Source organism: Hippoglossus stenolepis, chromosome 21 (assembly GCF_022539355.2).
Source record: "Hippoglossus stenolepis isolate QCI-W04-F060 chromosome 21, HSTE1.2, whole genome shotgun sequence".
Taxonomy (NCBI): Eukaryota; Metazoa; Chordata; class Actinopteri; order Pleuronectiformes; family Pleuronectidae; genus Hippoglossus; species Hippoglossus stenolepis.
This window is the reverse complement of record NC_061503.1, coordinates 15,857,323-15,979,917: the sequence shown is the minus strand read 5'-3', so window position 1 is coordinate 15,979,917 and position 122,595 is coordinate 15,857,323. Positions and strand designations below refer to the sequence as shown.

Genomic DNA, 122,595 nt, shown 5'->3' with positions numbered 1-122,595 from the left:
CCCAGTACTTCAATGACTTGTGTATCTGAGCTCAGCAGGTTACCATCATATCTGTGAGTGTGTTTGTCTCTTTGTCACTGAATGCATAATGGGCATTGAAAGCCGACAGCTCGGGGCTCATTTCTACCCCAGAGTGTTCAAACTGTGAACGGACCAAATCTGATCAATACAAGGGCCTGTTCCGCCTCCGACACCAGAAATAGTCCTATCCCTTAAGCCTGCTCTCTTCAATCAACAGAGGACAGAATATTTTAGCATCGTGCTACATGGAAGTGACTGAATATGCACAGAGAATCACACACACACATTCACCAATGCCTTTGCCATGACCCGGACACTATGCATCTGCCTCTGGGTTCAGGTCAGGTCACAGTTCAAGGGTCATGTCCCAAGTTCCTAAACAGAGGAAACACAATAATTCACACACATGTTCATTCAGAGTTGTAGAGGAAAGTAATAGAAGCTTTTAGAGAATCGACTGCACCCAGAGCATCTGCATCTGTATTAGACTGAGAGGGCGGAAAAGCAAGCAAACAAACATGTGTTTTTTTTAGTTATTACATTTGTGTTGTGTGTTTGTGTTGCCAAAGAGGTTAAAGGCCTCAACGCATCTCCTCTTCCTCCCACTATCCAGCAATTGAGCTAAAACATCCCAGATCTAAATTCCGTCGTCTTGCATCTTGTGTTTTGGAGTCCGTGCAGTAGTTGATAAATGCGCTTGACCAATTACGAGTCAGTCTCAGCTGTCAATCATAAAGTTTCACCCCATTTGTTTTTATAGCATTAAATAACACATTCAAATCAAACTTATTGGGAAACGTAGACACTTGAACAAAAGCATCAGTGTGATAAGAACTAAACCTAAAACGACACAAACCATCTTTGAGAAAACCTTATTTGACATGTACTTTGACTTTTCATTTTGGTCCTTCTCCCATCAATTCACATGGAGGAGGCTGGATTTATGACCCTTCCTGCAACCAGCCACCAGGTGGCGATTGAGACGTTTTGGCCTTACTTTTGGAGAGCTGTAATTTTTTCTTACAGTGTATTGTGCCATCTGAGCCATCTAACAACCCTGTGATTCTGAACATGGTTAATGGACAAAGAAAATTAATAGACTAAAGGATTTTCTAAATTTTTTAAATCCGTGTCATCAGCCACGATCAAGCTACTTGTTATCATAAAATATTTGCGGTATTTTATTCCTGAGATGTGGCAGCTGGTGAGCAGGGGGTGGAGGGGAGGATGTACAGTACAGGGAGGGAAAGGGAGATCAGACAGTTCGGATCGATAAAGCACAGATGAGGGGGTCCCACGGGAAAAAGCGGGGTGTGCTGCCATCTGGTTTAAAAAAAATCTCAGTTGAATCATCTCATCCCGCAGCAGGCTGAAATCTAAGACATCTGCACAGACTCACCCATCATAACCTTCACTGTGCTTAATGATGGTGGTTTGCTGGATTTCTTTTGTTTTTCTCATATTCCAAGTTGTTCTAGACGTAACAGGGATGCTCCTCCGGCCGCGCTGCACTGCTCTCACAACATGATACCTCTCTCATGCCGGTTATTGGTGTGAGTGCTCTCAGAGTAATTTAAGGGCTTCCTCGGCTCGTCATGTACTGCCTCTCCATCTATTACAGTACATTAGAAGGAAAGCTCGCAAAGGAGGCTGGGGATCACGTTGCCAGAGCTGTTTATGCTCCTGCGTCACTGCTGTGTGTGAGTGACAGGTGAGCTGCTGCTTCTCCCTGGTCACTGTCACATGTAGAGGATTATGTACATACACATATATACAGTATGTACAAAGGAGATATAACCAAACTATACAGGGGCGGTCAGAGAATGCATAACTCAGCCAAAACAAATTGTAATGGAAAATTCCACTGATCAATGCCTTACTACTGTGATGAATGTCTTACTACTGTTTTGACTATTTTCTGTGCACTAAGCTGATGCAACCTCAAAGTTCATGACCTTACTTGGTAATTTCACCTCCTGTTGACCATTATCTGTGCAACTGGGTGCTGGGGTTGATTCCTCTTTCTGTGGCAAGTGATGCCGGACAGCAGACGATTCCTGTCTGCTTTCTTTCTTGTTTCCTGTTTATCACATTGTATAAAAACCTTCCTTTTTAACTACTCGTGGCTGCACTCTGAAGCCTTGTTGCTGACTGTGTAACCCTCTGCAGAGCTAATAATTAAAACTCAAGGACAACTCCGGTCTGAGAAACTCTTTATTTCACATCTCAAGATAAATTTCCACCACATTTCACACTCATAGATATCAGTCCCCTAAACAAGAGCCAAGAATATTTCTCTGAGGAATCAACAAAAATGTTAAGAAACAGCCTCTCGCACAATGTTAAAGGTCCAGTGTGTAAGATTTAGGTGAAAGGGAACTACTAGCAGATATTGAATATAAAATAATCTTAGTGATGTTTTCACTAGTTTGTTTCATCTAATTTGTATGAATTGTTTTTTTCTTTACCCTAGAATGGGCCCTTTATATTTAAATACTTTATATTTACGTCAGGAGCTGGTCCTCTCTACGGAGGCGGCCATCTTTTTTACAGTAGCCCAGACTGGACAAACTAAACATATTTTGAGTTTTTGAGACAACTGAAGGCTACCACATGTTCTCTGTCATGTTTGGAAAGGGAGGGTGAGGTGAGGGGTGTTCAGCTGCAACATGCAACTTCACCACTAGATGTCACTAAATTCTACACACTGAACCTTTAAAGAAAGTAAAAATAAAAAATCCTGAATCGACACCAATGGTTTCTTCCCTGACACAAATTGCATTCTCTTCGTCCAGTACATTTTTGTGTAATGCAGCAAACTAACAGACAGACAGAAAAAAACATGGAATGTTTAAGACTCACACTGATGACACACACACACAGACTCACACACAAACACACTTTTCTCCGCAGCACCGACCACCTGTAACAGAATCCTTTTCCCGGAACCTGAGCTGGGACAGTGAACGTCTCCTGGACCACCCATCCTGTGTCCCCTCGCCGGCGACAGATGGTCAGTGGGTGCGTCATTGTGTCTGTGTGCATGTGACAAAATAGATATCAAGAATAGGACAAAGTTTTACTGTGACCGACAAGCATTTCACTTCTTCACAGATTTTGAGAAACTCTTCTGAAAAAACCTGTTTGTAAAATGAATTACTATGGGTGAATTAAAAACAGAAATTAGATTATTAAGTCAAACATCATGTGATAATTTATGTCACTATCATCTGCTTATCGTCTCCTATTGAATGAGTTACTATTCCCAAGTCTTCCACACCCAGTCTGTGTTAAAGTGATTGCTTGAGGGATTCAGGCTGCTTGAGGTGGTCTTATGTAATCTCAGTATCAAAAAACACATTTTTCAAGAAGAGGATTTCAGGTAGAGTTGACCGTGATTCTTTGTAATGAATCAAACAGGCCACATGAATAGATAGAAAGTAGATATTTTTTTTTTGAGGCACATACATGACTCTGAAATTGTGAAATTGATTATTTCTTTCTTCTTCTTTCCGTCTGACCCCCTCTCTCTTTCACGTCATGCATTATTTATCCAACCGTAGCATCCCAGCTTCCCCTCTCTGCTGCCCCCATGTCCCCCATCGCCCTCGGTCCTATCGTAGTGTGTGTAAATCACTTACTCACCGAGAGGATGCATAGAAACGTCATTCTTAAATCTGAAAAACACTGGTACATCAATTAACAACGTAATAATTGGATGTCTTGAGTCTATCAGAAAGGACCGGTGAGTAAAGATACTGTATATACAAAAATATGACTTATAGTTCAGTACTGTGAGTACCTCCGCTAAGGCCCAACATTCAATCAAGTGGCACTAAATTACACACACTGATAGATATCAGTCCAATAAACATGCCAGATTTCTTTTTTCATCAAGACCCATAAAATATTCTCTGAGAAATCAGTAGAAATGTTGACAAATATCTTGCAATGTTCAAGAAAGTGAACCAAACTTTACTGGGTTCTTCCTTTGGACCAAGCCTCCGCAAAACCAACAAAAGCAGACAAAACCAAAACCTCCATCTTTGCTTCACCTCCTGAAAACAAGCAAAACAAGACATACAACAAGGACGTCACTAATCCTTTAAAAAAACAATTGTATTTGACAACGTCATCACCATTAATACTCTATAATGGATGTCGTGAACATGCCAGGGAAGATTTTGTTTGTGCACCGCTATAGTTATTATTATAAAGAGACAGCGATGAACAAAAGAGTTTATTTTGCTGCAGGGTAATTGTGCTAATGAAGACTGTGCACAAGCATGACAAACTTGTTAAGCTCACAAACAACTCTGTCAATCTTTGAAATCAACCTGTTCTCATGTTGAATGCGATGACATGTATGGTCATGATCTGAGCCTGAGCAGAACATGATGTGCTCCCTGGTTTATACCAGGCCAACATATCGCCCCAGGTGTCGGCCTTTTCTAACACTAGCTCTCCTCTTCTTATGCATAAAGGCAGCAGTGTTTCTGATGAGAGCAGCCCTGTGTTTTTACTTAACTCCCACAGATTGATAATATTTAACATGGAGGTTTTATAACACAACAGTGCAGTTTTTATGTGTCAAACTTAGACCTTGTTGTAAGAATAAGTGCAGCGATTAAGGTTTGAGGAAGATAAACAACATCTGATCGGATCTGATTCAAGTTTTGTTTTGCTTAATTGGTATTTTAAGTTGATACATGCACGTTACTGCAAATAGTTGAATAGCTGTAGGGATCTCAGGTTTCTGGGTTAAAGGTGCATTCTGACAGCGTGTCCTCAGAGGGAACCCTCTGTCTTCAGGCACCGACAGGCAGTGAAACAAGGTCAGCTCCATACTTCAGGGAGACGTAGTCACTCAGGCAACAGCACAGTGCAATCAGATGGTTCAGGGTAGAAAGAGATGAAGAAAACATCCAGTGCCTTGGTTGCATGTGCGACTTTTGGGACAATGCAAACCACACACAAGCCAAAAGCATGGTTTACACAAGACTTAATTTGTCTGTTGATTATAATTTAACAGGGTTGGTTTGTGTGACTCAGCAAGAACCTCACAGAGGATGATTTAAGATGTTAAAGAGAGGGCAGGTTCCTGAGTGTGTGCTTGTGCGTGTGTGTGCGTGTGCTTGTGTGTGTCTGTGTGTGTGTGTGTGTGTGTGTGTGTGTGTGTGTGTGTGTGTGTGTGGGCGCGCAGTGGGCGTGGAGAGGGAGATGGCTCCTTCCCTGAAGCCGTCGAGCTGCGCGCTCCTGTCATATGAGCCAAGTAAAGCGCACGGAGCCAAACATCCAATGGGTCAATCTCAGCGAATTTACGCACAGACTGGATTCTGTCTGCAGCCGGAGCTCGCGGACTGAGTGTGATACGCACCTGCTAGCGAAGAGTTACTTGGATAGTTTCATTTTTTCAACAACAACAACAACAACAAAAACCTAAAGAAACAGACGCGCGCAAAAAAAAAAAGAAAGAAAGACGCAGCAGCGATGTTTATCTCACGGAGAAATCACTGAGAGCCGCATCCTCCAGCGTCGCATCCAACCCTTCACCCTTCACCCTTCACCCACCACCCGCCGCAAAATGAGTTACAGGATGAATTCCGCGTTCGTAGCAGTGTTCCTTGCAGTGGTGAGTAGCCTCTTACATAATCAAAGTGAGTGTTAAATGTGTGCCATAAACTTTACTTGGGTAAATCCTGCCACGCTCTGCGGCGGCACCTGCGCAATTGCGCGTCCACACAGCCCGAGGAAGGGATGTGGGAGTTTGTGAGAAAAAAGTTTCCCCCCTTCAATCTGCACAAATCTCTTTTTTCTTTTTGGAATCGTGCCCACACATCTCTGTAAAGGTAAGTTTATTGCCCCCATTTTATTTTATGGCAGCTTACATTTCATGCATTTAATGGGATACTTTCTACAAGAGGTCTCAGAGATTGGTTAGTGTTAAAAGTGAGAGTCTCAGTCCTTGCACCTGTCCTGAGCGGATGTACACAGCAAGCCATTCAGGCTGTTACTCTATAGCTCCAGTTGCTGGATCTGTAGTTCCACCCGTCTCAGTTACATGTGGCTCTACAGACATCAGGACAATAACAATGTCACAGCGGCCGGTGTGGAGGAGCTCACCAATAAACTATCTGCTGAGTTTACTGGATTTTTTACCCCAAAAGTTTGTGAGACTCCAGAGAACCAAGCTGTGGCCGAGAAAGGAGCAGCAATCAGCAGCAGAGATCTTGAGCGAGTGGGTACATGAAATCTCTGCAGGGTCTCAGGAGGTCACAATTTCCCCCCCGACTTATCTCGGATTCCCTTGAGAACACGCAGGCCCATTAAGGAAATACACTTTCCCAGTTATGTCCATCTGACAGGACATGGTCAGTAAAGGCTGCAGGCTCGTCAAGGTCCTGGTTTTAGGAACAGGCTGCATCACTGATACATGACAGCTGCTCCCTCTGATGGGTATGCATCCTCTGCTGGCTCAGCACATGCAATATTGATACAGTGAGCCCCCCCCTCAACACACACACACACACACACACACACCGTTGTCCTCTCCCTTCACCTCACACTCACGTCCCTTCTTCTGCGTCTGTCTTTCTCTCCCTCTCACCTCATAAGACATGATGCGTCAGTGCAGTTTGTGGAAGACATTAGCAGTAATGTCATCGCCACCATGTGTTTCCACAGCGGTTCAAGATCCATGCCCGGATTTGAACTGGGCCCAGTTCGTTGGAAGGCAGAGGAACTCTAATGTCTTAACAAGCGCTGACAGCCGAGGTCCAGAGGTTAAGTGCCTCCAACTGAAAATTGAACGGAGCATTAGCAAGATTGGTTTGAGCTCAGAAGTTATTTCTCCAGATGCTTCTGCACATGCATTTGTGAGTGCTCGCTGCGTTGAGTGCGTGATCGGCGGCCGTCTTGCTGTAGCTTCAGGGACATCGGCTGACGAAAGTTGAAAAGTGCAACACACAAACTCCCATCTAAAACCCAATTACAGGAAACAAGTCGAGCTAAAACTTGCTAAGTGCTTCGCATCCTTTACTTTCACTCCACAAGCTGTTTGCTCAAATCCCATTGCCCTCTAATTCATCTGCATGCACATCTGAGCCGTGTGGATGAACTTTAATGTCAATGTTTAACATTTTCGGGCTGTGAGACCTTTCGGTGTTGCACCCACACCTGGAGCTAGAGTAGGGTCAAAGAGGAAATAAGCAAAAGGAGTTGGAGACGTTTCAAAAGTGTCAGTCAGATATTTTGGAACAGGTTTGTTCACATGTGAGGTTGTTTATGGGTTTGCGCAAACGTATGTGTGCCGATGGGTGTGTACAGTATATACGAGACAGGGAGAAGCAGGAGAGGGACGAGCGTGTGCACTGACTTGATTCACTACATTAATGCTCGTTACTAAAGGTGTGTGTGAGGTTAGAGGAAGACATGTGTGCAAAGCTTTGGTACAAGACCAGACATCCTGTGACGCTGAGGCTTGTCTGGTCTTATACTGCACAGTCACAGAAATGATCTTTTAAACATCTCTTCAGCTCGAGGTTACTTATGTAGATTTCCTTTGTTTCTGAAATTCAAAAGGTTCATATTTTATCTGACATGATGCATGAAACATTTCCACAAAGCCAAAAATGCTTTCTTGAACATAGACGGGATAAATATTTGAGTACCAGGAAATGGAAGGTGAATGGGCCGTGACACCATCCAGGGCAAGAGAGAAATGTGTGTTAGTGCACTCACATGCACACACACACACACACCCACACACACACACACACACACACACACACACACACACACACACACACACACACACACACACACACACACACACACACACACACACACACACACGTTATCTTCCAGCTGACTCAGAGGTGCCTGAGGGGACACTTGGTGTTTTGTAGACCCCCCCTCTTGTCAGCAGCATTCCACACACACCTGAACCCTGACGATTTTATGTTGAGCGTGTAACACGTTCACACTAACTCAAGTCTCAATAAACACATGTTTCCGGACACACACACACTCACGCTCTAACTGCGGCTCACATGTTGCTCATAAGTTTGTTTGAGGAAACTTTAAAATCCCATTCCTTACAGTTTTGATGAAGATCAGAGAGAAGATAGAGTTTTCTTTTACTTCCACACACTAAGAGAAGAACATCTTAACCTCATAAGTGACGTCTTAAATCACTCATCTATCTGGAACGAAGGAAAGTCAGACCTCATCTCTGGCTCGGTGTCAGAGGGTAATTGCTGCTTTTATCAAGGTTTGATTTGGAGATGAAGGTGTGAAGGAGATTAAAGGACGTGGCATGATAGAGATTTATAATAATGTTCAACTTTTAAGGCCACGCGAACTTTAAGGTCTCAGTCTGGAGTGTGTGAGTGTGTAGGAACTCTAACGCACGTACACTCGCGTGTGTACAGACACGCACAAACATCTTCACCTGTCATCGGCGAAGACAAAGCCCTCTGCAGGTTACAGTTTGAAGAATGCAGAGACAACGTAATCCAGCTTAACCTGGAGTTGCTGTGGGATTTTGTTTGCTTTTTTATGACTGCACCTGTGACTTAAAGACCTACGTAACAGTTCTTTATTAAAAAGACAATGTTACGACCTATGTTACTTCCATTATCCAGAATGTTTCGCCTTAATTGCATCACATCCACTTTACCGTCTTATCATATGACGAAGGAAAGACACACTGGTAGCCACTGGGATTTTATTCCTTTTACCATTTGTATTGGTCACTTGGATCACGATTATTCGCTTCCATAAAGTGAATAAAACTTGAATACGTAACCTCATCCATGAACGTGATTTGCATCAGGTAGATTTTCGTCAGCAATGGTGGTGAAGACAACAACTCCCATGATCCCACGCTGCTACATGACATCATGAAACTAGGTCTTTTGTTATTGTTTTAATTGAGAGACCCCTAGTGGCCAAAGTTACATATTGGATGTTTGAGATGTGGCTTTAACTTTGAAAAAAGAAAATGTATATATATGGTGCAGCTTTAGAATTACAGTTTTTCAAACTTTTTGGCTTGTGCTCCTTTCGGTCCCATGTGTCTGTGTGTGTGGAGAAACTCCGTCCTGGTTATTTTTCCTCCTAAGATTGATTTGAATACCTCTAGAGGCCTGATAAGAACGAGCTATTCGGGATTACACAAGAACAATTAACAACTTTGTCTCGATGAAATCTGCATTTTTGTTTTATCACATTAATCATCTCCCAACGGTTCAGATTTATCTTGCAGCCCCTTGCAGGGCCCCGACCCGGTGCTGGGAACCACTGGTGTGGTGGTTCCAAAAAAAATCTAAGTGGAAGCAGAACGATTAGAGCAGTGAGAAAGTGAACATGTTGGCTTCACGGAGTGTTTTTCATTTTGTCTTTCTTTCTAACGCTTTTTCTTGTGAAGCACTGGGTGTTTTTACGTCTGTCATTGTTTGAACTGCTCTCAATGCATAATGCCAACATTGCTTTGATTAGGACAATAAAGTTGAGCTCTCTAGACAATAATTAAAGTCATTCGTCTGTCTTGTTATGCACCAATAAACGTATGGATTGTGCTGAATGTGAATGTTTCTGTGCTCTCCCCACTTTGACTCATCTCTCTGCTGATCGACAGGTCGGGGCTCTGGCCAATAAACAGGATTGTTTGTCGGGCCAGTACACAACCAGCGGGGAATGCTGCATTCAGTGTCAGCCTGGAGAGGGTGTCGACAGTCCATGTGGAGTCTCGCAGACCGTGTGCGAGCCCTGCCTCGACAGTGAGTAACACACAAATTGTAATGACATTCATGCAGACGAACACAAAGGTACATGTGTGTACTTGAACGTCAGCGATGGTCACAAGCATTAATGGCAGACACATAAACACACACACACACACACACACACACACACATGCCATGTATTCACTGCTGTGGCTCCGGTGACCTGTGATTTAGTGTTTCCTTTGGCACAGAAATGTTTCACTGCTGCCACCATGACATTCTCTCTTTGTAAATTATGACCGCCTCAAACAAATCCTCAATTGTATTTACTCTTCCGGAAGAAGACACGTGCTTCAAGCGGAGTATTTGTAGACTGTTTGTACCACAGTAAGTATTCAGGGGTGTAAATTACAATCCAAACTCTCGTAGCTGGTCTATAAAGCAGTGAATAAATCTAACTATAATGATGATAGTCTTGTTTTATTACCCCATTAATAGTTTTGTAAGCTCTGCTACAGCTTTTCCTTTTGACCGGTAGTAGTGGTACAAAGCACTTCATCACTTTTACTTAGTTCTTTGCAGCAGAAATGAATATTAATTAAAAGGACAGAGACATGAACAAGACAAAGACCAATTTATTATTTGAATCGAACACAGGCAGATTGAATTGGGTGGAGTTTGCATGTTCTTCCCGTGTCTGCGTGGGTTTTGTCCGACCGCCCAAAGACATGCAGATATGGGGCGAGGTCGATTGGAGACTCTAAATTCCTGCACAACATCTCAACATCAGTTTGGGTCAAAGGTAAAGGTGACTTTTGTAGAATAACACTGGACGCACAAGCCTGACATTATAAAACATCCATGTGAGAGGCTACTAAACGTCAAGGAAAGATGATAATAAAGATGTAGAGGCTGATTCAGCCGCATGTTGGGAAGTCAGCTAGATGCCAGACTTGGCTGAGCTCCAGTGTTACTCCCCTGCTCGTGGCCCTTACCATGTAGGGAGAGAAGAGTGTCAGACCTAATGAGGACAGTGATGCTGAGACGATGCACAAGTGGGACCGTTTCCAGTTGTTGTCTTTACAGGAAAATAATGTATTGGAAGATATTCAGAGCAGGACTTGGATTAATAAACATGAGGTAGATATCTGCTTTCGTGCAGGGACACAACATTAACGTGTAGGTTTTTTTTGTAACTCTATCATATGAGTTCAAAGATCAACTTGAGCCTGCCGAAGCCAGGGTTGGTCCTGAGCCAGTTCGGTCTCTGTTCCCAGAGTTCTCCCTGCAGCCTGTAAGAAATCCCTGACTCTCCTGCGCCCGTGCCAGGAAGTAGTTGTAAACCTCCCCGGGTCAGTGAAGGATGGCAAACCGTGAGGCCCACAGTAAGAAAAATGATTCAGACTTCACAGGTCATGAGAGAAGTCACAGAGAATGTGGACTTGGAGAAGATAATTTATTTGTACAGTTGCGGCTCTTCTTTGGGATGATGTACACTCATGTGTCTCAGGTCAAGCGGTACATTTTCTTGCCTTGTATAAAATCATTAATACTCAGACCACTTATCATCCAACTTCATATTTTAGGCTTAAAATGACAGCTGTGGATTTTTGCTGCTCTCACGGTGCGAAGGTTCTTTCAGGGTGAAACGTTTTCACTCTGGCCGTGTTTGTTCTGCTCAGACGTGAACAAACACAGACAGTGACAGACTCTCAGAACTGTCAGGGGGCCAAACGGGCTCTTTAGTGACTGATGGAAAAAGCAGTAATGCAGAGCAGACAACTCTTCATCAGATAATACATCACAATAGTATTTTAGGAACACATCAAATATTGATTAGGTCTGTAATGCAGGCTGATAGAGCTCAACTGTGCAGATGTGTTTAAACAACATGTTCTGAAGCCTCGCGTCGCGTTTCCACACAGTTTTGCTGCGTGTCCGTAATTCCTTTTCATATTCATATATCAATAAATTGTTACGAATGCATTTCTTTAAGGATGGAGATTTCTGATTCAGGTTTATGTCAATTGTATATATATATTTTTTTCAATGTACATGGAGGAGTTTCTCAACACATCGGAGATCTCGGAAGTTGCCATAGGAACGAATACACTACTGATGGACTTGCATACGGATACTATGAGCCCCAACCTGTCCGTTAACCCTTCGCTTAAACCCACAAACACGAAACAGTAGCTTTTAGCTTAGATACCGTAACAAGGTCCGGCAAACTTTGGATTTCAAATTAAAGTGGTTTTCATCTTAATTCTTTGTCAATGTCTAATTCTATATTCAGCTCGTGAGAATATGCTAATTCGCAGCTTTAATCTCAATCTACAGCAGTTCCTATCATGTTTATAGCCGTCATGCACATATTTAATACTGTTATGGGTTTTTTTAAGTCTGGAAACACAAGAGTCAGCTGCTCACAACAATTTCCATCCACCCATCTATCTTCCACACCAACTATCCTTTGAGGGCCAGCACATCACAGGACCAACATTCACATCTACAATTGATTTAGATTCTTGTATATTTTCCAAGTAACCCTTCTGCACGTCTTTGGACTGTGAAAGGAACCGTAGAGTACCCGGAGAAAACCCACATGCAAGGCTGGGATTCAAACTGCACCACCCTCACTACATTTTATTTTTAGACTTATTGTTTTCCAACATCAACTCCCAAACATCATTAGGTCTTTGCGTGTGCATTGTTTAAAAGTGCATCGCCCACGGTTGATCACTTCAAATGTGCGAAAGCATCCATTTATAAGAAACAGTCCGTCTTTGTGCAGAGAGCTAACAGGGGCCCTGATGTGCTAAAAAAGACGTCAGCTGAAGCACACGGAGGAGTTGGTATGAATGAACAGATGAGTGGAGATGAAACAGAGCGAGTACAGCTGGATGGAAACAAGGAAAACTTCTCAGCCAGCAGCAAACATTCATTCTTCTTCATTCACACACACACACACACACACACAGTCATGTCTACATGACTTCAGAGGACATTACATTGACTTACACTAATTTCCAGAGATTTACTCTCACCTTAACTAGAGTTACTATTTCCCTAACCCTAACCCTAACCTAACCTAAACCTAAACTTAATACAAAACTAACCTAAGAACATTTCTTCACCTTAAGATTTCATGATTTACGTTATGGGGACTTTTATTCCCATAAGAAAGACAAGTCTCCATAATGTGTGGTCCCCAAGTTATACCTGAACCACACACACACACACACACACACATGTTTGCGCAGCTATCCTTAGGACCCATGAGGTCTACTGGTCTTGACAGGGTCAGGGTTGATACTGCAGTAGGTCCTAAAGAAATGAGTAAAACAAGTATACACACACACATGCACACACACCTCCCGGCAGAGCGGATAAACTCGTGAGTCCTTGTATGGGTGTTGAAAACAAAGCGAGGGATTGGATGTTGGACCAGAGGCGAAGCTCCTGTTATGATATGATATGTTGAGCTCGTAAAAGGCTGTCTGGTCCATGCCCCCCTCCCCCACCTCATCCACCCCCTGCCCCCCCATGCTGCAGGCTAGTGTTATTAATGTATTGACTTGCATTATTGATGCATGGCATTATGATAATGGCTCTGAGAGCATTCGTGGGGAGTGGGGGTGAGGGTAGTCTGAGTGTGTGTGTTGTCTGTTTGAAGGGAGGGAGGAGATAATGGGGTGAGGGCGGGGGGGTAACAGTATATGACCGGTCACTAACAGGCGAGTGAGGGACAACAGTGTCCGCGTCTGAAGACATAATTAAAGAAAAATGCGAAGCTCCCACGTTTGACGCCACCGGTCGAGGACAGATGGATTCGTCCTCTCAGATGACACAGTCTCTGATTTCTTTTCATTCGTCCATCTGTGTCTCCGTCTCCGCGTCTATCTCTCCCCATCTCTGTTTTAATCTCGGCATCGTCCGAGCGATCGCCTCGGTTGGTGGGCTGGTGACGCAGAGCAAAAACTTGATATGCTGCGAGACACTGAGCAGGAAAACAAAAGGTCTTACATGGAGACTGCATGCCAAGAACCCTGCAGTCTCCTGCCACACACACAGTTCAGCTTGGTTTTGTTTCATCTAGTTTAGTGTAGAGCTGAAATAAAAACAACAACTTTGAGATTAGGGTGACGATTTGAGCCATTTTCCAGCCAAATTCCCAGATCCTATGATTCCAGCTTCTCAAATGGAACTTATTTGCTTATTTTCTTTATCATCTATGATAATATATTGAATATCTTTAGGTTTGGATTATAGGTTGGAGAAAACAAGACATTAAAAGACCTTATCTTTTGCAATAAGGACATTTTTATAGGCATTTTTCTTTTTAATGACAGCCAGCTCAGAAAATAATCAACAGATATTGATTATTTAAGAGGATCTGGAAGACACGAGATCTGGAGCTCACAGCTGCAGTCAGAGCTTTCAATAAAGATTTGTTGACTTGAGTTTATTATAACCTGACAAAGAAAAGTGTAAAAGCCTCACAAGTAAGACGCCGGAGTGAGAGAACACTTCATATCTTGAGCAATTATGAATTATTAATAATTCATTTTTCGGTCAATCATCTAACTGATTGATTGTTTCTACTTAACATCACCTCAACTGAAAATAAATCAAACGTGTGCTGGAAAGAATTTGCTTGTCAACTATTTATATGATAAGGATTTTGAAGATGTGCTTTCACCTCCCTCTCTCTCTCTCTCTCTCACTCACTCACTCATGCACACGCACACACACACACACACACACACACACACACACACACACACACACACACACACACACACACACGCACACACACGAACACAGGCTGCTCTTACAAATGGCTCTGTTGCATAATTTAGTGTGTTTCCCAGTTCTCTATCCAGCTGAAATACAATTCCATAAAACATGCAATATTGATTACATCCTCTGCAGATATATCTGTCCTCAGAAATCTTGCAGGTATACAAATGATTCATGAAACATACATGATGCATGTAAATTTGTCATCGAAAGAATCCTTTAAAAACAGCTAAGAGATGAGCTGTTATGTTATAATGTTATAAGTCATTGTGCTAAAAAAGACATGTTGTTGTTGTTTGTGTATATTTTTAGTTGCACAAAATTCCACAAAATCATAAATATCAGTCCCCTAAATATGCCAGATGTTTTTCATCAAGATCCATGAATTATTCCCTGGTTAATCAGTTCAAATGCCCCCAAACGCCCTATCGCTCCAAATTGAAAAAGAAAAAATTATATATCCTGGATCCATGCCCTTAATCGATTCCTCTCCAAAATTTGATGGGGTCTTTCTTAGCCGTGTCCCATCCGTCCACCAAGTTTCGTGGTAATCTACCCAGTAGTTTTTGTGTAATGCTGCTAACTAAGAGGAAAAAAAACGATGATGAATACACCACCTCCTTGATGTAAGTAATAACCACGTCCTTCCTTCTTCTTTCAGGTGAAACTTTCTCAGAATACCTCAGTCACACAGACCAATGTGTTCCATGCATACAATGCACGGGTCTACTCCGCATGGAGACACCCTGCACAGACTCCAATGACGCCACCTGTGTGTGCAACTATGGCTACTACCTGAACATCTCGTCTGATCGGTGTGAGCCCTGCACCAAGTGTCCGGAGGGCAAGGGCATGCTGCTCAGTTGTGAGCAGGACCACGACACTTTGTGTGAGCCGTGCACCGGGGAAACGTACTCAGACCAGGAGAGCTCTCGAGAGCCCTGCATCCCCTGCACCACCTGTGATGATGAGGAGGTGTTAGAGACCTGCACATCTTTGACGGATACAGTTTGTCAAGGTAAGTTGATTAGCTAGCAGAGGGTAGAGGTAAAAAATAAAGTCATAGTTTATTTGCATGTACAGTAGCTGCCAAAATAAGGCCCTATATTTACATATGTAGCTGGTTTGTGCACCACGATGTTAGGCTTTGTGCAAACGTCTGAATGGACACCGCAGATCATAAAATGTATGTCCTGCGTTCGCAGTGGACAGAGACAGACAAGCTCCTGGCTTCATATTTACGAGCGTGGTATCGATCTTTTCAGCTAAAACTTGGCAAGAAAGGAAAGAAGTATATTTCTCTTTCTGACATTGTATTCTTCCTCTTTGAGGTGACAGCAGGAATCTCTGAGGTGGATTTGTCGAAGGCTTAGCAGATAAAACTAAATATATAATCTCAATGTTTTTTGGATAATTTTAGTGATCTCTCCATTATAAGTTACGTCAGTGGTTCTCAAATGGGGCTCTGCAGACTCCTGGAGGTCAGTGGCACACCACTATGGGGTCCACGAAATGTTTCCAGATTAATCCATTGTTATCATCATGTGTTGAGATGGTGAAATTTGTCTTAATATCTTTCTAAGACATTTCTCTTGTGTTGTTCTTTCACATAACTTAATAGAAGTGTAATTATACCAAGGGACATACTATAGATAGGATTATGAGGATCTCTGCATTATAAAGGTTACCAAGTCCAGAATGTCTAGCGCTGAGAACAAGACATGAACGAGGCCTTCATGAGGTTGTTCTACTCTTGGATAGAAAGAAAAGAATTTAATTCCTCATAAACCAACCAATTCTTTTAACAAGACAATTAATCCACTTGTTCAGAGATTTATTTTTCAGCTATTTAGCAAATGACTGTGGGATGACCCTATCAAAACAGTGGGCAAGTTTACCATGAACTTCTATGCAGAGCCATTAAAGCTGAATGACGGGGCGCATTGCCCAGGGTCATCATGGACTCATGGACATATTCACTGCTCAGCGCTTTATGGACAGAAGCCACGGTGGCCGTCCACATAATCGGACCATCTCAGCGTGACACTATACACATTGTTATCACAGGGATGAAGACCGAGCGAGGGAACTCAGGCTAAAGGGAATCGTTTGTGCCTCTCCCATGATCCCGTTGGGCCTGCGAGGGGTTTCTGTTCAGCCCATGGGTCTACTTGAAGGGACAAGTAATGAGTAAAACAGATTTGGGAAACCTATGTAGATTTTTCCATGATATACTGTGATTACTTATGTGTGTTGTCTTGGATCTGAACTTAAATTACACCAGGGGATTTGAGCTATTTTAAGGATCTTGTAGAAATCAATGAAAGTTGGCTGCTTATGCTCAGCAGACACTCTGCAGCCTAAATCTATATTTTAACCTCGAATTGTTCCCCAATTTTAGAATTTTTCACCCGATCAGCTGTGGTTTGATGTTCAGGTTTAGAGGCGTTGATGAGATTTGTCTCATGGATCTCTGGTATGTCAGAAAACGTTGGTTGGTTGGTTGGTTGTCTTGGAGTTGAGGTATTTCCATGATCCGATTTCCCACTTGACTGCCATCAAGGGATCCATCACACACTGTAGTGAACTTGTTTTAATATTATGTGGTTATGAAGTATTTTGTAGTCTTTATTGAAGCTGTACTGTGAAAAACTGGTGTGTGTGAATTCCCCACACTGTAAATTAACTAAATAGACTGTATTTAGCTTATATTGGGTTTTATCAACAACGTATTACAGTCATATTCACGTTCATACAGCATTTCTATATGCACTGCTTTTTTCAGCCATCAGGGGCGGAGTGCCCAAGGACACTTCGAAATGGGGGATCGAACCACTGACCTCTGGTTAGTTACCAATCACCACTCAGTCTTAATCATGACGTTTTATAGCATCAAATTTATAATAAAAACAGATTTACCAGGAAAAAAAGAACACTTGATAACAACTACCTTAAAAAACAGAAACCATCTCTGAGTCCATTTCTCCATCTTCTAACATTGAGGAGGTAGGATTTATGACCTGTACTGCAGCTAGCCACCAGGTGGCGATCAAGACACTTTGCCTTCACTTTTGGGAGCAGTCATGTCATCCATCTTCATATACAGTCTATGATAAGGAGCGACAAAACAAAAGAGGAAAACAGACTTGGATTATATAGTGTGAGCTAATGCAACAGACAACTTTAACTATATTAACAAATCTCAGTGTCTGCCCGGCGTTGAAAGAACCAGGAAAACCAGTTCTGATCATGTGATAACCAGAAATGGACACAACACGTATTGATGTTGCAGAGTGGTCCTCTTCCATTGAGGATGAGGCTTTAATGCATCTTGATTCAACTTGCGGCCTGAGAGAGAAGTGTGGTGGACGGAGGGATGATTCATCCATGATCAAGATATAAGGAACCAGAACTCCCAATAGGAAAACATCTTCTGGATAACTAATGCAGTATACCTCATAATTAATGTGAATTTGCTGTGTTTTCAGGCATGATGGCTCACAGTCATTGTGTATGGGCTTCATCATCATATATTGTTCCTCGCTCTAACTCAATCATGTGCTCTTTATTCCTAATGTAATCTCTTTACCGAAGCACAAGTGTTATCAGCGCATACAAATCTGTAGTGCTGCCAGACGTCCATATCCATTAGTGTTGTGGAGTCGGGCGACACAGGCCTGAAGGCTAAACACGCTCAGGAGGGTGGACGGACAGGGAGGAACACACAGGAGACCACTGCTCGTGAAAAGACGATTCGTAACATGAGACATCAGAGACGTATTTACACCGAAGATGGAGCGAAGGAGCTGAACATCACTTGGACTGTGGGTTATCTTTAGGGAAAACACTGGATTTGCTGTTTTATTTGAGTTGAGGCTCATGGGGAATTCTCCCTTGTAAGGATTTAGTCCTCCCTCTATGTGGCTCAGTTGATATCTGGAGTAAAATTCAATTTCCTCCCACACTTACGAAGAGACTAGTGGTTTGTTTTGGGCCTCACCAGCAAAAACTCACTCTCATGGTTAAAAAACTGTAATACTGACCAGACTTTGTTTGGCTAGAACCACTGAGTTGAGGCTCTAAAGGCAAGATGCTTATCTTGTGAAGTGTGATATGACTGCCACTCTTCTGAAGGCCGCAGAGGAAGGTCAGAGGTTGAAGGTCATTGGGGGGCGGGGCTTGTATGTGGAAGGGATCCTTTTTTTCGTGGAAGGTTCAGGCAATATTCCCCCTTTGTAGCTTGAAGTTTCAGGTGTGAGCCCTCAAGCTACAATGACTCCATGATCCTGTTCCTCCTTGAGATTGTACCCAGGGTTGACTGCACATATGTGGGCTGACCTACCACCCAAAGCCCTGGGTTTCTGGTTCTGTGGCAGCAGCGGCAACTGGTTGTGGTTTGCAGGAGACTTGCAAGTATATTAACCATGCACGTACATGCTGGGGTGATGATAAGTTCATGGCCTAATAGAGGAAGAAGCCAATTTCTGGAAACCTAGCACGTGTATTGCTTTTAATGTAGTCCACTTCTACGTATACTCACTTAGTCCAGCGATTGTGGAGCATACAGATCCCCTCTTTGTTGAATTCAGCATTTTGGACGTCCAGTAAGTCGTCCACAGCAACAATGGTGCCGAGCTCCGTCTTCATGTTGGGCCAAATCAGGTAGGGAGGTGTTTGATGAATCCACATTCCTAGATGGCAGATGGAAAATGGTACAAAGGCAGATTATGTTTTCAATTTTCTCAGCCGATGTTGACTGACTTGCAATATCCAGTTGCCCAAAACAGAAATACCTCAAAAGTTAAGAACTTTCTGCATTGGAGTTAGTTGAACTACAAGTGAATGTAACGAGAGCTCGTCTCCCTCTACCTCAGGCCACGCACATATCAATCAGCCCTCGTCGTTTAAAGGATTAGTTGAAAATGAGACTCAAACAACACACACACACACACACACACACACACACACACACACACACACACACACACACACACACACACACACACACACACACACACACACAAAGCTGTGTATGCAGACAGGCGGGATATTCCCACTCCTACACACGGATTTAGATAAACTAGATGACTTATTGAGCATTACAGGTCTGAGACAGCATATGGAAGCCTGAAGGTCAAATGGGTGGGTTAGAGAGGAAACAAGAGGGGAGGGGGAGGAGGCGGAGGGGGGGTTGGTTGATTGGGCCAAGTGCATTTGGTTATTGAATTGATAGGTGAGGAGGAGGAGGGAGCTGTTTCCTTCCTGAGTCGGGTTGACCTTAACGATTGACAGGCTGCCCTCCAGAAATCAGAAAGCGTAATCTGCTAACCAGCCCCATGTATGCTTGGCACTCAGGGCCAGAGCAGTTCAAGTAAATCCAGAAAGAAGGAGGGAGGAAGGTTAAACTGTGGAGGGATAGAGGGAGAAGATGGTAATGAATAAAAGGTGGAGGGCCTTTCTTTACTTCTACTCCACCATCTTGCTATGTCTTTTAACCTCACTGCATATCGTACGGCTTCAAATACGAATTGGTTGAAAACATAATCTCTGTCTTAATTTAGTTGTTCTTGAACCAAATTACTTCCCCAAATCCAATAAAGAGCAGAACATGCAGCATAACACGATAAAATAGTAGGACATGAACTGGCTTTTGTAAAGTAACATGTAACTCCACAAAGTATAAAATATTAGTTTACTGGAGATGCTAACGTTTGCAGGGTTTTTTCAGGTTTTTTCACACCACTCTGCAAACCCTTTGAATGCTGAGTATTTCTTTGATAAGAGCCCAGTGAACATACATGTAGCTTGAACACGCTTTCCAGTGCCTCATTATGGTTGCTCTGCTATGATTAGACTGTCCCTATATGTGGGCGGGCCTTAGCAGATGATCAGTCCCAGCAAGCGTTTGACAGACAGATAAAGAGCGGGAGACAAACGGCAAAATGCCAAACGACATTCCTGATTTCCTGTGTCCAAAGCATTACCACATCAATAGCTGTGAAGAATCCCCCAACCCCAAAGTGACTAAACAATTCACTGTCTTTGTGTGGCACAGTCACTCATTGTGTAGCTATAGCTTCATCTACACACATCTACTGACTTACATCTCCACTGACTTGGGCTGCAGTAGAGCCACAGTTGACCTTCCCTCTATAACTCTTTTCCTCCACACTCCACACAGTGTGAGCATTGTCACGACGACGGAAGCGTTAAAGTCGACTGTGTCTCCACCAAACAAGAATCGACCTCTTGTGGATGTGACTCGGCATCCTGAAGTTGTCCCGCCACCCCTCGGGAATTTGCCCCTGGAGGTTCAAGGGGACATTTTTGGAGGTGATTTGGCGTGAGTGAGACGTTCTGGTCCAAGGGTGACCACAACACTCGCGCTCTCACTCGTGCCGCTCATTCATTGCCAGGATATCGGCCCAGGGAGTCAGGGTTTAGGTCTTTGGGAGGATTTGTTGGGGAATTGTGTCTCTCCCAAGCCACGCCTTTGTCTCAGCGAGATATATCTTTGTATCTGTCATAACTGCCTAAAGCTGAATTACTACACTGTGGCATGAAAAGGGAATTTCATGGAATTTTGCATTGCATGATTTCTGTCACAGCGAAAGTCGGACTTGTGTTAATGATCCATATATACAGCCATTCATTAAACCCTTACAAGAAAGCAATGCCCAAACTTTAAACTACCACAATGACAAGCAAATCCAAAGCTGAATTGTACAACAGCAAATAAGCGACAATGAGAGTGGTGCACAGGAGGAGCAGCAGAGAAGACAGAGATGGAGAAAGCACGAGAGAGCGGAGGGAGGCAGATGCTGAGAACAAGGTCTGGTCGATAGAAGCGATGGAGTTTGCACTCTCGGGTTTCTCTGGTTGACCTCTACGAGTGCTGATCACATTCTGCCGCAGAACAGACACACACATACAGAGCGATGCAGGCGTGCACACACATGCATCCCATATAAATGCAACGACATACATAGGGGGTGTGTTTGCAGCACGTGGGCAGAAAAATGTGACAGTTTGTGTGATGGGAGGAACCGAGCCTGAGAAAGAGAGATGTCAAAACAAAAGATAACAGAAATGTCATCATGTTTGCGCTCGTTGTAACAACATAAATATTTCTAAAAAATTCACTGGTGACGGCATTTCAGGTTTTGTGGAGCAGGTCTTGGCAGCAGTCTCAGCCATGCTCAGGTGTAATGACATATTATAACAAGCTCGTGTCGTAAGCCCCTCCTCTCCTTTGGTTTCAATCCAGAGTCTATGGAGATGAAACGGCAGCAACAGCTGTTTGCAAGAAAGTGGTGGGAATGAGGAGTTTAACTCAGGTGTGGCTGCCGCAGTGTATCGCACACATACACACTTCAGACACAAATTGCACACACACACTCACAGAAATGACACAGAGGAGTATTTTCTATATAATTACTCCTGTGATGCTGACAAGTACATTTCCAGTCACAAGTTAATTATTAACAGACAAACCCAGAAGGAAAAATTCCAGTAAATTTTATAACAACTGAATAATGCTTAACAATAAATACAATAAATGGTTTGTTTGGAGGAGTCACAGTTGACTGAACCTATAATTTCGACAGCTGAGTGTCTTTTCTTATAATTTACTGAAAAGCTGTTGCCACATGTTGACCAGAAGAACATCAGGACGGCTTTTGCAAAAGATAAGATCAGACCACAGGAATTTTGTGGCCAATTTGAACCTCGAGAATCCGATGAGAAATCTGGTCTGTAACTTTCCTCTGTACCGATGTTCGGCCCGGATTATCTGGTGGTGTGAGCGGCTGCAGAGCCAATTCTTTAACCTCCTGAAATACCAACAGAACCATCTGGGCCTCCTCGATAATTATCGAACATGCTTTGGGATTTGAAATCAGGATGAATGCATCAGTACTTTCTGTGCAGAACGAATAAGAGAAACAAGGGCAAACAAGCCACAATTAAAATCTCTCCTCCAGTTCGCGCTGAAGAATAGACGCACCATGTTGAAGCATTGTTACCAATAGAGTGAATTGTCGCACTACACCAGTCTCCACTGTGTTTGTTTTGTTTGCACCCTCACATCAGAGAGGTGACGTGAGGTGGGGCCTCGCTCTCTCTGGAGTGATAATCTTATCTCCTGTAGTGTGTGATGTGGTGTTATTTTTTAAATCTTGCAGTGTGTGTATGTTTGAGATTAGGAGAAGAATATCTGCAAAGATTATCCTCTAGTGCGCGTTGCCACCTGATTTCAGGGAATTGTTGCCGAGCTAATCAGTAAAATGTCTTGACTCGCTCTCCGAGCATTGGCCCAGTAACCAGCTGTGTGCACTGGAAACAAGCTGAGCTCAGCAGGAGGCGGTCACTCCCCTCAGACCATCCAGCGAGTGGTTCAGTAAAGGCACTTAGGGCCCTGATTTAAGTGTTAAATATGGAGGGAGGGGGGAGGGAGAGCACAGTCATGATGCAGAGACGTGGGGAGTAAATGGACGGATGGTTAATGAACAAAGAGAATAAAAGACGTAACCAGGAAGGGCAGACAACCATCATCGTGTTTGCTTTTCAATGAAGGGGCTCGAAAAGAGAGAAATTCGCCATCCAATCCGAACTGATTGACAGAAACTGAAATGACAGGTTGTGAGCGAGCAGAAGCACAAAGAGAAGCAGAACGGATAGACAGTGGATTGAAGGATACAAAGATGGGGAGGGGGCATTTGTACCGGACAAAGACGAGCTCTGTCAATGAATGGTGTCTGATTTCGAGTGTGTTTGTGTTGATGGGGGGGGGGTTCGGACATTCAGCATTCAGGGAGAGACAGACAAGCCACAGTGGTGATGAAGATGATGATGAGGGTGTGTATGTGTGTGTCTGTGTTTGACCATGGGAGGATAGTGAAGAGGAAGGAAAGGAATTCGATATCTTCCAGACCATCATAAGCAGCCACTTAGTTTTTATTTTGTGTTTTTTGGGCATTTGGTTCATAGATATTAGCCTAATACATCACACTGAGTGGGTTATGATAGTAGCCACTAAAGTCAAGCGGGGATATGCAGAGGTCTGGTCATGCTTATTTCTTTCTAACTCCATACTTTTTCACATTTATAGTATTTGGGCCAAGCTGACACCGACTCTTGTGAGAATTATCAGATTTATCTTCCCCAAAATGCTTTATGCAAGTTGGTTCACATATGCAATTGTATGGAGTTCCCCGTAGCAAGAGTTTAGCTTGGTTTCCATTGTAAACAATTCAAATTAATGTTTCCATTCGCTACTATGCTGCAAATATTAGGACTTGATGATACTAATTCTCTCGATGAGTGTCTTTAAACTCTTGTAGAAGAAGAGGAACAGGAGCAGTACAACAAAGTGACCTAATTACCTCTGTTCACCTCGGTCCTTTTGTCTGTTGATTGGTTTGCTTGTAGGCAAGATTACACAAGTACTACTGGACGGATTACAAAGAAAAGTGATGTGATGAGTGTGTGTGATTTGGTTTAGATCCAAATAAAAATCAGGATCTAGTCAATTTAGATGTGGTTTCACAAAGGGACTGTTGGCTGAGGTACAGTATGTGCTGAACTATGTGCGGTGAACCACTGAACCTCTTGGCAAAGTGAACCCAGAAGCAGGAAGCTTCACTAACCTGGCAGTGAAAAGATGATGCTGGCGAAGGACCAATGCAAACAAACCAGCAGCAACACAATCAGACAGTTTTGACAGTTGTGAAATGTTAATACTGATAAACCTGAAATTAAATTGGCAGAGAAAAGTAAACAATCCTGTGAGCCAAAGAGGTTCCTGTAAGGCCTCGGCGCGACAGGACACCGCCGCCATTTAAAGACAAAGTATTTCAGAAAAAAAATCAATGCTTTTACATGTTAATGATTAAGGATGATGGACGTCTACCACTTTAAATTAAGAGGATGCTCTGTATATTGGTGCTGCCATAAAATACTTCTCACATCCTCTTTGAGAAACGGCCCACAGCTGCTACGTGCATCCATCTAAATCAGCTCTCTGTAAAAAAATGTTTTTGGCCTCATTAGTGAAAAATGGCCACCTTGCACTCAACGGCTCTCCCGAGGTTTTTTTAGAGGCCTTAGAAGCCAACGGGATGATTTCCTGTTGATGATGTGAGTAACTGTAAGTAAGTGACAGGCGAGGATAGGTTTCCACATCCGCGGTGAGCAGCAAACAGGTCCGCTTAGCTTTAATGGCTGCAGGAAAGTGGGCAGGACTGGATGGACCAACTTGCTTTTATCCTCGTTCATGGCTCCCTTGGGGACGAGGGGAAATGACCAAGTGATGTGGGATGTAATGTTTGTGTGGGTATGCTTGTTCTGTGTGTTTGGGGCATTAGAGGTATTTATGGCTACAGTGGCTACGGTAGATAGAAGCAGGGATAGGAGCTTGAAGATCTACTGTATCTGTCCTAAGCTGATCTTACAAATGAACGCTGGAAAAGTGGGTCCGGACATTACAGACATTCTCCAAACGTTTTCAGAAAATGTCAGATAACTGTCTGGACTTGAGATTCTGAAAGCAGCTTTAGTATCATATGTACGGCTATATTTTTTATTTTCCATCTTTTTTAGAAATTAAAAAAAACATGCTAGCTAACAAAAATACCCGCAGGTCAAGATATTTCCAACAGGAGTTGGTGGAGACCAAAGCGGTGGTAAAAATCAAGTGAATATTTGAAGTTACATTCAATAGATTGTTGAAACATGGTTATAAATAAATGCTAACTTGGCTCCTTATCTGTTGAATGCATACATAGAAACTATTTGCTACGAATTTTGTATTGTGTTTACAGCTTGTTTCTACTGCCCTCAAGTGGCCAAAACCACTGCAAATGTCTCTTAATAAAGTAAATATCTGTTATTGCAGTACTGCTTTGTTTTCACACTTGAATAATCTATTTCCCCCATATGAATATTTTTCCTTCACAGTTCCATACCCTTCATTTTCCCCGACCCCCTTTTCCCCCACGCCCCCCTATGACATCTTTATGCCGGATGAGCCTCCACCAGAGGGCTCGACCGACAGGACCACCACCACCACGAACGGTGATTCCCAGAAGCGTCTCTACCAGGGTCTGAACGACAAACTCATCCCCATCTACTGCTCCATTCTGGCAGCTGTTGTGGTCGGACTTGTGGCCTTCATCATATTTAAGAGGTGAGGACAGAAAAAGATATGTTGCATCCTGGTGTCTGACCATCTCCCCTAAAGAAGTGACCTGAAACAGCAAAGTCTTCTCTTCTGTTTTCAGTTTTAGAAAACGTTGGAATCTTTGATTCATCTGTTCTGGAAGCTTGTGCAAAATCCATTCCTCAGAGGCTTTGTTCAGCAACCTTCATTTTTCTTTGGCAAATGACATTGAGCGGAACCAAATAGTTGCAGTTTTCTTTCTCTGTCCCTCCCCGTCTGCTGATCTGCACTGCTCACTGTCCGTCAGAAACAAACATTTGAAATCCAGCCGTTGAAGGGAAGAGAAAGGGGATGTTGCACTCATTACAACTTCGTACGGACAACAAAACCCAATCTGATATTGAATTTCCGCAGTTTCATATTTAATGAAATCATCTGCTGCTTTCCTGGATGAGAGTGCACTGTCGCTCTGTGGGTCACAATACGGTCCCTCTAGTCTCTTTTTTCACATTTAGAGCCCATAGTCATGTTTCCTACACAGACGACTCACGGTCAACTGCTTAAATATTGAATGTGCAATATGTTTATTCGAGCGTGTTGTGTTGCACGCTTGTGCATTAAAACTCCAAGAGAGACAGATCAGAACACAGGAGGACGAGCACTGACACTGAGAGCAGAGTTTGAACCATTTAACTTCAACTGCATCTCTCAGTATCTTTGAATATCCTCAGTTTATGAAGTGTGAAGAGGAGGCTGATGATAACGCTGGATAATCCAAAGCTAGTCTGGATCCCTGTGTTCGAAGCTACAGACAAAATAGGCACTTAGGTACTAAACTTACAGAGCTGCTGTGTATTTACAGTATTAGGTTGGTGCAGCTGGATGAACTGTTGTTTTGATGAAACTCATCTCTTGTCCTAAAGATTCCCACAAGTGTCAAACCAAGTGATTTCCCTGCTTGTTTTTTCTGCTGCATTGAGATGATCTCCTCCTCTGACTCATCTTCATTCAGGTGGAACAGCTGCAAGCAGAACAAGCAAGGAGCCAACAACTGCACAGCCAACCAGAACCAGACGCCGTCGCCCGAGGGGGAGAAGCTGCACAGCGACAGCGGCATTTCTGTTGACACCCAAAGTCTGCAGGAGCAGCAGGGTCAGACTCAGGCACAGACAGGTGACACACTTACACCTGTACCTGCACAGTGGCTACTCCCTGTGGTGCCAAGAAATACAATCACTATCATTTATCAAACTGTGCTACTGAAAATGGGTGTGAGCACATTTCAGCACTAAAGCCAGTGTTTATCTGGGGTTGGATTCCTCTGGTAATGAGTTTTCTTCTAATCCACATATAAATCTGATTGATGGCACACCTGAAGTTTGGGTTTCGGTGAATGTGAACAAAGTGTCGGCTGCACCTTAAACTGTCCCACCGGGTCAAAGAAAGAGTTTTCCCTCAGGAATGAGCCATCTGGTGGATTCACCAGCTCCACCTAGAACACCACCTTTCAGACTTACTGTAGCAAATCAGCAAACAAGGATTACAACACTGACAGAGCTATAATGTTTGTTTTTATTTGACAGCTCGTTTCCAGGAATTTCCAGTCCTGTCCTGACAAACAAGTTTGAGAGAATTCAGTTTTAAAACACAAAGATAAGATGGTAAAAGAAGGAAAACAAAGTTGTGAAAGAAGCAGAAAGAGAAACATTCAGACAGAAGGTTTCTGTCCATTCTTGTAAAGTTGTCCTCTGTGGGATGTGAGATATTTATAGTGCTGAATAATTGTTGCTGTTGACCAGACAATCAGACAGTGGAGCCAGAGCTAAAAAGCCTTTTACTCCTATTTTCTAAAACGATTAGTGAATGGAACTTGTCAAAGCGGAGAGAATATCCAGTGCTTCTCGTATTTGTCCAGACAAACCACAGTTGCTGCTGCAGGAAACTCCATCACTTCCTTTTAATAGTTTTTACAGCCAGTTGAGAAGCTCACAAACAGGATGTGAGTTGGGTTCGGAAGGTGGTATCTTTGGCAGTCATGAGCTGTTTCCAGACATGTTCTCTCATAAACTCGCATATGAAGAATGCAACAGGAGACTCTCCGGGTCGGATGCGTTCACAACAACAGGAACTCTGGGAAGTTTCAGGAGATTATCCACAGTTCAGTGCATGTCTGAAAGCACAAAGCAGAACAATGTGGTCATTTGTCAGTTCATTCAATTATTAGAATTATTTATTTGTGAAGGTTGTACAGATTTTCTTCAAACATAAATGTAATCGGTTATTCAGCATTATCTCAACATCAGGAGAAGCTCGGTGTAATGTAAAGAAATCCTAGAGTTCAAACAATGAGCCAACTTGTTCTTTTTCCCTCTGCAGTCATCACCATGGACGAGGAGCCTTGTTTGCTCCTTCCTCTTCACACCAGAGAGAAAGTGGAGAAGCTGCTGTTCAGGGGCAGTGAAGGGGACAACTGCGACCACATGGAAGACAGCGACTGGTGCAACCTGGCGGGCCTCCTGGGATACGAGGAGGAGCGGATTGCGACCTTCCGGCAGGAAGAGCATCCCGTCCGCGCGCTCCTGTCTGACTGGGCGAGCAAGGACTGCGCCAGCATCGACTCGCTGTGCACTGCACTGCGGAAGATCAACCGTGACGACATCGCCCAGAGTCTGCTGCTCAGCCCGAGCGCGCCGAAGCCAACCGCCACTTCAGTGGTGTGATTTACAGAGAGCAAACCACCTGGACCTTAACAGTAATACTCCTCCTTCCTCAATCCAGATAAATCAAGCTACAACCACTTTCAGTTCCTCCCTCACTAAGATGCTGTGATTGCAGGTGTCATGTGTAGTGCAGTGTTAGGACGCCACGAACCAGACAAATTAATATCAATATACTGAGTCAAGTGAATGAAAAAGACACAGAAAACTCTTCTCTTAACTATCAGGATGTGCCTGTAATCGGTCCTTGTCACATGTTTTTAAAATCCACACAATGCAAAACCATTGATGATGAAGGTGGATCATTAGTAATCATTCCATTGTGAGCCTGGAACAGCCACCTGCCTTTCTTCTCTATTTCACATCCAGCTGAAGGTTTCACTCACTTTAGCCACGGAGCAGCACTCGCCTTAGAATGTACGTTAGTGTGGATAATCATCCATCTTCTTCACTGTCAAACAAGAATAATCCGCTCGGCCCTTAATTACAGCCTTCATACGCCAGTGTTGTCGCTCTAAATGCTACCTTTCAAATCTACGCCACCAAAGAGGAGTAAACGTCTCCAGACGCTACCTGACAAGCGACATTGCTGACATGCCGTGTAAGGCGTTTTGAATTTAAGTTGACAAGTGGCTTGTGTCTGCAGCTGGGACCGGATGAGGCCTGCATACCGCGGAGGATCTGGATCTTTGCAAACATGACAATCTGAGGAAAGATGCTTGGACGCTTTTCAAATGAGCCTGTTCTTCGAACGAAAGCCAACTTCTGCTACGTGCGCTGACTTTGAAATACTTGTGTTAGATTTAAGACATGGAGGGGCAGCACATGTGGGATTCATCTCAACTTTGGCTTAAGTGATTTCTGCAGACTGTTATATAAGAGCTGCCGGCTGGACTCTGCCAACCAGGTGGTCTGTGGGGCAGGTCACAGACGGAGGCAACATGAGACTCCAGTGATCAGGCCTATCCGCTTAACACAGGAGCACCCCCCACCCACCCACAGACTCCCTCATGCTGACTCAGAAATGGGAAGGACGTGGTAAAAAAGTTACCCAACAACAACCATGTAAACTGTAAATAAGAGGACACACCAAATAGATTCTGTGTATACATACAAGTACACACATTAGACCCACAATATGTAGCCACGCATGCATGTACTATACAAACAAACGGACCATGTATGTATCTCCATTCTTATCTAATCTAGAAAACTCAGAAAACTCCACATCCTGCCATATACTGCATCGAGGGGACCATACACTGTTTAATCTCACTACTAATAGAACATATAAGGTAACTCCGTGTCTTCACAATATGTTTAAAAACCATATAATTTGCGGTGTGCACTAAAGACGGTGAAATGCGACGCTAACGGTAAACAGCATGCAGAAACTATAGCAACTAGCGCACAAATTCAAAGACAAAACAATGGCACACGGTGACAAAATCCAGGGTTTTCTATCCTTTTCACTTCATTTCTCAGGGTTATCTCGAACGATTGTGTGCCATCGATGTCACACTTAATATGTTTGCCTTCTGTAGCTAACTGAGCGATTTCATTATTGTTCAAGAGGAGACAGTGATTATCCAAAGCAGTGATCCTTGCGACTGACAATCCTTCAAAACAGGTGAATAAGAGACGGAGGAAAGAAAAGAAGAGGAAGGGGCGTCTTGTTTCCTCATTGTTCGCATCAACGGCCTCTGGATAAAAGACATAAGTCACAGGATGTGGTGTGAATTCCCAGTGAGGGAAAACGTTCGGATGACTTAAACGTAAAAGGTCCAAACCCAGGAATCTGCATTTGCATTATTCATACATGTGATTTTTACTTTGTGTTGTGTTGCACTTATTTTGCTTCGAATTTGTCAAAGCACACTTCAACAAATCTCTTTATCGTGCTGCCAAACCCTCGGACCCACTTTTTGTTTCACTTTCTGTTCTGGGGAAGATGTGAAGGAGTCAAACCGCGTTAAACTCACCTATATCTCCGACTTTCTGTTACTCACAGGTACAAATTGTAACTAACCACTCACATACAGAGCGTCATGTCATAGTGTTACTTTAAATGAAGGTATTCTCACTTGTATTTTAATTCCCAAATAACACATGTAAATGGTATTATGTTTCTCTTATATTGTCCTAGATTGTAGCACTTAAATGTGTAATTATGTCTGTTTTGCATCACAAGTGCCTGGGAACTATTTCAGGTGTCCGCTGATGTACATTTGTTTTTGTATGTGTACTTTCTTCATTTGTTTTTTAAACTTGTAAATAACATGTCATTTTCAAGTTTTTATTTCACCTAAAGCCTAGGGGGCGCCACTGTACAATATGTGAATGGGACTTTGTTACGATATCTGTCCTGGTTTAAAAAGAAGGGCAAAGGGAAGGGAGGTACCTGTGTGAGGTATGTCGTGCAATTAACAAACTATCTACCAGGAGGTGTATTAAGGTCCTGGGGACTGGTAATGAATATTAAAATACCTTTAAGTACAATCAGAAATGGAAATGCTCTAATCTCTCCTTTTGTAAAACTCACTTTTTCAGTCTGAGAACTTTATTGACACCTCTGTAGGTTAAAAGAAGCTATTGCAAGAATCTTAGCTTAGCATAAAGACGGTAAAAAGCTAAATCTACCACCTCTAAGGGCTCATCATAAGATTCGGACATGGACGGAGCATTAGTTTCGTCCATATTTTCTGAAATCTGACGGATACATGACGCAATTAAAAGGCGACCGACGTAAGAAAAGGAGCAGTACCACCGGAAATCATGGGGGGGCAGTGTAACCAATAGTTCAAGTAAGACGACCAGGACTCAGGAAAGAGATATCAACAATGGTGGAGAATTTCCCCCCCCAGCAAGATTTGAAGTTTCTAATCTGTGAGGTAAAGCTCTTTGTTTTGGACCTGATCTAATTCTGTGATTAAATCAAAATGTTACACTTATTATGATTTTTCCCTGATATGTTTGTTAATTATTGGCCTTCGTCGACAGCAGGAGAGAAAAGAGTCACTGACGGGTCAGTTAAGCCAAGAAAATTATTTGTATCAACTTAAAAACGAGCTTCTCTGAGTCTCTCTTCTCAAAAACTGGGAATTAAGAGCAGTTTTTGTTTACTTTTACAGATATTGAATGACCAGAAATTTTATTTCCTGTACAACGAACCGAGCTGAAGGTGAACATGTGACATCATTGCACTTGACAGTAACAAAGTAATCCTGCAGATGGTGGTGGGAGGTTGAAGAGGGAGAAATAAAAGACTGTGTTTGGAAGATTCATTGTTTTGAACCCTGGTAATGTAGCTCATAGTGACAAAGACTGACACCAGGACTGAATTGTACAGATGTGAGAAATACTGAATGTTCCCTGTATACTAATGACATATACTGTGCTATACTTAATGTGAATTTGCAGCATTCCTACAGCAGACGAGCAGTAAAACCACTAATAAAGCTCTTAAATCCACTTATGCTCTGTATTGATCCGACAATGTCAACACACAAACCAAAGAGTGCACGGATCCATAGGGACATTCAGTAAGCATAGTCGTAACACACACACACACACACAGGATAAATTACAGATTATGAAATGATATAAATACTCTCATTCAAATTCAATTAAGGCCATTTTGTGAAATGTTATTTCATTTTTCATTTTTGCTGGAGTCCTTTCTGTTGCTCTAACTGGAAGGAAATAAAAAGAGAAATTATGAAAAGGGATATCATGAAGCAAACTTTAAAAAAAGGTCAATCAAAAATAAAACAAAAATCTATAATGAGACTGAAATGAACTACAATAAAAACTTTTGAAATAACATTTTATTGTAACACATGGAGTTTGAATAATATCGCAACATATTTCCCCATTTATTATTTATTTATTCAGACATTTACACACGTTTTTCATGGATTATTTATTTGGAAATGATCTATTCCATTATTATTTGATATCGTCGCTCCATGGCTCCATACGGTTTCTTTAGTATTTCGCCTTAAGCGAGGACAAAATCCTTCTGTCACCCAACCTGAGCCAAATGAGACAGACTGATCACTGGAGGCTTCACCGGTCACAACACAAGGAACAATGAGGGACTCTTACAGGAGGTCGACCTGTTCTTCACTGGTTTCCTCAATCTGCATGAAATATGGAGACGTGCGTGTGGTCGGTGCAGCGATGGTGACAAAACATTATCATAATAAACATCAACGGCCTGTCAACACAATTAGGCCGAGTGTGGTGAGTGACGTGGCAAAGTAACGGTGCGTGAAAAGACACGCTGCTTCCCACTGGTTTCATATTCTATGTCACTGTGGGCTGAACCCAGTGATGGTGTTACAAGTGTGAAAATATTGTGATAGGTCAGAGTACATTATGGTTGAAGGTACGTTAATGACTTTTTGTGAGAGGGTAAATGTGGAGAAACTGTAAAGGAAGTCTGAGGATTTTAAAAGAAGATATAAGCTAAGACAACAAGGTTATATGTATAATATATACATGCATATTCTGTGTGTGGACTGTAGGAGGAAGCGGAGTTACCTGGAGAAAACCCACACAGACACAGGGAGAACATACAAGCTCCCAACTAAGAGGGGCTAACCGCTGGACCACCGTACCACCCTGCAAGTGAACAATACATTTGTCACTTTTGCAAAACTGGTCAAAAATGACTTTTTAATATAAAATGAAACTTCCCGATGAGACCTGCTCCACTCGGCTCCCTGTCCAATTAAAACTGACGCAATTAAGCGGCAGTCTTTAACCTTCCTGCTTCCTCCAGTCTGACCTGCTTCTGTTTATCCAGATCACAAATGGCATCGGCGGGTTCGGACCCAGTCCCTGTGGCTGTGTTCTAAGTGAAACGTGGTCCAAATGCAAAACACATTCCCCAGCTAACCGTTGCTAACCTCCAGTGAGTCGTTAGTGAGGAATGCTGATGTGTGAAGGGAACCATGTGTGCAGGAGTGACATGCTGGTGAAAGAGGATAGGCCATGTCGAGTTTGGACGACCAGATGGGTTTTGGCTACACGTTGAAGAAAGTGGAGAAAAGGCCGCGCTCACTAAATGACCTCAGTTCCCGACTCTTCGCAGCCACATCTCTTAAAATCAGAGAATATGTGTTAACAGAATATTTACATCATCTCCAATTATGCAAAACCTACAATGATATGACTTTTTAATGTGGTTTATTGTAAAATAAAACAGTGGGTGTGAAAAAGATTCAACCACAACACAACTTTCATTTGACCCATTATTCTATTGGGACGCGAGAGAATGAGAAATGTGTGAAATATAAATAAATCAGCTAAATCAATAATGAGGATGATAACAATAAGAACAAAATCCCAGTGTCTCTGTGCACTTTACCAGTATATTAATATAAAAGATATAATAAATCAAATAAATACAATGGCAAATATACATTTCAATTCCAGGAAAAAGAAAAATCAAGTGATGATTTTCATGTGATATCTCTCCGTTCTGAACAGTTACCATGCTACTGTGATTTACAACATGTTATGGTCAATTTTATGACTCGGTCACAGTCTGAGAGTGACACGATTATTTACTCTGCAAATCACCTCTGGGATGAAGAGAGAACGTGGAAACTGGATTCCCCCGTGGGCCGTCCCGGCATGAGCGGTTGGGAAACCTTGGCAGTGACAAGACCTTTCCACAGGTTTCTCATAATAACACAACAACACATGATAATCTCAGGGGGGCGTCGTCCTTCACGTCTCACAGGAAACGACGCCCTGGTTTGAATAAACGATAACGATTCTTCATTAAACTAGACCTGTGTTATTTATTTTGTTGACTCGTGTGCTTACATCATCCAAAATGTTTCCGACAACGTTCAAACCCAGAGAAATCTCAAATTTAATTCTAGGTTAACAGGAAGTTTCATCATGTTTGCTTTATCCGTGGCTTTGTCCGTCTCTGCTTTAACTTCCAGGGCAAACGACGAAAGTAAAACACACAAATTGACAGTTTTGATTGAGAGAGCCTCACAGTTATATATAGTACATTTAATTTGGGTGGAGAAACTGAGCTTCACATATTCTGATCTTGCCTAGAAAAGTCTTGTTGACGGCTTCCATTGGTTTTGTAGAATTATATCTGTAACAAGTCTCAGTACTGAAAGGAAACAGTCCCAAATACTTGACCCCAGTCTTCTAACCTCTGCATCGTTTACGCCTCATACCATGCAAGTTAGCACAGTGTTCTTTCAGGAGGCCGTCAGTGACAGGGGGTCAGAGGTCGGAAGCATCTTCATCTTTACGACCAGCTGTAGAACCCGTCCCGGAGGATGTCACTAGGCGCTCGCCGTGATGGACGGCTGACTGTAGCAGATAATCCCAGACAAGGGCACACGTGTTCTCTTTGGTCTCGGAGCACCGTAACAGGAGATCAAACTCGCGGCGCGGCCTTTGAAAGTAACTAAATGTTGTCGCTGGGTGGAGCAGTAGAGAAGACAGGACTTCTCACTGAGGGCAAAGGCCAACATCTGATAAGCTAATAGACGTGGGGCGGGTTTCTTTTGCATTTGAGGTACGAATAAGCATGACGTTTAGGGTCAGTTTTCAATTTGTATCCTGTTTTGTAAACAATGAATTTGAGGACGAGCCACTTGAGAATGAAATACAATCTTCCAGATCCTGAAAAATTCGAAAAACAAGTTCATGTTTGATCTTTCATCGTCCACTAACGTCCGTAAACCTTCATAATCAGAAAAACACCTCAGCTAGGTTTTCATGGAGGTCTCCTCTGTGCAGGAGAACAAGGCAAGTATGAACTTTCACTTGAATATTCTCACCAGTATAAATGTCAAAGTCAATGTAGGACATGAGTTGAAATAATCCAATTTTGAAAACACTTGTGTATTGTGCTCCGTTTCTCTCGGGGACCTTGAGAAAGTTAGCCGCCCACATATGTTGGCTTGGCTTCGGAGAAACTTGATGTTGGGGAGTTATATCATGGGAAAAGTAGGGTCCAGTAATTTAGATTTACAAGGAGCTGGAAGTCAGGACATCTTGGCTTCTACTGCTGGGATTTTTTGATATTTTATTTATAATCTGTTAACACGCAGCCTCCACAGCTTCACTCGCTGGAATATCACTGATCCCCGCAAACTCTACAGCCTCTTTGTTCACCTCCTTTTGACCTGAAATGCATTTATTCATCAAGACAATCCCCAAAAACATATGGCCAAACTTTCAGAAGGTTATAATATCATTTCAGTAATTTCATGGCTGATGTGATTTTATCCCTTCATGGTAGCATCTCATCATCTGTGATGTCAAATTTAACGTCTCAAATATCTTTTTATTAACTTTTAAGTCTTTGGCCAAACTGTGTAAGTAGTGTTTCGTCATATGATCTCATAGGGAACGTAATCATTTGTGAGTGAGTTGTGTTCTTAATCTTGTAATTTTCAGCCTACACACAATGACTTGGTGTCTTTCCACTGTAAACATACCGTGTGGTACGACACAGTGTTTCTCCTCGATCCCTCTCAGTGTTGCGCTGTGTTTACACTTGGCTGCTCAGAGGGGACCACGTAACCCATCGCTTTTACAAGCTGTCCGTCTATAAAAATGAAGTGATGTGGTTTCCCACTCTGTTCTATTATTCTGCTGCTCTTCCTCCTCACCCACCTGCCTCCGTTTGCTGGAACAGAGCGCCGGGCTCTGCCGGCAACGCGCACAATTAAGTGAAGAGTGATGAAATTATATCTCAGGCCCCGGCAAATGGAGGGACGGGAGGAAGGAGAGGCAAAGTGGGAAAGAGGGAGAGTCCATTCTGCTTCCCTCTGGGGCCATGGGAAATTCTATTAGGCCTATAATAGAGCCATTTTTCACCTCCGTCCACATCAGTCTCTTGTACAATTCCTTCTCCTGTCCTTTCCTACCTCGTCTCTCCTCTTTAAAGATGGTGCAACATCGTTTAGTGTCTGCTACTCTTCTCTCTCATTTCTCCAAGGAAAACACTTTTCTATTTCTGTTTACCTCATCAGTCTCTTCTCACTCAGGGGCTTTATTCTTTTATTATACTGATGTATGATAACCGTCGTATGTGGCTGCAAACCAATCAAAATGAAGAGTCAAGTCATTTAAAATACTGTTAATTTTGGGATAAATCTAATGATCTAGTCACAGCATTTCTTTGAGGAAACACTCTTGTTGACTGAGGGGTTATAAAAACGTCTGCGGCCTAAAAAGCAGTTGATTAAAGCTTAATGACGGTAACGTGCCTCGGAGAGACGTGGCTTTTATCGTCCACAATCACTCCACTTTCAGTGAAGACATTATTGGTTTAATTGCATTTGAGGCATTAGCTGCATATGCCGCCTGCTCACCAGGTGCCACAGTCAACTGTGGCGTCGGAAAGTTTTCTGCCAGGAAACTGCTTTGAAAGAGAAAATCCATCTGTTTGTCACTGTAACAACAAACATCAACCACACGAGCAGGTTGTTCAAAATGTTGACTTCACTCATCGCATGTTCGTGTGAACGGTTTGTACACGCTGGACATCTGAATCTTTTGTGAGACGAGTGAGTCACTGAACCAACAGAGCCCTCGTGTCATAACAGAAAAAAGATCTACAGCACGGCAACAATTGCACCAAGACAACCGAGTTCCCTCCAGAGCCTGATCTGCACCTAGAGACACGACACTGATACTCCGGGGCAGCTGTCGGCTTCCAACGCCCAACACAGAGGACTGGCTTTGAATCCAATTAGCGTGAAATACTTGATATTAAAACATAGTTTTTGTGTCAGTGGAAGTCGTTAAACGACCTTAGAGGAAACGTTATTGAGAATAAGACCAATGGAATATGTTCTGTAAACAGGAATCATAAGATGTCAAGAAATAAAACCTTGAAAATTAGTTGAAGACTGTAAACAACAAAGCTATGAAAAACAATCTTCCTCTTCCTACTCCTGCTACAGACTCACTCAGCCAATTATTATCAGTAGCTTATGGCTGCCAATAGCCAATGATAAATGTTGCTGTGTAAACGACATTCTAACTTAATTAACCCAGCATTACTTTCCAAACATAACCCGTTCAACTCAATTAACCCTCCAGAGCGTCTCCTGTGCAGACAATATCAGAGGTTTCCCCAACATTAGCAGCTCTTTATCAGAGTCAGGAAAGTTTCTGCTCTGGGAGACACAGTCAAATTCATTATCTGCAATAATGTAGTGACTCACCAAGTCAACGGTAAACAAAACTCTCCTGAGGCCTTACAAGTGGAAACTTACCCTTTGAATCAACCTTTTAGGACGATATCTGTACAGAGCGATCAGGTGACCGATTTAACATGAAAAGGTCTGTTAAAGACGCATGGAGCTAACATTAGCTGATAAAATCTTCCAGGTGGCCGCACTCCGAGAAACAAGAGCCCTGTTTGTCAACCTCTGAATGAAATCAGAGAATAGCTCATGATTTCAAGTAGTAAACCTACTACAGTTTATCAATATAAACTAAATGTGCCATGCAGCAGCATAAGCTTAAATGTTACCAAGGGGGTTGAGGCGTAATGGACTATCACTTGCCTCATGGTCCGGGGACATTGTCATAAGTTCCTCCATCGTCTCCATGTTTGTTTCCAAAACCTCTCAACTCTGTGCTGCCCTCTAGTGGATGTATTTCTTAACAGCCACTGTAAAGGACACATGGAAGTATGTCGGCAGTGTAGGTTACATCGCTGGAAACAGACATATCACTTTTTATACATAAAGGCAGTGAAGCTGAGCCCTCAGTGTCTCCATGTGTGAGACTTGTGACACTTCCACTGTATCTGGTATCTGGACTGTGTTCTGCACACAGGAAACTGGAAATCTGTCGCTGTTCTGCCTCATGAAATCTGATTAGCCTTCAAAATAGCCAAAGACAAGCGCTGATGTGCTGCATCTCATATAATGCACAGGTTCGAGTTTCAATCCCGGCCTCCCGTCTCTGCTGAATGCAGGTATAGAGTGATGGTCATGATGTCACATTGATATGGCCTCCAAATAAGAGAGTGATGTAATGTTGCACTGCGGATGTGGAAGAGGACACTGGAGCGGATTATTGTGCTCCAGCAGATAATACAGCTCTCCAGAATGGCACGGACCTTTCCCACATCTCTCTCGACATCCAAGAATGAGCCTGTGGGTTTCAGTTCTTCATCTCAGATTTGTTCATGCTATATGAAGTCATTGACACCATGGTAAGCTGGTGTTTTCCAATAGCGTCTAGGGAATGAAGACATCACTGAGCCAGAGATGCCAAAATCTCTTGCGTAAGGTAAAGGACACCCCCCCCCCCTTCCCACCTCCACCCCACCCTGCCGGTATATGAAGATGAGACAGCATTCCTTCTGACAAGATTCCTCGAGAGAAAGTCCAGAATACGAAGTAACAAAGTGAAGAATCCTCGTCTTTCCACTCCATTATTCAGGTATGCTCACAGCTCTTGATGACAGACATGGGCCCAATCGGTCAACATCAGTTCTAGCGCTGACCTGAGGCTGAATGTGTCGCAGCTTGTCTGTTTGTGGTGTATGCAAACTGCACTGGGGATTTTGTGAACCTTTAAGTATTTCTGAGAAAACATGAGCGAAGAACCAAACACTTCAGTGACGCGTGGTAAGCTCGGTTAAGTAGATACACAGAGAGACGAATGCACGTGTCGTTGGGTGAATAACTGAAGAACACAAAAATACAGACGGGACCGCCCCGTGTATCCCAAGGGATCTTCGGCTGGCCACTGTTTAAAAGGCTTTTCTGTCAATTTAATTCAGCAGAGCTCAGATTGCTGATGGCCAGACAGCACTCAGCCAATCAGAGGTCTGCAGCTAATGCTGGTGGGGCCCAGCTGAAGCACCTGTAGAGGTCTCACCATTCAGTCCATCTAGATTCCCTCTGATCCGTCCCTTCAGGGAAAATACAGTCGTCAGAACTTCAGAAATAAGATCAAGGTTATGACAGAGCTGTCTGAGGTGTCACTTAAATATCTTTCTGAACCCGACTGGTTCATTTCAAGACAGAAATCACTCTGTTTTCAGTCATTCACTTCTCCCTTTGTAATATACACTACTTTACTCACTAGTGAGCAGTACATCACCATCCTTTGCATAATCACTGTTAGTTACAGAGACGGGAAAAAACTATAAAATGCTAATTCATTGTTTCAAACCCTGTCAAAGTCTGAGGAACTAGAGTAATGCTATATTCATACTAATTTCATGATTCTGCCCCCATCTGGAATCGTTATGGACTTTTGTTTTATTTCTTTCGGGACCTTTTGTTGGACTCATCGTTTTTATGGACTTTAATCTTTGCAGTTTGTCTACTTTATAGTTGGTTGCTATAAATTGTTTCTAATCATCTCAGGTTTTGCACGTCTAGACTAAAGGTTTTGGGGTCTTCAAACTAAATTGGGGCCAGCAGTGTTTCCAAACTTTGCTGGAGTGTGGCCTACAGGTGTAAAAAGGTGTAAAAAGTGTGGATGTAGCCCGTGTGTCAGCTCTGTGACGGACTGACGACCTTTCCAGGGTGCAGCCCGCCTCTCGCCCAATGTCAACTGGGGTCGACCCTCAAGAGGATCAGCAGCATAGACAATGAATGGAGGCTTTTGTGTGACGCAGATGCTGATACACAATCCCACAACACCATCATGTCCAAGTTATATTTTATGTGTCCATGTGAACAGATGAAAGTGACAAAAGCATCAAGAGACACTTGTTTACCCTGGAGGCATCCCGCCTCTTCAGCGTGGGCTGTGATCTCCTCGGTTGAGTTTAACCAAGAGGGGTCGCCACGTCTGTCTGGCACACCAAACAAAAGACACTCTCGCATTCAGCCCCTGCGCTTCTCGATCCCTTTCTCCTCTTCCCATTCCACATTTCTACAGAGGCAGCACCGAGTGTCGGGTTCAGCTGTGGTATCGACTGTCAGGGACTGGAGTCAGATCAAAGTGGCACAGAGAAAAGAGCGAGATCCACACCCCGACTTCGGATCGTACAAAGAGGCTGAGGAGCAAACCCCCCTCCCCTGGGAGCGGTAATGGGAGCGGCCGATTGCCCCTGTGTACCGCTGCCATTTGGGCCAACCCAAGGGAGCCATAGTAATGAGGCCTAGGAAACAGTAGCATGGACCAAAGGAGGACAATTTCTAACCCTGACAGTAGTATGTTCTCCTCCCAATGTCAACAATGTCAAACGCTTTGCTCACACACCCGCTGCTCTGGCTTGTCCTTACACAACGTATTTCTTATTATTTGAAAAAGGCATTAATAGCAGCACTCAACGGACCCATATTTAACTCCATCCCTGGTGTTGTTCCTGTTTGCTGAATCACAAAGAACCATCCTCCCCTTACCCCCAAGAAACCAGGAGCAAATCAAGTTAGGGCTGATCTGCAGCCCAATTTATCTCAAATCCTCGCCGATGCAGATCTAATTTCAGCCTCTTAGAACCACAAACAGGAAGGAGAGGCAAGTCGATAAACAGCCCATGGTCACTGTTGGAGGGAGAGGAGAAGTGGTCGGGGCTGGTGATGGAGGGGCAGGGCGGAGGGAAAAGAATATGGTGATAGTAGAAAAGGAAAGCATGAGGTAGTCATTACCCTCCGTCCAGTCCATCACTCTCTCCATCAACCTCTGGCCTCCTCATTTCTGGGATAAATGTAATTAAAGAATGGAGGCGAATTCGCTAAAAGGATTTTAAGTTAATTGAAAATACTCGGAAAACTAAACATAACGGAAAATAAATGACTTGAATCCTGAAGCTGTGATATCATTTATTTTTACATAAAATTATTTTTAAAATGTATTTTTCTTTAAGAAAAAACACAAAAGCCCAACAGGCCCAGATGCTCTTTTAAAGATGTGAAACCCCTTTGGTGATATACAGTAGATGTGAGGACCAGAGGAAGCAGTCACAGGTTGACAGAAGAACCAGATGGCAGGAGGAAGCCCTCTGGTAAATCTCTTATCTAATATTTCAAATGGATGGCTGATGGAAACAGCACAACACAGATAACTTCACAATTACCTCATTTTTATTAGTATGGATTTGTATGAAAGTATAAGCATAATCACATACAAAACAAAATACAGTAATTATTAGAGGCACTCACACACAATGTTTAGTATTTTTCTGTGTTTTACTTTGGAAGGAAGCCACAGGGACGTGGTGTTAAAACACAGAAACACATCAAGACAGTTTATAAAACAGATTGGAATCTTTTTCACTCTTTGATATAATGTTCAGGTCAGTAAAGGTGTCAAAGTGAAGCCACACACATGCTCAGATACAAGTCACGGTACATACTGAATATGTCACTTTACAAAGAGCGGATTTTTCACACCTGGTTTGCTAAGTCGATTTCATGACTTCTAGGATTGCAGCTGCGTCTCCCCGACCGTTCAGTTTTCTCAGGAGTATAGAATTCACCAGGGAAATTGAATTACTCCGTACAGAAACTGTAGATGGCCAGATTTGTCTTTATATGGAAAAAAAGGGTCCAAGCTAAACAAAGGGCACAGTGAACAAGAACAAAAACTTAATACTTCATATTTTAAACAACGGATGTGCCTGCAGGAATTTAATTTATCAGGATAAGTATTTATTTCACCTATACTTACAATTAAAATACTACCTAAATACTACATACTAGTATTTTCACATTATGTCTTTACCCCTGACCATTTGTTCATTGAATAGTTTGTATGTAAGCAAGATTACACAAAAACTACTGGACGGATTAACAAGAAACTTGATAGAAAACATCAGGCATATGTAGGGGACTGATATTTATGAGCGTGTGCTATGTGGTGCAGATTTGTTTTTATTAAAATTGATCTTAGTTGTGGTTCATCTGATAGTTAAATAATGTATTTGCTTATTCAGTCTTATTTTCTTATTCTTCTTATGCCTTCATAAAAGCGTAACTCCACTTTCTCCCCTCATAACCTCAACATGCAACATATACACTCGAGTGTATAGTTGGTATGTTGAGAGGGGGGGGATCCCAAAGCACAAAGCAAAACTATTCATTGAATCTTGAATAAATGGACTCCAGTTCAGATGCGATTATGAGCTGCAGCTTGTAGTGGCCGCTGCTGCCGACATGAGGGGCAGCATGTGGGGAACAGGAGGTCAAACATCAGATGGGACCATTACTGACCCCTGCAGCACACCACACTGGGGACTCCATGAGGGAATCCAATTTAGCCAACTAAGCCCTCGACATCTTGTAAAAGTCAACAAGCTGCCACTCATATTTCCCTTTAGTCCCGTCCGCCACTTTGTCCTCGTCTCCCTTCACTCTGTCCCCCTTAAACTCCCCTGTTAGAGCGCGGGGACGAGTATTCAAGATGGTTTAATGGCTCAGAAAAGGAAACTGCTTGGGAGGAAATCCCGATGTCGATGAAGAGATTTAAACTAAATCAAAGCAAAACTGAGGGAAGCTTCAACTTGCAAAAGAAATGTGATACTATGAGGTGCAGACTGTGAAGACAGCTATTCAAACTAAATAATAAATTCACAATATAACTATTTACGTAGCTCCAAAGATATTTGATTTATCATTTTCCTCTTAAAGACACTCTTTGGATCAAGCAGAGTAGAAAACAGTGATCGTTTGCCAGCGGTTCCCAAATGAAAGATAAGGTATGACTCGCCCACATGTGGATGTTGTTAAGTTTGACATATGTGCGCGGGTTCAAAAAGGTGAGACAAAATCTGTGAAGTTTCAGGAACTGCATTTACTTAATTCGATTAGTCACTGCATAGACGTGTGGAAGAAAAGAAGTGAGCCTCTGGAAAGACAAAGTGATGGATTTAAAGGTCACATACATTTACCTTTGGAAATTGAGGGTAAAGATTTCAGGGTTATAGCCACTGTTCGCCCCTCTACAGAATTTGGTTTGTACATTTATGGTTCCCAGAGGTTGAAGCTTGCGGACTTCGGTACATTTTCATGTAGCATTTATCAACTGAGGTTAAAACTAATCCAGGGAAATATCTCAACATCAGAGATTTCATCACGTGTGGATAAATGGCCGCACATCTTGATTTTACCGACTCATTGAACACATCACCAAAGTGAAACCCTTTTATTTTGAGGCCATATTCAGTCTCTTATGTTTTTTCCCAACTGAACTTACCTGACTAACCCTAACTAACCCTATTTTAAAAAGGGAAGAAGATCCAGTTAAAGGATTTTATTTGCCATAGCGACGCTTTGACCACAAGGATCTTATTTATCAAACTTCTGAGGAAGAACCTGGTGCCTGTAACGTCTCTACAGCAAATGAAATCCAGAGTTTATCAGTGAGCAGATCCATTTTCAAACTTCTGTGATATTTTGTTGAGACATCCATCCATTTCCTTTCCATCCATTTCCTTTCCTTCCTTCCTTCCTTTCCCATGTCTTGGAGGAAATTGTATTTGAAAGTCCTGTTATTTCTTGTTAGTTCTCTCTTATACATCCTCACACATTGACTTTGACAGCCTGCCAATGTCATATACTGTCAGTGATCAAACAGTGACTGCTACTCCCATCACTGATTAACACGATCATACACTTACATGTTTAAGACTCCTCTGAAGACAGAAGATGTGAAACATGATGTGTCACCTCCACATAACGTGTCAGTAGTGTGGAGAGCCGGTGTCTTGGGTCATGTGGTGTTGGACACACGGCTCTTTTCTCTTTGAAGTCTCTGTACTGTAAAATACCACCTATGACAAATTACATGTTGTGGGTGTGTGGTGAGTGTTGCTATGTCTACAGCAGGTCTGGGCTCTGGTCTCTGCTGTGGACACACTGACTGACAATGATGAATTTCTCCCCTAAAGAGCAGACGTGGGAGATTACGGCTCCGTCCGTCTGCACAAAAGACAGAAACCTGACCTCTTGTATCAATGAGAGCCTCTTTCATGCCAAATGAGAACCATCCTGTATTAGAGATGGCGGATTATGGTTATCATTACATTTATGTGTCCCATGCAGAACATGCTGTCCAAAATTCAAGTCCAAAATTTAAGTCAATGCCATTTTTATTGAAAAACAAAGAGAAAAGAAAGTAGAAAGAGGAGGAGACCTCGATTTTTGATTTATACAATAAGATTCTTTCTTTTTTTTTAAATGACAATTAAAATTTTTTGCTAATGAAATGTTTTATTGATAATAAATGATGCAACTGATAAACATTTTACGGAATAAACCCAGATTGAAGACAGATGCTGATGCAAAATGTGTGTAACGTGTACTTGATATTATGCTGCCCTCTAGCGGTGAAAATAAAAAAAAATACTACATTTCAAACAGGACCGATTAGAGAGAGAGTTCAGGAGAATGTATTTCAAAATATTCTGTAACACCTATAACTTTGTTCCATAGATGTCTGAATCATTACTACACTTATCTGTGAAGTATATCAAGAGTATATCATAAAATTAAACTCGTACTATTTTACATCGATCACAAGGAAGAGAAATATCCACCAATTTTTAAATCAATGCACACAGGTTAAGCTACTGCTCAGTGATGTGTGTGTGTGTGTGTGTGTGTGTGTGTGTGTGTGTGTGTGTGTGTGCGTGTGTGTGTGTGTGTGTGTGTGTGTGTGTGTGTGTGTGTGTGTGTGTGTGTGTGTGTGTGTGTGTGTGTGTGTGTGTGCCCCTTTCATTAAATTTCCCTAAGTCAGAGCTTTAGCAGTCAGCAAACAGAGGAGCAGAGTCACCACGGAGGTCAGTTGTCCTGCAGCACTGCTCTGTCTCATTCCATCTGCAAGAGAAGAACCAAATTCTAACTTCAGCTTTTAAATGAAGACAGATGGATGAACACTGCGGTCTAATGTCCTTTAACACGCACATGAACCTTTTAACCCCCTGATTAAATCTGCGCAGATATATCATCAACAAGAATACAGTTACCTTGTTTTTGGAAGAGTGGTCCTATTGAGATCTCTGCGCTGTCATGGTGAGAAACATCCCTTGCTACTCTTGTGTGAAGACCAGGGTAGCAATGCTGCGGGAAAAACAATATGACAGGTTTTCAACTGAAAGTAGATTAGAGTGGCTACAACAAATCAACGAGGTTTTGTTTCCGGGATTGATCTTTAAACTTTACTCCGCAGGTCAGGTGGTACATACAGCTGTGCAGTTGCTGTGTCTCAGGAGACAGAGATGGACCTTGCAGTGCAGGTAGATGGATGTAAAGTTGGTGAAGGTGAACATCTTGAAGGAGAAACGGGCGACAGTGGAGATGCCGTTCTGAACCAGCTCCACTGTACCATCCTCTTCATAAGGACACCTGAAAGACAGGGAGGACTAAAGTATGTTGTAATAGAGGGTATGGGTATGATGAATTAAAGAAGGGTTACTTAAACAGCTTTACTCTTCACTAATGAGATTCCAGCGGACGGGGTAGCTGGCATCATTGAAAGGCGTCGCCCAGCACGAGTCCAGAATGGTGGAGATCTGCCGTTCATCAACTCCCATCGTCTGCACCTCGATGTACAACCTCTGATCGATTTCCATTTCTAGATTTCGGCTTCTCGTCAGCGGGAAGCGGAAGTCAGCGTCCTCATAGGGGATCATCCTCAGGTGATAGAGACCTTGGCCAAATGGAAGCCTCTTGTTCACAATGCTACACAAAAACATGACACAATGCAATTTACTCAGATTGTGATACACTTAGATTGTGTGTAAGGAACATTGTTAGGACAGTAAGTAGTAGGATTAATGAGTATTTTTGTCAGGTATGAAAAAAAAGGTCTGGCAATAAGTATGCTGACATTTTCAGAACAACATGAGAGTGAGAGAGCTCCAAAATCTGTATTATATTACAAAGTCAAACTCTTACATAGCTCAAAATCAGCTACAAAATGTGAGCAAGGTGGTACAGTGGTTATCACCTCTCCATAGGGTTGATGCCAACATCCATCGACAGGGCCTGGGCCAGAGGATATTCACAGGAGAAGTGCAGCTGAATGCTCTTCTCACGGCTAATGAGGTCATCATGAGGGTCGACGTCGCCTTGAACGGTGTTCTCATAGATGAAATGTGTCCCATTGCTCTATGAGAACAACATGACGAAGAAGTCAAACCATATTTTTAATGGAATATGATTTTTAATCATTCATGCAATATGAAGCTGTTGGTTGGAGAGTTTGCTTGTAGACAGTGTTCACGAGATGTATGGTCTGTACCCTGAGAAGTGTCCCACACAGCTGGTCATCATTATTGAAGTGGAACACCAGTCGTCCGTCCTGGAGAGAACCATTGCAGGAGTCGTCCCGCAGGTGCAGGGAATCAGGATGGAAGCCGGCCTCAAACAGCTGGCAGCGGGACAGCGACATGTTGGCTGAACTACTGACGCAAGTGATGGACGAGTCTGTGAAATAGAAAGGAACTTACAATGAGGTGCAAGTGACAACATGATGTGTTTTTGAGCTTGTGCAAGGATTTGAAGTTAAAGTCAGTGATGTGTACATAACTGTGAATATCATTGACTTTTAAAGATCACTGAAAACCCTAAAAGTAGTAGAAGAAATCAAGTATGAGTTGAATAGACAGCGATTATCAGTGGGAGAGACTTGTTACCCTCACCATAGCTCTCGTTGTTGGGCCGTTGGTGGTGTTCGTCACACACGCAGCCGTAAACTCCGTCCATCTCACCGCACCACTCATGCTCGGAGCAGTCCTGCTGTTCACAGGGGTCTGACTCAGCTGCAGAAACCGTGGAGAAAGAACAGAGGAGACTCAATGGGTCATAGAGAGAAGAAGTTTCCTTCATTTTTCTCCGTGATCAATCCACAACATACCACATTGCAAAGCCGGGCGCCACTCTGGGATGTTCAACCCCAACACCGAGCAAGTACTCTCATAGGCTGAGATGGCAGAACACAGTATGCCATTGGCTGGAGTGTAGAGGCAGAGATCATAGACACAGGAAGTGAAGAACGGTTGGGGGTCAGAGTGCAGGTGACAGGCTCTGAACGGGCCACTGGTGTTGGAGATGATGCTGCACAGCTCAGTGTATTCTTCCATGAAAGCACAGTCATTCAATCCATCATCGTTTTCATCATCTGTGGATCCACATCTAGAAAAATGACAGATCATGTGCTGCCATTAGTGTCTGCTGCAGTTTTCATAAACCTATCCTACATGTTCTTTTCATAGCAGCTCACCCTGATTGGCTTGTCGGTGCCTTCCAGCTGTGTCCAAACTCATTGTCATTTTGTGCCAGCGTGCCATTGGGCAAGACTTTATCATCTGCAGGATCATTGTTGAAATTTCCACACATCCCAGTGACTCTGTTTTGATGATTTGGGCCGATTCTGACCAGTAATGTACTGGTGCCGTCAAACTGGACCACCAGGTCAGTGGAATTGACCACTATGTAGCTTCCCTGCCTCACAATGTGAGCTAAAGCTCCTGTGGTGGTTGGAAGAGAAACCACTCTTCCATTTACCTGGAGGGAAGAGAGATTAGTAAAAGACAAGAGTGATGCTGACACCAGACAAACGTAGAAAGTTACACAATAACACAATAATAAGTCCATACCTTTACTCTTTTGTTGGGTCCAATCCTGATATCCACTCTCTCTGGTTGATTTGAGAGGAATATATCCACTGTTGATACAAATGACACACGGTTGTTGCCACGGTGATTATTGGTGGCCACTACCTGGAACTGGGTTTCATTTGTGCCGTGGCCCACACTCTCAGTGATGGTGTAAGAGCAAGTGCCCTGGAAATGAGCCAGTGCCCCATCAAAGGTGTTGTAATGTGGATCCCCCCACACGGTGCAAGTGGACAATGCATCGAAACAGCCCAGCTGGCCATTTCTGATGGTGCACTCTTGTGCAGGCGTGCAAGATGCAGCAGAGCAGCGCAGGTCGTTTGGAGCATGACATTCACATCGCTCGGAGCAGCCGTCGGTCCAGAAGGACTCACCCGCCTGCAGCGTGGGAGGAAAAGAGACACACATTACATAATAGGCCAAATGGGAAATGCACAGTTGGACGTAACAGTGAAGGCTGCGTTCTGTTTAGTTGAGCCACGTCTCGGTACTGATGTTGTACATGCTTGGTCTTTTAATGGAACAGAGCCAATAATAATATCGTTCTGAATCCACCAAGTGACAGAGAATCCAAACTTAATTGTTTATTCTGGCCACAGAGGTTGATTGTCAAGTAAGCCTAATCCTGGAATGCTACCTGGGAGGTTGTTCCAGCTGCTGCATTCCTGGTTGAGCAGAGGTTATGATTCATAGTTTATACTTTTCTGTCTAATTTAAAATATCATATTAAATAAAAATAAAACGAATGGGATATTATGTTTCACTGGAGGATACAGAATCAGATCAATGGTAATTTGATTCTGATATGATGTTGCTAGCTCAAAGAGCATCACAGTGCAAAAACTACAGGTTTTCTCAAGCATTCTTCAGCATTTTAAGTAACATAGTAGCTCTGTGGATCATTTTTTTATATTTATTGAGATGTGACTTACATCATAGTAGAAGCCGTCATATTGGCAGCCACAGTTTTCCACAGGGACACACCTCGTCCCACTCCTGACGAACCCCTCATCACAGAAACATCCCTCAGAGCAAACCTGCTCACAGGTGGCATCAACGCTGCTGGCACAGGTGTGGCCACAGTCGGTACCACACAGCTCATAATGGCTGTTGACTGGACAGCTAAGTCCTTTTTAAGTGAGGAGAAAATGGTAAGTGTCAGAAGCTTATGAACAAATTATTTTAACCTTTTGTCCGAAGTGGATGACTAAGTCTGAACAAATGCTTGACTCACTGCAGGTGGTGTTCTCTCTCCAAGGGTAGATTTGAACATTAGCAGACTGACAGGCACTGACATAAGCTTGAATGGCCCTGCACAGAAGATCTTCACCCGCATTTCCCGACACACAAACGTCAAACACACAGTCGTTGAAATATGGCGCCGGGTCCACTTCCTCGTGGCAGAAGCTGAAGGGGCCGTCAGCTGCTTGAATCACTTCACACTGAGCTCTAGCAGGGCGCTCATCGGTACACTGAGGGCAGGAGGAACCACAGCCATCGCTGCAGGTGTAGTTTCCTGCCACCTTCCAAGATGTTCCAAACTGACCTGGAGTGGGGACTATTGCTCCAGATGGGGTGCGGAAGTCATCACTTTGATTTCCATTGAAGTTTCCACAAAGTCCACATGTTTTTCCTCTGTGTAGGTGACAAATAATTAAGTAGATGCAGTGTCATAAATCAGAAGATACGTGATAATGAACATGACACATGAATCATATTGTAGCTTAGGTGAATGAGAGATACCTGTAACTGGCAGGTACAGAGATGAACACTGTACTAGATCCATCGTAAGTGACACTCAGGCCAAAATCAGCACTGACAAATACACGAGATCCACTTGCATAGATAGACACATGACTTCCATTTAAGAGAATAGGTAAATTTCTGTTTACTCCATTGACCTAAAAGGGAAATTGGACGAAAGATCAGTTGTGCTTTTTGCAACTTTCACATATTATTCTTCCTTCACCTTATTTTCTAATCAAGATCACATGTATTTGCTTGCACTTAGATTTAATCTAAATGATGCATGGCAGTTATCTGATAAAAAACTTTCATGCAAGATTTGAATGACTTACTTGAACCACATCCCTTCTCTCCCTTAAAATATGCAGTCGGTAGCCCCACACATTCACAAAAACTTCAGCTGTGATTTAAACTGGCATCCCATTCCATGGCTCATTCTTAGCCTCCACTGAAAAATGGTGAAGTCCATCAGTGTCATTACAGAGGGTTGCAAGAACATATCGGCAGGTTCCCTGGAAGTCAAAGGCCTTGCGATCAAATGTGAGGTAATGGGGGTCTCCAGAGGCAGAGCAGGTGCCATGAGGGTTGGGATGGCAGCCAAACTCGCCCCCCACCACACGGCAGGACTCCTGGGGACCACAGGAGCTGGGACTACAGTGCACTAACCCAGTTGTGCCATTACAGGAACACGAGCTCTGACATTCTTCACTGTCCCAGAACTGTTCTCCACCTTGCCGATAGCGTCCATTGTGATGGCATCCGCAGGATGTTGGTGGCACACACTGGTTGCCATTGAGGACAAAACCATCATCACACTGGCAACCCTCCTGGCACACAGTGTCACAGGTGAATGGGAAAGAGAGGCTGGGGCAAGTGGAAGGACAAGCGGTTTCACAAAGTTCATAGCGGCTGTTTCGAGGGCAGGTTTGATCTAGAGGATAACAAACAGGTTGAAAAGGTCATTACATTGTTTTATACCATATTTAAAGTTAACACAACAGGAGGAAAAGTGCTTACCACAGCCCGTTGCATTCCTCCAGTGTGGCAAGGCGACGCCCTTCTGCTGACAAATTAGTGCATAATCACGTAGGACCTCACAAAGTGTGGATGCTGGATCACTAGAGCCTCCCAGGATCTCCATGCACACTTCCACATGCGGCCTTGGGTCTACCATGGCCCAACACTGGGTAAACGGCCCCTCTCTTGAGCCAATGATTCCACAGTACTCACTGGAGTTGTAATTTGGTGTAGAATTATTATTTACACTTTCTACACAGTGTGCAGCGAGGGAGCCGTCTCGCCAGCTGTCTCCAAAGACCTGAGAGCTGTTGACCGGAATGCCATTGGGTGTGCGGAAGTCGTCATGTGAGTGACCATTGTAGTTACCACAGAGTCCACCCAGGGAACCGTTGTAGACACCAGGTGCAGTGACACGCACAAAGTGAGGCCAGACTGTCTGCACGGTCACACCGAAGGACGTGCGAATGATGATACTGTGAATGCTGCTGTGGTAGATTTGGATTCGGTTGGATGCTGAGCTGAAAGGTAGTCTGATCCGCTGACCGTCCACCTAGAGTTTCAGACTTTGTAGTTAAGACTTCAAAAAAGTGATATGCCATTAACTTTTCATGGGAAAAATATAAAACAATGTTATGAGAAGAGACACTAGTACACACAGATTCCCTTACCTGAACCGTGCTGCTGTTGGCCATCTCAATGGAGACTTGTGTTCCTTCTGCCTCAAACTTTAGCAACCTTGCAAAACCGTGTTGGCCTCTGGGTACTTTTTCTGCTGTCACCACAAAGTGGGTGTGAGCAGACAATCCCATCACTTTGGCAAGAGTCAGGCGACACGCCCCAGGATACTGGTACATCAGTCCATCAAATGTTTGATATGACCCTGGTCCCCTTGTCCAGCATGTTGCATAGCTGTTAGGTCTACACCCTCTTTCTCCCTCCTCGACCCTGCAGGACTCAAGGGGACTACAACTATGTGAACGACAAGTCATGCGGCCAAAACTGCAGCTACAACGTCTTCCACAGTTATTGTCAAGTATCACAGTTTGTCCAGAGCTGTAGTAACGATCCTCAAAGCTGCAGCCACACTGAGCATGAGGGACACAGACCCCAGCACTGAGGATGTAGCCTGAATTGCAGATGCAGCTCTCCTGGGCAGGGAGAGGGCAGTTGTGGGTGGAATTGGGATTGACACAGGTAGCTGGACATCCTGTGCCTTGGGACTCAAAGTGGCTGTTGGCTGGGCAGGGGATTTCTAGACAAAAACATAAAATAGACATTGACCTCATGAAAATGTTGAAATGAGGTTTTAACATAATGTTAAATGAGTGACATACATACCACAGAATCCTGATCTCCTCCAGCTTGGCAGCTGGATACCATTCTGCTGACACTGACTTGCGTAAACATTTAGGGCTTGACACAGAATGGGCTGGTACCCTTCTCCTACACAGAGATCATACACACAATTTTCCACAAAGGTCTGTGGGGGAAGTAGTTGATGGCAGGCGGCAAAAGGTCCAGAACTGCTCTGGAGGATACCACAATGGTCTGCATTGCTGTATAAAGCTGTCTGCTGTTCAGTGCAGGCAGCACAGTCCTGTCCTTCACATTGTGCCTCGCATCCAGGCTCATCATCCTCTAATGCCTGCCAACTGTTGGCAAATACCAAATCAGAGCTCACGATTTCACCTTGGCGAGTTTTAAAGTCATCCCTGGGGTTGTTATTGAAGTTTCCACATAGGCCACAAGTTGCATTCTGGTAGGTGTAGGGCAACTGGATTCTGACAAACAAACTTGTGTAATAAGAAACCTCCAAGCCAAAGTCCGTACTGACGATCACTGAAAAACCTGACTGGTAAACCTGGACAGTTCCATTATTGAGGTAAAGCGGAGTGGCCACAAAATTTCCATTTATCTGTAAACACACAAGCATTTTAAATGTAAAAAAAATACATTTGGTTTTGTATATAAATACATACTGAGATTAACTGTGGTCAAAATCACCAACCTTGGCTTTACCATGATGTCCCTTCAGAAGTTCAATAGTGTCATTGTACACGAACACTTTAACCAATCCTGTCCAAGAGACTCGTGTACTGTCCCGATGCTCGTTCTTGACCTCTACTCGATAGTACGGCAGCTCATGACCACATTGTTCCGACAGAACATAAGTGCAGGCACCTTGAAAGGGAAACCTTTTGCCATCGAAAGTAGTATAATGTGGATCACCGCTCACGGTGCAGGTGCCTTTCTGCACCGTCTGGCAGGAGAACTGAAAGGCACTTGGGCGGCAGATTTGGGAAAAGGAGCAGGGTTGACTGAAACACTGCAGCCCTGCTCTGGTGCAGGTGCACTTCTGTGCGCAGGTTCTGTCACTCCAGAATGAGTCTCCAAGTTGCACAGGTTCACCTTGACAGAAATCAAAAGAAATGTTCACTTTAGGGCATCAATTAATTTGTGCGGGCACTACTGCATTTAAACCATTTCATCTGTGAGAGAAAAGTTTGCGAATGAGCATTGCACACACAATGACTTTACAATTTGGATAATCTCATTTATTATTGTTTAAAGTAGGGAAGTTTGAGTGCTCTATATAAACTGTTTGCGTCATTTATTGGGTCAAAAACAAGCCAGGGTGTATTGTGTTGCCAGTATATAGCTAAGGAGTGGCCACCACTGTTTCACTGATCTGAGTTTCACAATCGGACCTGGAACCAATGATTTCCAACATTGGGTCATATGTTGGTTCAGTGTTGGGCAGTTTTGTTGCACAAGACTTCAGATTTGGGCTAGTTTATTGACCAATGTGTTGGATTACCCTCATGAATGGGGCATAGTGCACAGCAGTAATCCTCCTCTGTGTCTGATTTACCGTTAAAAGTGCAGCCTCTGGATCCATGGTCTGTCCGGAAGGCCCAGCGACCGGGTACATTCACATTGCTTCTCAGGCGGAAATATGAGCTACTGCCTGTTGCGGCGCCAGTGAATGACCCGGGAATGGTGGAATGGTGAGCAGAGCTAATTGTATCATAGCCAGCCTGCAAAAACAAAAACATCAAATCATATAACTTTATGAAGTTAATCTCGTAGTTAGTCCTGGCAACTATTCATATAATAACTGAAATGAATCAGACCTGCACAGATTTCGAGGTTGAGGCTATTATCCCATAGTTCATCATGACAAATGAATACTGGCCTCCAGAGATCAACACGGCTTGGACAGTGGTGCTCTAGAAAATATGAATGGATTATCATATGTACAGCTTTCTCTATGCTCTTCTGTAGATACTATACATATATATTACTTCCAATTTATTCATATTTCAATATCATCACAACAACAATGAACATTGACAAGAGGTAATTTTTCAGGTAATGCAGGATTAGGTTTAAAGAGTAAACTACAACTTACTGTTCCTGAGTTTGGAAAGTAGGCCACCCCATACCACGTTGCAACAAAGACCCAGTTGGCATTGAAGTTAATGCTTGGGAAGTAGGTATTGATGTCCTGTGTAGCTTGTTGGAGGACACTGCCACTGGTGTACTGGTTGTAGTAGATGTGACCATGTTCCCTGTTGTCCAAATCGGTCCAGAATGGAGCGATGATGTCTCTGGAACCATGCATTGGAAACCTTTGAGGCGTGAAAGTACCTAATGCAGCTGTAAAAGTCAGATGTCCATTCTGGTTGACCTGCAAATATGAGTCAACAATCATCAGCTGCAATTTAGTAATATAATATTCTATAATTCAATGTGAAAAAGTTTTATTGTACAGTTTGTAATCTGTGGTGTGGAAATTTCATTCAATAGGGAAATATAAAACAAGTAAATTATTTTGTCTGATAAATTCTACATACATAAATGTAATTATATGTCTGTCCAAAATAGACAAAAGGTCTCTGCAGAGTAATCCGTGGAGAACTTCCATCATCTGATGCAGGACTTAAAGTTCCAGATATTGGGTAAAGGGGTCCTAGGAAAAAACAGAGGGTCACACACAATAATGTATAATATTAAGTATATTGGTCTGGAACAGCACGAGGATATAGTTGGTATTGCTATACTGACGTGGGGCAAATTATTTGAAACACCAGACATTTAATCTTTACCGGAAATGTATGAATGACTGTATTACTCTCATACACTGAAGTGATGAAAACCACATTTTAAAAAGGCGTCGAGAGACGTGAACTTACTCACAACCTGAGGAGTCCCCAAACCTGTCAGGGAGACAAAAGAGGCAGATAAGGAAAGAGATTTGTTTCTGTGTCAATGCAACAACAAAGGATGATTAGATATAATGATAATTATAATGATAATAAGAAGAAGTAGAATTTGTATTTACATAGAGCCTTTAACAAAGTGTAAAGATGCTGGTAAAATGTGAAAGAGCAAATAAAAGCGAAAACTAAAAATATAAAATCACATTCAAATATAAAATTTACATCGTAATCACACAATAAAAATCAGATTATTAAATAAATTAAATTACTTACTTATCGTCCCCAAAATTAGAAGTGACAAAAAGATTTGATTTGCCATTCTGGTTGGCTCCGGAATCAAATCTGTTCAAACAGTAAGAAATGTATTAACATTAAGACAAGTATAAGCTAAATACTGCAAGTACGAATTTAATATAATTTAAATGTTATTGAATGAAAAAACATTCAAATTTGACTTCTTTAAAATAATCACCTCTTACCACTTATGCTGTTGCTCTCATTCGTGTGAGACGTCAGGGCTGAATCGAGGCTTTAAACAGTAAAAGCTGGCGTGGTTCCATCAACCTCATTCACTAGTTACAGATTTGTTCAACGTCTTTTTGGCTCATTTCAGTGGATTAAAGTGGCAGAATCAACTTCCCCCCAGATAACCAATAAACCAAACATTTCTTTATGCACAAACAATGACAAAAATGTTTTTTGCTATGTGCAGCATAAGCATAAGAAAATGTAATCGAATACTGAGCATTTAAGGCTCAGTATTCGGCGACGGACCTTGCCCCACCACTTAGTAGTTGTCGAAAGGGTATTTCTCAATGCCAGTTTATAGGATAGAAGAACTGTGACGGTGAAAAGCTCTGCAATAACTTTTACTGCCTTAGAAACTGAATATATTGCCCCATGTCCAATGATTTACTCAGTGAATAATTCTCACCATATTAGGGATGGGTGACGTCCAGAACATGACGTACAGAACCTGAGACACAGTTGAACTCTCATTGCATGTTGATGATGCAGTTGAAAGTTCAGACCGATTCAAAGACTGTGCACTGCTCCACCATACCACAATAAAATAATTCATAAGCAGCCATGTTTATTCCGTCTTTATTCTTTGGTTTGAAGATGCTCCTTCAGGTTTCTGGTCCCTGCAAGTTGTTTTACATAAGTCTTACTGCACTCTCATTGCCTGGTGTTGTCACTGACTCATCTAGAGTCTGCATCATGTCATTATCCCCCCTTGAGTTGCATCTTTGAAGAGTTCACACTTTGCGATTGGCGTCCAGTGATCGAACGCAGATTTAGCTCTGATCTGGAGCGTTTGTCAGCGACTTCCAAAACTCGTCAGCGACTTGAAAGTCGGGCTAAAAACTCTGATGCGTGAACTAGGCTTTACTTGGATTGAATTATACACTGATACTTGGTCATTGATACGCTCTGCATCTTGTGTAAAGGTCGTTTATTATAGTTATGCAACTGTTTCATTCTGTTTTATTGCCTTCAATGTTTTATAGCTTTTTATTGTAGTCTTTAATATAGTTGTTTCGTTTTTACTATAAATTGTCAAAGTAGTTTTGTGTTTTATGTGAGTAGTAAAGTTTGGCAGACAACCTATTTCCTCCTCTGGGGCAATTGAGACAGGTTTGATTGAACCTGGATTCCCAGTAGGAAATAATAATTGTATCATTCAGCAGGAACAGGAGCAGATAAAAGATATAATAGCTTTTATAAGCGGTTATCATCCAAAGCCAAGCCTTGTCCTGGAGGACGCCATGCATTTCCTGATGGCCTCAAAGAAAGAAGAGATTGTCGTGTCAGAACCAATCCTCTGTTACTCACAAAAATTAAATAAGGTCAAATAACAGTAAATTGGGAAAGAGATGGTTCACGGTCCGAAAACACAAATCAAAGCATTTTATTCAACCGATCATTGCTAAATTCAGAGTTGGGATCAGCCTTTTTAACTAATGAATGAGTTACTCCACCAAGGAGGTCACAGTATGTCTGCATTTCTGTTTGTCTGTGAGCAGGATTATGCAAAAACTACTGAACGGATTTTATTGAAACCAACAAAGATCGATTACATTTGGGCCCGAACTAAAGGGTGGATCAAATAATTTTTATCAACGTCTTTGACATTGCATCTCTTTCTTTTATTTGACATTTTATCGATCATAGAAATCCTTGCATTGTAAATGTAGCACTTGAGAAACCTCCACTATGAACAATCACGCATTTCCAGTGTTCCCACAATTGGGTTTGTGTTCAAAATCTTAGCAAATACATTAGATCTATCCTCCACACATAAATTCTTTTTTAATTACACTTGGAACCTTTATTTATACATGATCATTTGATTAGACACGGTCATTTTATTACATTACATATCATTTAGCTGACGGTTTTATCCAAAGCAACTTACAATAAGTGCATTCAACCATGAGGGTACAAACCCAGAACAACAAGAATCAAGAAAGTGAAATTTCTTCAAAAAAGCATGGGATTGAATCAACGAATATAATCTGTTAGTACAACAAACAAGTGGTTTCAGCTTCATCATGCTGTATGTAAGTGCCCCCTAACCCTAATTTACTGATGTAAATCAAATTTACTTAAAAAATTGAGTTATAATCCAAATATGTTGATTAATTTTAAAATAGCGATCATCACTGATCTCCCTAGACCAGAATTTTGGCGGTAAGCAAACTGAGCAACAGGGTCACCAGCGGAGTCAACAGGCCTGGGGCAGAGCTTGTCTCCCTTGATATGCCGCCTGCAAGAGAAGAATCAGAATTTCAAAACATGAATGAAATCACACTCAAGCTCTTTGTCATCTCCAAGAATGCAACGTTATGAAAAGATAAGAGAGCTTTACCACTTGTTCTGTCCGTTAGGCTTAGGGGTCCTACTGACAGGTATGAAGTGTCATGGAAGTTTACGCCTCAACTCGCCTGTGGTGGCCTGCAGTGCAAAGGCAAAGAAATACGAGAAGCTTATGCTAATTCATCTGCTGACAATTGCTGCCATCTCTATGCAACATCAAAGAGCATCAGCATCACTAGCTAATTAAAACCAAACTTATCAGGAAAAGCTGACCCCTAACATTGCTGAGTAGGGGTTTATGACATATCCTTTAGCCAGCCACCATATATTTTTAATACAACTCACAGCTGTGCAGTTGTTGTTTCTCAGAAGACACAGGTGAACCCGGCAGTGCAGGTAAATGGAAGAAAAGTTGGAAAATGTGAACATCCTGAAGGAGAAACGAGCCACAGTGGAGTTGCCATTCTCAATCAGTTTTACTGTCCCATCCTCTTCATTAGGGCACCTGGAAGACAGGGAAGGTAACATTGTGAAAGAGAGAAAGAGAGAAATCACTCTTAAGATGAAAGAGTTGCAATAGTTCCTTTACTCTGAACTGATGAGATCCCAGCGAACAGGGTAGGTCTCCTGGTTGACTGGCGTGGCCCAACAAGAGTCCAAAACAGTGGAGATCTGCCGCTGATCGACTCCTTCCGTGCGCACCGCCACATACAATCTCTGGTCTATTTCCATTTCAACATTCCTGTTGCTGGTGAAGGGGTGGCGGAAGCCAGCATCCTGGTAGGGGATCATCCTCATGTGATACTCCCCTTGGCCAGCTGGAAGCTTCTTCCTCACAATGCTATGAAGAAAACACGTACTGACTTTAGAAGGAATCCATTGACAGGTATTTGTTGACTTCCAAGCTCAAGAGTCTTAATTGGAAATGCATTAAAAATTAACCTATTTATGAATTTAAATGGTGGGTGATGAGTGTGAGTAATTGTGAGTAATTACACAAGGTTTCCTTCCACTGTTTTATATAATTATTTTTGAAATACTTAACAATTGACACTCTAGTAACATCTTATACACCATGACAGACCTTGATGGACCAAAGTGATGAAATCGATCAAATACAACATATAGAGGAAATGGGCTGGTTACCTCTCTACAGGATTAATGCCCACATCCATAGACACGGCCTGAGTCAGAGGGTAGACACAGCAGAAGAGCAGATGGATGTTCCTCTGGCGGCTGATTAGTCCATCATGAGGGTCCACATCGCCCTGGATGGTATTCTCATAGATGAAATGGGTTCCATTGCTCTTCAAATTGAAATGACAAAACAGTATTAGTTGGTTTGGAAATAAATGATCTGAAATTATATTCTGTATGAACTGATCACGAGTGACTGCACCTTGAGGACCGTGCCGCAGTGACGCTCGTTGTTGTTGAAGTCGAACACCAGTCGTCCATTCTGAAGAGCACCTTTACAGGACTCCTCTTTGAGATGGAGGGCGTTGAGTGAAGGCCGGGGCCTAAAGAGCTAGACATGGACACGGACATGGTGCCTCGCACTACCGATGCAAGAGATGGATTTGTTCATGAGAGAGAGTTAGAAATAAAATGTGTCTCTTTAGCTTTTAGAATTTCGTCTCGTTTTAGGCCACATGAGCTTTTATAATATGTGTATCTGTTCTGTAAGTGTCAGTAAGAATGCCTTTGTCAACAGTGTTTTAAGAGGCCTCACCGTAGCTCTCGTTATTGCGCCGATGGTGGTGTTCATCACAGAAGCAGCCGTAAACCCCGTCCTTCTGACCACACCACTCATACTCTGTGCAGTTCAGCTCTTCACACGGGTCGGATGTGGCTGTGGAAGTAGTGAGGAAAGGACAAGAGGAAAAGTTACGAAACGGAATAAGTCAAAGTAGTGCAAACGGCTCGCTCTATTAACCTATTGAGTTATTGTCTCATTTATCATCTTGGCTATCAATTAGTTAAGTTCAACTTTACCACATTGCAAAGCCGGACGCCACTCAGAGATGTTCAACCCCAAAACGGTGCAGGTTCTCTCATAGGCTGAGATGGCAGAGCACAGCATGCCATTGGCTGGAGTGTAGAGGCAGAGATCATAGACACAGGAAGTGAAGAATGGCTGAGGGTCAGAGTGGGAGTGGCAGTCGCTGAATGGGCCGCTGGTGTTGGTGATGATGCTGCACAGCTCAGTGTATTCTTCCCTATAGATGCAGTTGTTCAATCCATCATCGATCCTTTCATCAGTTGATCCACATCTAGAAAAGGCATCATACATATTTACTCTTGAAGAGACTGACTTTGTTTACTTTGCTACAACATTCTTCTCTGTAAGATTTCAACAATCCACTTATATGAGACTTGTAAACAATGTTTTAAATGTGTAGTGGTGAAACTGGGGAAGATACTATCTACTCTATGTAGAGAAAGTGTTTTAACTGACAATGATAATTCGGTGGTGGAATATCCTAAATAAGTTCTTTTCATAGCAGCTCACCCTGATTGGCTTGTCGGTGCCTTCCAGCTGTGTCCAAACTCATTGTCATTTTGTGCCAGTGTGCCATTGGGCAAGAATTTGTCATCTGCAGGATCATTGTTGAAATTTCCACACATCCCAGTGACTTTGTTTTGATGATTTTGGCCGATTCTGACCACTAAGGTACTGGTGCCGTCAAAATGGACCATCAGGTCATTGGCAACGACCACTATGTAGCTTCCCTGCCTCACAATGTGAGCTAGAGCTCCTCTGGGGGTTGGAAGAGAAACCACACTTCCATTTACCTGGAGGGAAGAGAGACAGACAAAAGGTGAAGAGGAACTTGTTCACACCAGACAGATACAGTGACATGTTCATTCTTAGAGTAATCACAGGCTTACCGTTACTCTCTTATTTGGTCCAATCCTCAGATTCACTCTCTCTGTTTGGTTTGAGAGGAATATATCCACTGCTGACACATATGACACGCGGTTGTTGCCACGGTGATTATTGGTGGCAGCTACTAGAAATTGGGTTCCACTGGTCCTGTTGCCAACACTCTCAGTGATGGTGTAAGAGCAAGTGCCCTGGAAATGAGCCAGTGCCCCATCAAAGGTGTAGTAATGTGGATCCCCCCACACGGTGCAAATGGCCATTGCACTGAAACAGCCCAGCTTTCCATTTCTGATGGTGCACTGTTGTGCAGGCGTGCAAGATGCAGCAGAGCAGCGCAGGTCGTTTGGAGCATGACATTTACATTTCTGGGAGCAGCCGTCTGTCCAGAAGGACTCACCCGCCTGCAACATGGGAGGAGAGGAGACACATGAAAACTTCCAAAATTTAGCATTTTCTACAATAATAACACAAAAAACAGTGCTGAGAAGAATGGAAAATGTTATATAGCACACATTAGTTACTTATCTTGATTGATAGAATGAAGACTTTATGTTTATTATGTATGTATGTAGCAAATATGTATTCCTGGTTTAAATAATCTGATGACAGACCAGGCAACTTCACTTTTATTAAATGAAGATACAGTTTTTTGATAAGCATAGTGATGGGTGACAGACGCAGGAAGTGGACATCAGGATTCTGACATCTAAGAGAGCTGCTGAATAGCTCTTTACCAATGGTCAATGGCCATATGTACAAAGACTGACATATTTGCAGAATTTATCTGATAGGAACTATTCAATATTCTACTGTTCAATTTTCAAGCATATTGATAGAAATCTTGTTTTATTGTTCATTTGTATGACTTACATCATAGTAGAAGCCGTCATATTGGCAGCCACAGTTTTCCACTGGGACACACCTCGTCCCACTCCTGACGAACCCCTCATCACAGAAACATCCCTCAGAGCAAACCTGCCTGCTACAGGTGGCATCAACGCTAAGTTGGCACAGGTGTGGCCACAGCTGGTACCACACAGCTCATAATGGCTGCTGACTGGACAGCTAAGTCCTTATTAATTCAGGAAAGAAAAGGTGGCTATTAGATGGCGGTCAGAGATTTAAAAATCTAATACAGTAGTTCAGCCAGCTCTAGTGATGCATGAACGGGTTTGACTCACTGCAGGTGGTGTTCTGTCTCCAAGGGTAGATTCAACATTGCAGACTGGACAGGCACTGACATGTTTGAATGGCCCTGCACACAAGATCTTGACTATATTTCCGACACACAAACGCCAAACACACAGTCGTTGAAATATGGCGCCGGTTCACTTCCCCGTGGCAGAAGCTGAAGGGCCGCCAGCTGCTTGACCACTTCCACACTGAGCTCTAGCAGGGCGCTTCATCGGCACACCGAGGCAGGAGGAACTACAGCCATCGCTGCAGGTGTAGTTTCCTGCCACCTTCCAAGATGTTCCAAACTCACCTGGAGTGGGGACTATTGCTCCAGATGGGGTGCGGAAGTCATCACTGTGATTTCCATTGAAGTTTCCACAAAGTCCACATGTTTTTCCTCTATAAGGATGATAATTAATTGGGAAAATTCAGTGCCATTAACCCGGTAAAATCAATCAATCAAACATTACTTGTGTTGCCCCTTTAATGTACAGTAGGTTAGTGCAATACAAAGACAAAGACTTGAACTATTTACAACTAAAACACTACTGTGAAAGTTGTTAGTGATTTAAACTCTGAATTGCAAATACCTGTAATGTGATGGCACCGAGATGTACACTGTGCTCCATCCATCGTATGAGACGCTGAGGCCAAAATCAGCATTGATAAATGTGCGTGATCCACTTGCAAAGATTGACACATTTCCAATTAACAGAATTGGCAGATTGTTAATTATTCCATTAACCTAAAACATTGGAGGAAAAATTGCAAGAATAAGCTAACATATGTTATTGTTTTACTTAAAATTAGTTGGATATTTGTGACCTAGATTCAGTTGCCAGTATTCTATGGTTATCTAACTACTGTAAAGGCAACATTTGTGAATTACCTCAAAATGATCTTAAATGTTTCTACTGAGATTATGTGTTACCAGTTACACAACTTTGCAAATGCCAATGTGTTTGCAGTAAGACAGAGCCCAAACTCTGGGGCCTCAAAAACTGATAATAATCTTTCAAACATTGTCTAACTCACTTACCACACTCCTCTGTTGTGCTCTGACACACGCAGTCGGTAACCCAATACATCTACAAAAACCTCAGCTGTGATTGAAACTGTCCTCCCATTCCACGGCTCATTCTTAGCCTCCACTGAAAATTGAACTCCATCAGTGTCATTACAGAGGGTTGCAAGAACATATCGGCAGGTTCCCTGGAAGTCAAAGGCCTTGCGATCAAATGTGAGGTAATGGGGGTCTCCAGAGGCAGAGCAGGTGCCATGAGGGTTGGGATGGCAGCCAAACTCGCCCCCCACCACACGGCAGGACTCCTGGGGACCACAGGAGCTGGGACTACAGTGCACCTCAACCTCCAGTTGTGCCATTACAGGAACACGAGCTCTGACATTCTTCACTGTCCCAGAACTGTTCTCCACCTTGGCCGATAGCGTCCATTGTGATGGCATCCGGCAGGATGTTGCGGCACACACTGGTTGCCGTTGAGGACAAGTCCATCATCACACTGGCAACCTCCTGGCACACAGTGTCACAGGTGAATGGGAAAGAGAGGCTGGGGCAAGTGTGGAAGGACAAGCGGTTTCACAAAGTTCATAGCGCTACTGAGGGGGCAGGCTTGATCTAGAGGATAACAAACAGGTTGAAAAGGTCATTACATTGTTTTATACCATATTTAAAGTTAACACAACAGGAGGAAAGTGCTTACCACAGCCCGTTGCATTCCTCCAGTGTGGCAAGGCGACGCCCTCTGCTGACAAATCAGTGCATAATCCCGTAGGACCTCAAGCAAAGTGTGGATGCTGGGATCACTAGAGCCTCCCAGGATCTCCATGCACACTTCCACATGCGGCCCTGGGTCTACCGTTGCCCAACACTGGGTAAACGGCCCTCTCTTGAGCCAATGATTCTATAGTACTTTACTGGAGTTGTAATTTGTTGGGAGAATTACGATTTACACTTTCTACACAGTGTGCAGCGAGGGGAGCCGTCGTCAGCTGTCTCCAAAGACCTGAGAGCTACACTGGAACAAGCAGCTGGGTGTGCGGAAGTCATTATGTGAGTGACCATTGTAGTTACCACAGAGTCCACCTAGGAACTGCTAGACACTCAGGTGCAGTGACACGCACAAAGTGAGGCCAGACTGTCTGCACGGTCACACCAAAGGACGTGCGAATGATGATACTGTGAATGCTGCTGTGGTAGATTTGGATTCGGTTGGATGCTGAGCTGAAAGGTAGTCTGATCCGCTGACCGTCCACCTAGAGAGCCATTTAAACAGCCAGAGTCAGACATGCTTGGAAATAAGACGTTCATTCAAAAAATCCAAAATGTATGTATTTGTTTGGACCTTCGTCCTTTCGTGTTTCTTTTGTCTTCAGTTTTTGTAATATCCTTAATTATCTTACCTGAACCGTGCTGCTGTTGGCCATCCTTAATGAGACTTGTGTTCCTCTGCCTCAAACTTTAGCAACCTGGCAAATCCAGGGCCTCTCTGGGTACTTTTTCTGCTGTCACCACAAAGTGGGTGGAGCAGACAATCCCATCACTTTGGCAAGAGTCAGCATACCCCAGGATACTGGTACATCAGTCCATCAAATGTTTGATATGACCCTGGTCCCCTTGTCCAGCATGTTGCATAGCTGTTAGGTCTACACCCTCTTCTCCCTCCTCCTGCAGGACTCAAGTGGGACTACAACTATGTGAACGACAAGTCATGCGGCCAAAACTGCAGCTACAACGTCTCTCTTACAGTTATTGTCAAGTATCACAGTTTGTCCAGAGCTGTAGTAACGATCCTCAAAGCTGCAGCCACACTGAGTACGAGGGACAGCTGGGGACCCCAGCACTGAGGATGTAGCCCGAATTGCAGATGCAGCCTCTGGGCAGGAGAGGGCAGCTGTGGGTGGGAATTGGGATTGACAGGTAGCTGGACATCCCAGCCTTGGGACTCAAAGTGGCTGTTAGCTGGGCAGGGATTTCTAGACAAAACATAAAATAGACATTGACCTCAAGGAAAATGTTGAAATGAAGTTTTAACATAATGTTAAATGAGTGACAGACATACCACAGAATTTGATCTCCTCCATTGGCAGCTGGATACCATTCTGCTGACACTCTGACCTGCAAGCGAACATGTAGTGCTTGACACAGAATGGGCTGGTACCCTCCTCCTACACAGAGATCATACACACAATTGTCCACAAAGGTCTGTGGGGGAAGTCGTTGATGGCAGGCGGCAAAAGGTCCAGACCGTCTCTGGAGGATACCACAATGGTCTGCATTGCTGTATAAAGCTGTCTGCTGTGCAGTACAGTCAGCACAGTCCAGGCCTCTGCATCGGATCCCACATCCGCGCTCATCATCTCCTGGTGCTTTCCAACTCTGGGCGAATACCACATCAGAGCTCACAATGGCACCTTGGCGAGTTTTAAAGTCATCCCTGGGGTTGTTATTGAGGCTCCCACATAAGCCACAGGTTGCATTTTGGTAAGTGTGGGGTACGCTGATCCTGACATAATGATATGCGTCGTAAGAAACCACCAAGCCAAAGTTAGTACTGATGACCAGAGAAAAACCTGACTGGTAAACCTGGACAGAACCATTGCTCAGGGAGAATGGAATAGCAGCATAACTTCCATTGACCTGTAAGCACAGAAACAGGCAAAGACGTCATTGTTAACAATACAGAATACATAAAAATACTATATAAAGAGGCGGTAGGCTTGTTGTGAGGTTGATGCTTACCTTAGCCTCACCACGATGTCCTTTGACGAGCTCGATAGTTTCATTGTTTACGAACACTTTCACCAGTCGTGTCCAAGAGACTCGTGTACTGCCACGGTTCTCGTTCTTGCCCTCTACTCGATAGTACGGCAGCCCACGACCACATTGTTCTGAGAGAACATAAGTGCAGGTACCTTGAAAGTGAAACACTCTGCCATCGAAGGTGCGGTAATGTGGATCACCACTAACGGTGCAGGTACTTCTCTGCACCGTCTGGCAGGAGAACTTAAATGAAGCACGACGACAGATTTGTGAAAAGGAGCAGGGTTGCCTGAAACACTGCAGGCCTGCTCTGGTGCAGGTGCACTTCTGTGCGCAGGTTCCATCACTCCAGAATGAGTCTCCAACCTGCACAGGACTCCCTTTGAGAGAAATAAAAATAAAGGTTATTTGAAAGGCTGAGGCTTCTGTTACTATTTAACCATTTAACTTTTTGGGGGCATTTTTGCCTTTAATTTCAGAGCAAACAGTAGAGTGGTGACACAAAAGAATGAGAAAGGATGAATGGTCTAAAACAATTTGACTTACAGAAATACTTAAGTGTCCGCATAAATTCATCTTGACAAATCACCACATTCCCTGCACAGCTACCTTAGCTTTGTGCATATAAAACTCCTAATCATGGCTTATTTGTTGATCACATATCTACATTACATTAAATAAGTATCCCCTCTGGTTCTGGTCTACCATTAAAAGTGGCAGGCCACTTCATTCATGCAGGTCTGTCCGGAAAGTCACGACCGGGTACGCGACGCTAAGGCCAGACTGAAAAACTCTTGCATTTCCACTGAATGATCCTGGGATGGTGAGATGGTGAGGAGAATGGGCCGTGTCATATCCAGCCTGGAAACACATGTTGCAAAGACACAATGAAATGTTTGTTTTCTTTCTATTTCTTCACTGCCATTACTGCAAGAACAGCATGGAAACTTAAAAACATGTTTTGCAGTTGTTTTTATTTGTAAGCACTAACCTGTACAATGCGGCTTGTTGCTGCTATTTGACCGTAGTTCATCAACACAAATGAGTAACTGCCACCAGAGATCAAGACTGCTTGCACTGTTGTTCGCAAAAATGAGTTGTTTTTACAAATAGTAATTGATAGAACACACATTCACAACAAAATCAAGTATTTCCCCAATAAAACAGCTGACTTACTGTGCCACTTATTGGAAAGTAGGCCACCTCATACCATGTAGCAACAAAGACCCAGTTGGCATTAAAGCGCAGTGATGGGAAGTAGGTATTAATGTCCCGTGTAGCTTGTTGGAGGACACTGCCACTGGTATATTGGTTGTAGTAGATCTGACCATTTCCTCGGTTATCCAAATCTGTCCAGAATGGAGCGATAAAATCTCTGGATCCACGTAGTGGAAACCGTTGAGGTGAGTAACGATTCCATGCAGCATTAAAGGTCAGGTGTCCATTGTGGTTCACCTGGAAACACATAAAACAGTATTTAATAATAAAGATTTAGTGGGGATTGATCACAGACAACCGTACAAATATCAACATATTTATAACATAAATGATGCAAAATGTTTTATGTTTATGTTTCACTACATACTATTTGCTTCTCCAAACCATTTTGTCTTTTTGTCTTTACAACTAAGATCTTGAATTGGAAGGGATTGTCTAACCAGTGGATGCAAATGGGATTTGTCCACATAGAATACAACAAAAACAATTTTTACATACATAGATCTGATTATGTGACTGTCCAAAGTAAACAAAAGCTCGTTGCAGGGGAATTCGAGGTGAACTTCCATCATCTGATCGAGAGCTTGTTCTTCCATTAATTGGGTAAAGGGGTCCTGTGTAAAGAATGAAAGAAGTGACATTAAAAAATAGAACAACCATATTGGTGTTATTATCATATAAAATTTCTAGATCATCACACCTAACCATTAATATCCTTGTTTGATCCTACTTGCAGAAACCCTGTATTTTTTGTGGTCTCTTAAAGAAATGTACTGACCGACCAGAACAGATCTTTTTCATGTCAGAAAGCTTTGCATGTCCACACGTTTTCCTTTTATTAATAATAATAAGCAAAACTTAACAAAAGGGCCAATTAATTGAGACATGACTTAAAGGTTCATTGTGTAGGATTTAGTGACATCTAGTGGTGAAGTTGCACGTTGCAGCTGAACACCCCTCACCTCACCCTCCCCTTCCAAAAATGATAGAGAGCCTGTGGAAGACTTCAGTTGTCATGAAAGTTCATAATAATTAGATAAGATAATTAGTTTGTCCAATTCTGGCTACTGTAAAACAAAAACTGCCGTCTCCATAGAGAACACCAACCCCCGATGTAAATATAAAGTATTTAAATACAAAGGGCCCATTATAGGGTAAAGGAAACAACAATTCGTAGAATTTAGATGAAACACACACACAATGAAAACATCACTAGGATTACTTTATTTTCAATTTCTGCCACTAGATCCCTTTCACCTAAATCTGACACATATTTTAAAGCTACTCAGTCTTGCTAACAAATGCGACACTGGTAATGGATGTGATCCGGTGGTAAAAGGTAAAACCCTGGCAACACCTGCTTTGAGCTGACTGACCTGAATGTGTGACTACCCTCGGAAGAGAATGAACAAAGAAAAAACTCAGAGATTATTCAAACTTCAACTTACTTCGAGCCTGTGGTGCCGTTGTAGCTCCTAAAGCAAATGATTAGATATAATTAGACAAAACCATGAGATTTTTAACATCAATCAACATAGATGAGTCAATGAATTATGTAAATACAACAACAAATGTGTATCTCGTTCACCTTGACCTCAGATAAATCAGTTCCAAAAGTTTACAAAGGCAAACAAATACAAAGAGCTTATTAAAATTTCCACTTACTTGTAGTCGGTGTTGTCATAGCCATAAAGCAAAATGATTTGATAAAATTAGAAAATACTGAGACTTTTAACTCCAATCAACATAGATGAGTCAATGAATTTAAGTAAATACAACAACAAATGTGTATCTCGCTCACCTTGACCTCAGATAAATCAGGTCCAAAAGTTTACAAAGGCAAACAAATACAAAGAGCTTATTAAAACTTCAACTTACTTGGTCGGTGTTGGCGTTGTAGCTATTAAAGCAAATAATTTGATAAAATTAGAAAAACTGAGACTTTTAACTTCAATCAACATAGATGAGTCAATGAATTATGTAAATACAACAACAAATGTGTATCTCGTTCACCTTGACCTCAGATAAATCAGTTCCAAAAGTTTACAAAGGCAAACAAATACAAAGAGCTTATTAAAACTTCCACTTACTTGTAGTCGGTGTTGTCGTTGTAGCTATTAAAGCAAATGATTTGATAAAATTAGAAAAATACTGAGACTTTTAACTTCAATCAACATAGATGAGTCAATGAATTTAAGTAAATACAACAACAAATGTGTATCTCGTTCACCTTGACCTCAGATAAATCAGTTCCAAAAGTTTACAAAGGCAAACAAATACAAAGAGCTTATTAAAACTTCAACTTACCTTTGTAGTCGGTGTTGGCGTTGTAGCTATTAAAGCAAATGATTTGATAAAATTAGAAAAATACTGAGACTTTTAACTTCAATCAACATAGATGAGTCAATGAATTTAAGTAAATACAACAACAAATGTGTATCTCGTTCACCTTGACCTCAGATAAATCAGTTCCAAAAGTTTAGAAAAGCAAACAAATACAAACAGCTTATTAAAACTTCCACTTACTTGTAGTCGGTGTTGGCGTTGTAGCTATTAAAGCAAATAATTTGATAAAATTAGAAAAAAACTGAGACTTTTAACTTCAATCAACATAGATGAGTCAATGAATTTAAGTAAATACAACAACAAATGTGTATCTCGTTCACCTTTACCTCAGATAAATCAGATCCAACAGTTTACAAAGGCAAACAAATACAAAGAGCTTATTAAAACTTCCACTTACTTGTAGGCGGTGTTGGCGTTGTAGCTATTAAAGCAAATGATTTGATAAAATTAGAAAAAACTGAGACTTTTAACTTCAATCAACATAGATGAGTCAATGAATTTAAGTAAATACAACAACAAATGTGTATCTCGTTCACCTTGACTTCGGATAAATCAGTTCCAAAAGTTTACAAAGGCAAACAAAACTATTAAAACTTCAACTTACTTGTAGTCGGTGTTGGTCGTAGCTATTAAAGCAAATGATTTGATAAAATTAGAAAAACTGAGACTTTAACTTCAATCAACATAGATGAGTCAATGAATAAGTAAATACAACAACAAATGTGTATCTCGTTCATCTTGACCTCGGATAAATCAGTTCCAAAAGTTTACAAAGGCAAACAAATACAAAGCTTATTAAAACTTCAACTTACTTGAGCGGTGTGTTGTAGCTATTAAAGCAAATGATTTGATATAATTATAAAAATACTGAGACTTTTAACTTCAATCAACATACATGAGTCAATGAATTTAAGTAAATACAACAACAAATGTGTATCTCGTTCACCTTGACCTCGGATAAAACAGTTCCAAAAGATTACAAAGGCAAACAAATACAAAGAGCTTATTAAAACTTCAACTTACTTGGAGTCGGTGTTGTCGTTGTAGCTATTAAAGCAAATGATTTGATATAATTAGAAAAATACTGAGACTTTTAACTTCAATCAACATAGATGAGTCAATGAATTTAAGTAAATACAACAACAAATGTGTATCTTGTTCACCTTGACTTCGGATAAATCAGATCCAAAAGTTTACAAAGGCAAACAAATACAAAGAGCTTATTAAAACTTCAACTTACTTGTCGTCGGTGTTGGCGTTGTAGCTATTAAAGCAAATGATTTGATAAAATTAGAAAAATACTGAGACTTTTAACTTCAATCAACATAGATGAGTCAATGAATTTAAGTAAATACAACAACAAATGTGTATCTCGTTCACCTTGACCTTGGATAAATCAGTTCCAAAAGTTTACAAAGGCAAACAAATTCTAAGAGCTGATTAAAACTTCCACTTACTTGTAGTCGGTGTTGGCGTTGTAGCTATTAAAGCAAATGATTTGATATAATTAGAAAAATACTGAGACTTTTCACTTCAATCAACATAGATGAGTCAATGAATTTAAGTAAATACAACAACAAATGTGTATCTCGTTCACCTTGACCTCAGATAAATCAGGTCCAAAAGTTTACAAAGGCAAACAAATACAAACAGCTTATTAAAACTTCAACTTACTTGTAGTCGGTGTTGGCGTTGTAGCTATTAAAGCAAATGATTTGATAAAATTAGAAAAAACTGAGACTTTTAACTTCAATCAACATAGATGAGTCAATGAATTTAAGTAAATACAACAACAAATGTGTATCTCGTTCACCTTGACCTCAGATAAATCAGGTCCAAAAGTTTACAAAGGCAAACAAATACAAAGAGCTTATTAAAACTTCAACTTACTTGTAGTCGGTGTTGGCGTTGTAGCTATTGAAGCAAATGATTTGAAATAATTAGAAAAATACTTAGACTTTTAACTTCAATCAACATAGATGAGTCAATGAATTAAAGTAAATACAACAACAAATGTGTATCTCGTTCACCTTGACCTCAGATAAAGCAGGTCCAAAAGTTTACAAAGGCAAACAAATAGCTTATTAAAACTTCAACTTACTTGTAGTCGGTGTTGGCGTTGTAGCTATTAAAGCAAATGATTTGATAAAATTAGAAAAATACTGAGACTTTTAACTTCAATCAACATAGATGAGTCAATGAATTTAAGTAAATACAACAACAAATGTGTATCTCGTTCACCTTGACCTCAGATAAATCAGTTCCAAAAGTTTACAAAGGCAAACAAATACAAACAGCTTATTAAAACTTCAACTTACTTGTAGTCGGTGTTGGCGTTGTAGCTATTAAAGCAAATAATTTGATAAAATTAGAAAAAAACTGAGACTTTTAACTTCAATCAACATAGATGAGTCAATGAATTTAAGTAAATACAACAACAAATGTGTATCTCGTTCACCTTGACCTGAGATAAATCAGATCCAAAAGTTTACAAAGGCAAACAAATACAAAGAGCTTATTAAAACTTCAACTTACTTGTAGTCGGTGTTGGCGTTGTAGCTATTAAAGCAAATGATTTGAAATAATTAGAAAAATACTTAGACTTTTAACATCAATCAACATAGATGAGTCAATGAATTAAAGTAAATACAACAACAAATGTGTATCTCGTTCACCTTTACCTCAGATAAATCAGGTCCAACAGTTTACAAAGGCAAACAAATACAAAGAGCTTATTAAAACTTCCACTTACTTGTAGGCGGTGTTGGCGTTGTAGCTATTAAAGCAAATGATTTGATAAAATTAGAAAAAACTGAGACTTTTAACTTCAATCAACATAGATGAGTCAATGAATTTAAGTAAATACAACAACAAATGTGTATCTCGTTCACCTTGACTTCGGATAAATCAGTTCCAAAAGTTTACAAAGGCAAACAAAGAGCTTATTAAAACTTCAACTTACTTGTAGTCGGTGTTGGCGTTGTAGCTATTAAAGCAAATGATTTGATAAAATTAGAAAAAACTGAGACTTTTAACTTCAATCAACATAGATGAGTCAATGAATTTAAGTAAATACAACAACAAATGTGTATCTCGTTCACCTTGACTTCGGATAAATCAGTTCCAAAAGTTTACAAAGGCAAACAAATACAAAGAGCTTATTAAAACTTCAACTTACTTGTAGTCGGTGTTGGCGTTGTAGCTATTAAAGCAAATGATTTGATAAAATTAGAAAAATACTGAGACTTTTAACTTCAATCAACATAGATGAGTCAATGAATTTAAGTAAATACAACAACAAATGTGTATCTCGTTCACCTTGACCTCAGATAAATCAGTTCCAAAAGTTTAGAAAAGCAAACAAATACAAACAGCTTATTAAAACTTCCACTTACTTGTAGTCGGTGTTGGCGTTGTAGCTATTAAAGCAAATGATTTGATATAATTAGAAAAATACTGAGACTTTTAACTTCAATCAACATAGATGAGTCAATGAATTTAAGTAAATACAACAACAAATGTGTATCTCCACCTTGACCTTGGATAAATCAGTTCAAAAGTTTACAAAGGCAAACAAATTCTAGCTTATTAAAACTTCAACTTACTTGTAGTCGGGTTTGGCGTTGTAGCTATTAAAGCAAATGATTTGATAAAATAGAAAAAACTTAGACTTTTAACTCCAATCAACATAGATGAGTCAATGAATTTAAGTAAATACAACAAAATTGTATCTCGTTCACCTTGACCTCAGATAAATCAGTTCCAAAAGTTTACAAAGGCAAACAAATACAAACAGCTTATTAAAACTTCAACTTACTTGTAGTCGGTGTTGGCGTTGTAGCTATTAAAGCAAATGATTTGATATAATTAGAAAAATACTGAGACTTTTCACTTCAATCAACATAGATGAGTCAATGAATTTAAGTAAATACAACAACAAATGTGTATCTCGTTCACCTTGACCTTGGATAAATCAGTTCCAAAAGTTTACAAAGGCAAACAAATTCTAAGAGCTTATTAAAACTTCAACTTACTTGTAGTCGGGTTTGGCGTTGTAGCTATTAAAGCAAATGATTTGATAAAATTAGAAAAATACTTAGACTTTTAACTCCAATCAACATAGATGAGTCAATGAATTAAGTAAATACAACAACAAATGTGTATCTCGTTCACCTTGACCTCGATAAAGCAGGTCCAAAAGTTTACAAAGGCAAACAAATACAAACAGCTTATTAAAACTTCAACTTACTTGTAGTCGGTGTTGGCGTTGTAGCTATTAAAGCAAATGATTTGATATAATTAAAATACTGAGACTTTTCACTTCAATCAACATAGATGAGTCAATGAATTTAAGTAAATACAACAACAAATGTGTATCTCGTTCTGACCTCAGATAAATCAGGTCCAAAAGTTTACAAAGGCAAACAAATACAAAGAGCTTATTAAAACTTCAACTTACTTGTAGTCGGTTGGCGTTGTAGCTATTAAAGCAAATGATTTGATAAATTAGAAAAAACTGAGACTTTTAACTTCAATCAACATAGATGAGTCAATGAATTAAAGTAAATACAACAACAAATGTGTATCTCGTTCACCTTGACCTCAGATAAATCAGGTCCAAAAGTTTACAAAGGCAAACAAATACAAAGAGCTTATTAAAACTTCAACTTACTTGTAGTCGGTGTTGGCGTTGTAGCTATTAAAGCAAATGATTTGATATAATTAGAAAAATACTGAGACTTTTCACTTCAATCAACATAGATGAGTCAATGAATTAAGTAAATACAACAACAAATGTGTATCTCGTTCACCTTGACCTTGGATAAATCAGTTCCAAAAGTTTACAAAAGCAAACAAATAGATATTAAAACTTCAACTTACTTGTAGTCGGTGTTGGCGTTGTAGCTATTAAAGCAAATGATTTGATATAATTAGAAAAATACTGAGACTTTCTTCAATCAACATAGATGAGTCAATGAATTTAAGTAAATACAACAACAAATGTGTATCTCGTTCACCTTGACCTCAGATAAATCAGTTCCAAAAGTTTACAAAGGCAAACAAATACAAACAGCTTATTAAAACTTCAACTTACTTGTAGTCGGTGTTGGCGTTGTAGCTATTAAAGCAAATGATTTGATCAAATTAGAAAAACTGAGAATTTTAACTTCAATCAACATAGATGAGTCAATGAATTAAAGTAAATACAACAACAAATGTGTATCTCGTTCACCTTGACCTTGGATAAATCAGTTCCAAAAGTTTACAAAGGCAAACAAATTCTAAGAACTTATTAAAACTTCAACTTACTTGTAGTCGGTGTTGGCGTTGTAGCTGTTAAAGCAAATGATTTGATAAAATTAGAAAATACTGAGACTTTTAACTTCAATCAACATAGATGAGTCAATGAATTAAGTAAATACAACAACAAATTGTATCTCGTTCCCTTGACCTCGGATAAACAGTTCCAAAAGTTAAAAGGCAAACAAATTCAAAGAGCTTATTAAAACTTCAACTTACTTGTAGTCGGTTTTGGCGTTGTAGCTATTAAAGCAAATGATTTGATAAAATTAGAAAAATACTGAGACTTTTAACTTCCAATCAACATAGATGAGTCAATGAATTAAAGTAAATACAACAACAAATGTGTATCTCGTTCACCTTGACCTCAGATAAAGCAGGTCCAAAAGTTTACAAAGGCAAACAAATACAAACAGCTTATTAAAACTTCAACTTACTTGTAGTCGGTGTTGGCGTTGTAGCTATTAAAGCAAATGATTTGATAAAATTAGAAAAAACTGAGACTTTTAACTTCAATCAACATAGATGAGTCAATGAATTAAAGTAAATACAACAACAAATGTGTATCTCGTTCACCTTGACCTCCTTAGATAAATCAGTTCCAAAAGTTTACAAAGGCAAACAAATTCTAAGAGCTTATTAAAACTTCTTAACTTACTTGTAGTCGGTGTTGGCGTAGTAGCTATTAAAGCAAATGATTTGAAAAATTAGAAAAATACTGAGACTTTTCTTCAATCAACATAGATGAGTCAATGAATTAAAGTAAATACAACAACAAATGTGATCCACCTTGACCTAGATAAAGCAGGTCCAATTTACAAAGGCAAACAAATACAAACAGCTTATTAAAACTTCATTACTTTAGTGGTGTTGGCGTGTAGCTATTAAAGCAAATGATTTGATAAAATTAGAAAAACTGAGACTTTACTTCAATCAACATAGATGAGTCAATGAATTTAAGTAAATACAACAACAAATGTGTATCTCGTTCACCTTGACCTCAGATAAATCAGTTCCAACAAAAGCAAGCAAACAAACAGCTTATTAAAACTTCAACTTACTTGTAGTCGGTGTTGGCGTTGTAGCTATTAAAGCAAATGATTTGATATAATTAGAAAATACTGAGACTTTTCACTTCAATCAACATAGATGAGTCAATGAATTAAGTAAATACAAAATCCAAAAGACAAAGGCAAACAATCAAGAGATTATCAACACTAGGGTTTCTTAGCTATTAAAAATGATTTGATAAAATTAGAAACGCTTTTACTAATCAACATAGGAGTCAATGAATAGTAATACAACAACAAATGTGTATCTCGTTCACCTTGACCTCAGATAAAGCAGGTCAAAAGTTTACAAAGGCAAACAAATACAAACAGCTTATTAAAACTTCAACTTACTTGTAGTCGGTGTTGGCGTTGTAGCTATTAAAGCAAATGATTTGATCAAATTAGAAAAAACTGAGACTTTCACTTCAATCAACATAGATGAGTCAATGAATTAAAGTAAATACAACAACAAATGTGTATCTCGTTCACCTTGACTCAGATAAAGCAGGTCCAAAAGTTTACAAAGGCAAACAAATACTAAGAGCTTATTAAATCCTTACTTCTTGTTGTGGTGTTGTTGTAGCTGTTAAAGCAAATGATTTGATATAATTAGAAAAATACTGAGACTTTTCACTTCAATCAACATAGATGAGTCAATGAATTAAAGTAAATACAACAACAAATGTGTATCTCGTTCACCTTGACCTTGGATAAATCAGTTCCAAAAGTTTACAAAGGCAAACAAATTCTAAGAGCTTATTAAAACTTCCACTTACTTGTAGTCGGTGTTGGTGTTGTAGCTATTAAAGCAAATGATTTGATAAAATTAGAAAAAACTGAGACTTTTAACTTCAATCAACATAGATGAGTCAATGAATTTAAGTAAATACAACAACAAATGTGTATCTCGTTCACCTTGACCTCGGATAAATCAGTTCCAAAAGTTCACAAAGGCAAACAAATACAAAGAGCATATTAAAACTTCCACTTACTTGTCGTCGGTGTTGGCGTTGTAGCTGTTAAAGCAAATGATTTGATAAAATTAGAAAAAACTGAGACTTTTAACTTCAATCAACATAGATGAGTCAATGAATTTAAGTAAATACAACAACAAATGTGTATCTCGTTCACCTTGACCTCAGATAAATCAGGTCCAAAAGTTTACAAAGGCAAACAAATACAAAGAGCTTATTAAAACTTCAACTTACTTGTAGTCGGTGTTGGCGTTGTAGCTATTAAAGCAAATGATTTGATCAAATTAGAAAAAACTGAGACTTTTAACTTCAATCAACATAGATGAGTCAATGAATTAAAGTAAATACAACAACAAATGTGTATCTCGTTCACATTGACCTCAGATAAATCAGGTCCAAAAGTTTACAAAGGCAAACAAATACTAAGAGCTTATTAAAACTTCAACTTACTTGTAGTCGGTGTTGGCGTTGTAGCTGTTAAAGCAAATGATTTGATATAATTAGAAAAATACTGAGACTTTTCACTTCAATCAACATAGATGAGTCAATGAATTAAAGTAAATACAACAACAAATGTGTATCTCGTTCACCTTGACCTTGGATAAATCAGTTCCAAAAGTTTACAAAGGCAAACAAATTCTAAGAGCTTATTAAAACTTCCACTTACTTGTAGTCGGTGTTGGCGTTGTAGCTATTAAAGCAAATGATTTGATAAAATTAGAAAAAACTGAGACTTTTAACTTCAATCAACATAGATGAGTCAATGAATTTAAGTAAATACAACAACAAATGTGTATCTCGTTCACCTTGACCTCAGATAAATCAGGTCCAAAAGTTTACAAAGGCAAACAAATACAAAGAGCTTATTAAAACTTCAACTTACTTGTAGTCGGTGTTGGCGTTGTAGCTATTAAAGCAAATGATTTGATATAATTAGAAAAATACTGAGACTTTTCACTTCAATCAACATAGATGAGTCAATGAATTTAAGTAAATACAACAACAAATGTGTATCTCGTTCACCTTGACCTCAGATAAATCAGTTCCAAAAGTTTACAAAGGCAAACAAATACAAACAGCTTATTAAAACTTCAACTTACTTGTAGTCGGTGTTGGCGTTGTAGCTATTAAAGCAAATGATTTGATCAAATTAGAAAAAACTGAGACTTTTAACTTCAATCAACATAGATGAGTCAATGAATTAAAGTAAATACAACAACAAATGTGTATCTCGTTCACCTTGACCTTGGATAAATCAGTTCCAAAAGTTTACAAAGGCAAACAAATTCTAAGAACTTATTAAAACTTCCACTTACTTGTAGTCGGTGTTGGCGTTGTAGCTATTAAAGCAAATGATTTGATAAAATTAGAAAAAACTGAGACTTTTAACTTCAATCAACATAGATGAGTCAATGAATTTAAGTAAATACAACAACAAATGTGTATCTCGTTCACCTTGACCTCGGATAAATCAGTTCCAAAAGTTCACAAAGGCAAACAAATTCTAAGAGCTTATTAAAACTTCAACTTACTTGTAGTCGGGTTTGGCGTTGTAGCTATTAAAGCAAATGATTTGATAAAATTAGAAAAATACTTAGACTTTTAACTCCAATCAACATAGATGAGTCAATGAATTAAAGTAAATACAACAACAAATGTGTATCTCGTTCACCTTGACCTCAGATAAAGCAGGTCCAAAAGTTTACAAAGGCAAACAAATACAAACAGCTTATTAAAACTTCAACTTACTTGTAGTCGGTGTTGGCGTTGTAGCTATTAAAGCAAATGATTTGATAAAATTAGAAAAAACTGAGACTTTTAACTTCAATCAACATAGATGAGTCAATGAATTAAAGTAAATACAACAACAAATGTGTATCTCGTTCACCTTGACCTTGGATAAATCAGTTCCAAAAGTTTACAAAGGCAAACAAATTCTAAGAACTTATTAAAACTTCCACTTACTTGTAGTCGGTGTTGGCGTAGTAGCTATTAAAGCAAATGATTTGATAAAATTAGAAAAATACTTAGACTTTTAACTCCAATCAACATAGATGAGTCAATGAATTAAAGTAAATACAACAACAAATGTGTATCTCGTTCACCTTGACCTCAGATAAAGCAGGTCCAAAAGTTTACAAAGGCAAACAAATACAAACAGCTTATTAAAACTTCAACTTACTTGTAGTCGGTGTTGGCGTTGTAGCTATTAAAGCAAATGATTTGATATAATTAGAAAAATACTGAGACTTTTCACTTCAATCAACATAGATGAGTCAATGAATTTAAGTAAATACAACAACAAATGTGTATCTCGTTCACCTTGACCTCAGATAAAGCAGGTCCAAAAGTTTACAAAGGCAAACAAATACAAACAGCTTATTAAAACTTCAACTTACTTGTAGTCGGTGTTGGCGTTGTAGCTATTAAAGCAAATGATTTGATATAATTAGAAAAATACTGAGACTTTTCACTTCAATCAACATAGATGAGTCAATGAATTTAAGTAAATACAACAACAAATGTGTATCTCGTTCACCTTGACCTTGGATAAATCAGTTCCAAAAGTTTACAAAGGCAAACAAATTCTAAGAGCTTATTAAAACTTCAACTTACTTGTAGTCGGGTTTGGCGTTGTAGCTATTAAAGCAAATGATTTGATAAAATTAGAAAAATACTTAGACTTTTAACTCCAATCAACATAGATGAGTCAATGAATTAAAGTAAATACAACAACAAATGTGTATCTCGTTCACCTTGACCTCAGATAAAGCAGGTCCAAAAGTTTACAAAGGCAAACAAATACAAACAGCTTATTAAAACTTCAACTTACTTGTAGTCGGTGTTGGCGTTGTAGCTATTAAAGCAAATGATTTGATAAAATTAGAAAAAACTGAGACTTTTAACTTCAATCAACATAGATGAGTCAATGAATTTAAGTAAATACAACAAATGTGTATCTCGTTCACCTTGACCTCGGATAAATCAGGTCCAAAAGTTTACAAAGGCAAACAAATACAAAGAGCTTATTAAAACTTCAACTTACTTGTAGTCGGTGTTGGCGTTGTAGCTATTAAAGCAAATGATTTGATATAATTAGAAAAATACTGAGACTTTTCACTTCAATCAACATAGATGAGTCAATGAATTTAAGTAAATACAACAACAAATGTGTATCTCGTTCACCTTGACCTCAGATAAATCAGGTCCAAAAGTTTACAAAGGCAAACAAATACAAAGAGCTTATTAAAACTTCAACTTACTTGTAGTCGGTGTTGGCGTTGTAGCTATTAAAGCAAATGATTTGATCAAATTAGAAAAAACTGAGACTTTTAACTTCAATCAACATAGATGAGTCAATGAATTAAAGTAAATACAACAACAAATGTGTATCTCGTTCACCTTGACCTCAGATAAAGCAGGTCCAAAAGTTTACAAAGGCAAACAAATACTAAGAGCTTATTAAAACTTCAACTTACTTGTAGTCGGTGTTGGCGTTGTAGCTGTTAAAGCAAATGATTTGATATAATTAGAAAAATACTGAGACTTTTCACTTCAATCAACATAGATGAGTCAATGAATTAAAGTAAATACAACAACAAATGTGTATCTCGTTCACCTTGACCTTGGATAAATCAGTTCCAAAAGTTTACAAAGGCAAACAAATTCTAAGAGCTTATTAAAACTTCCACTTACTTGTAGTCGGTGTTGGTGTTGTAGCTATTAAAGCAAATGATTTGATAAAATTAGAAAAAACTGAGACTTTTAACTTCAATCAACATAGATGAGTCAATGAATTTAAGTAAATACAACAACAAATGTGTATCTCGTTCACCTTGACCTCGGATAAATCAGTTCCAAAAGTTCACAAAGGCAAACAAATACAAAGAGCATATTAAAACTTCCACTTACTTGTCGTCGGTGTTGGCGTTGTAGCTATTAAAGCAAATGATTTGATATAATTAGAAAAATACTGAGACTTTTCACTTCAATCAACATAGATGAGTCAATGAATTTAAGTAAATACAACAACAAATGTGTATCTCGTTCACCTTGACCTCAGATAAATCAGTTCCAAAAGTTTACAAAGGGAAACAAATACAAAGAGCTTATTAAAACTTCCACTTACTTGGAGGCCAAGTAGTCCTCAAAGCTATTAAAGCAAATGATTAGATATAATTAGACAAAACCATGAGACTTTTCACATCAATCAACATAGATGAGTCAATGAATTTATGTAAATACAACAACAAATGTGTATCTCGTTCACCTTGACCTCAGATAAATCAGGTCCAAAAGTTTACAAAGGCAAACAAAGAGCTTATTAAAACTTCAACTTACTTGCAGTCGGTGTTGGCGTTGTAGCTATTAAAGCAAATGATTAGATATAATTAGAAAAATACTGAGACTTTTCACATCAATCAACATAGATGAGTCAATGAATTTAAGTAAATACAACAACAAATGTGTATCTCGTTCACCTTGACTTCGGATAAATCAGTTCCAAAAGTTTACAAAATCAAACAAATACTAAGAGCTTATTAAAACTTCAACTTACTTGTAGTCGTTGTTGGCGTTGTAGCTATTAAAGCAAAAGATTTGATAAAATTAGAAAAATACTGAGACTTTTAACTTCAATCAACATAGATGAGTCAATGAATTTAAGTAAATACAACAACAAATGTGTATCTCGTTCACCTTGACCTTGGATAAATCAGTTCCAAAAGTTTACAAAGGCAAACAAATTCTAAGAGCTTATTAAAACTTCAACTTACTTGTAGGCGGTGTTGGCGTTGTAGCTATTAAAGCAAATGATTTGATAAAATTAGAAAAATACTGAGACTTTTCACTTCAATCAACATAGATGAGTCAATGAATTTAAGTAAATACAACAACAAATGTGTATCTCGTTCACCTTGACCTCAGATAAATCAGTTCCAAAAGTTTACAAAGGGAAACAAATACAAAGAGCTTATTAAAACTTCCACTTACTTGGAGGCCAAGTAGTCCTCAAAGCTATTAAAGCAAATGATTAGATATAATTAGACAAAACCATGAGACTTTTCACATCAATCAACATAGATGAGTCAATGAATTTATGTAAATACAACAACAAATGTGTATCTCGTTCACCTTGACCTCAGATAAATCAGGTCCAAAAGTTTACAAAGGCAAACAAAGAGCTTATTAAAACTTCAACTTACTTGCAGTCGGTGTTGGCGTTGTAGCTATTAAAGCAAATGATTAGATATAATTAGAAAAATACTGAGACTTTTCACATCAATCAACATAGATGAGTCAATGAATTTAAGTAAATACAACAACAAATGTGTATCTCGTTCACCTTGACTTCGGATAAATCAGTTCCAAAAGTTTACAAAATCAAACAAATACTAAGAGCTTATTAAAACTTCAACTTACTTGTAGTCGTTGTTGGCGTTGTAGCTATTAAAGCAAAAGATTTGATAAAATTAGAAAAATACTGAGACTTTTAACTTCAATCAACATAGATGAGTCAATGAATTTAAGTAAATACAACAACAAATGTGTATCTCGTTCACCTTGACCTTGGATAAATCAGTTCCAAAAGTTTACAAAGGCAAACAAATTCTAAGAGCTTATTAAAACTTCAACTTACTTGTAGGCGGTGTTGGCGTTGTAGCTATTAAAGCAAATGATTTGATAAAATTAGAAAAATACTGAGACTTTTAACTTCAATCAACATAGATGAGTCAATGAATTTAAGTAAATAACACAACAAATGTCTATCTCGTTCACCTTGACCTCAGATAAATCAGTTCCAAAAGTTTACAAAGGGAAACAAATACAAAGAGCTTATTAAAACTTCCACTTACTTTGAGGCCAAGTAGTCCTCAAACCTATTAAAGCAAATGATTAGATATAATTAGACAAAAGCATGAGACTTTTCACATCAATCAACATAGATGAGTCAATGAATTTATGTAAATACAACAACAAATGTGGATCTCGTTCACCTTGACCTCAGATAAATCAGGTCCAAAAGTTTACAAAGGCAAACAAATACAAAGAGCTTCAACTTACTTGTAGTCTGAGGAGTCCCCAAAGCTATGAGAGAAAACGTATAGATATAATTAGAAAAATACAGAGACTTTTAACGTCAATCAACAAAGATCAGTCAATGAATATTTAAAGAAAATACTTACTCATCATCCCCAAAAGTAGCAGAGGCCACAGGATTTGACGTGCCATTTTTGAAAGTTCAGAAATCAAACCTGCTGATCAAATATGATGCATCAAAATTCAATGAGGGAAAAAAAAAAAAAAAACTAAACTAGGAATCACACAGGAAGCACAGAACCCCACAGGAATGCAAAATCCTGTATATTTGTATTTATGAAGTGCAAAAACAGTGTCTCTGTTATATTCTGCTCACTGGCTATAGCAGGAATGATCCCCTATGTGACTGAGGTAATAATGGTATTAAACAATAAACTGGCAATGTTAGAAGATGATAAACATAATATTGTTTCATTAGATACAATTTATTGTCATTACAGTTAAAAGTCTACAGATGGAAATACAGTTTTAAGCAAAATACCATCATGCAACATCGCACTTCTGAAATAATGTTTAAATCTTACAAAATGAATGCATTACCTGTGCACTGTTTGCTGTTCTGTCACCTCTCATCAATGTCACACAGCTGGAAGTGTCCAGCCTTTATACAGTGAAAGCTGGCACAGTTCCAGGAAGTTGTGGTTTGACCTGTTTGCAGGTAAATTCTCGTTGCTTCCTCATAACAGTGATTGATGCAGATAAACTGCAGAAACCGAGAGTCATTACAAAATACCGAAAAGCAAAACATGAACTTGAGTTCAGCAACTCTGTGTTAACATCTGAGAATATGCCCTTTTGTTATCTTCATAATATTATCTCGTAAAGGTTTGGTGTGTTTAGATAAAAAAAATAAATGACGATAGTTTTGAGATGCAGATTAATGTAATTTATTTTTGAAAAACTAGAATTGAAAAAAAAAGAAAAGTGTACTTTCCTGAATCTAATTCTTTAATACTGTGGATAATGTGCAGAACGTGAAGAGTTTTTACAGGTTGTATTTATGTGGGTGTATAAATTTGACATGAAACATGAAAATCCTTTTAACTTTGAAGATCTTTCCTCCACTTTAACCACAAAGATTTGATTGTTGAAACTAGAATTGTTTGAGTGCTCGCGACACAGATCTGGGTGTGGACGGTCGGGACACGTCTCTACCAGTGATGCAGTTTTGCTAAATGGCCCTTAATAAATTAACCTTTTTCATTTTGTGTTACCAGTCTATGCAGCAATTTGGAGTTGCCGTATATATGTTTTCCACAAACAGTTGCTTCTTATGGAAAGTTGGGATGTGGTCAATACTTCACTCTGCATTATGCATTATGGTGCAGCTGCAGCTCGGCAGTAGGAGTGGTGTTGATGATGACCGGGGGCGAACCTGAAGTATTTTATAGTTTAAAGGTTGTCATGGAATTGTAAAAAATGTTTTACTTTAAAGAAAACAACATCAGTTGAGATATGTTTTAAATTTCAGTGGTTGCACGTAACGAAATTAAGACATCAGGTCCTTTCATGTAAAAAAAAAAAGAGCCAAAGTGTACGGCTGAAATATTTACTGTGGAATGTCTGCCTCTCCTTGTCCATGGGTGGATAAAGAGCAGAGTTCTCAGTACATGTTGTTCACAAAGACGTGAACATTTTTTATAAAGTAAAACAATCACCTGTCCAACAGATGTCAGGTGATTCATTTCACACAAGTTATATCAACATTTCAAAGTAAACTTTGTTCAGCAACTCATTGCAATTGCGTGTGTGCGCTCATGCGCGCATATGAATGACAGGTCACAAGTGTCATTTTGGCCATCTGACAACAAAATGTCAGATTAAACCAAACCTACGTCCCAAGATCTGAAGATGTGTTTAAGGTCAACAACTTCCTGTTCCAATACCTTTGATCTAAGTGAAACTATTCAAACTTAGAATTTAATTATTGTCACATGGCCTCTTTTGGGTGTTGATGATGTTTCTAACACACGATGGACGCAAAACTGAAAGAAACAATAAAAAAAAGAAACAAAACAATACAAATGAATAAAACAAGACGGCGACAAAGACAAGATTCATGAGTTATTACTGTCGGTGTGCGACGGCTGGTCTGTGTTCCTACTTGATCATTTTTTAGGGTTCAAGATTACATTTTATTATGTTTCATTATGTTTTCGGCTTGTCTGTCGTTAGGATATTTGTAGGACGCCTTCAGGGAATTTCTCCAAATCTGGTTCATATGTTCACCCAATGATGAACTAAATAGATTTTGGAAAGTTAAAGGTCTGACTGCTGACCTCATGTTCTATGAGTGTGATGTAGCAGGAACGCCCAGTTCGTCTGTGTCTTCTACGTGTGTCTCCGCTTTTTCACTGGGAGACAATTGTTTTAATTTTGCGTCTGTCGTGTGTTAGAATCAACCCCCCCACTCGTGAATCCAGCGGGGGAACCCCTGCTATGTTCTCACATCGACTTCTCCTGGATTTCTACGAACTTTATACCCAGAGGTCAGGTGGATAAAGTCCGTAGAAAGAGCGGAGAGCGTCTCACACATGCACCTCCTCTGGAGAAAATACGGAACAACTGTGGAGTTCAGTCTGACAGTAGCTCAAAACCGCTGTGGTTGGCGGAGACATGCAACCTCAGGCTGTTGTTCATTTGATTATTCCAGGAAGTTACCACTGTACGGAAACAACACGAAGAATTTGGTCAAAAGGAGGAGGGCCGACATGCTTGAAACTTTGGCTTACGAGAAAATATAAATGCATCCTCACATAAACCCACTTGCATACCATTCTATTCATGTAACGCAGGTTAGGTAGGGGTGTGACTTATTTTGGCAGCTTCTTCAAGGTAAATAACTTTGTAATAGCTTAAGTTACTCCCATGATCCGTCTCCAAAAGTTACATCTTAATGTCACGCAGCTCAGTTAAGGTTTGCTGATTCTCTTATGTCCAAGTTTTGCAACCAGAACATCAAATTAATTTACACTTTATACACTTTTCCTGAGCTTTCTATATAACAGCAGTTACTCTTCACATTTTAAAAGATTAACATCAACACCAGTGACGGATATTTTGTTTTCTCATAGTCCGTCCGTCTGTCCCATTCTTTTGAACATATCTCAAGAACGTCTTGACAGAATTATTTCAAATTTTACACAAATGTTCCCTGAGACTCAAAGATTAACTGATTAGATTTCAGTGGGCAAAGGTCATTGTGACCTCATTATAGTAAATATAATTTGTCAGGAACAGAGGTGGGATGCAACGAAGTATAAGTACTCCATTACTGTACTGAAGTAGATTTTTAATAATGAAAATATATGTACTTTCTACTCTTTACATTTTCAAAACTTTATTTTATTTTGGATCATCCAACACAACATCAAGACATATTTGAGCTTAAAAATGGACAAGAACACAGAAACGTTTCCTCGTCCATCACAACATACGTAACACGGTGGAAAGATGTTTCGAGACGAAGCAGACGAGAGGGAAGCTCAAACAAGGAGTGACAGAACGTGAAGAAGCTGATTAAGTCAACCATGTCCAAGCTGAAGCAGAGACACAAAACATTCCTCATCTCTGACCTTATTTAAATGAAGAACATTCAATTCGAAATATTGTAAACGTTTCCTCCTGGACTATTTTTCATGCTTACAAAGATTTTGTTGCTTTAACTCCTGTTTTTAGTGTATTTTATTTGAAAAAAGAGTTGTTGAAGTTTAATAGACTTTGAGTCTGACTTTGCTTTGCACAGATACAGCTGTTAGAAATGGCTTTCAGAGGTGGACTTTTTATTGTTATACTTTGAGTACATTTCAGAGTTTGTTGAGTAGTTTTTAACACAAGTATCTGTACTTCTACCTGAGTAATTTTGCCAGCACTGGTCAGGAACACCTGGAAGGACTGAAAGTGCACTGGTTGATGGAGGCATACAGCTATCGTCCAGGGATTCTAGTTTTAGCATTCTTAAAAATTTGCTTAAAAGCTAATCTTGACAATCAGTTGATGCAGAATGAGACGATGGGTGGAACAACAGAGAAAGTGATGTACGAATGGTGTAGGCACACAACCCTCTCTTCATCTTCATCAGATGTAGGAAGAAACGCGGAAAGATGTTTGAATTACTTGACTGACTGTAAGCAGGTTAAACCAGTGTGGGTGGATTAAGTGTGGAAGGGATTTACAGTAAACCTACAAGGAAGTCAAAATATATCAACTGAAATAGGAGCTGGATAATTACACATCAACCGAAACGCACGCTAAGCTTTTAATTGTTTCTTGTGTATACAATCAATTGACGTTCCCAATGGCCACTATTCGTTTTTTCAATATTTAGATGTTGCGCAAAGGACGGGAATAATTTTACTTCAGGTTTAATTATAGACGGGAATCATTTGACTGTGTGATAAATCAACAGCATCTCATGCAGTGCCTGTTCTCTAGCTGCCTGGTTGGTGTAGACTGTCAACTTGTCCTGTGCTAATGATGGTTGTAGCTTTATTTCTGAAACTGTAAAATTTACCTGCAGTCAATGAGCCGTGGCGAGTGAAGACCGGCGACAGAAACCCGAGGCCACCGCTGCTAAACAAAGAGCTGTGCACCTGTGTTAGGTGGAGCTCGATTCTTTCCACTGAACCGGTGGTTATTGTTGTTGCCATTGTCACGAACATGTTGTTGTGGCAACGCGCTGTTGTAGTGATCAATGTCACTTATATCGATGAGTCCCAGCTGCTGCTGCTACAGAGCGCTGGTCACGTTCTTGGGCCCTTAACAGTACAAATGCTAAGTGAGAAGCCGACAAGATGAACACTTCTCAAGATGTGCCAGGTTCATACAGACTTTTGGGGTATTGTTAGACAGATGTCGACGGTGGTATCTCTCGATTGCTTGAAGACTTTTGTCTACGTCGACATCATGTTTTCATTTGCATTCAAACACACATGCAACAGAAGCAAATCTTTCACTCTGACACGACTTGATGCTGATAATATGAACCGGTTCAATTTCATATAACCAATGTAATGTAATGTAATGTGGGTTAGTGCCAAAGAAAGCACGCTTCGCCTTTTTGATTTATTATGAATGAAACCCTGCTGCTTCTGCACCTGCATGTTTAACATCTCATAAGATGCTGTTTTGAAACGCAGACTCTCAGATCCATGGTTGCAAGAAACAAAACAAAGTTGGCACCTTTTAGAGGCAGATAAACAATAAGTACTGATTGAAGATTTATGCAAAGGAGCTTCACGCAGGTGTATTAGAGGAATTCACTCATGCAAGTAACTTCTACCAGCTGCGAACTGGTGTTTTTTCTTTTGTGCAGCTCAGTTAAAGTGAGAGTCCCTCCCTGCCGCTGCGGGGCGCTTTACCTGCTTTAATGGCGCGCTGGTCGCTAGGCGACGTCATGCGCCCCCGTATTTAACGAAGCGGCCGTGCATAGCTCGCCCTCCTTCCGTTCCCGCTCGTCTCCTGTGGGTCTTTGGGTTGGCGTGGACGAAGTAGTTTCGTTGCCGTGGCGGAGTTTGGTGGAACAGTCAGCAACTCACTCAATAGTGATGGCGACATGAAGCTTCACGAGGCATTGACGCTTTCCATCCAATTGGTTCACTCATGGGCCGAAGCTTCATGGTGCTTCATTTGCTCTACAGTGCCATCAATTGGACAATACATGTAAAACAGGCAGAGTGATTATATTGACACCATGGCTTTGGTGTGTGAAGCTTTGAATTGAATAAATGAATGAATGATGTTTGTGATGCCAATACATAAATTATGAACTTATTAATATGGTGTCTGTCTTTATGATACAATGGCGGGGTCAAAAGGTAAAGTGGAAACAAATTGGGCAGAGGGTTGTGATGTGAATGTGCTTGTGTTACTTGGTTTGTGTCTGTGCTTATGTTACTAGGGGCAACATGTAACACGTGAACTAGGGACAACATTTTATTTATTTTTATTTAAAAATTAAAAAAAATTACACAGTGCTGGGTTTCAGGCGGTTTCTTTTTTTTGCAAACAAACGCACAATAAAGTCCCAAGTCCACATACGTCATCAACCCAAGCCTCGATACGCGCTTCACAAAAATCTTCCTGGATTACTCGACACACGCTTCGAAGCCTCGACACGGAAGGACACGTCACTACCACTCAAACCCCCTTAGACACAGTGCGACCGACAGCTGGCGTGGGATCACTCCGCCGGGGACCTTCGGGGCGCAGTTGCGGGTCCGCTTGGTAAGTAACGTTGTCTGCCCGTCTCTCGCTTATTGTATCCCAGCTGATTGTTGTGCATGTTGTGCTACAGCTGGATTCAGCTACGGCTGTGGAGACTCTCACCCTCCGGGTTGCTGTGGCTGTACCTTGGCTTGACAGGGTACAGCTCTGAAGGAAGCGCGCCGCTTTTAAAGAATCGTTATCCCTCTTTCACTGCGGCTCTCCACGCGCAGTTGAGGTGAAGCGTGGAGTGACCACCTCGGGGGGACGCCTAACTTTTAGTAACATTCAATGACATTGTTGTTTATATTGGTTTGTATTTGGTTTATTTGTTGTGTTGTGTTGTTTTCACCAGCATTTGATTTAACACATTTATCTTTTTGTTGTTGGTCAGGTGCTGTGGGCCTGAGGCGGCGACCCAATCCCTGGTGGTGGCGTTTTCTTCACAACCCGTTTTGTTGGTTTGCAGTGTCACGGGTGGTTAGTTTAATAATCCTTCCCCTTTTCCTTTGGTTCTCGTCGCCGTGGTAAGTCCCAGCCCTGTCCCTGTGTTGATCTTGTCTGAAGTGTTTTATTTCATATGTTAATTTGTGTTCTGTTTGTTTGTTTCCATTTTGCTTTTTGTTGGTTTATGCATTCGAGTTTAATAAAGTTATTTTCTACGAGTAAAACACGTCTCATGCCCTGTGATATACACAAACCTGTGCTGTTGCATTACAGACATGTGCAGTCGCCCCATCCTGCACTCTGATTGCCTGGTGTTGTCACTGACTCATCTAGAGTCTGCATCATGTCATTATCCCCCCTTGAGTTGCATCTTTGAAGAGTTCACACTTTGCGATTGGCGTCCAGTGATCGAACGCAGATTTAGCTCTGATCTGGAGCGTTTGTCAGCGACTTCCAAAACTCGTCAGCGACTTGAAAGTCGGGCTAAAAACTCTGATGCGTGAACTAGGCTTTACTTGGATTGAATTATACACTGATACTTGGTCATTGATACTTTCCTGCATCTTGGGTAAAAGTTATTTATTATAAAGTTATGTAACTCTGTTTCATTCTGTTGTTTTATTGCTTTCAATGATTATAGCTTTTTATTGTAGTAAAGTTTGGCAGACAACCTATTTCCTCCTCTGGGGCAATTGAGACAGGTTTGATTGAACCTGGATTCCCAGTAGGAAATAATAATTGTATCATTCAGCAGGAACAGGAGCAGATAAAAGATATAATAGCTTTTATAAGCGGTTATCATCCAAAGCCTTGTCCTGGAGGACGCCATGCATTTCCTGATGGCCTCAAAGAAAGAAGAGATTGTCGTGTCAGAACCAATCCTCTGTTACTCACAAAAATTAAATAAGGTCAAATAACAGTAAATTGGGAAAGAGATGGTTCACGGTCCGAAAACACAAATCAAAGCATTTTATTCAACCGATCATTGCTAAATTCAGAGTTGGGATCAGCCTTTTTAACTAATGAATGAGTTACTCCACCAAGGAGGTCACAGTATGTCTGCATTTCTGTTTGTCTGTGAGCAGGATTATGCAAAAACTACTGAACGGATTTTATTGAAACCAACAAAGATTGATTACATTTGGGCCCGAACTAAAGGGTGGATCAAATCATTTGTATCAATGTCTTTGACATTGCATCTCTTTCTTTTATTTGACATTTTATCGATTTCCCATATAGAAATCCTTGTATTGTAATGTAAAGCACTTCTTTGAGAAACCTCCACTATGAACAATCACGTACTTCAGTGTTCCTGCTGGACTGGGTTTGTGTTCAAAAAATCTTAGGCAACACATTAGATCTGTCCTCCACACATAAATTCTTTAATTACACTTGGAACCTTTACGATACATGATCATTTGATTAGACACGGTCATTTTATTACATTACATATCATTTAGCTGACGCTTTTATCCAAAGCAACTTACAATAAGTGCATTCAACCATGAGGGTACAAACCCAGAACAACAAGAATCAAGAAAATGCAATTTCTTCAAAAAAGCATGGGATTGAATCAACGAATATAATCTGTTAGTACACCAAACAAGTGGTTTCAGCTTTATCATGCTGTATGTAAGTGCCCCCTAACCCTAATTTACTGATGTAAATCAAAATTACTGAAATTTTTTTGTTATAATCCAAATATGTTGATTAATTTTAAAATACCGATCATCACTGATCTCCCTAGACCAGAATTTTGGCGGTAAGCAAACTGAGCAACAGGGTCCCCAGCGGAGTCAACAGGCCTGGGGCAGAGCTTGTCTCCCTTGATATGCCGCCTGCAAGAGAAGAATCAGAATTTCAAAACATGAATGAAATCACACTCAAGCTCTTTGTCATCTCCAAGAATGCAACGTTATGAAAAGATAAGAGAGCTTTACCACTTGTTCTGTCCGTTAGGCTTAGGGGTCCTACTGACAGGTATGAAGTGTCATGGAAGTTTACGTCCCTCTCAACTCGCCTGTGGTGGCCCGGGTAGCAGTGCTGCAAAAAAGAACATGAGAAGCTTATGCTAATTCACCTGTTGACAATTGCTGCCATCTTGCGCAACATCAAAGAGCATCAAATAGCATCAATTAGCTAATTAAAACCAAACTTATCAGGAAAAGCTGACCCCTAACATTGCTGAGTAGGGGTTTATGACATATCCTTTAGCCAGCCACCATATATTTTTAATACAACTCACAGCTGTGCAGTTGTTGTTTCTCAGAAGACACAGGTGAACCCGGCAGTGCAGGTAAATGGAAGAAAAGTTGGAAAATGTGAACATCCTGAAGGAGAAACGAGCCACAGTGGAGTTGCCATTCTCAATCAGTTTTACTGTCCCATCCTCTTCATTAGGGCACCTGGAAGACAGGGAAGGTAACATTGTGAAAGAGAGAAATGGTAGACCAAGTGAAGAGAAGTACTTTTTCATATTTGGCAATCAAGAGTGAGATATCACTCTTAAGATGAAAGAGTTGCAATAGTTCCTTTACTCTGAACTGATGAGATCCCAGCGAACAGGGTAGGTCTCCTGGTTGACTGGCGTGGCCCAACAAGAGTCCAAAACAGTGGAGATCTGCCGCTGATCGACTCCTTCCGTGCGCACCGCCACATACAATCTCTGGTCTATTTCCATTTCAACATTCCTGTTGCTGGTGAAGGGGTGGCGGAAGCCAGCATCCTGGTAGGGGATCATCCTCATGTGATACTCCCCTTGGCCAGCTGGAAGCTTCTTCCTCACAATGCTATGAAGAAAACACATACTGACTTTAGAAGGAATCCATTGACAGGTATTTGTTGACTTCCAAGCTCAAGAGTCTTAATTGGAAATGCATTAAAAATTAACCTATTTATTAATTTAAATGGTGGGTGATGAGTGTGAGTAATTGTGAGTAATTACACAAGGTTTCCTTCCACTGTTTTATATAATTATTTTTGAAATACTTAACAATTGACACTCTAGTAACATCTTATACACCATGACAGACCTTGATGGACCAAAGCATGAAATCGAACAAATACAACATATAGAGGAAATGGGCTGGTTACTTCCTCTACAGGATTAATAATGCCCACATCCATAGACACAGCCTGAGTCAGAGGGTAGACACAGCAGAAGAGCAGATGGATGTTCCTTCATGTTGATTAGTCCATCATGAGGTCCACATCACCCTGGATGGTATTCTCATAGATGAAATGTCCATTGCTCTTCAAATTGAAATGACAAAACAGTATTAGCTGGTTTGGAAATAAATGATCTGAAATTATATTCTGTATGAACTGATCACGAGTGACTGCACCTTGAGGACCGTGCCGCAGTGACGCTCGTTGTTGTTGAAGTCGAACACCAGTCGTCCATTCTGAAGAGCACCTTTACAGGACTCCTCTTTGAGATGGAGGGCGTCGGAGTGGAAGCCAGCTTCAAAGAGCTGACAGCGGGACACGGACATGGTGCCCGCACTACTGACGCAAGAGATGGACGAGTCTATGAGAGAGAGAGTTAGAAATAAAAATGTGTCTCTTTAGTTTTTTAGAATTTCGTCTCGTTTTAGGCCACATGAGCTTTTATAATATGTGTATCTGTTCTGTAAGTGTCAGTAAGAATGCCTTTGTCAACAGTGTTTTAAGAGGCCTCACCGTAGCTCTCGTTATTGCGCCGATGGTGGTGTTCATCACAGAAGCAGCCGTAAACCCCGTCCTTCTGACCACACCACTCATACTCTGTGCAGTTCAGCTCTTCACACGGGTCGGATGTGGCTGTGGAAGTAGTGAGGAAAGGACAAGAGGAAAAGTTACGAAACGGAATAAGTCAAAGTAGTGCAAACGGCTCGCTCTATTAACCTATTGAGTTATTGTCTCATTTATCATCTTGGCTATCAATTAGTTAAGTTCAACTTTACCACATTGCAAAGCCGGACGCCACTCAGAGATGTTCAACCCCAAAACGGTGCAGGTTCTCTCATAGGCTGAGATGGCAGAGCACAGCATGCCATTGGCTGGAGTGTAGAGGCAGAGATCATAGACACAGGAAGTGAAGAATGGTTGGGGGTTAGAGTGTAAGTGGCAGTCGCTGAATGGGCCGCTGGTGTTGGTGATGATGCTGCACAGCTCAGTGTATTCTTCCCTATAGATGCAGTTGTTCAATCCATCATCGATCCTTTCATCAGTTGATCCACATCTAGAAAAGGCATCATACATATTTACTCTTGAAGAGACTGACTTTGCTTTATTTTTAAGCAACATTCTTCTCTCTCTGTAAGATTTCAACAATCCACTTATATGAGACTTGTAAACAATGTTTTAAATGTGTAGTGGTGAAACTGAGGAAGATACTATCTACTCTATGTAGAGAAAGTGTTTTAACTGACAATGATAATTCGGTGGTGGAATATCCTAAATAAGTTCTTTTCATAGCAGCTCACCCTGATTGGCTTGTCGGTGCCTTCCAGCTGTGTCCAAACTCATTGTCATTTTGTGCCAGTGTGCCATTGGGCAAGAATTTGTCATCTGCAGGATCATTGTTGAAATTTCCACACATCCCAGTGACTTTGTTTTGATGATTTTGGCCGATTCTGACCACTAAGGTACTGGTGCCGTCAAAATGGACCATCAGGTCATTGGCAACGACCACTATGTAGCTTCCCTGCCTCACAATGTGAGCTAGAGCTCCTCTGGGGGTTGGAAGAGAAACCACACTTCCATTTACCTGGAGGGAAGAGAGACAGACAAAAGGTGAAGAGGAACTTGTTCACACCAGACAGATACAGTGACATGTTCATTCTTAGAGTAATCACAGGCTTACCGTTACTCTCTTATTTGGTCCAATCCTCAGATTCACTCTCTCTGTTTGGTTTGAGAGGAATATATCCACTGCTGACACATATGACACGCGGTTGTTGCCACGGTGATTATTGGTGGCAGCTACTAGAAATTGGGTTCCACTGGTCCTGTTGCCAACACTCTCAGTGATGGTGTAAGAGCAAGTGCCCTGGAAATGAGCCAGTGCCCCATCAAAGGTGTAGTAATGTGGATCCCCCCACACGGTGCAAATGGCCATTGCACTGAAACAGCCCAGCTTTCCATTTCTGATGGCGCACTGTTGTGCAGGCGTGCAAGATACAGCAGAGCAGCGCAGGTCGTTTGGAGCATGACATTCACATCTCTGGGAGCAGCCGTCTGTCCAGAAGGACTCACCCGCCTGCAACATGGGAGGAGAGGAGACACATGAAAACTTCCAAAATTTAGCATTTTCTACAATAATAACACAAAAAACAGTGCTGAGAAGAATGGAAAATGTTATATAGCACACATTAGTTACTTATCTTGATTGATAGAATGAAGACTTTATGTTTATTATGTATGTATGTAGCAAATATGTATTCCTGGTTTAAATAATCTGATGACAGACCAGGCAACTTCACTTTTATTAAATGAAGATACAGTTTTTTGATAAGCATAGTGATGGGTGACAGACGCAGGAAGTGGACATCAGGATTCTGACATCTAAGAGAGCTGCTGAATAGCTCTTTACCAATGGTCAATGGCCATATGTACAAAGACTGACATATTTGCAGAATTTATCTGATAGGAACTATTCAATATTCTACTGTTCAATTTTCAAGCATATTGATAGAAATCTTGTTTTATTGTTCATTTGTATGACTTACATCATAGTAGAAGCCGTCATATTGGCAGCCACAGTTTTCCACTGGGACACACCTCGTCCCACTCCTGACGAACCCCTCATCACAGAAACATCCCTCAGAGCAAACCTGCTCACAGGTGGCATCAACGCTGCTGGCACAGGTGTGGCCACAGTCGGTACCACACAGCTCATAATGGCTGTTGACTGGACAGCTAAGTCCTTAATAATTCAGGAAAGAAAAGGTGGCTATTAGATGGTTATCGTAGATTTAAAAAATCTAAATACAGTAGTTCAGTCAGTTTGCTAGTGATGCATGAACGGCTTGACTCACTGCAGGTGGTGTTCTGTCTCCAAGGGTAGATTCGAACATTGGCAGACTGACAGGCACTGACATAAGCTTGAATGGCCCTGCACACAAGATCTTGACCATTTCCCGACACACAAACGTCAAACACACAGTCGTTGAAATATGGCGCCGGGTTCACTTCCTCGTGGCAGAAGCTGAAGGGGCCGTCAGCTGCTTGAATCACTTCACACTGAGCTCTAGCAGGGCGCTCATCGGCACACCGAGGGCAGGAGGAACCACAGCCATCGCTGCAGGTGTAGTTTCCTGCCACCTTCCAAGATGTTCCAAACTCACCTGGAGTGGGGACTATTGCTCCAGATGGGGTGCGGAAGTCATCACTGTGATTTCCATTGAAGTTTCCACAAAGTCCACATGTTTTTCCTCTATAAGGATGATAATTAATTGGGAAAATTCAGTGCCATTAACCCGGTAAAATCAATCAATCAAACATTACTTGTGTTGCCCCTTTAATGTACAGTAGGTTAGTGCAATACAAAGACAAAGACTTGAACTATTTACAACTAAAACACTACTGTGAAAGTTGTTAGTGATTTAAACTCTGAATTGCAAATACCTGTAATGTGATGGCACCGAGATGTACACTGTGCTCCATCCATCGTATGAGACGCTGAGGCCAAAATCAGCATTGATAAATGTGCGTGATCCACTTGCAAAGATTGACACATTTCCACTCAACAGAATTGGCAGATTGTTAATTATTCCGTTAACCTAAAACATTGGAGGAAAAAATTGCAAGAATAAGCTAAATATATATATTGTTTTACTTAAAATTAGTTGGATATTTGTGACCTAGATTCAGTTGCCAGTATTCTATGGTTATCAAACTACTGTATGCAAAGGCAACATTTGTGAATTACCTCAAAATGATCTTAAATGTTTCTACTGAGATTATGTGTTACCAGTTACACAACTTTGCAAATGCCAATGTGTTTGCAGTAAGACAGAGCCCAAACTCTGGGGCCTCAAAAACTGATAATAATCTTTCAAACATTGTTCAACTCACCTCTACCACACCTCTGTTGTGCCTGGACACACGCAGTCGGTAACCCAATACATTCACAAAAACCTCAGCTGTGATTGAAACTGTCCTCCCATTCCACGGCTCATTCTTAGCCTCCACTGAAAATTGAACTCCATCAGTGTCATTACAGAGGGTTGCAAGAACATATCGGCAGGTTCCCTGGAAGTCAAAGGCCTTGCGATCAAATGTGAGGTAATGGGGGTCTCCAGAGGCAGAGCAGGTGCCATGAGGGTTGGGATGGCAGCCAAACTCTCACCCCTTCAATTACACACTGGTGAAAACTCCCTGTGGACCACAGGAGCTGGGACTACAGTGCATCAACCCAGTTGTGCCATTACAGGAACACGAGCCTGACATTCTTCACTGTCCCAGAGAACTGTTCTCCACCTTGGCCGATAGCTGGCCCATTGTGATGGCATCCGCAGGATGCTGGTGGCACACACTGGTTGCCATTGAGGACAAAAAACCATCATCACACTGGCAACCTCCTGGCACACAGTGTCACAGGTGAATGGGAAAGAGAGGCTGGGGCAAGTGGAAGGACAAGCGGTTTCACAAAGTTCATAGCGGCTGTTTCGAGGGCAGGTTTGATCTAGAGGATAACAAACAGGTTGAAAAGGTCATTACATTGTTTTATACCATATTTAAAGTTAACACAACAGGAGGAAAGTGCTTACCAGCCCGCTGCATTCCTCCAGTGTGGCAAGGCGACGCCTCTTCTGCTGACAAATCAGTGCATAATCCCGTAGGACTCACAAAGTGGATGCATCACTAGAGCCTCCCCAGGATCTCCATGCACACTTCCACATGCGGCCTTGGGTCTAACATGGCTCAACACTAAAAACGGCCCCCTCTCTTGAGCCAATGATTCCACAGTACTCACTGGAGTTGTAATTTGTTGGAGAATTACGATTTACACTTTCTACACAGTGCAGCGAGGAGCCGCCTCGCCAGCTGTCTCCAAAGACCTGAGAGCTGTTGACCGGAATGCCATTGGGTGTGCGGAAGTCGCCATGTGAGTGACCATTGTAGTTACCACAGAGTCCACCCAGGGAACCGCGAGACACCAGGTGCAGTGACACGCAGAAAGTGAGGCCAGACTGTCTGCACGGTCACACCAAAGGACGTGCGAATGATGATACTGTGAATGCTGCTGTGGTAGATTTGGATTCGGTTGGATGCTGAGCTGAAAGGTAGTCTGATCCGCTGACCGTCCACCTAGAGAGCCATTTAAACAGCCAGAGTCAGACATGCTTGGAAATAAGATGTTCATTAAAAAAATCCAAAATGTATGTATTTGTTTGGACCTTCGTCCTTTCGTGTTTCTTTTGTCTTCAGTTTTTGTAATATCCTTAATTATCTTACCTGAACCGTGCTGCTGTTGGCCATCTCAATGGAGACTTGTGTTCCCTCTGCCTCAAACTTTAGCAACCTGGCAAATCCGTGGTGGCCTCTGGGTACTTTTTCTGCTGTCACCACAAAGTGGGTGTGAGCAGACAATCCCATCACTTTGGCAAGAGCTAAACACACCCAGATACTGGTACATCAGTCCATCAAATGTTTGATATGACCTGGTCCTTGTCGAGTATGCTGTATAGCTGTTAGGTCTACAATTTTTCTCCTCCTCCACCCTGCAGACCTTAAGTGGACTACAACTATGGAATAAGTCATGCGGCTAAAACTGCAGCTAACGTCTTCCACAGTTATTGTCATCATCAGCTCTGTCCAGAGTTTGTAGTAACGATCCTCAAAGCTGCAGCCACACTGAGCATGAGGGACACAGACCCCAGCACTGAGGATGTAGCCTGAATTGCAGATGCAGCTCTCCTGGGCAGGAGAGAGGGCAGGTTGTGGGTGGAATTGGGATTGACACAGGTAGCTGGACACCCTGTGCCTTGGGACTAAAGTGGCTGTTGGCTGGGCAGGGGATTTCTAGACAAAACATAAAAATAGATATTGACCTCATGAAAATGTTGAAATGAAGTTTTAACATAATGTTAAATAAGTGACAGACATACCACAGAATCCTGATCTCCCAGCTTGGCAGCAGCTGGATACCACATTCTGCTGACACTGACTTGCGAAACATGTAGTGCTTGATACAGAATGGGCTGGGTACCTCTCCTCCTAAGGCCAGAGATCATACACACAATTGTCCACAAAGGTCTGTGGGGGAAATGCTGATGGCAGGCGGCAAAAGGTCCAGGCCGTCTCTGGAGGATACCACAGTGGTCTGCATTGCTGTATAAAGCTGTCTGCTGTGCAGTACAGTCAGCACAGTCCAGGCCTCTGCATCGGATCCCACATCCGCGCTCATCATCTCCTGGTGCTTTCCAACTCTGGGCGAATACCACATCAGAGCTCACAATGGCACCTTGGCGGGTTTTAAAGTCATCCCTGGGGTTGTTATTGAGGCTCCACATAAGCCACAGGTTGCATTTGCAAGTGGGGTACGGGCTTGAACTGGACATAATGATATGCGCCGTAAGAAACCACCAAGCCAAAGTTAGTACTGATGACTGTAGAGAAACCTGACTGCAACCTGGACAGAAATCCATTGCTCAGGAGAATGGAATAGCAGCATAACTTCCATTGACTCAGCACAGAAACAGGCAAAGACATCATTGTTAATACAGAATACATAAAAATAATATACAAAGAGGCGGTAGGCTTGCTGTGAGTTGATGCTTACCCAGCCTCACCACGGTCCTTTGACGAGCCTGATAGTTCTCCCATTGTCGCCTAACACTTCACCAGTCGTAACTAAGAGACTCGTGTACTGCCACGGTTCTCCTTGCCCTCTACCTCGAGTAGTACGCAGCCCACGCACTGCTACTTGTGCCTCAGAGAACATAGGCAGGCACCTTGAAAGCAGCACTCTGCCATCGAAGGTGTAATGTGGATCACCACTAACGCAAAATTTCTGCAAATCTGGCCTGGCAGGAGAACTTAAATGAAGCACGACGACAGATTTGCAGTGGAGCACAGGCCAATGAAACACTGCAGGCCTGCTCTGGGCAGGTACTTCTGTGCGAGGTTCCATCACCTGTAACGAGTCTCCAACCTGTACAGGACTCCCTTTTGAGAGAAATAAAAATAAATGGTTTGAAAAAGGCTGAGGCTTCTGTTACTATTTAACCATTTAACTTTTTGGGGGCATTTTTGCCTTTAATTTCAGAGCAAACAGTAGAGTGGTGACACAAAAGAATGAGAAAGGATGAATGGTCTAAAACAATTTGACTAACAGAAATACTTAAGTGTCCGCATAAATTCATCTTGACAAATCACCACATTCCCCGTGTAATAGCCATCAGCTTTGTGCAGCATATAAAACCTTAATCAATGGCTTATTTGTTGATCACATATCCACATTACATTAAATAAGTATCCCCCTCTGGTTCTGGTCTTACCATTAAAAGTGCAGCCTCTTCGTCCATGGTCTGTCCGGAAAGCCCAGCGACCGGGTACGTTGACGTTGCTGCTCAGACTGAAAACTGTTGCATTTCCACTGAATGATCCTGGGATGGTGAGATGGTGAGGAGAATGGGCCGTGTCATATCCAGCCTGGAAACACATGTTGCAAAGACACAATGAAATGTTTGTTTTCTTTCTATTTCTTCACTGCCATTACTGCAAGAACAGCATGGAAACTTAAAAACATGTTTTGCAGTTGTTTTTATTTGTAAGCACTAACCTGTACAATGCGGCTTGTTGCTGCTATTTGACCGTAGTTCATCAACACAAATGAGTAACTGCCACCAGAGATCAAGACTGCTTGCACTGTTGTTCGCTGTAAAAAATGAGTTGTTTTTACAAATAGTAATTGATAGAACACACATTCACAACAAAATCAAGTATTTCCCCAATAAAAAACAGCTGACTTACTGTGCCACTTCTTGGATAGTAGGCCACCTCATACCATGTAGCAACAAAGACCCAGTTGGCATTCGCAGTGATGGGAAGTAGGTATTAATGTCCCGTGTAGTCGTTGGAGGACACTGCCACTGTATATTGCTGTAGTAGATCTGACCATTTCAAGTTATCCAAATCTGTCCAGAATGGATAAGAAAATCTCTGGATCCACGTGAGTGGAAACCGTTGAGGTGAGTAACTATACCATGCAGCATTAAAGGTCAGGTGTCCACGGGGTTCACCTGGAAACACATAAACAGTATTTAATAATAAAGATTTAGTGGGACGATCACAGACAAATCATAGAAATATCAACATATTTATAACATAAATGATGCAAAATGTTTTATGTTTATGTTTCACTACATGCTATTTGCTTCTCCAAACCATTTTGTCTTTTTATCTTTACAACTAAGATCTTGAATTTGAAGGGATTGTCTAACCAGTGGATGCAAATGGGATTTGTCCGCATAGAATACAAGAAGAAAATCAAATACAACAAAAACAATTTTTTACATACATAGATCTGATTATGTGACTGTCCAAAGTAAACAAAAGCTCGTTGCAGGGGAATTCGAGGTGAACTTCCATCATCTGATCGAGAGCTTGTTCTTCCATTAATTGGGTAAAGGGGTCCTGTGTAAAGAATGAAAGAAGTGACATTAAAAAATAGAACAACCATATTGGTGTTATAACAAAACATTGGCCCAGATATGCACCACTATAAGCACAATGTCAGCTTCACACTTTTTGCAAAACAATACACACAGTGATTTGCAAAACACTAAACACACTTGTATACATTAGACACAGAAGTATATCATGATGTCACTTCCTTGCAATTCAGAAGCACTGACTGTCAAATTACCCCCCCCTATGAACCAATTGGTTCAACACAGCCATCAGGTGCGCAAACACATGATTGCTTAATTGTAAACACACCAATCAGGTTTAAGCACTATAAAAATGCAGCAGGTGAGTTCACCTGTCTTCAACCAAAATGGAAGGAGTCAGAAGAGGAAGAAGAGTGAGGGTGAGAGGGGGATTCCACGGAGAAGGAGAAGGAGGAAGAGGAAGAAGAGTGAGGGTGAAAGGGGGAATCCACAGAGGAGGAGAAGGAGGAAGAGGAAGAGGCGGAGGCCGTGCCAGAGGTAGAGGAAAAGGAAGAGGAAAAGGAAGAGGAAGAGGAAGAGGAAGAGGAAGACATGAAGCAGGAGGAGAACGTGCTCAAAGAAGAAGAGGACCAAATTTATCAAATGAAATTCGCGCAACACTAGTTGACCATGTCGTGAACCACGGATTGACCTGAGGGAGGCTGGACTAAGAGTTCAGCCAAATCTTAGCAGATATACAGTGAAATCTGTCATTGTAACTCTCCATGTTGACATGTTGACTGATTTGGGTATATGGAGAGAAATAAATTATAATTTCATCAGTCTGCGGCATTGGTCTTGTGTAGTGTTTGGTGAATTTATTGTATATTTGCACTTTCTCTGTGTACTTCACTTACAGTACTCTAATCACTGAGAAGTAGAATTGCTAAAAGTGTTTTAGGTTAGCAACAGCAGTATGTGTAACTGTTCAAACAGAATTAAGTCATATGAAACGTGTGTGTTTCATATGGGTAACAAAATATGGTTTTGATAAATTAGTGTATAGTTTTTACAAGAGTGTTTAATTTTGCAAAGGATCTGAGGTGTTCTGCTAATTGTGTGTAGTGTTTTGAAACACCGGGCCCTGTTTTAAAAATCGTGCTTAAGCAATCGAGAAAAACAACAGTAAATACAACAACAAATGTGTATCTCGTTCACCTTGACCTCGGATAAATCAGGTCCAAAAGTTTACAAAGGCAAACAAATACAAAGAGCTTATTAAAACTTCAACTTACTTGTAAGTTCCACCGAAGCTATGAAAGAAAACGTATAGATATAATTAGAAAAATACAGAGACTTTTAACGTCAATCAACAAAGATCAATCAATTAATTTATGTAAATGCATCAAGAGAAATAAAGGGGAATTTTATTTAAAGAAAATACTTACTCATCATCCCCAAAAGTAGCAGAGGCCACAGGATTTGACGTGCCATTTTTGAAAGTTCAGAAATCAAACCTGCTGATCAAAAATGTTGCGTCAAAATTCAAGGAGGGAAAAAAAAACTAAAAACTAAACTAGGAATCACACAGGAAGCACAGAACCCCACAGGAATGCAAAATCCTGTATATTTGTATTTATGAAGTGCAAAAACAGTGTCTCTGTTATATTCTGCTCACTGGCTATAGCAGGAATGATCCCCTATGTGACTGAGGTAATAATGGTATTAAACAATAAACTGGCAATGTTAGAAGATGATAAACATAATATTGTTTCATGAGATAAAATTTATTGTCATTACAGTTAAAAGTCTACAGATGGAAATACAGTTTTAAGCAAAATACCATCATGCAACATCGCGCTTGTGAAATAATGTTTCAATCTTACAAAATGAATGCATTACCTGTGCACTGTTTGCTGTTCTGTCACCTCTCATCAATGTCACACAGCTGGAAGTGTCCAGCCTTTATACAATGAAAGCTCCAGGAAGTTGTGGTTTGACCTGTTTGCAGGGAAATTCTCGTTGCTTCCTCATAACAGAGATTGATGCAGATAAACTGCAGAAACCGAGAGGGGAAGTTCCATATAATTATAGTTTATATAATTATTATAAAATTCAGTTTTTAATTATTATCATACTTTTACGGCAAACTGTGCAAAGTCATTACAAAATACCAAAAAGCAAAACATGAACTTGAGTTCAGCAACTCTGTGTTAACATCTGAGAATATGCCCTTTTGTTATCTTCATAATTATCTCGTAAAGGTTTGGTGTGTTTAGATAAAAAAAATAATTACGATAGTTTTGTTTTTGTTTAATCTTTTGAGATGCAGATTAATGTAATTTATTTTTGAAAAACTAAAATTTAAAAAAAAGAAATTTCAACTTTCCTGAATCTAATTCTTTAATACTGTGGATAATGTGCAGAACGTGAAGAGTTTTTACAGGTTGTATTTATGTGGGTGTATAAATTTGACATGAAACATGAAATTCCTTTTAACTTTGAACATCTTTCCTCCACTTTAACCACAAAGATTTGATTGTTGAAACTAGAATTGTTTGAGTGCTCGCGACACAGATCTGGGTGTGGACGGTCGGGACACGTCTCTACCAGTGATGCAGTTTTGCTAAATGGCCCTTAATAAATTAACCTTTTTCATTTTGTGTTACCAGTCTATGCAGCAATTTGGAGTTGCCGTATATATGTTTTCCACAAACAGTTGCTTCTTATGGAAAGTTGGGATGTGGTCAATACTTCACTCTGCATTATGCATTATGGTGCAGCTGCAGCTCGGCAGTAGGAGTGGTGTTGATGATGACCGGGGGCGAACCTGAAGTATTTTATAGTTTAAAGGTTGTCATGGAATTGTAAAAAATGTTTTACTTTAAAGAAAACAACATCAGTTGAGATATGTTTTAAATTTCAGTGGTTGCACGTAAGGAAATTAAGACATCAGGTCCTTTCATGTAAAAAAAAAAGAGCCAAAGTGTACGGCTGAAATATTTACTGTGGAATGTCTGCCTCTCCTTGTCCATGGGTGGATAAAGAGCAGAGTTCTCAGTACATGTTGTTCACAAAGACGTGAACATTTTTTATAAAGTAAAACAATCACCTGTCCAACAGATGTCAGGTGATTCATTTGGACATGATGATGAGTTTGAGAACAAACAACAAAAAGGGGCCAGTTTCTGTTAAGTTATATCAACATTTCAAAGTAAACTTTGTTCAGCAACTCATTGCAATTGCGTGTGTGCGCTCATGCGCGCATATGAATGACAGGTCACAAGTGTGACTTGTCATTTTGGCCATCTGACAACAAAATGTCAGATTAAACCAAACCTACGTCCCAAGATCTGAAGATGTGTTTAAGGTCAACAACTTCCTGTTCCAATACCTTTGATCTAAGTGAAACTATTCAAACTTAGAATTTAATTATTGTCACATGGCCTCTTTTGGGTGTTGATGATGTTTCTAACACACGATGGACGCAAAACTGAAAGAAACAAAAAAAGAAAGAAACAAAACAATACAAATGAATAAAACAAGACGGCGACAAAGACAAGATTCATGAGTTATTACTGTCGGTGTGCGACGGCTGGTCTGTGTTCCTACTTGATCATTTTTTAGGGTTCAAGATTACATTTTATTATGTTTCATTATGTTTTCGGCTTGTCTGTCGTTAGGATATTTGTAGGACGCCTTCAGGGAATTTCTCCAAATCTGGTTCATATGTTCACCCAATGATGAACTAAATAGATTTTGGAAAGTTAAAGGTCTGACTGCTGACCTCATGTTCTATGAGTGTGATGTAGCAGGAACGCCCAGTTCGTCTGTGTCTTCTACGTGTGTCTCCGCTTTTTCACTGGGAGACAATTGTTTTAATTTTGCGTCTGTCGTGTGTTAGAATCAACCCCCCCACTCGTGAATCCAGCGGGGGAACCCCTGCTGTGTTCTCACATCGACTTCTCCTGGATTTCTACGAACTTTATACCCAGAGGTCAGGTGGATAAAGTCCGTAGAAAGACTTTGCTTTGCACAGATACAGCTGTTAGAAATGGCTTTCAGAGGTGGACTTTTTATTGTTAGACTTTGAGTACATTTCATTGTTGAGTAGTTTTTAACACAAGTATCTGTACTCCTACCGGAGTAATTTTGCCAGCACTGGTCAGGAACACCTGGAAGGACTGAAAGTGCACTGGTTGATGGAGGCATACAGCTATCGTCCAGGGATTCTAGTTTTAGCATTCTTAAAAATTTGCTTAAAAGCTAATCTTGACAATCAGTTGATGAAGAATGAGATGATGGGTGGAACAACAGAGAAAGTGATGTACGAATGGTGTAGGCACACAACCCTCTCTTCATCTTCATCAGATGTAGGAAGAAACGCGGAAAGATGTTTGAATTACTTGACTGACTGTAAGCAGGTTAAACCAGTGTGGGTAGATGTCTCAGGTTTTAATCAGTGTTAAGTGTGGAAGGGTTTTACAGTAAACCTACAAGGAAGTCAAAATATATCAACTGAAATAGGAGCTGGATAATTACACATCAACCGAAACGCACGCTAAGCTTTTAATTGTTTCTTGTGTATATAATCAATTGACGTTCCCAATGGCCACTATTCGTTTTTTCAATATTTAGATGTTGCGCAAAGGACGGGAATAATTTTACTTCAGGTTTAATTATAGACGGGAATCATTTGACTGTGTGATAAATCAACAGCATCTCATGCAGTGCCTGTTGATTGATTCTGCCTGGTTGGTGTAGACTGTCAACTTGTCCTGTGCTAATGATGGTTGTAGCTTTATTTCTGAAACTGTAAAATTGACCTGCAGTCAATGAGCCAGCGGCGAGTGAAGACCGGCGACAGAAACCCGAGGCCACCGCTGCTAAACAAAGAGCTGTGCACCTGTGTTAGGTGCAGCTCGATTCTTTCCACTGAACCGGTGGTTATTGTTGTTGCCATTGTCACGAACATGTTGTTGTGGCAACGCGCTGTTGTAGTGATCAATGTCACTGATATCGATGAGTCCCAGCTGCTGCTGCTACAGAGCGCTGGTCACGTTCTTGGGCCCTTAACAGTACAAATGCTAAGTGAGAAGCCGACAAGATGAACACTTCTCAAGATGTGCCAGGTTCATACAGACTTTTGGGGTATTGTTAGACAGATGTCGACGGTGGTATCTCTCGATTGCTTGAAGACTTTTGTCTACATCGACATCATGTTTTCATTTGCATTCAAACACACATGCAACAGAAGCAAATCTTTCACTCTGACATGACTTGATGCTGATAATATGAACCGGTTCAATTACATATAACCAATGTAATGTAATGTAATGTGGGTTAGTGCCAAAGAAAGCACGCTTCGCCTTTTTGATTTATTATAAATGAAACCCTGCTGCTTCTGCACCTGCATGTTTAACATCTCATAAGATGCTGTTTTGAAACGCAGACTCTCAGATCCATGGTTGCAAGAAGGAAAACAAAGGTGGCACCTTTTAGAGGCGGATAAACAATAAGTACTAATTGAAGATTTATGCAAAGGAGCTTCACGCAGGTGTATTAGAGGATTGGACTAATGCAAGTAACTTCTACCAGCTGCGAACTGGTGTTTTTTCTTTTGTGCAGCTCAGTTAAAGTGAGAGTTTTGGGTCTTTGTTTGGGATCCGTTTGGGATGGTTGTAAACTTTTATTGCTTAGATTGAACACTAAACAGATAATACGCAGGTACGGTCAAGTTACAATTTATACCTGTGTTCACATTCCCCATTAGAAATATGACAAAGAAAAACATACTGTATGACCTGAGTCTGTTTGAAATGACTGCAAGAGTCACACTTCTCGCTCACACTCCACCGTGGGACTGATACGAAGAAGAGTTTGTATGTTATCTGCCTTCAGATCTGTATGTCGCGGTAGTAGGTGTAGTAACTTGTGTGTTCATTTCTTCACGTCCTCCTTGTTGCAGGCATCAGGATCGGTGTCATCTCTGCTGGGCTCACCGTCCAGCCCTTGGAAAGGTTCTCTCTGGAATCTCTGGCTGTGAGATCTCCTCTGGAGTCTCAGCCCATCGTAAGAAGATGGCACGGCCGCCAATTTGTCCGTGGCTCGTCTCATGCGTCTTGTCTCGCGGTCGTCGAAGCGCAGCAGTCTGGAGTACGTGTGGAAGAGTTTTAGGGGCATCGTGGCACGAAATATCGCCCGGCCGCTCTCGGCGTCCCACAGGCTGGCGGCGGCCTCGCCCCGGGACCTGTACACGCCCGCTAAGATCAGCAGCCCTACGTAGGCGCGCAGGTCGGTCTCGTCCATCCCTTTCCATTCGTCGCCGTATTTTCGACGACCCTCCCGATTCGTCATCTCCAGGATGATGTTCTCTACCGTCGGTGTGATGAACAGGCGGAACGTCGAGGCTAGGTCACCGGTGCGGGACGTCGCATGGATCGTGGGGCCCCGGGGGACCCCGCTTTGAGCCGCAGCAGAGGAGGAGGAAGAGGAGGAGGAGGAGCAGTGGCCCTCCACTCGGCCGTACGCCCTCGAGGACCATGTTATTTCCCCGTTTTGACGGGAAGGTCTCTTTCCACGAGTCCGGTGGTGGTGGTGTCACCGTGGTCTTGTCCTCCTTCTTCTTCTTCTTCCAAGGATGAAGAATCTGCAGAAGCATCACCCACTGGGTCGTAGTCTTCGCCACCGCCGCTGCCTCGTAGTCACCATCGCCGTTTCGCCGCCGCCGCGCTGCTCCCCTCTCTGTCTTCTTCTCGGTCTGCTTTTCTGTCTGCTTCTCGTCTGCTTCTCCATCTCCTTGTCCGTCCGCTTCTTGGTCTGGCTCTTTCGTGTCCTCTTCGGGTTCAGAGGATGGTTGCTGGGAGAATAGCTGTTGGAGAACCTGTTCTCTGGTGAAACGCTCCTGACGCGACATCGTGCCATGGTCCGTGAGAGAGTGGCACACTGAGACTTATATGTGGGTCTAATGTACCCCCCTTGATTTCAATTGGAATCAGGTGTGGGTCTAAATGACCCCACAGAGCCCTCTCTGGGGGTCTAAATGACCCCTCCCATGACAATCCATTGGTCTCAATTACCCCAGGAGAATTGGATAATGACAATCCTTGGGTCACCCTAACCCTGACCGGCCAGGGCTTGCGTATGATCACACACACACACACACACACACACACACACACACACACACACACACACACACACACACACACACATCGGGTCAATCCGACCCAGGAACAACACGAGGGTTAATGTCATTAAATTTTGTCTTGCGCCTTTTTTCTGCTCCAAGGACCTTTACCGTAAGACCACAAATAGACGCGCATCGACTTTCAACGTGCGGCTGGCGCGACCGGGTTTTCAAACGATGCACCACGTGACCGCAGTGATTTTACATAGCACCCGTTAGCATTTAAGCTAGCGGACGTTTATCGCTAACACTTGTAATCACAAGTCAATGGAGTTTCACATGGAGAAAATTAGCATCCCCCAGTTAGCTACAAGCTAGAAGTTGACTCAACTCAACTGTGCAATGAATCAGCACATGAGCTTGGAAAATGGCGTCTGACCTCAGTGCTGTTGTTTTTAATCCACTCTATGATGTGATACTGATAAAATAAACACGTGAACACAACATTAACGTAAAATTAGTTTCTCCGTGGTCTAACCGACTTTCTTATCACTACGATAACTTTGCTGCCATTGGGGGTTCAGGTAAAAATGGTGTTTTCACCTTCAGCATCTGACTCACCTGTCCGCGAAGAGGCGGGCTGAAGCTTCTGATTGGCTAAGGGGAAAATGAACTTGACTTTATTGGCTGTTTCCACCTCCCAACTTGTTGGCCATGGCTAGTGTACTTTCTAAAGTTTATCTATAAGGTAGTCAAGAGAGTCAACGCACTGCAGATTAAGGAAACACATTCTAATAGGTCCGTCTGGAACAAGGAAACTGGCCACTGGCCTTGAATGAGCGACATTTGATAGTGTATTAATCTTCTTCCTTTTCGTAAACCAGGGCTTAGAAACCGAATCCTAGAGACAAACAAAACTCTGCATTGTGACCTGAGCCACGAGCAAAGAAAATCTGGAGGAGAGGCGGAACATTTATTAAGTTCCTGTTAAATCTAAGAGCACATTCGTGTTTGTTTGACCGACACCTGACCTTCATCTCAATAAGGCAAATTAACTCTATCCACCACAAAATAAGGTTTTAATGTACATGTTAATTAAGTACACTAGTTTTTAAAAACACAGTCACTAGAAATGAAAGTAAACATTGCTTTTGATTCAGTAAGATTTGCGTGAGACAGTCGTCCCTCAACATATGATAAGAGCAAAATTCCACGAGGTTCCTAGTGAAACTGTCGCAGGTCAGTGGAGGTCAGTTGAGTGAAGCAAAGACAAGGCACTTTTATTTGTAAAGCACATTTCATTCAGTCAAGGTGCTGAACAGGATCATTAAAAACAACACAGAGACAAAATTAAAAGAAATCACTTTAAGATCAGAAACCACAGTTTAGATCAATTGTATTATTATTACAAAAGATGTTAAATAGAGCAGAATAAAAGAGGTCAAAGAAATAAAAGGTATAAGTCCCACTTTTATTGGGGTTCATGCATTTTTTACACTCTCTTTTAAAACATATCACACAAAAAGATCCAGAACACGTGTTCTCAGCTGGTGGAGGTGTCGTGCTTCTCTCGCAGAGAGAGACGTTATCCTCATAAAGCTCAGACTGGAAAACTACCAGATCTGTAAGCATCACTCCAACAATCAGATGGATTTTATCTCGTTATCACTTTATCACTCAAGAATTTGCCTTTTCTTTTAAATGCAACTGACACGTGGAACAAAATGCAGCACAGCCTCAAATAAAGTTCACTTCTGCCCATTTGGTCGTTTCAGAAATGTGATTTTAAACCTTCCAAGTTCTGGTTGTAACTGTATTTTTTACTTTACATTTTTGGGCCTATTATTTGAACGTTAACAACACACAAACTGAAACTGAAGCACACTTTACAAAGTGACGCTCAAAAAATTTATAAATGAATCATTAAATAATTAAATAATTAACAACACAATACAGAATTACAGCTGGATATTTGAAGCAGCGGTCATGTTTCTTTTGGCCCTTACATAAAGCCACAGGCACATTTCACACATAAAGCCACAGGCACATTTCACACTGTGAAGGGCCAAAAGAAACATGACCGCTTGGCACCACAGCTTGATCACATATAATAACAACATTTCAGCTAATCCTTTCATAGCGAGCAATCTAAACTCTCATATTCAGGGCTGGGCCTGTTGTATAATCTAGTGCCACCAGTCTTTCCTGTGCTGAAAGTTTCTGTCCTGCATACGACATGATTAGCTCCACACCTTCCTCTGTGAAGAAGTATCAGGATTATTCTGGATCCTGTATTTTGTCTCTAACAGAAGACATTTTGTTTTCCTGAGGCTCATGAACTGTAGTTTATGTCGGGAAAGTCTCATCAAATGTGGCAGCACTTATTGTTTCTGGCCACAAGATGGCAGTGTTACATTTGCCTTGTACACAACATGAAAGGGAAAAATGAATATTTTTCAATCAAACAGAAATTAATGCAAGGTGACATTCAGTGGGGGAGAGGGAAGGGGAGGAGCTACAGTGTGATAGTGTTAACATTGCATATCCTTAAAGAATTGTGTGTGTGTGTGTGTGTGTGAGTGAGAGAGAGAGAGAGAGAGTGAGAAAGTAAAAGTGTTAAAAATCTCCAGATCTGGAGTGTGTGATGCTGAGGCTGCAGCTCTCTCTCACACACACACACAGGCTCCTGCTGGTCTTTCATGTGGATGTATCTTTAACCAGCTTCACGTGAGAGTGGATGGATCTTCTTGTAAGATTTGATGCAATATGAAGCTGCTCGCCGGCCGCTGCTTCACGTGGATCCTTCAGAGAGGAGTCTTTTGTTTGGTGAGTAAAGAAAAGCCGGAGACACTAAACACAAATTAGATGTAGGGAAAGTAAAGTGCATTCACTGGATACAGACATTTAAATTGATTTCTTTATGCAATTGTTTCCAGCTATACTTTGCATTTTTTCATTATAGGACTCTAAATTATTATTTTCCAGTTTCACATGCGAAAATTCCTGATAAACTATTTAAATTGTGTTGCATTTTTATAATTTCATCCATGTGTATAGGAAAATCACCTACAATATTCTTACAGACCTGTTGATTTTAGATTTTTAAGAACATTATTTATGACCGTACGTCTTTAATTATTTTCCATCCTGGTGTTTCTGATGTAAGTTTTCCTTCTTTCTTAGTTACACATGACAAGTTTTTGTAAAATCTATATTTTTTTGTGAATTGGAATGCCATGTTTAGCCTTTCTATTTCTTTTTCTTGTTTTAAATTGACTTCCAGTTGTACCTGATGTCTAATTCCTCCCTTACGTCTGTAGTTGGTCCTTGGGCAACGTCATCATGGCGTCTTTACCTTGGACCACAGAGCATCAGCTGAGCTCAAGAGAGACCAGGAGGATTCTTCACAGAAGAACCAGGAGCCTCAAACTCGGAGACTGATTCAAAACACCAAACTCCCCAACAGCCCCTTCATCCCTCTTTCAAAACAGGGACTTTGGGAAATACTTGGAGGAAACTCCCAGTCCCACTCCAACTCGTCCTTAAAAATCAAGCTGCGGCCGATAACGAAGGTTCATGGAACTTCTAAATTCTCCAGGAAGTTTAGTTGGGGAGACTTTTACTCAAACATCAAGACGGTCAAACTGAACTTGCTGATAATGGGGAAGATCGTGGACCACGGGAACGGCTCTCTCGGAGTGTACTTCCGCCACAACTCCACAGGTGTGGGCAACGTCTCCATCAGCCTCGTGCCTCCCATGAAAGAGGTGGAGTTCGACTTGGAGCGCCAAAGTGTGGTCAACCCCAAAGACTCCAAGACGTTCAGCTGCAGGGTGGACTACGAGAAGACCGAACGCAACAAGAAGGTGATGCTGTGTAACTACGACCCGTCGAAGACGTGCGACCAGGAGCAGACCCAGAGCCACGTCACCTGGATGTGCTCCAAACCCTTTCAGGTCATCTGCATCTACGTGTCTTTCTACAGCACGGACTACAGGCTGGTTCAGAAAGTCTGTCCCGACTACAGCGACCACAATCCAGGAGCCCTCCTGCCCACAGGAGGTTGATGTCTCAGTAGATCCAGTTTCCAGCTGTTCTGACACTGTGGTGGATGTTTTTGATGTAGCATTTCTCTCGATATATTTTCAAGTCTTGCATTTGACTAAATACTGTGATTTACATGCTTGAGCACAATATATTTCTTGTTGTAGACTATAAGAGTTGTATTGGCCTGCTTTTTTAAAGACATGCATAAAACTAGTGCTGTAATTTAGAATTCTTCTCACTGTGTTGGTGAACATGATTAGTTGATTAATTGATTGGATAAAAAGAATGATTAAAAACTTATGACATTTGATCATTTTAGTCATTTTTCATGAAAAGGTTTTAGAAAAACAACCACGTTATTTGTGTCCAGCTGCTCATGAAAAACTGAACCTTATCTGTTTGAAAATTGTATATCTTTTGGTTTTTGACTTGTGATTGAACAAAACAAGAAATTTAAAAATGTCACCGTCCCCTTTGGGAAACTGTGACGTAGGTAAGAAGCTGCGTTCAAGGCTTGACTGAGGTGAAGGTTTCAGGGGGACCAGAGTTCAGCAGGGGTCCTGGAATAAATTGGGGGTTTTACAGATTTGCTGATGTCAGTTGTGGCTTTTGCTTCAACGGCGACAACTAAACTACAAATCAGCCAAAGGTCTGAGCTTCAGTTAACTCATGACCATCGTAAACCTGAAGGTTTACACACATACACGAGTTAAATGTTTACAATAAAACACAACTGTAGGTATTAGATGGTAGCTGTTGAGCATAGACTGTAAATAAAGATGGACGACATGACTGCTCCCCAAAAGTGAAGCCAATGCGTCTTGATTGTCCCCTTGTGGCTGGCTGTCGTATTGGTCATAGACCCAACCTCCTCCATGTTAGTGGACTTAAATAAATAAAAAAGAAATTCTCAAAAATGGTTTCTGTCATTTTAGGTAGTTCCTCTCATACTGATGTTTGTTCACGTAACTGGTGTTTTCAATTAGTTATTTGATGCTGTAAAAACAGGGCGAGTCATCATGATTGACAGCTGAGACTGACTCACGATTGGTCGAGTGCATGTATGGGCGGCTCCATGGCGACTCTGGCCCCAAATGCACAAGATGACATCGTTTGTATTCTGGATATTTTGGCTTCATGATAAATTCCAAGTGAAACTTCTGCGGGGGGGTTTTTTAATGACAACTAAAGGTAAAAAAATTCATCACATTCGTTTACACAAAAATACCCGGACAAATGTTTGCATTGCATTCAATACAAAATAGTTGTGGTTTATTTTTTTTGGGAACAAAAAATGGCAACAACTAAGTGTCACTTCTCATGACCAGCGATATCTACAGGAAAGAAACAACGATGGTTCCTTCTTTCGATTTACCATTTCCCACCAGGTTTCAAATGATAACTTCAAATGTATTTCATGTGGTTCTCCATTGTTTCACATTCTGTCTTTTCTGAACATTAAAACGTGTTCATTTCAATTTCACTTCCCCCCTCAGTCTTCATGCCTGCAAAGAAAACACTTGTCCACTTCTTTCTCGCTCAATTTCATGTTCAAAAATGCTTTTTGTTTTACACAGCTTCAAAAAACACTAGTGTCTGTACAAATTCCTATGAAAAAAATAGAAATGACAGTTCTGAGGGGAAAAAGAACAAATAAGGAATTTGTCATTAAAGAACATTAACATGCCCGACTGAATCCTAATGTTATTTCGGAACTATTTCTGGACATTTCATTTCTCCTCCACTTGTTTGTCTGGTGACACCTTGGATTGCATTTTCTCTCAAGGGCTACAAAGACAGATCCACACACACAATACTGTTTCCCCAAGAATGACGTCCAGTTGTGCGTTGCTGTTTTCCTGTATCCTCTCAACACTGGCTTTTATTTCTGGGTTTTAAAAAAAAATGAAAACGGACGCAGATGAAGCTTGGAGAGCTCTGTATGGGAGTGTCTGTGTTGTTTTTGTCACTTGCTGATAAATCTTCTTAAAGGGAACTTGTTCTTGGTGGTCCAGCTGCGTCTTTAGTCCATGAAGCTTGCTTCAATGTGTGCTTGCCTACAGTATTTCTGCATTACTGCTGGTAAGGGTTGACAAGGTGTAACCTGTGACTTTAGTGCAATGTTTTCCCAACGTCATTTAGGAAAACGATTTTGATTTTGTCCCATTTTCTGCTTTTTTGTGACTAGCCCTTGGTTGTCTTTCTCGGGGGGTGTGGGCTTCTAGTTTGTAACCAACAGGCCCACGTCTTCTTCTTCTGTCCCTCATGGACCCATATGTCCTTAAGATCAGGGGCTTCTCCACCTGCTCAACTCCAAGCTCTAAGAACTGCGCGAAAAGAAGCCTTATGATTAAAGTCGACAGTTTAGACTTAATTTATCTGCACTTTTCCTTTGAGCCTTTGAAATGTCCAGACACTCGTCTCTTCGCTGGGTTCTCGTGTTCAGTTCTTCCTTCTGATCGGATTCCAAAGTAGGAACTAGCAGGATGTCGAAGGATTTCATTTTCACACGCGGAAAAGAGCACAACGTCAGATCTCACTACGCCAGAGCCGAGGAGAAAAAGGGAAGGTTGTTGTGATTCTTTTGTAAACGACAAACATCCACTTCACAAGCCCACCTGTCCCTCTCTTCTTCCTCCTCCTCCTCTTCCTCCTCCTCCTCCTCCCTCTTCTTCTTCTTCCCTCCATCTTTAGAAGAGACTAAATACAGCAGGTTTGCATGGGGCAGAAGGGGGAGATTTGGGGGAGGCTGTAGGTAGTGTAGTAGGTAACAGCGAGGGGAAGGTTTGTCCCTGTGTGTTTGAGAGGGGGGGTCTCTGTGTATGTGTGTAGGTGCGTATGAGTATGTTGACGCCTTGCTGTGAGGCTGTTAGGATTGTTTGAGGCGCTTGCGTGGGGGTCCGAGGAAAGGGCACTGAGCGGACGCCAGGGAGCGGTAAGCCTCGGCCACCAGGTGAGGATGAGACGCGACCATGGACTTCCAACCGGCGGTCTCCATCACCTCGGCGGCGTGGCTGGAGGACGAGGAAGAGAGACAGAGAGACAAAAGTCAGGGAAAATCAATTTGTGTAAATAAATACAGTGCTGCATCTAAAGACTAAGTTCATCATCGATTTATTTGATGATTATTTTCTTGATTATACAAACGCAAGATCATATTTTTTTAAAGGTACTAGTCCAGTTAAGTCTCTCACAGTTGTTTAGCTGGGAGCTACACTGGAGACTCGTGTAATGTGCTTTCCTGCTGCACAGGAAATGATGAAAGCGTTTGCCGTCGTCTTTATTGCACAACCAGACTGAACTGAAGTCATGAGTCAAGCAGCCAAGATTCATCGCTGTCACAGCTGATGTGAGAGAAGACAAAAGTCTGAAGAAAATCATTTAGCGAGTTTCCAGAGCCTGACAGTCGAGTGTGAGAGTCTGTGGTAGATTGACAAACCCCACTAATCAGATCAACATCATGTTTTAATTGTAATATCTCTGGTTTCACTTTTACGTGTATTATTTAATTATTAGGACTCTTTTCTCCTTGGATTAGCAGCATCTCAGAGAAATTGGAATTGAAAATCTTATTATTATTAGGAGTTTATTTGTGACACAGAACTGCAGGTGTCAGAAGTCTAGAAGTTAAACATTTAGATTTAAATTTGGTTAATATTTTTCATTGGCAAATTACTTAGATGATTAATCAATTCATAAAGGGTTAGGGTTATTTTCTCTGTCAATCCACTAATCTACTGGTTGTTTCAGTTCTGTGAATATAAATCCTGAACCATGTGTAGCGAGGGGAGAGAAGCAATCTGAAGAGATTTGTGTGAGATGAACATTCGTGCTGACACATGTCCTAAGGTACGTTCTATCACACGTTCGTCTGAGTCAACAGAGGAGGGGACGGCCGACCGAGTGAGGAGTCAGGTTGCCCTGATCCCTCAGAAAGCCTCTACAGGATTTAATAATATCCGACAGACTACTTGAGGAAGGGACATGTGAAATTAGATTAACTGTGACACCAAGACATGAGTGGAGAGGATGAGACTGGGTCCTGCCACAGTCGGTAATGATGCGGAGATAAAGAGGAGAGAGATATAACAAATCGACAGAGACAAAATGTGCAGCGGACGCTGGATGAGAGTTTGTGAAACGCTGCTTGAAACTCAATTAGAAGTGGTGAAAAGCTCCTTCCTGCGTGTGAACTCACTAGTTGATGAAGTCGACGGCCTGTGTTTTGAGCTGGTCGGCGCTGTGCAGGTCGGCCAGGATGAGGATCTCAGCAGCGTTTTCCACAGACAGACTGGTGCACAGAGCGTCCTCGCACATGACCTTCAGTCTCTCCAGAGCATACTAACAGAGAGAGGAGAGAAGGTTAACACACTTCCCTTCTTCATTGCTATTCAGTTATTCACAGAAATGATCTTTGAGTTCAAAATGACAGTGAAACCTCAAATATGTATTTCGTTTTTAAGATGCAGGACTAAAGAATAAACATTTCAATGCTCCACCTCTGAAGGAAACTGAGCCTAGAAGTAATTCTCCCATTTGGTTTCACAGTCCGAGGAGTGAGATCAGCGTGAAATCATCCAACTGTCTCTTGGAATCCTGATGGTTTGCTGCGACAGGGTTTGTGCACTGCTACCATCTTATTACCTTGTAGGAAATATTGGAAATCTCAGTGTTTGCTGTAAGCCGGCAACATATGAGGAGAATCTGCAATGTGTGATAACTTTGTTCAATATTGTAATGATGTGACTTACGATAAACAAAGTGTGTATGAGAGCTCCTTTGTATTCTTCTGTCCTTGTGGTAGGAAACCTTACAGTCACCAACCAGCTGACCCGGATAACTGTGAGGGTCGCTGATGGCGAGCTGCGGCTTCATCTGATTGGTCAAATGGTGCGAATGCCTCTGAGAAGTCAAATCTCCTCATGTGGTGTGTGTCAGTGCAGGGTTTTTCTCTACAGCTTTTAGACAGGAAGAGCATTCAAGAGGCAGGACATGATGTATAAATCCATCAAACATGTCAATAAACTAAATCATATTTCTAACATGGAAACACTGAGTAATGTTGAATTCCAGATGAGTCATCGACTCTAAAACGACATTTTAAGACGATCAATCATTTTAAGATGAATCTTCGTCCAGACAAGCTTTTCAGTTCTGTATCAGAAATGATCTCGATCCAAACTGACAGAATTGAAAATCATAGCACAGTACATCACATGACCAGCCACATACACTGGCCAGGTTATTGCCGGTGTAGGAGGAAGCAGATTGTCTATTTGACATAAATGAATGATGAGACATGAAACCACTTCAACATTCTACAACCGAGTCCAGTTACCATCAAATTAACTCTTCTTGGACAAATCTATGAAGGTAGAAATGAATTACCTTGTCAGCTGCTGCCAGCAAGTCGTCAGCCATCTTGTCCAGGTTGGGAGCCTTGTCTGTGTAGATGAAGCACATCATCTCTTTAAACACCTCGGGCTCCACGTCGTTGATCTCCACACGGTTCTGACAACAGACAAAGAACGAAGCAGAGTTAGACCAAAACAATTCACCGTGACACAAGCTTCAGCTGCTGTGATGGAGAAGGTACAAACAGGAAAAAGTAATCTTACAGCAAAGAAAGAAATGTAAATCCATCTTGTATCACTTAAGCCAATTATCTGAATTATTATTGCATTATTATTATTAATTTAAATTGTTTTTCATGATAATTCAATGAGTAATTGATTGGAAATAATACCAGACAATTTGGTTCTATTTGCTGGACATTCAAAACATAATTGGAAATACATGTTTGCCCTGTGTTCTATCCATTGCTTCTCAGGAAAATAAAAAAACTCCACATTTTGAAATGTTTGATTCCTTCAGACGGCCTTGTTTTCAAAAAACATCAGAGCGGCTTCTCCTGCAATTTCATTTCTTGCAGTCACGTGCACAAATAGGAAAAAAAGCAATTCTCTGCTTCTGCGGCTTTGTCAGTGAAGGATGAATCCTGACCCTCGTGTACAGCAGGACAATTTCATTTCAGGTGGGTGCTATCATTCAGTTTCACCAAACAGCTTTGTGCTGCGGCCATTTGACAGCACACGATCCTTTACTCACTTTAACCCTTCAACACAGCAGTGGAAGTCTGAGCTGGAACAAAACAAATTTATTTCTAAGAGTAAAAAAGCTCTAGGACATTGGGCTCACCTTTTTGCTCTCCTCCATCTCGTGCTCAAACATGGCGCTGAATACAGGGGAGCGGGCTGAAAGCAGTGTTGTGGAGAAGGATTAGCACAACAGGATAAAACATTAATGTGGGAGTAATTGTGGGATTAAACGTCGGTCAGAGGGCAACGTAAGAGCAAAGACAATAGAAGTGACTCATGTTTGTACCTGCCAGGATGGCTTTGTGGGCCTGAAACTCCTGACCGGCCACACAAAGGGAACAGTCTGTGAAACGCGAGTTCTCCCACAGCCCCCCCAGCTCGTCTGCTAGCCGGCAGTCAGGCACCTTCACCATGTTCATGGTGTTCTGACCAGATATGTTGACTGAGTCTTGCACTACACTCACCTGGAGGAGAGAGAGAGATTCAATGAGATGCAAGACAGAACTCTCTGCGTGCTTTTAAAAAAACAAAAGTTGAACAAGAAGAGGCAGCTACCTCACAGAAGAGTGTGAGCTTGTCATCAGGTAGAAGACCGTTGGCCTCATCTAGGAGGAAGTCTCTCCGGATGAACTTTTTAAAGCCCCAGTCCTTCCCCTGGACGAAGCGATATGCTCTCTGGCTTTCTGCAGACAGCCGGGACACAGAAGTCAAAGACACAAGTCAAAGTAATCTTAAAAAAGTACAAGTCCATGTGACTCTTTAATGGCCTCTGTCACAGCTAAACGTTTGTTGTAAGCAGCTGACTCACCCATGGCTTTGGTCTCCTCTCCCTTGGCATTGAGGATGGAGAACTTGAACTTGGCGCGCACCTCGGCCTTCGGACAGCTGACCAGCAGCAGGTAGAGAGACAGGTAGTCTTTACTCTCCTCATCTAGGCCCTTGGGATTCACTCGCAAACACCTGATCGTGGTGAAAGTTTCAGAAATTAAGATCTCTAGTAAAGGGGATAGAGTTAGTAATGCATTAATCATTTGATCAAAACGATCTGAGAAGTCACAAGGTTCTGCTTTGCAACTTTAAAATTGGGTGTAGACATAAGAAAAGGACAGAAAGCCAGTAATAAAAAACATGTTGGACTTTCTAGATGTTTCTTAGACTAAAATACTGGACATTTGAATAAGATGAAACCAGGCAGCATCTTTCCCACTTACCATTTCAGCTTGTCATTGGCCCCTGAAGAGAAGGTGGAGCTCTTGATGACCTCACCCATCTCCTCACGACAGAAGCTGAAGTTGTTTATGGTCCACATGTAAGAGAACTTCACCACTTTGATCTGGTGGGTAAACGCACAAAATACACGCATAAAGTCAGCAAAACATAAGTGGTGACAAGAGCGTGCTCTGTGGGGTCACTTTTACCTGTGTGTAGCACCAGCTCTCGGCCACTGGCCCGCTGGACATTTCCGCAGGGGGAGGGGGACTCGGGACTCTTGACATTGCCAGCGTGACAGAAGGTGTGGGGGCAAGAGGGTGAGGGGGATGAATCCGTCACTTCCACTCGTCAACGTGCTGTCCTGACGTCCATCTGCATCAGCACACGCCAGATGGAAGCAGTTTGCCCCCTAGAAACAGACAATGCGGCTGTGATTAACTGATGAGACGAGGAATTAATCCCACCTCCTTGAAGTTCCTAGGAAAGTCTGGCCAAGCCTGAAACTCATTCTTCAAAACACAAACTCCTTAACTTGTTTATTTCTGCAACAACATCAAAGCCTTTGAACCTCGAACACAGGCAAGCAATCCCAGAAAACCATGCCTTAACACAAAGCACAACTTATTGTGATGCGACACACTAACACAGCACCTTCCATTAATCCAGTTTCTTTTAATTCATGTGGCCCCATGGCCTGCTGCTTGGGTTTGTGGTGATGAGGAGAGGAGAATGGTCCCTGACCCATCGGGGGACAGCAGCAGATCGATGGCTCGTGTCTCTTTTAAGATCAATAACCTCTACAATTGCAATTAAGTCTCAAAAATCAACTGTAAATAAACAAGTCGTCTCACAGGACTTTGGTGGGGGTCGCAGGCACTCGTTCAATCCAAGGTTCCCAAATAACCTTCAAGTCATAAAGGAAAGAAATGAAAATCTGGTCAGCTAAGACTATTTGATGCTACAAAATATTTAATCCTTGGAAGACTGAGTTTTGTGTCCATCTCTCAAAGGGTCAGTTAACTATTCTTGAGCTAAAAAGGCTTTTTACAAGGCTTTCACATTTATCCTGTGAATTGTTTGCTTGTGTGACAAACTGCTGCCAGCTTTTTGTCCCCACAGCATGTTTCTACCACACAGGACAGTGAGGGGGGGGGATAATAATGCAACATTCATGCCTGTATAAAAAAGGCCACTGAGTCTAAACAACAGAAAATGACCCACGACAGATGACTGGTTCTGCCCGGTTCCAAGTCTGTCTTTACAAAATTCAATGAATGAAGAACCAACCAATCTTTTCCATTCCTCAACACTGGCCACCGGTAAGATGGAGTGAGACGATGAAGATAGAGGAAGGTGGCACAGGGGAAGAAAATGAAAAGTAAAGTGATAGAGAAGCCAAATGGAAAAACAGGTGGCGAATGAAAGATTGGCCACCGTCTGCAGGACCAATGCGAGGAGATAAATTGCCACAAAAAGAGGTTAGATGGAGAGAAAGGAAAAATCAAACATGGGTATGAGAAAGGAATAAAAGCCTGAGTATTGGGCTGATGAAGACGCACACTGCATTAAAGACAGCGAGTTCATTAACAGTGAAATAGCACAGTAACAGTATATTTTAACAATAAAATATCACAATAACTTAAAGTTGTAGCAGCATTCAGTAAATAAACCTCGTTTTTCATACAGTTTTTTTTTTTTTACAAATAGCCATTCAGTGTATTACATAATCTATAGTTTAGTTTTATTAGTAGAGGCAAAGTCCACCGTTCCCACGCTACCCACACACACGAGATCACCGCACGCTGATGTCAGCGTCACTGTTACCTGATCGCTCTCTTCACTTTGTGTCAGAGAAGAATTGAGGAACTGCTAACTGAACATTTTCCACTGTGATCACTCACCAAAAATGCACCTCAAAAGCAAAACGTGGTCATTTTCTGCAGTATTTTCACGTAACCACATTCACAGTGAATGAGCAGTTTCCATTGACGCCCTCCAACACGATGATTGTGAATAAAATCAGTATCAACCTACACCAACGTCACAAGAACCCATCAGTCTCCAAAAACACAAGCTACCACTAGAAGAGGTCAAAGGCTAAAGGCGAATACGTTTTTATAGTTGCCAGCTGAACTTTAACCAGACGATCTACACACTTATCACCAATACACAGTACATTGATTATCTGTGTGTCCAATAATAATAAAAAAGTTATACCTGGCAAGGTTTGTAAAATTACAAGGGCTACAAGTAAAATCCATTCACGGTAGATGGAGAAAATATTCAACAAACAAGAACTCTATTCTATGAATCCTTCAATCTGATACTTTTGTTTTTACTTTTCTACATTGACCCTGGGAAACCAGACAGATTAGATCTCACGGTTGTAGCTGCACTAACCCAGTTACTAAAAGCACAACCACATGATGCAAATCTCCTCTAATCCACTGAGACGTCACATTGTATGTGCAGACTTCATTGATATGCCTCGGAAATCAGCACTAATTCAACTGTTGTGAGCTACATTTTCAGGAAGATAAAAATAAAAAGGAATTCCTCCACATCTCTGAAACTCCATCTGAAATTCCCGAATGTTTATCTGTGAGAATATAATACATAAGGTGGCAGTTATGACCACAATGCCTTTTTTCTCCTGACATTTCACTCCGCAGATCAAAAAAAAGGAGGAGAAATCAATCTCTGCTCCAAATTAAAGACAGGAGGTGTGGAGCCATTTCAGACGGCAATTTCCAAGGGGGATGAAAAAATTGCAACCCCTTGTCGAAGTGTCAGTGAACACAATGTCTATTTCCAAAGCTTTGGTCTTGGAGGACTGCAGTAAGCCACAGACAAACCTTAAAACTATAATTGGTACAGGGACTGGGGATCAATTGCACAGCGCGTGCTGGGCCTCTATGGGAGTGATTTCATATTCTGCCCTTGGTCATGGTGCTCTTCCTTTCCTAAAAACTCAATCTCAGAAAGGTATGAACTATTGATTTTGCTGCAGCGATCAGCTTGCCTCGCTCGCATCCTTGACTTTGTGCAGACTCACAATTACACTGAAGGGGATTTGACGGGGCAAGAAAAGCATTAGCACCCAGGCTTCACCGTGCTGCCTGCACTGCTTCACTAACCCCCCCCTCTCACTTCACGAGGCATGGGAGGTTAAAGGGAGGAGGGAACTCAATGCATATCTAATGTCTCCAGTCACC

At 41.3% G+C, this 122,595-nt stretch overlaps 4 protein-coding genes, 1 long non-coding RNA gene and 1 pseudogene across 6 annotated transcripts in view; 2 read left to right on the top strand and 4 right to left on the bottom strand.

Annotated features, from left to right (window-relative positions):
* The first annotated feature begins 5,248 nt into the window (after window positions 1-5,248).
* ngfrb (nerve growth factor receptor b) lies at window positions 5,249-31,898 on the top strand. The gene is made up of 6 exons (XM_035146211.2): window positions 5,249-5,653; window positions 9,662-9,803; window positions 15,214-15,570; window positions 25,509-25,737; window positions 26,723-26,883; window positions 28,087-31,898. The coding sequence occupies exons 1-6, from the start codon at window positions 5,606-5,608 to the stop codon at window positions 28,428-28,430; spliced, it is 1,281 nt and encodes a 426-aa protein (XP_035002102.2). The 5' UTR covers window positions 5,249-5,605; the 3' UTR covers window positions 28,431-31,898.
* A 13,230-nt stretch (window positions 31,899-45,128) lies between these two features.
* LOC118100948 (IgGFc-binding protein) lies at window positions 45,129-83,261 on the bottom strand. Its single transcript, XM_047338432.1, is given in 74 exon segments — window positions 45,129-45,217; window positions 45,361-45,460; window positions 45,586-45,745; window positions 45,830-46,081; window positions 46,350-46,510; window positions 46,644-46,828; window positions 47,044-47,163; window positions 47,259-47,536; window positions 47,625-47,908; window positions 48,001-48,396; window positions 48,951-49,147; window positions 49,253-49,653; window positions 49,762-49,919; window positions 50,097-50,695; window positions 50,782-51,334; window positions 51,453-52,036; window positions 52,123-52,699; window positions 52,793-53,193; window positions 53,657-53,822; window positions 53,919-54,014; window positions 54,197-54,475; window positions 54,642-54,757; window positions 54,981-55,004; window positions 57,728-57,777; window positions 58,087-58,332; window positions 58,417-58,668; window positions 58,974-59,134; window positions 59,227-59,330; window positions 59,333-59,443; window positions 59,560-59,679; window positions 59,823-60,100; window positions 60,340-60,623; window positions 60,720-61,115; window positions 61,585-61,716; window positions 61,719-61,786; window positions 61,896-61,996; window positions 61,998-62,043; window positions 62,046-62,072; window positions 62,075-62,289; window positions 62,481-62,635; window positions 62,926-63,258; window positions 63,260-63,328; window positions 63,330-63,421; window positions 63,424-63,469; window positions 63,472-63,507; window positions 63,592-63,647; window positions 63,650-63,845; window positions 63,847-63,893; window positions 63,896-64,002; window positions 64,004-64,164; window positions 64,312-64,358; window positions 64,361-64,397; window positions 64,400-64,437; window positions 64,440-64,466; window positions 64,469-64,597; window positions 64,600-64,648; window positions 64,651-64,740; window positions 64,742-64,810; window positions 64,812-64,884; window positions 64,967-65,034; window positions 65,036-65,548; window positions 65,651-66,118; window positions 66,443-66,532; window positions 66,663-66,759; window positions 66,849-67,126; window positions 67,388-67,503; window positions 68,338-68,364; window positions 68,980-69,003; window positions 71,771-71,794; window positions 71,988-72,011; window positions 82,418-82,441; window positions 82,626-82,649; window positions 82,748-82,816; window positions 83,202-83,261. Coding segments are annotated over 73 exon segments (12,447 nt in total). The 5' UTR covers window positions 82,794-82,816; window positions 83,202-83,261.
* On the bottom strand, window positions 57,629-57,954 carry LOC124851220. Its single transcript, XR_007032306.1, has 2 exons — window positions 57,880-57,954; window positions 57,629-57,777 (listed from the first exon to the last, which is right to left on the bottom strand). It is a non-coding gene; the product is annotated as an uncharacterized LOC124851220 (long non-coding RNA).
* Window positions 83,262-90,671: 7,410 nt separating the features above from the next.
* On the bottom strand, window positions 90,672-102,856 carry LOC124851219 (annotated as a pseudogene).
* Window positions 102,857-110,627: 7,771 nt separating this feature from the next.
* LOC118100682 (neurexophilin-1) lies at window positions 110,628-112,929 on the top strand. Its single transcript, XM_035146011.2, has 2 exons — window positions 110,628-110,849; window positions 111,344-112,929. Exons 1-2 carry the CDS (start codon window positions 110,790-110,792, stop codon window positions 112,088-112,090), a joined length of 807 nt encoding a protein of 268 aa, XP_035001902.1. The 5' UTR covers window positions 110,628-110,789; the 3' UTR covers window positions 112,091-112,929.
* Window positions 112,930-113,228: 299 nt separating this feature from the next.
* Window positions 113,229-122,595, bottom strand: part of LOC118100901 (speckle-type POZ protein) — a 12,063-nt gene continuing 2,696 nt past the window's right edge. For both annotated transcript variants that reach the window (XM_035146433.2, XM_035146434.2), the window contains exons 2-10: window positions 119,587-119,789; window positions 119,380-119,501; window positions 118,977-119,128; window positions 118,724-118,851; window positions 118,455-118,632; window positions 118,269-118,324; window positions 117,459-117,581; window positions 116,269-116,411; window positions 113,229-115,084 (exon numbers count right to left, since the gene is read on the bottom strand). In XM_035146433.2, coding sequence (XP_035002324.1) covers window positions 114,940-115,084; window positions 116,269-116,411; window positions 117,459-117,581; window positions 118,269-118,324; window positions 118,455-118,632; window positions 118,724-118,851; window positions 118,977-119,128; window positions 119,380-119,501; window positions 119,587-119,664 — 1,125 coding nt within the window. In that variant the 5' untranslated portion in view covers window positions 119,665-119,789 and the 3' untranslated portion in view covers window positions 113,229-114,939. The remainder of the gene's footprint in view (window positions 115,085-116,268; window positions 116,412-117,458; window positions 117,582-118,268; window positions 118,325-118,454; window positions 118,633-118,723; window positions 118,852-118,976; window positions 119,129-119,379; window positions 119,502-119,586; window positions 119,790-122,595) is intronic.

Coding starts and splice junctions, on each gene's coding strand:
- ngfrb (XM_035146211.2), top strand. CDS start 5,606: ATGAGTTACAGGATGAATTCCGCGTTCGTAGCAGTGTTCCTTGCAGTG. Junction 15,571..25,508: donor GACGGATACAGTTTGTCAAG/GTAAGTTGATTA, acceptor TTTCCTTCACAG/TTCCATACCCTTCATTTTCC. Junction 25,738..26,722: donor GCCTTCATCATATTTAAGAG/GTGAGGACAGAA, acceptor ATCTTCATTCAG/GTGGAACAGCTGCAAGCAGA.
- LOC118100682 (XM_035146011.2), top strand. CDS start 110,790: ATGAAGCTGCTCGCCGGCCGCTGCTTCACGTGGATCCTTCAGAGAGGA. Junction 110,850..111,343: donor AGAGAGGAGTCTTTTGTTTG/GTGAGTAAAGAA, acceptor TTACGTCTGTAG/TTGGTCCTTGGGCAACGTCA.